The sequence below is a fragment of the Patagioenas fasciata genome, chromosome 24 (assembly GCF_037038585.1).
Source record: "Patagioenas fasciata isolate bPatFas1 chromosome 24, bPatFas1.hap1, whole genome shotgun sequence".
NCBI lineage: Eukaryota > Metazoa > Chordata > Aves > Columbiformes > Columbidae > Patagioenas > Patagioenas fasciata.
Genome location: NC_092543.1, coordinates 2214385 through 2336280, shown reverse-complemented (window position 1 = coordinate 2336280; position 121896 = coordinate 2214385). Strand labels below are relative to the sequence as shown.

Sequence of the window (121896 nt, the reverse complement as noted above, 5' to 3'; positions counted from 1 at the left end):
TACCCGCTTGAACCACAATGTGCGCTCCCCCCAGTGCCCGTTCACCCAGAGGCTGCAAATGAAAAACCACCATGCAGAAAGAGAAAACACTCCTGTGCAGAGGAGGGTGAAAGCGCGCCCGAAAGAAAGTGGCGAAGGATGGAGGTGAGCCTTTTGGTGACCCAAACTTGACAAGCAAATTCTAGAAAGGGAAGAAGACAAAGAAATCCAAAGAGAACACTGAGGAGGACTATAAAGGAGGCAGCGTTTGCAGGCTCACCTGGAAATGTTGCTGACCTCTCTGCCAGGTGTTCCAGGTGCACGGCTTATGGACAGAAGCCTTCAGTACTCGTGACTGAAACGACCATGGCAACCAGCAATGGACCAACAAAGGCCACAGACAAACATGCTCAAGAGAATGCTGACCACTGAACTTGACGTTTATGACAGAAGCAATAAAAATACCTTCATAACCAAACCCAGTCCTCAGTGGTGCATCTGATTTCTGTAGAGACTTTGACCGTGCAGGAAAGAACGGAATGGCTTTGGGTTTGGCTTGTGTTTGGGGCTTTTTGATTGTTTGTTTGTTTCTTTCTTTAATTTTTTTTTAACTTCAGACTTCCTCTATGAAAGCACCCTTGTGATCCACGAGGTGGAAGCTTTCTACAGGTGCTGAGCATCTTAAATTAGCATGTAGAGATCTCAAAGCAAAAACGCCCATGAACAGAGCATCTCCAGAGTTGCTCAATTAGAGGCTCACGTTGCATATGTGGGATTCATCGTGTCTTCTCCCACGTGCAACATTTGATACCAGAGAGACAATGCAACACAGCATTTCAAACATTGCCACTGACCGTCCCCATCAACAGGGTCACCTTGTTAACACAATGGGTTTCCGCTCTTCCTTCTTCCTTGTAGCAGTGAAGAAGGTGGCTCTGCTGGCCAGCATGGACAGTGGTGCTGGAGAAAAAAAGACAACGGCAATGAGTCTTGAGGATGATATTGCAGCGGCCTACAGGTTCAAACACCTTCTGGGCCTCTTCTGACTGCTGCAGTTTGTTGGCTTTTCTGTTGTTTTTTCCCTTTTCTTAACTATGTTATCACGGACGTGCCACCGCCATCGCTGACTGGCTCAGCCTGGGCCAGCTCTCTCTTGGAGCCGGCTGGACTTGACTCTATGGGACACATGGAAGTTTCTCATTATTTAATTTCACTTATTAAACTGATTCTTATCTCGACACTCGAGTTTTCTCATGTTTATTCTGATTCTCCCCCCATTTCCTCGGCCCATGGCCCACCCCTGTGAAATGTCTGTGAAATGTCACCACAGCCGCTGAGCTCATGGAGTCCGTGGCTTTGGGCTCCGTCTGCTCCGTGGCCACTCCGGGCAGCACAGGTGTCTGTTCTGTGGGGCCACGGGCACCGAACCCAGCTGGGGTGGGAACCAAGAGGGTCCCCTCGTGTTCAGGGCCCAAAGCGCCATCTGTAGCATCTGCCCGTCCTTTGAGTGCCCAGAGTCGCCTTCTTGGGGCCAAAGCCTCATGTTTAGGGTCCCAACGTGTCTTTCATCACCCATGGCCTGTGCTCAGGGCCCACAGCTTCATTTTTAGGTGGAACGCGTTGCCTGGCAACAACCAACCAAAGTCTATAGAGAGTCACTTGTCCCAGAACAGCCAATCACATTTGAGGAGGCGGGGTGAGGCATGTGACTGATAGGTAACCAGCCTTGATTAAGCTTTGAGGCCTGCAGGAAAGGTGGGGAGAGTTGAACACCTGGGCAGCATTCAGGGGCGGGCTGTGCTGGCTGCACCAATCACGCCTGGCAGGAGTGTAGCACATAGATGATTGACAAGTAGTCTCACCAATCATTTCATCGGAGAAGCCAGAGGGAAATCTCAGCCAGCCAATCAGAGGAAACAGCGCCTCAGGGCAGGGTGGGCCCCAAACCAGGGGAGCGTCAGAGCCCAGGCAGCCAATCAGCTGCAGAATCAGCTCAGGGGAGGAGACTGACAGCCCTCCTGACCAATGGTGACACAGCCCAGGCTGAGCGGATGGTGGCTCTGCGGGCGGCCAGGCCGAGCTTTGCCATGGCGGCCCGGGAGCTGCCCCAAGGCTGAGCAGCCCCGGCCCAGCCCCGGGGCCCTTTGTCCTCCCCCTGGGGCCCTGGGGGTGTTGTTGCTGCCTCTGGCTCAGGTGTGCGTGGGCCACTCTGGGCTTGTTCTCCTGGGCGGGGGAAGGGGCAGGGGGCACTTGCTGGCTTTGCAGAGGAGCTGCTGGGGCTGGAGCTGGAGAGAGCAGGAGAAGGGGAAGCAGCTGGAGGAGGAAGTGCAGGGGATCCCCACAGCTGCTGCTCCAGCTGCACAGACACAGCTGCCCCTCTGGGTGAGGAAGGTCCCTGTGAGCAGCCTCAGCAGAGCAGATCACAAAGTGCCCCGCGGGGCTGTGAGAGGGAGGAAAACTCCAGTGGTGCCGTGTGGGGGGTGAGGGGTGTGTGTGTGTGTGTGTGCGCGTGCACGCGTGTGAGTGTGTGTGTGTGAGTGCGTGCACGCGTGTGAGTGTGTGTGTGTGAGTGCGTGTGCGCGTGCGCGTGTGTGTGTGTGAAGCCTCGTGTTGTAAGAGCTGTCAGACACCCAGGTGTTCTCTTAGGTGGAGGATGGGAAGAGACTGGAGCCACAGCAGAGGAAGGAGGAAAGGACAGACAGACACAGACAGGAGGGCCTGAGCCCCACAACTTGCCTGGCCGTGCAGAGAGCAGGAGCTCTGGTGAGTGCTGGCCCTTGGGGTCACGTCACCTCTTCTGTGTCCCTGTCCCTCCCTGCCCACTCCCCTTTCCTCCTGCTCCCTCTCCCTCTTTCTGCCTCTCGTCCTCTTTCCCGGCCGATTCTTCTTCCATCTCTGTCCACATCCCTGTCCCTATTTCCCTCTTGCTATTCTGTCCTTTTTTAATTTTCTGTCTCTCTGTCCTGTTCCCAGTCCTGTCCTTTCTCACTGCCTCCCCCTGTCCAGCTGGCAGCCCCTTCTTCCCTCATTCTCTTACTCTGTTCTCCTCTCTCCATCTCCTTGTCCTGCCGCCAGCCAGCAGTGCTGTCCTGCCCCCTGTTCCTTTGCCTGACCCCGTTCCTTCTTCTGTCACTCTGTCCCAGGCCCTGTGTATTTTTAAACTGTTTTTCATTTAATTTTCTTCTTCAAACTCTCTTGTCCTGCTCCCTGCCCCTGTCTTTGTCTCTCCTTCCCTTTGTTCTGCTGCCCATCCCATTTTCCCTTCTTGCTCCAGCTCTCTGTCCTGCTCCCTGCCCATCTCATTCCCTCTCTGTTTCTCTGCCCTTCTCCCTGTCTGTTCCCCACTCTGCTTTTCTGTCCTGCTCCCTCTGTAGTTTTCCCACTCTCTCTGTCCCTCTCTCTTGCTCCCTGTCACTTTCATTTCTCACTCCATCTCTGTCCTGCAGCCCAAAGCTGGTTTTTGGTCTCCGTCTCTGTCCTGCTGCCCAGCCCAGGCTTTTTTACCTCTCTCTGTGCCCTGCTGCCCGTCTCTTACTTTTTCCCGTCTTTCCCTTTGTGCTGCCTCCCTGATCCTTTTTTCTCTCTCCGTGTCGCCCTGTCCTGCTCCCTGTCTTTGTGTTTCTCTGACAATCCATGTCCTGCTCCCTTTCCTTCTCTCTTTGTCTCTCCCATGTCTTCCTCCCTTCCTCCCTTCCCTTCCCTTCCCTTCCCTTCCCTTCCCTTCCCTTCCCTTCCCTTCCCTTCCCTTCCCTTCCCTTCCCTTCCCTTCCCTTCCCTTCCCTTCCCTTCCCTTCCCTTCCCTTCCCTTCCCTTCCCTTCCCTTCCCTTCCCTTCCCTTCCCTTCCCTTCCCTTCCCTTCCCTTCCCTTCCCTCCTCCTCTTCCCTTCATCCTTCTGTAACTGCTGCTTCTTTCTCCACCTGTTCCCTGTACCTTTTACCCTCTCACTGTCCCTCTGTCCTGCTGCCTGTCCTCATCTTTGCTGTCTATATTGTTGCCCCGCTGCCTGTCCCATTGCTTCTGCCAATAGACCCCTGTCCAGCTGGCTTTACCTTTTAGTTTTCCTCTTTTCCTCTTTGCTGCTCCTCAACCCTCCTTTTCTTTTCCTCCAGCTCACCGTGGGTTTTCTCCCTTTGTCAGTCTTTTCATCCCCATCTTGCCTTTGCTTTATTTCTCTGTCCCTTGGTTCTGCTCTCTGTCCTTCCTTTTCTCCATCTGTACAAACTCCTCCTTGTCCCTGTTTTTCTCTGCCCCCCCTTCCTCATTCTCCTCCCCATCCCCTGTTCCTCAGTCCTGCTCCTCAGTCCTCCTCTTTCTTCCTCCCGGTCTTGTCATGGCAATTCATCCCTAATTGTCTCGATCTCTCCATCTCTCCACCCTTTACCCCATGTGTTTCTTTCTCTCTTGTCTCCTCTGTCTTCTCTCTTGAGACCTTGTGCTGTTTTCATGATGTCAGTGGCTGCGAATCAGCTGAGAACATCACTGCCTTAGTGATGATGCTTTTTAGTTGTTGTTTTCTAACACCATCTGAACTTTGCTAAGCAAGAGGAAGAGTGGTTGACAGAGTCTGTTTTCTGAGAGTAACGTGTTCCTGTACCTTTCCCATCTTTCTATGGTGAAGGATTTCTTCCCTTGCAGACAGGACTGCAAGGGCCGCTCCTGTCAGGTGGGACTTTGTCTCCGAACGTGGCGCAGCCTCTTCCGTTGTGACATCACCCGCTGCCGCTGATGTCACAAAGCAGCATCAGCGCTGAGGTCGGCACAGCAGGGTATGAGACCAGGGGTCTCCCTGCGCCTTGGTCACTCTCGATATTGAGGAATCTGAGATCGCAGAGTTTTTGGCTCACTCCTGAGCGGGAAGGATGCTTGTTACCTGCACCTCAGCAGGTACCAAGGGACAGACAGAGAAGGCTGAACGTCTGAACGGGTATGTTTGAAAACTCCTCCTCCCCTTTCCCCAGGAGTGTTTTCCACCTCATCAGCTGGGTGGGTGGAGGGTGGACAGGAGAGGAACACGAGGGCAGCCTGAGAGCTGGGTCTGGAGCTGCTGGAAGGCAGCAGCCGCCTTTCAGTCTCTTCGTGAACGCAAGGGCTGGGCCCAGAAGGCCTTTGATCTCTGCAGAATGAGGGACAGGTCCATTTTGGATCACATAGAGGGAGTCGCAGGTGGTGGCCCAGATACAGCCTGCCATAGTAATTGTGAGAGCTCAGCTCAGTCCTGTATCGTGCTCTGCAGGGTGGGTTCTGTCCCTGAGCCTGCTTGGTTTTCCTCTCCGCTGGGACCAGAAGGACACCAGCGTGTCCTCTGTTGGCCGTGGGTCTGACTTGTGTTCCTGACAGAGGACGATTCCTTGGGAAACCTGGTCAGCTCCTCACCAGGGCTCTGCCTTAGGAAAGGGGCTCAAGATCCTCTGAGGGGTGCAAGGAGTTCTCTAGGAGAACAAAAGGGGATGGTTTATTCCTGATGAGTGTACGCTGTGAGCCTTTGAGAGCCTCCTGGAACAAGCAGGAGGAATTTCCCCCTTGCAGAGCGGTGTGTGCTGTGTCTTGGCAGATCAGGCTCAGGGCAGCAGGGCCCAGACACCAGAGGGTTTCTTTGGCGCTTCCTTGCTACCCGTTGCTTGCCAACACACAGTGACATTCAGCCCTCCCTCCCTCTTTACCCAGTCTGCATTTGTCTGCAGTTCTGCCAAGAGAAGGGCCAGAGATAACCCGGCTGCTAAAGAAGCGCTGCGAGAGGGGAGACACAGACCCCCCGCCTGGCAGCTGTTGAACTGTAGGGGCACAGGCTGAGCCTTCTCTTGAGAGGGTGGAGAACAGGATCAGCACAAGTGCCGATCGGATGGTGGGCAGGAGAAACAGGCATTCCTTATGTCCCTTCCATTTCCAAAGAATCCCTGTCCAGCCCCACAGATGTGAAGTGTGGGCACAAGTCCTGTTGCATCTCCTGATCCTAGTCAGGGGTCAACCTTGAGCCCTTTGTCCCCAGGGAAACAATCGTTGCTGTGACAAATCCCCCACTGGTGCAGCTGGTGACAACTCCAGCAGTGACTGAAGCTGGTGCAGGACCAAGCCAATGCACACAGCAGGAATGCCAGGCTCAAGGGTGCAGTCCCTGCTGCTGCTCTCCAGTCTGCTGCTGATCTGCACGGGAACCGCCAGCTTCACCAGCCTTTTCTTTATCTGCTCTGTAGGAAGATGAAGACGATGAAGGCAATGGCACTGGTGCTGCTCTTTGGTCTGTTCTCTTTCGGTGAGTGTCTGTAGAGCTCTGACCTGAGGACAGTTTCCTTAGGAGGTACTCGGGGCTCCATCCTGCCCTGTTCCTCTTCCCTCGCTGTGAGCAGAGGAGCTCAGCTAAGAGCAGAAGTCCCCGGCAGAACTGTGCCAGTCCCTGCTCCAGCGGGACGGGTGTGGGTGAGGAAGGGCTGAGTTGCCTTCCCCAGGAGGGCTGAGCCAGTTCTCTTCAGCCCAGGGAGAGGCCGTGGCTGAGCTCTCCTGCCCCAGGGGCTGAGAATCTTCCGCAGGACAAGGAGCACAGTCCAGGGCAGGGAATGTCCGTCTATTGCAGAGCCCATATTCCATGTTGGCCACTGTCAGAGGCAACAAGAGACAACTAAGGCACCTGGGAGAGACACAGAAAGGGGAGCAGGTAGCCCGAGGCATAACCCAGCGTTAGACCAAGTTCTAAGCTCTGGTGTGCGTCTGGCAGGTGTTTACCACGTGGGACGACTTGGCGCCTTAACCCTCTGGAGCACTGCAAAAGAGTTAGGAGACCTGAGCGAAACCCTGTCCCTGCCCATCCAGCTCCGTAAGCTCCAGGAACAGCTTTACCATCTGCGCTGGAGCACAAAGGATGTGGCTGAGCGGGCTCTACAAGAAGGCGTGAAGCAAGCAAAGCTCCCAGGCTTTACCGGACGGGTAAGTGCACAAGACAGAAGGATCTGCTCAGGGGTTTTATCCTCCCTCCGGCATGTATCCTGCTCCATTCCCTGTCACAGCCAACAGGCTGGTGCTGCTGGAACAAGTGCCGTCATGGCCACGCTTCCTTTTCCTGTTGCTCCATACTTTCTTATGGGGAAGAGAGAGCGTGAGGGGAAAGACAGCTGTCTGAGTCGAACCTTCCTCTGCACCCAGATGTCGGGTCCTCCTCAAGGGAGGGCTGGAAAGAAAGAATGGTCTCAGCAGTGCAGAGTTAAGCCAGGCCTATCTCATGCCCAGAGGGTTTGTCTGTCCGTGCTGCCTGGCCTGGGGCTTCTCCACAGGAAAAGCCCCTTCCCGCAGCTCCAGCACTCAGAGCACTGGAGTGAGCAGCCCCTCCTTTCTCATCCCGTCAATCACAATAGAGCAAACCTGGGACGCTTCCAGGCAATGTGGGCGTTCCTTCCATCTGAGATGGGCCTTGTCCCCTTCACCTTGGCCGGCCTTGCAGGGGAGCTGCTTGCCCTGTTCCTTTTCCTTCTAACAGGCGCTCTCGTTTGTGTTCCTTCCCAGGCTGCTCAGGAGATCGTTAATCAAGCCCTGGAGAAGCTGGAGGAAATCCAGGTCCCGATGGCTGATTACGCCCTGAAATCAGCAGGTGCTGTGACATTGTACAAACCAACCAGTTCCAAAGATCTTCCTGTCCAGATTGACAACATGGGCATTGGTACGTGCCCAGCGGTAGGAGAGAAGGGGCGAGAAGTCAAGGATCCCCTGGTGCCCTAAGAGTGCCCCCACTGAGAGAGCCTGTAACAGGCCAGACCCCATGGGAAGCACAGAAAATCTGATTCATGTTCTTGTCTTTTTCCACGGCTCCATAGGACATTTTAATGACATCTTGCTGTGTGTTCCAGAGGGGTTGTGCCAGTAAGAAAGAGGGGAACCCACTGTAGGACATGGATGATAACTGAGAAGCCTTTTTCAAGTCAACAGCACAATATTCCTCCTGACACTGCCTTGTGATCATGCTCGTGTTTGAATTTCCAGGGGCTGCTGTTATTCAGTCAAGGACTTCTCCATCCCTCCGGACTGCCAAAACCAAAATCTACTTGTATTCCGTGCCTATAATGGATTACATGAGGTCCCCTGAACTGATTCTGGAGGTAGGAGCACCAAGAAGCAGTAAAAGGAAGGTTGGGAGCGTGACCCACACACGCTGCTCAGAGTTGCCTTCCCCCGTCTTTGCTCCTCAAAGCTTCCTCTCCTGCCTCCTCCTCACATGGACCTGCTCTCCTCCTGTGTCTCCCTGCTGAGTGTTTCCTCTCCAGAGTGGCCCAGGTTCTCCGCGGGAGCTTCTGCCAGGCCAGGCTGCTCCTGCAGTCTGTGTCTGCCCAGTTGCTGTGCAAACTGTCAGCACAGCACGGAAGGAGAATGGCAGAGGAGCCTGCAGAGCTCTGGGATGTGCTCTCAGTGAGCAGCAGCGGGTGCTGAGAGCCTGCACTGCTGGAGGGCCCCACGTTGGGCTCTCCAGCTGTCCCGGCCCTGCTGCTGAGCTGCCTGCGCAGTCTGAAGAGCCGGCTGGTGCCAGTGGAAGGAGCTGGGAGTGGATGAGCGGGAGCGAGTGCTTCCCCTGGCAGGAAAGGTTCATCCAGGGGGGCCAGAGCTGCCACCTGCTCTGGGCAGGGGCCTTTCAGCCACACCATCCCTTGCTTGTTTTTGGTGGGGGCTCTGGACCGGGAGAGGCCTCTGAGCCTCTACAAGTAGCGCACCCAGCTCCCAGCCATCGAAGGGCTTCTCTGCTGCAAGGGCCTTGTGATATGTGAATTCTCACAACTGCTGCTCCGTTCAGTACCCTCAGAGTCCGACTGAAGGCACTGGCTGCAGTTCAGAGCTAAGCTGATTGGCCAAATGAGTTCTTAATCCTCTGGTGCTCATGGCAGGAATGAGAGCCAGAGCAACCTTCTCCATGTGAATGCAGTTTCCTCTTCTCCTTTCAGCCAGAAAATCATCCTGGCAACTGCTGGCCCTTCCCAGGAAGTCAGGGACACGTCTTCCTCAAGCTGTCCATGCCGGTCATTCCCAGAGCAGTCACCATGGACCATGTCTCAGGGACAGCGTTCCATGGGGAAAGTATCTCCAGAGCTCCCAAGGACTTTACTGTCTACGTAAGTGATTTCTCTGGAGCGGGGGCAGGGGGTTGCACAGCATTTCTAAGCAGTGGGTGAAGATGTGTCAAAGAGTGAGTCCAGTGGCCTGAAGCTTCCTCCTGTCTCTCAGGAGAAACGGGCTCCTTGGAGTTGCATCCTTCGCATTGTATTCCTCTTTAATTCGATGTGCCACTCAAAAAAAGGCTTCTGGGGCAAGATGCTATTCCAGGAGCCACAGGGAAAAGGAGCTGGACAGTGCATGGCCCTAGACCTTCTTGGCTTCCAACCCCAGTGGCATTTGTGATCCTCACGTTACCTCCCTCTCACTGGGAGCGTCTGCTCCTTTTCCGACTGCCAGCTTGGACTCGTTGAGTGGGCAAATGTGAGGTGCTGCCCACCTGCAGCTTCACGTCTTTTCCTTGTGCTCATCATCCTTGGACTACGTAGCTGAAATAACCCCGTACTTCACCGACTGAAGTTCAGCCTTCCATGGTGATACCAGACATTCTTCTTTTCTCCACCTCTGTCTCTCTGCAGGGCTTCAAGGAAGAACACGAGGAGCAGGGAACGTTCCTGGGACAGTTCACTTTCCTGGCGGCGCTGAATCCCAGTCAGACCTTCCAGCTGAAGGTGTGGGGACACAGAGGGAGGGGAACTGGAGGAGAGGAGGAGAAATGCGGCTGGATGGGGAGAGGCTTCCTCGCCAAAGGGTACAGGCAGCCCTGTCCTTGAGCGTGTGCCACGCTGGCCTTTCTTCTGCTTTCACTTCTGGTGGCAGGTGCCTGGACTGCCAGTCTTCTCATTCATTTTGGGTTTGATCTTCAGTGCTTAGAAGCACCACAGTTGAAGCTGGAATCAGCTTGACTGTCTGGACCCCAAGTGCACGCAAGCGGCCACATCCCGTAGGATGCACGACTGCTGGTCTGCCAGTTAGAGACCAGAAATACTGGGCTTCCTGAGGGTTCTGTTGGTGCAGGCAATGACCAGAGACAGGGAGGCCGTTCTGTTTCTGTGGCTTTCTAGAGAAGGCAACGAGATATTATAGTGACCCCAGCCCAGGGTCTTCTGACTGTGGAAGCCTGTGCCACAAAGCAGGCGAGAACTTTCCAGTGTATTTGCTGAGGCACCTGGTCGCTGCTTCTTCCGTTGCTGTTGTCATGGCCCGATGGGGTAGAGCAGGATAAGAACGTCTGCACCAGGACAGGTCAAAAGCCCCCGCGGGGCAGCAGGAAGGAAGCTGCTGATCGAGGCCATCGCTGCGGCGCTTCTGTCAGTGCTCACGGGCCAGAGAGGGAAAGGCGACTCATTTCTCCTTGTCATTGCAGAACGAGCTCGCTGGGGTCGTGAATTACATCAGGCTGCAAGTGCTGAGCAACTGGGGCCACCCGGACTACACCTGCCTGTATCGGTTCAGGGTGCACGGGGATCCGCCAAAAGATGGGGGAGAGGTGCCAGTTCCATCTGTCAATAAATTCCATTAATGTTCACCCAGTCGAGTTCCCGTCTGCTTTGCCTGTGGTGCTGCCTGGTCCTCCCTGAGCTCGCTGGAGCTCCCCAACCTCCTCTCAACCCACCAGCTTATGGGAGACTTCAGGAGTACCCAGCAAGGTTTTCCTAATTAAAAGAAACTGGAAAACTCCGTAACAAATCTGCAGGAAGCCTGACATCCACACACTTGCTGCCTGCACAGGAACATCAGCAAGGCCCTGCCTGTGCACCAGAGATTAAATTAATGGACAAGTTTCCTATGCAGGAAGCAACTAAGGATCGACCGAGTGGAACCATCTGTTGTTGCCTGTTTTCACAAGGGGCACGTGCTGCTTCAGCTTCCATCTTTCAGTCTGTTACTGATAAGAAAATGGAAGAAGTGTGTGTTTTTGTAAGAAACAAACCCTAATAGGAAAGTTGGTTCGTGGACTTATTTGCCTCTCTGGCACATATTGTGTTTATAGCCCAGGAACAGTTACAGACTGATTAGCAAAGCAATCCCAGGACACTTAAGAGATCCCATAACCACAGGAGTCTGTGTTTCCTTTTCACCCGAGTTCCCCAGGCCCCAAGGCAGGAGCAGGCAGGGCAGTCGTGCACTCGGGCTGCACCAGGGAGGAGAGAGCAGGTCCAGCGCTTGGCACCCAGGGCTGGGCACAGCAATTTGTGCTCTGAGCTGAGGCTTAGTCCATGTGCAAGCCCAGCACGGGTCCAGATACCAAACTGAGGGTGTCAGTTCATCCCCGGTGCCACACGCACGGCACCTTCTCCCATCGCCTCCTCCCGATGAGCTGTTTTCCAGCCCCTTCCAGCTCAGCCCAGCTCAGACACCTGCACTCTGGCTCAGGGCTGCCTGGGGCTGGTGACCCTCGGGGCAGCAGCAGGAACCACTCTGTCCGTGTGTTTGGGGCTGTCCCTGCGCTGAGCCCTCGTGCCCAGGGCTGCTGAACTGGGCCATGCTGGGGCCCAGGGGTGCTGAGGTCGGCAGGTCCCCCGGTGTGTCCGTGCTGGAAGACACCTGCTCCTGCAGCACCCCTGGTACTGATCCCGAACCTGGTCCATCCTCACCCAGAAGTACACTTGAGTTTGTTTATTTTCATAAAACTGAAGATAATTCACAGAATCACAGCATGGACTGGGTTGGAAAGACCTCAGAGATCATCCAGTCCAACCCTTGGTCCAACTCCAGTCCATTACCAGATCGTGTCACTAAGTGCCATGGCCAATCCCAGTTTAAAACCCTCCATGGCCGGTGAGTCCAGCACCTCCCTGGGCAGCCATTCCAATGCTGACCACTCTCTCTGCACAGAATTGCTTTCTAATCTCCAGCCTCAATTTCCCCTGGCAGAGCTGAAGCCCCTGCCCCCTTGTCCTGTTGCTGAGTGCCTGGGAGAAGAGCCCAATCCCCCCTGGCTAGAACTGCCATTCAGGTCGTTCTAGAGAGTGCTGAGCTCACCTCTAAGCCTCCTCTGCTCCAGACTGAACAAGCCCAGCTCCCTCAGCCTCTCCCCATAGGGCTTGTGCTCAAGTCCCTTCCCCAGTCTCGTTGCTCTTCTCTGGACCCGCTCCAGCACTTCAATCTCTTTCCTGAGCTGAGGGGCCCAGAACTGAACACAACACTCCAGGTGTGGCCTCCCCAGTGCAGAGCACAGGGGCAGGATCACTGCCCTTGTCCTGCTGACCACGCTGGTTTGGGTACAGGACAGGACACCATTGGCCTTCTTGGCCACCTGGGCACACTGCTGGCTCATGTTGAGCTTCCTGTCCATGAGTCCCCCCAGGTCCCTTTCTGCCTGACTGCTCTCCAGCCACTCTGTGCCAACCTGGAGCGCTACAGGGGTTGTTGTGGCCAAAGTGCGGGACCCGGCACTTGGCCTTGGTGAACTTCATCCCATTGGAATCGGCCCATTTTTCCAGTCTATCCAGAGCCCTCTGCAGAGCCCTCCTGCCTTCCAGGAGCTCCACGCTCCCTCCCAACTTGGTGTCGTCAGCAAATTTGCTGCTGATGGTCTCAATGCCCTCATCTAAATCATCAATCAGGATGTTAAACAGGACTGGACCCAACAGTGACCCTGGGGACAGCACTGGTGACTGGTGAGCTGGATGCAGCCCCGTTCCCCAGCACTCTCTGGGCCCGGCCCTCCAGCCGGTTCTGAACCCAGCAGAGAGTGCGCTTGTCCAAGCCATGGGCTGCCAGCTTTTGCTGGAGTACATTATGGGAGACAGTGTCAAAGGCTTTGCTGCAGTCCAGATAGACCACGTCTACAGCTTTCCCCTCGTCCACCAGGTGGGTGACCTGATCATAAAAGGAGATCAGGTTGGTCAGACAGGACCTGCCCCTCCTAAACCCGTGCTGGCTGGGTCTGATCCCTTGTCCATCCTGAGGGTCCTGTGTGATTGCACTCAGGATGATCTGCTCCATAGCCCTGCCAGGCACCGAGGTCAGGCTGACAGGCCTGGAGTTGCAGTCCTTTTTGTGGATTGGGGTAAAAATAAAATATTTTGCGCTTTAAAGTGTGTGTAAAGCATATTTCAGTTCACTCTGACAGTTTTGTTGCACAGTTCATTTAGTTCATCGCATGGTTCTGCTGCCCTGCTAAAGTGGCACAAGCTCAGGATCAAACTCAGACTGAGCCCTCGAACACCCAGCAAACAGCGGAACCATGGAAGGACCTGGCGCTCACACGGAAACAATGACTTTCTAGAATGCATGGGTGTTGCTGGTGACATTAAAAGTCCTCTGAAAGTCCGAAGTCAAACTGAGAGTATCTATTCCTTTTATTAATTGTGCATTAAAAAATAGTCTGTAAAAATAATTTCAATTATCAACTTTTCAAAACAGATAAAATTCACTGAATATATTGAAGAACTTTATATGCGACCATACCGAGAACACTTTTTAAATTTTGATTTCCATCAGTTCTGAAATGTTACAGTGCACATCCTGCATCTTATTTTTTGAATTTGCTGCTTTTTCATCTTCCGATTTCCCAGTTGATTTTTCTTGTAAACTAACGCACTCATTTCATCTCTTTCTCATGTCTACGCATCGTTCTCCTTTGTTATTTGCTTCCCAGGCTTCTTGGCTCCTCTGTAAAAACAGATGTACATAACGTTTTGTGCATCATTTATTAGAGCAAAACTGTATACTTTTCCAGAAACATTTTAAAAATTAAACTTTCAGCAGTTCTAGAAGCAACGGGAAAACCAATCATCCTACTGTAATTCACCCGTGCTTGGAAATGTGCTGCTCTAGTTTTTTTCCTCTAAAACCTTCCCCAGCAGATCTGGTGCTTGCACAAAGAGCCCAAATGCAGCAGCACAGCTGCTGGAGGGTTTCACAAGGCGGTTTTGGGTTGTCTGTATCCATACGGTGCCTCAGCAGAATTTGTATCTCGGGCTGGAGTCAGAAGGCCCAGGGAACTGCCCTGGGTGGACTCAAACTGACCGCTGGGTCACCTGGGCTTTGAAACACAAAGTCACAAAGTTGCACTTTCTGAGCCACCCGCTCTGGACCGATCTCCCAGAGCAAGCTCGTGCTCTCCAAACACCGACGGCACCATCCGAAAAAAAGTGCTACTGACCATCTGCTCTGGAACAGAGCACCAGGGAAGCCATGAACTCAAGAAAGGGCAGCGCTCAACAGCCTTCAAACTGAACCTCTTTTCCCTTCCAGGGAGAACTTTCAGTGAGAGCCAGAGGGCCAAGAACCACAAGGACACTGTGCTAGTCCACATTTCAAACCGTGCGACTGCAGAGCAAAGTCCCCGTAACAGCTGCGGGGAACACGGAGATGGGCGATGAGAAGGAAACGTCGCAATGAAGCACAGAGTGCAGACCCAGGCTCTGGGCATTGCTACAAGGGCCATGAGGTAGAGACTCGAATGCTTTGCTTTCGTATCAGCGATGCTGTAAAACATCAGGCGTCTCGGGTGAGTCCTCCAGTCAAAATTACATGTCTGCAAACAAACGAACTGTTCTCTGTTCTTTAATGGCTCAGCATTGCTTAGGATCTGGTGGATTTTGGCAGCAAAGGCTTTAAGACCAACTTCACATTTTCTAGGTGGGGAGAGATGTTGCTTCTGCAAAAAAGAATGAATTGTAAAAATCTCTCTCAAGCAGTGACCCGAATGGTTGTTTTAAACTTACAGTGAGCATTTTCACGTGGATTTCTTTTCCTCCAGCGTGGTGCGTTGTAAAATCCTGAAGAACATTTCCCACCATATGGCTCAGGTGCCGCTGAAAGGAAAATTGGCGACAGTGGTAATGGTGGCTGTTGTGACAACAATTAAGAATGTTTTCTCTGTGATCTCTGTACCAATGTGTCCACATTTAGCCAAAACACACATTAGAAGAAAACAAACAAAGAGACAAAGAAACCCAACCCAAACACACACAAGTATTAATGCCAAGATGCGGCAGTGATGCTGAGATTCATTGAACTGAACTGCATTCACGGTCACATCGCAGATAATCTCTCTTAAGGAGGTTCCCTTATTGAAAATTCGAGATAGGGAGGCATCTCAAGCTGGAGATTCAGCTCAGCTTAAGTGAGATGACTGAAACTGGTAAGATGAAATAACTTTCTTCCCTTATGATTATTGAAAGTATTTACCACTAAATTTCTACATGAAGTGACAGATTGGAGAGTTAAAAATAAAGTGAAAGATGTAAAGTTATGGTCACATCTGGAACAGATTTCCAAAAAGAAAGATACAGGACGTTGAATCCCACCTGTAGGCTCTTGTCAAATTTCTGACATAGTACATCCTGTCAAGAGGACAGCAGAGAGACGGAAAAAAGAGGAATTAAAATATCGCATTGAAAGAATGGAGAGAGAATGAATGGAGAGAGAATGAATTCAGTCCCCTGTCCAACCTAAAAAATATAATAATAGTAATGAAAACAACAAGGATTGACAGAAAATAGATATCAGAAGTTTGGATAAGATCAGACTCCATGATTTTCCAAGATAAAAAAAATACTAAATATTGAAAATAATGAATCTATCACAATCATCCCACCTGTAGACCCATTGAACTTAGGTTCTGGGGTGACATTCACAGTGCGGTAGAAAACATATGTTGATCTGCGAGGTTCCAAAGAATCAGATTCAGTCTTTCTGCCAGCACCTCTCACATAAGGAACAGAAGCAGCAGTTTCCTCATCCTTATTTTTACGCCTTTGTTGGTAACTTGGTTTGACGTTGGCATCCAAAGAGTGAATTCCTAAAAGTGAAAAAGCAAGCAGAGATGCAGAAATGTTGTGCTGTTACTCAGAATTTGGCATATTACGAGGTCCTAGAGGCTGAAAACGAGATTGACCAAAAAAACCAACGTTTTTTCGTGGACAGCCCAATTCAAATCTATCCAGTTATTTTACTTACAATGAGGTGTTCAGCAATGAGAAGCTGATGCCAAAGTACGTTACCTCCATTGTCAAAGGATCGCCAGTTTCTTCTGGGCACACGCTCCGCTGGAACTCTCCTTCCTGAGCTCTCTCCTCCTTTCTCTGTGCTGTTCAGCGGTGCAGCGGTGTCACCATCCCCTGGAAAGGCAACAGCGAGAATGTGGGCCCTGCTGGTGTGCGAGCCCAGGGAACGGCACTGCCCTTCTCTTCCTCCGCCTCTGTGAGACAGCGATACGTAAAATGTCCTTTAACCTCTCGTTGTCTGTTCTTCTTTCTCTTTGGTCAGTTCTCTGGATCCTGTCCCGTGTAACTTGAGCACCTGACGTATAACTCTGATGCTCTCCAAGAAAATTGCATAATAGGTTAAAGACGACTATGGCTCCAAAGGAAAGAACCAGCCACACATTACCTGCTCTAGCTTCTTCCTTTTCATTAATGATATTTATGAATCCTATCTGATCAAATTGATGGTGTTTTCAAGATGCATGTCATCATAGTACCTAAACCCTCAAAGCACTCAACGGAAGAATTGCTTGGGAAAACATCTCTATCCTTTTCTCTGAATGTATCTCTATTTTCAGACCGTCTGGAGTGCAGCTGTGAACACAACCCCCTTACCCACTGCTGTCCTCTAAGTGCTGACTCCCTGCCCTTTCTCTGTGCCGCACAGGGGGGTGTGCACCTCTGGAACACCCATGCTTGAGCCCAGGAAGACTGATGGACTCTGAAGGAGACCTTTGGTCTGAACTAGGAATGATGCTTTTGTCTGTAGCATTTAGACACATGCTATGAAGATGACTGAATTATTGGTCATGAATCTACTGTCTGACTAATTATAAAGCTTTACATTTCTGACTGTGGATACTGCTGCGCTCTACTTATGAAACTTATGCTGGTTCAAGTTTATTCTTGACCATATTTGGGCATAAATGACTTCGCATGAACCCGCGGGGACAAAAAAGAAAGCGGCACCATACAGACAGGCACATCTGAGGTGTTTGGAGAACCCTGTTTCAGCAGAAGCCCACCTGTAGACCCCTTGAACTTTGGTTCTCGGGTGCCGCCCACCCTGCGGTAGAAAACAGACGCTGGTCTGCGAGGTTCTGAAGAATCGCAATCTGTTTTTCTTCCTGCTGCTCTCCCGCGAGGAACAGGAGAAGCAGTTTCATCGTCCTGCCTGCGACTCCTTGGGTGGTAACTCGGTTTTCCTTTGGGGTCTGAAGTGTTAAATCCTAAAAATGAAAAAGCAAACTTCATAATGCTGTGCAGTTACTCAATTTTGACACATTGCAGGAGCCTGGAGGCTGGAAGACAAGATTAAAACAACGTGTTCTTTATGGAGAGTCCTATCCAAATGTGGATTGTCTATTCTCTTCCTCCCGCCTCTGGGAGACAGCGATTAGTTCAGTGCAATGTCCTTTAACCTCTCCTCTTATATTCTCCTTCAGATTCTCTTGGATGTTTGGATCCTGCCTGCTGTAACTGATGTACAACTCTCATGGTCTCTAAGACAATTCTATAATACACAAGTAAAGAACGAGCTACAAATAACCTGCTCATTCTTTAGCTCCTCACTTGTCATGAATGACATTTATGAATCCTTTCTGATCCGATTTATGGAATGGTTGTGTATCTCCAGATAGCACACGTAGGCTTTACAGCCCATTTCTACCTTTTGCATCCACAGGCAACACAGGGAGTCACCATGCCTGAGACACTGTGTATGTGTAAATATGTGGGGAAAAAGAAATGGTAAATATTAATGGTAACTATTGTCTGAGAAGATGAACATTACTTGCCTTTCTGTAAGTCTCGCTCCATGGCTTCCAAGAGTAATATTTCCTTTTCCCGAGCTGAAGACACAGTTTCTGCTGATTGGTGTTCGTGAGGGTACAGGATCCTGTAATACTCTCCTAAACACAGCCAAAAAGGAAGATAAAATAAATACAATAAAATAAAATACAATAAAATAAAATGAAATAGAATAAAATAAAATAATATTAAATTAAATTAAATTAAATTAAATTAAATTAAATAAACAATGAAAAGGCTTAGTATATTGTCTTCATTGCTGTTTAGGAAAGACTGACTGATTTCATATTTACCAGTTTTATAGCATATTTCCTTGATGGTTCTTTCCTCTTCCATTTCTGCAGCAGTCTTAGGCTCCCATTTAGAAACATCTGCAGGAAACGGTTTTAAAAGATTACTGGGTATCAATACAAAGACCTTCAACAATTCCTAATAATCATGTACCATCATCAATTTCATTTTGGTCACAGTGGGTTTTTTCTGAATTTAAGCTCTGCTTCTGGACGGAACAAGGATTCCTTAATATCAGGTGTTTCCAGGAGCAATGGAACGGCAGGTACAACACATAGGAAGAAGCTAATGTTTGTGGATTTGAAACTATTCAAACCCACCCTCAGTGCTCACGTTCAACACAACCCTTCATGGACAAGCAAAAGGAAATCTTCTGACTGAACACGTCACCAGGGAGCGCTTGTCACAAAACCTCTGCCCACAGGTCCTGTCCTGGAGCATCTGCTGGCAGAGATGGTGAAGTGAGGGCTCCTCATCTGTCTCAGTTAAGGCTGCTGAGATCAGCAAAGCCCCGGCTTTGATTTGGCTTGAATTCATGGGGCTCACTCCTACTGACACCGGCTCAGGAAGCACTAACAGGGGGTCGTCCTCTCACTCTCTGCGAATGTGCAATTCATTCTTCCCCAGGAACCCCTCATCTCTAAGTGAGACACAGTCAACCGTTCAGCTACTTTTAAAAAGCACAAAACCAAACCCAAAATAGATCTATAAATGCATAGACAGTCACTTAATCTAGTGAGTTGTGTCCCCAAATGTAGAGAAAGTTTGAAGAGTATTTGATGGCCATCTGAATTGTGGATCACATCCTAGGAGTTGTGGATCACATTTTAAACTTTATCTAATACAAAAGAGGCATGTGGATGATAACGCTATTGAAATATGCAGGTAGGCATTTCACAGGAGTTAGAATGATGCCTGGTGACCACCACTTCCAACATTTTGGGATTAGCCGGAAGCTGTTTTCCAAACTCTTCAACAACTCTTTTCTAAATAGGTCACGGTTATTATAACAAATCAGTGGTGAAGTGTAGAAAAGACCCTATTCTACTTCTTTGTGAAAGAAAATATAATCTGTTTACAGTTCTCTTTGTCATCATCCTCTTCATCGTCCTGTTCATCTTCATCTTTGTTCAGGCTTATAATGAGTGGAGCGTGAACTGGCAGGAAAATATTCTCTTGGTTTCCGAGTGATTCTTGCAGATGTGCTGGGTGCAGAGTCCTTTCTTGGCCACCCTCTTGCAATGGCACATCTGCAGAAAAGAACATGATTTTGTTAGAAGGGAACTAGAATATCAAACCCAGGTCAGACATGCAGGTGCAGTTTTGAACTCTTTATCATATTGAGGGGATCATTAAATAGGCAGATTATGACGTTTGGGAAAACTATTCTGCCAAGCTTGGCAAAGGAGCATCTCGCAACAACAGAAAGGATGAAAAAGCGCGGGTACTAACTCCTCTGGAAGAGCAGATAAAGCACTGCGGTGTATCATACTAAACCTATTCCAGTGACACTCCTGCGGGTCGGATTTGTTGTATCTCACGCAAGAAAATGTAAGATCCAGCAGTTTAACTTGACAGTTCACTGTGCCACTGCCCAGAACAGCACATTATCAGCTCCGGACAGTGTAAGCCAAATGCACCTTAAATGGGTTTGACAGGATTTCTAAGTATTGAAAAGGACAAATGCAGTTAAAATGTTTGCAATGCTATTCTGGGACACATGGACTTTGAATGTGTGCATTTTTCAGTAAAAAGAAAAAGGTTTGGATCTATTTTCTCATTCTGATTGTTGGACATGGCTCTTCTAGAGGTTACCCATGTCCATTGGGCCTCCAGGGCATCTTCTCTGACTCACAGCACACCCAAAATGTGCCTGCGTTTTGTTTAGGAGAGCACCAGCTGCCAGGGCTCACCGGTGTGGGTGTGGGAACTGCAAAGCAAGCAGTGCGGGCACTCACAGAAACAGCACCAGGTTCTTGCCTTGCTTCTCTGGGGCTGGGGGGCTCAACACACCCAGACAGGACACGCGACCTTTCCCTGGGGGAATTTCTGGAACACAGGCTGTTTGCTTCTGACCAGAGGTCTCTCTGGACTTTTCTCATTACACCTCTCTGCAGCTCTGGAGCTCAGGCCCATGAACAGCTCTAGTTTAGGCCCCTTGCTCCTGCATGGGTGACAAGTCACGCTGCTCTCACTCCAGCTTCTGCCTGAGTTCTGACACCTGTCCTGGCTCCCTGCCCTGGACACTTTCCCTGCTCCAGGTTCCCGCTGTCTAACAGGACTCCTGGAAGCCAAGAGCTCCTCCGGGAAAGGAATGAGAAAAAAACCCAAAAAACAAAAACCAAAATCTTCTATTGGTGCTTTTTTATTTTCCAAAAATAATGTGATTTTCAGTTATTATATAACCTTGCAAATGATTTCTGCAGCATTTCTACTCTGTGGATCCTGGCAACCTAAATCACCACTTGTGACGTCATCTTTCCTGCAACACGAAGATCCGTAACACGACAGCTAAAAAAGTCACAGGGCAACACCATTCAAATGCCAAAACGATTCCTTTCTTTGCTCTGAACTCACTGCGGTACCAGATCCTACGCCACTGATTTACCATGGCACGTTTTGAACCTTCGTAGATATTACTAAGCACTGCAAGGACATTCTTGTGTATGAACTTACTCTAATGAACAAATAGTAGGGAAAATATTTTCACTCACTGTTGTTAGGTGGCAGGAAGAGTCCGTTTATATTCCGAGGTTTGCTGTGACCGAAGGCACAACTGATCCTCACACAGCCTGAGGGTCGTTTTTCCCAGACACAGGGGATGTGCCTGTACTTCTGCTGCAGGAGAAAAGAGTTGTCATCGACTGTAAGCACAACAATAAAAATGCACTAAATGGAGCAGTACACGGTCTGCTGCTGGGACCGATAACCAAGATTTTGTGGGACACAGATTTAGACATTACCAGCTGGGTCTAAAAGCAGCATCTCCAAACCACGCCACGTTTGGGCTGCAGTCAGTACAACTGGGCCATCCCCTGGGACACACTGGGGTCTGGAGACAAAGCCCAGCTCCCGGGCATTAATGCCAAAATCCCCATTGTCCAAATGGATGCGATAATGGAGAGCCCAACACCCAACCCTGGATCTTCAACAGGTGGAATTTAAACATAGGGCAAACACACGTTGCAGGACTTTCTTCTCAATAACTTGTTTTGCAGTACTTCAGGAAGGAACTAAAAGCAGAAATCATAAACGTGGCCTACGTATCCAAAATCAATATAATCCTGATTCAATACGAAAGATGAGTGATCGTCACCCATGACTTTTATGCGTTCCCTGAGTACCCGAGCGCAGTTCACATGAGAAATTCCCTCGGTTCAGATGATCATTACCTCTTCTCACCACTTCCAAAAACCCGCTATTTCATCTACAGATGTGGCCACGACCCAGAGAGACATATCAGCTTCTACGTTTACGTAACAGACCTCCCTGTCAACACGGCTGTATCAAGAAATCAAGGATCCAAAGCACTCCAAGATCTACAGCATTTACCTGTGCGTTTGGGGAGCACTGGAAATGGCAGTAATTCCCACCTTCATCCATTTTTGCGGCTCCAAATGCCAGCAGAAGGCACCAGCACGAAGCAGCTGGTGCCTCCTGCAGCCGGCCAAGTCAACAGAGGCGGTTGCGGCCAGTATAGAATGTTACGTTTCGAAAGTTCCAACTGCTCCTCCAGCTCCTGATGTCACCATCATGGCGCCAGGGGACACGTCCAGCTTGGACATCTTCCTTCGTCTCCATTGCTTCAGTGTGAATTACAGAAAATCAAGCTATTTCGGAGTCTCCCATCCCAGTGTTTCTTTAACGAAAAACGGAACAAACCCATTTGCCGGGGCTTAAATAACACCCAGCCCCTTGCTGAAGGAGCTGTGGCCTGAGAAACAAACCTTTGATAATGCAAAGACAAAGCTTATTGACCATTTTTTAAGCAAAACCTTTCTGCCCAACATTTTCCTCACTGTAGCTCTTTGCATGGAGGGGTGTTGGGAGGGTGGTTTAAGATTTGGGTTTTATTTCTCATTACTGCACTCAGATTTGATTGGTAATGAATTAATTCCCACTAGCAGAGTCTGTTTTGCCTGTGACAGTAATGGGTGAGCGATGTCTCCCTGTCCTCATCTCGACCCATGGGTGCTTTGTTTCTCTTCTCTCTCCTGCCCAGCTGAGGGGCAGTGACAGAGCAGCTTTGGTGGGCACCTGCTGTCCAGCCAGGGTCAGCCCAGCACCGCTTCCAAGGTTTATCCCGAGGCGCAGAGCCCGGGAACCACCCGGAGCCCCCTGTGCTGACGGGGGCAAAACCGACACGGCGAGTTCCCCACGGCCCGGGGCCCGGGCATCCCTGCCCCAGCCGGGCGTGCGGCACCGGGCAAGCAGAAAACAGCCCGAGGAACGGCTGCCGGGCCAACGGCACCGACGGCACCGCCAGGGCGCGCTGCCTCAGCCCGGAGCCGAAAACACAGCGGAGCCGCTCCGGAGAGAGAACGGCGCCTGGAGCCCGGGAGCTGCCCCAGGCCCGCGGCCGCGCTGGGCGCCTCCGGGAGGGGAGGCCCCCGCCTCGCTGGCGGCTCTGGGGAGGTGCCCCGAGGCCACCGCGCCCGCCCTGCCCTGCCCTGCCCCGTCCCGTCCCGCCCTCCCCAGCGCTCAGGTGCGTCGCGGGGCTCCTGGCGGGCGGGCGGTCCCGTTCTCCATTTCCCGTGGCGCAGCGCGGGGCGGTGCAGCCGCAGTTCCGCCCGGCGCTGGTCCGGCGTTGGGAGCGGGCGGGCTCGGGTGGCCGGGGCCATGAGGCGGCGGGGCGCGGGGCAGCGGGCGGTGCCGCGTGTGTTCGTGACCGAGGTGAAGGAGGAGCCGTCGGCCAAGCGGGAGCGCCAGGTGGGCGAGGCGGAACGGGGCCGGGGCCGGGGCCGGGGCCGGGCCCAGGGGGAGCCGCTGGGCCGCGGGGAGCGGCGCCGCACGGCGGCGCGGAGCGGGGTGGACAGGCAGCGGCACCGGCCGTGTCAGACCCGCCCGGGCTTTCCCGAAGCGTCCGCGCCTTAAATGCGGGAGAGAAAGATCGTTCGGGAGCCATTGCAGCGCTTCCCTTTTCCCGCCGAGTGCGGGCGGTGCTCCCCCTGGTGTTGAGGTCGCTGTGTCTGGTGCGGGTGCAGTCCCGGCGGGAACGGGGCTGCACTGGCAGCCTGTGTGCAGCCGCTGTGCCGGGCCCGCCCGTGAGCCCCGCACAGACTGAAGCACCTTCTTTCTCATCTTTTTGTTATGCTCAAAAGAATATCAGGAGTGTGATGGAAAAATACTGGAGCCCAGTGTGAGCTGCTTCTCCCGAGGATGTAACAGGCAGTGTCCGGACACACCGGGTGTCAGTTGCCGGTCTGCTGTAGAGCTCCAACTTGTGTTTCCCCGTTCAATAGAACCAGAGAACCATAGACTGGCCTGAGTTGGCAGGGACCCACAAGGATATGGAGTCCAGCTCCTGTCCCTGCACAGGACACCCCACAGGTCACCCCGTGTGTCTGAGGACGGTGTCCAGTCTCCTCTTGAACACTGTCAGGTTGGGGCCGTGACACCTCCCTGGGAGCCTGTTCAGTGTGCAGCACCTCTGGGGGAAGAACCTTTTCCTCATGTCCAACTGACCCTCCCTGGCACATCTTCTGCCGTTCCCTGGGGTTCTGCCATTGCTGCCAGAGAGATCAGCGCCTGCCCTTCCTCCTCCCCTTGTGAGGAAGCTGTAGACCGTGATGAGGTCTCCTCTTAGTCTTCTCCAGGCTGAACAAACCAAGTGACTTTAGCTGCTCCTCATATGGCTTCTTCTCCAGACCCTTCACCAACCTCTTCTGGACACCCTCCAATAGCTTTATATCCTTTTTGTCCTGTGGCGCCCAGACTGCACCCAGTGCTCCAGGTGAGGCCGCAGCAGTGCAGAGCAGAGCGGGACGATCACCTCCCTGGCCCGGCTGGCGATGCTGTGCTGGATGCACCCCAGGACACGGGTCCCTCTTGGCTCCAGGGCCACTGTTGGCTCATGTTCAGCTTGCCATCAACCAGAAAGCCCAGATCCCTCTGCAGAGCTGCTCTCCAGCATCTCGTGCCCCAGTCTGTAAGTACAGCCAGGACTGCTGGCACTAAGAGGGATGCTTGTGGAACCCACTAGTGACGGGTGTCCAACCCAACATGACCCCATTTACTAGAGCGCTTTGAGCCCAGCCCGTCAGCCAGTTGCTCACCCACTGCACTGTGTGTTTATCCAGCTGTGTGCTGGACACCTTGTCCAGGACAGTGCTGCCAGAGACACTGTCAAAGCTTTAGTGAAATCCGAAAACAGTTTATTTATTCGCAGTACACATACATTCAAACTTCTGTTATACATGAAAATTTCTGTGAAATAAATTGGGGGAGCACTCTGATTAGAGATTTTTTGGTCTCTGTACGTATTAATTTGAAGTACTCGCTTCATCCCATTCTCCGCTCTACGTATGGTTCTTGTTTCCTTTTCACTTCCATGTCTTCTTGGCTCTGTTGTCAAAACAGATATACAGAAATCTTTCTACATTGCTGACTAGAATAAATCTCTATGCTCTTTCAGAACCATGCTCAGAAACAGGCTGCCTGTTGTGTGGGCCTCTCGGAGCACGGGCCAAATGCTGCCGCCAGAGCCCTCCCCCTTAGGCAGGGTGGCTGCCGGAGGTGATCTCCGGGGACCGGGATTCCCTCATCTCCAGTGTGGGTGAGTGAAATAATTCCTGCAGGATCGCGGGGCTCTGTTTGTTTTTCCTCACTTAGGCAAAGTGAGCGTATTCCGTGCTTAAATATAAGGACATGTATTTTCTTTAGTAATTCCTTGCCAGATTCAGGCAAGTGCACACTTTTCCCGGAGTCAGGGGCGGCTCTGGCGTTGTGTTTGGTGAGCCACGTGTGTGCACACTGTGGATCCCCATTGTTATTATTTGCTGCACCCCAATAACTTCCTGAACTGATACTCGAACCTGTATTTATGTTCTTGGAGAGCTAAAACCCCGTTCTTTACCGGTTAATCTGCTGCACCTTTTTGACCAGAATAAAAGTTTGTTTTGGACCCTGTTGTCTGCCTAAAACTATCGGGGTGCCTCTGTGACACACGGGATGGGGGGGGCACAGGGGACATAGAGGGGACATGGGGGGCAACATGGGGGTGGGGGGACAAAGGGGACCTGGAAGGGATATGAGGGCCACAAGGGGGGACACGTCCCCCACTTTTCCCCCCTGCACCACAATTTACCCCCCCCAGTTTCCTCTGGTTTATAGAATCCCCAGATAACTTGCATTGGAAAAGACCTTTAAGATCATCGAGTCCAACCATTCCCCCGATACCCAATTGGAGTTGAAACGCCCGTCGCCAATTTCCCACAAATCCCTTTGGGCCTCAAGCATTTTATTCCCCCCGAGCGACCCCCGGATGAAACACCCGGATGCTCAAGTTCTCGCGTTTGCAGCAAAATCCCCATTTTGCCCCGTTTTTGTTTCTCAAACTGGGATGAACATCCTGGGCTCTTCTCAAATGCAAAATACTGGGGGTTTCGCTGCCCTCTGGGCTGGACTTTGCTGCTGCTTAATGGGGATAAACTTGGCATTTTTATTAGTGTGAATTTCCTTAACTGGGGTCTTCCCTACGATCTTAATGGAGGTAAACTCAGCTTTTTTATTAGCATGGATTTCCTTAATTGGGATCTTCCCTATGATCTTAATGGGGTTAAACTCGGCTCCTTTTCGGAGTTATTGTCAGAAAATCCAGGTGTTTTGGTGAGAAAAGCTGCGCTTAAGCTGGGCTTAGCTGCGCCAGCAGAAGAGGGACCGCAGGGTCGGCCGCTGTCTCGGCTGATTCGTCCTGGTGGTGAGGAGGAGCATGGTCTGACCTGCCAGGGTGCAGGTGGAGGGGTCGGGGTCCCGCTCCAGGATCCTGAGGGCTGGAGGGAGAGAACCGGAGCCGGGATGAACCCCCCATGTCTGCGGAGACACCCCCGGTGTCCCCCCGAGCCGGCCCGACCGGCCAGGAGACAGCGGCTGTGCAGGAATGCCCAAAAGCGGCCAATTAGCCCCTTGTTTTGGGCGGAAAAGCCCCCCAAGGTCATTGAGTCCATTAACCCAACCCCAGCACTGAAACGTCCCCAAGAACCTCGTCTGTTCGCCCCTCCAGGGATGGCAACTCCAGCACTGCCCTGGGCAGCCTGTTCCAACGCCCCACAGCCTTTGGGGAAGAAATTACCCCCAATTTCCAACCTCAACCTCCTTCTCCAGCCCCTTCCCCAGCTCCGCTCCCTCCTCTGAGCTCATTCCAGCTCCTCAAGGGTTTTCTTGGCGTGAGGTGATCCCAACACCCCAGGGGCCACCATTTGAGCCCTGAGGTGATTCTGGCACCATTTTGAGCCCTGAGGTGATCTTGGTGCCCCTGGGGGCAGCGTTTTGTGTTTTGAAGTGGTTTGAGGTGATCTCGGTTCCCCTGGTGCCGTCGTTTTGAGCCCTGAGGTGATTCTGGCACCATTTTGAGCCCTTGAGGCGTGGCGCTGACCTTACAAACCTTGAGGTTGTAAGGAACATATGGATTTTACGTGTTTATCTACAATGTCGGACACACGGAGAATAATTTCACCTAATACGTGTGTATTTTACAGTAGCTGTGAGCTTGGTTAAATACAGTAAAGTGTTAGGTATTCATGGCAGTTTTAGGAGCGCCTGTACATATTCATACCCTGTCCCTGAGAAGGCCGTTCTGATTACAATGAGTTCAGGAGACCATTTCCAGAGTCTCCACCTCCGGCTCCTCCTGGTTGCGGCTGCGCAGTGATCGTGACCCCGGGTCCTCTTCTCTGTACGCGGTCACCGTTGGTCCAGTGTGATGAGTTGGTTGGGTCTCAGCCTGCTGAGCTGGTTAAACTGGTGTATCTCCTGTCCTGTGCCCAGGTTTCTGTTACCTGGTTCACCCAAGGATGCACCAAGGATTATTATCTGTGCAAGGTGTCAGCGAACTCCTGTTTCTCGTACAATAAGTTACACAGAGCTAAGCAAGCCTATGTGGGTTAAAGGGTTAGCTCTCTGTTGGCTCTTTAGTGATGTGGGGTAGGTTTAGTTCTTTCAGAGTTAATTAGTTAATTGTCAATCCCCTGTATCATTCCCCCCTTTTCTAAGAGGTTAGTTAATTCTGTTACTGATATGATTATTCTTTATCCAATGTCTTTACAAAATACCTATTAGATTCTTGCTCCTGCCTTAGTTGATGTTTCTTCCAGTTGCTCCAAGTGTCCCGGCACTCTGGCAACACCACAGGGAACACCTCATCGTCATACAGACCAGTATCCCTGAAGCTGATATTCCCACTAAAGCTCCAAATAAGGATCGTAACCAGGTCAAGTTGGGAAGCCAGGAAGTGAGGCCCTCCCATAAATTAGAGAATCCCCCTGTTGTATTGTCTCTGGTAACTAGATGGAGGATCCGAGAGTGTTCCCGTATCTTTTGAATATCTGTTTCTACCCGTTTCTCCTGATTAATATATGAACAACAGCTTTGGTTTATCACCACACAAACTCCTCCTTCTTTTGCAGTCAGGAGGTCCAGGACCATGCGATTTTGTAGGACTATCTTGCTTAGTGATGACGTCTCTTCCTGGAGCCCCTGAAGAGCAGCCATAGTGACATTTTTAATTTTCTAGGTTGTGGATGGTATATTTCCTATGGCTTTTTCTAGTTCACTATCTCCTAGTTGAGGAATAAACCATCTGGCAAAACTCTGAAATCCAGAGGGCCTCTTTACAAGAGGTTTATTCGGCACTGAACACGTTTTTCTCCGTGACGTCCTAACAATACCTGGGGTGGGTATGAATGGTTAAACACCTTTTCTTGGGGTACTGTGTATCCGCCTGTACAATGGCCTTGCCAGTTATCAGGTGGACTTAATTTGTCAGTATTTTCTATAGTAAATTACTTATAAAGTGAAGGTTTGTAGAATAAGCAAGTCATGAAGACCACTGGAGACTGGCACGTCCGAGACTTTTCTCACCAGTGGTGACACAATTTTAAGGCTATCAGGGGACATTCATTGCCCTCCCACTTCTCCCCTTTGCTCAATTAACACCTGCCATTGTTAATTTGGTGACATTTTGCTTCTGAATTCTGTAATGGGGGCGGTGTGAGCAGGCAGTGTGACAGAGCAATGGTCATTTTTATCCCGTGTTAACGTCTTCCCTCCTTCCCCTCCAATCCTGAGCAGCGTGCTCGACAGCGCAAGTCGCCTGGATGAAGAACATAAGCTGATCGCCAGGTACGCAGCAAGGCTGGCAGCAGAAACTTCTTCATCAGTAAGTGTTTTAATTAAAGGAAGGAACTTCCCTTCTGTCATGTTCCAGGGGCTTGGCAAGATCGGGGAAATTACATCTGACAGTCTTAATGATTAATTTTCCCTATCCTTTTCAACAGATGCTGTTATGCTTTGGTAGTAATACTATTATGCAGTCCATTTAAACCAAAGCATCCACTTATTAATGCATATAATCTATATACTAATGCAATGGTATTTAAACAACTACAGCAAAGGGAATCTGACATCTTGAACTCAGGAAAGACTAGAAAATATTGTCTGGACTAGCTTGGGTTAAAAATGAATGATATACTGGAGTGGAAAAATGGGGTGGTGAATCCATTTTACTCTTTAGTTCAAATATCATGGCCGCTGGGGCCCTAAGTGCTGAGGGTTTTGAAGAATGATCTCCAGCAGGATGACTGTGATGACCCCCTGCGTTAGCCCTGGCTCCCATTTTCGTTTCAGAGCAATGATTGTTCTATTCTATGTATCCCAAGATAAAAGGTGATGACAGGCTAAAACCTCACTAACTATATTCAGGAATAAGAGAGAATGAAGGAGGGACCCGATGGAAGTATATAAAATCTTAAATGGCATAAATAAGGTCAGCCTAGTTACTTTTTTCCTATCTCAGCAAATTTGATAGAACAAGGGACCATAAATGATGGTCAAGTGAAAAGCAGCAGGTCCAGAGTGCCAAGAAGCACATTTTCACACTGAGATTTACACTGCAGGGTCAGTTGAAAGGGCAAAATCAGGCACCGCTCTTCATGTAAAAGCACTGAGTCACCTTCATCCCAAGGGCAGGAGGTAAGGACAAATCTGTGGTCCCGTGCACCCCTCCGCTGTGGAGGATTTCACATTGCCTGTGGCTGCAGGGGAAGAGAGGGGCGCTCTGGTCTGCCGGCCCAGCCCAAATCAGTCCCTTCCAGAGGTGTGACACAGTGACTCAAATTTAAGGCAACCTGCAGGTGAAGGTCCCATTTCTGAAGGGCAATAATCCTTTATGGGAACAAGTTATCCCATTAATAATGTCTCTGGGTAGAAACTAGTAGAAAACAGTTCTATATAACATGTGTCTGTGATATGGGGGAAAACTTAGGAAACAATATTTAAGTAACTTTTAATTAGAGCTGGTTTGAAGGAATATACTGAATTTCTTATTGCCATCCGTCTGTGCTATTTAAGCAAAGGAGACAGAAGGAAAAGAGAATGTTTCTGTATACAGAATCTTTCGAATCACAAGAGTCACACTGCATTAGGAGCACAGTGGAAATTTGTAAAGCTTTGCTGATGGCCATTCTGTTTTCTGGGGAACAAAATGTACTAATAACCCTGACCATTCAGAATAAAGGTCTCGATTCCCTCTGTATCAGTCATTATATCCGCCAGAATGTATCGGTTTTTCTTTATGCACTGCTCTGCTTCCCTAGGGTTGGAGTGTTAATGGGAAAATGTGCCTGGAGCAGAAAGAGTAGCCAGTGGTGACAAGCACGATGTGCTGTCCTTTGCCCACAGACAGTGGTGGCACAGGTTAGCACTGAGATGGATCTTCATCCTTTCTGAGGGTTCCTTCTTGCAAGGTGCCACCTCCTGGAGGAGGAGGTGCCTGGCATCGCGTAAAATTGGGCTCCAGAGTTACACTTCACGGGGCTCTCATGGTGAGAAACACTGGGATCAATCACAGCAGTAACACAGCAGAGTATTTTCCAATGTCTGATTCTTTCAGATTGGAGTTAGAAATGAATGGGTATCTTTGATAGCTGTGAAAATGTGGATGTCTTGCTCTGCATTGTCATTGATACAATACTGAAATACGGAGTGTGAACAAACCAATATTTGGTTGTTGCTGATAAACATGAAAAAGAGCATAGTCCAATGAAACTGTAGTAAACACTACCTAGTTTGGTAATAGTTTATTTAACACTGAATTTTATTGGGAGGAAAAGGGTTCTGCTCTACCTGGAGGACTGGGGAAAGAGCTTTCCTGAGGTATCACCAGAGCGTGTGGGAAAACTTGGCCTAGTGGGCCACCCAGCCAGACTCAAAACGGAGTCCAGCTTTCAGATGGAAAGCAGAACTTTCAAGAGAAGGAACCATCGCTGCACTGGAAACACATCCTCTTCTTTTTGGAGAGGAACACTGTTTTTTGCTTCGTGATATTCCTCTTGACTGTACAATCAAAATGAAGAGCCGTATTGCAGCAACTGCCTGCAGCAGTGGCTTTGCCTTTTACAGTTGGTTCAGAGGAAGCTCCTTGAAGCAATGAATGGCAGGATGGTAAGCACTGAGTCTTGTTTACTCTCGCACTTACCCTGCTTTTACCGGCAATGGAGCCGTACTGGCATGAGCACAACATGGGTGCTCTTTTTTTGGTGTGGGCAAGCCTGGTACTGCGTTTTCTGCAGGTAAGGAGGTTTCGCAGACCAGATCTGTGTTGAACCCAGGGGTGCACATTGGCTTTTCCTCCTTCAATGCAGCCTTTTCTTTTACAACAGCAGCAGGGTCAGCAGAGAGGGGCGTCAGACATCTCCTTCACCGTTGATGCAAACAAGCAACAGAGGCAGCTGATTGCAGAGCTTGAAAATAAAAACCGGTAAGCGTCCATAAAGCACCTGGTTTTGTTCAGACCCATCTATTGTATATATTTGTTTTACCACCTACATTTTTACCACCTCCTTCTGTGCTATGTGCTAACGCATGTACATATACTTCTTGCTGCACAAAGCAGAGGGCACAAAAAGGCCCACAGAATAGGACAAAGGCTTTGAAATCCACAGCCACCCAGTGTTTTAATGAGTGTACTGCTCAATGGTTTGATATAACCGTTGATACTTTACTGTTTGCAGCTGCTTGTTTAGAGATTAAAAAAAAAGCCTGTCCTGTTTCAAAAACCAGATTAACTTTGAATTAAAGCCTCTGTAGCTCTATAACATGAAATGATAAAAGGATCGGTCACACTGGTAATGTTATGCTGCCCTGCTTTTACTTGTGGAAAAGATGATTAAAGCTCTCCAGAACACAGTCTGTCTGGGAAGGGCTTGCAGAAAGGTTAGCAGCAAGTTAGGCTGCTGATCAAGTGAGACACTGGGTACAAATGTGACCGAGACCGAGGGAGAGTGTGCAGGAGCAATAGGCCAGCCCAGCCCAAAAAGGAGTGACGCTGGTTTGTCAGCACAGAGGATCTGCCCTGGGCATCAGGCCGCCTGGTGCCGTGAAACGTGTGTCAGCAGAGCTCTGCTTGCACTGCCGGACTGTGAAACAGAGGCCAGCCCAGACCAGAGGGTTTCCCGCTCCAAACTCTGCTCTGCCTTCTGTCCCCGTGTGATGAGCCACCAGCTCCAGTCGCCATTTGTCTCTCATAGTTCGCGGCTGCCTCCTGGCCGTCTGCTGTCCGGCACGCTCTGAAGAAGAGAAGAAATACACAAAGGTTGAAACCTGCTGCTGCAAAGCTTTTTATGAGCCTTTTGACAGCACTGCAGGGCTGGCCAGCCCGTCATAACAAGTCCTGTTAAAGGGCTTCTCTGCAAATTGTTGACTTCTCTCAGTTCTCTGGATACACTAAAAGTATATTTTTAAGTGCAGAATATTTTCTCCGATAATCAAGAGGTGCCAGATGCTATTTTAGTTTTAGTTTTTGTGATCCTTGAAATGTTCATGGGGAAGAAGTAGAGGGAGCAATATAAGCATATTGCTGCTTCACTTCTACCTCTGATTTTTGGGGGTCTTGAAGAAATATTTCACTTCATGGTGAAATCTAGAAGTTTATTTTAAAAGTCTGCAGAGACCTGTCCCAGTGCCAAGGGCTTCTTTTGTTTGTTGGAGCCCAGTCATTAAATCCATGTTGATGAAGAGCTACATACAGTCATACTTGTTCTCCTCTTGCGATGTCCAGAGAGCTGGTTTTGTGGAAAATTACTGACTTGTGGTCTTCTCCCTGTTCCCCTCCCCGAGAGAAATCCCACAGGAGATCCAGAGGCTGCGACTTGGACATGAGCAAGCACCTCAGCCCACACCAGAGAAGGCACAACACCACCCCACGCTCCGTGCAGAGCTCCGTCTCCTGAGGTCAGTCCACAGCAGTGAAACCTCCAGCCAGGACTGGGGACAGCCGGTTGTTCTCAATGAGAGAAGAAACAAGAGATGAGCCCAGCTTATGGCTTTGGGGGCTTTTTGAAAGTAAATAACACAATGTGCATTTTTTTCTCCACCTCAGTGCAGACTGTAGTCCTAAAAGTAATTACAGTTATGCTTTGAACAGCATGCATGAGGAATCTCACATATTAGTCACTTACATTAAATTAAATACGTGCATTAGTGTTTGCAGTTAGGCCCGTAGGTCATTTGGAATAGGTTCCAAATACCATTAATTATATGGAGAAAAATGTTCTGTCAGAACAAATGCTTCTACAAAGACATCTCGTTTATGCTGAAGTAAATACAGAGCTATGTGAAGACACAGCCAGAATCAGAAGCTAATTTTTGGAAATTTCCCCCATGTGTTGAGCTCTAAGGAGAGGTCAGTTCTCTTCATGGTGCAAAACCAGGCTGCAGAACGATTCTCCTGTCGCGTGGGAAGCGAGGAGCGATGGCATCTGCAGCAGCTGGAGATTTAGAGGATCATTTCTGCAGTTATCTCACCAAGTTAAAAACATCGATATAGATGTTTCTGCATGTTAATTAGGATACTTTTCTGTTTCGGAAATAATTACATTTGCTTTCCAATCTGAAGACAAATCAGCCTCTTCAGTTCTATAAGTGATTTTAGTCTGTAATTACTCCTAGATACCTACAGGCAAGTGGCATTCTGTGAGAGATATAAAACTGGCTGTGATGAAAATGTGTACACTACATAAAATATACCAATAATGTAGCTCCTGTGCATCAACCCTGAAGTCTGTTTTAAGCAGGTTTAGGAGATTAGCTTTGGACATAGTTGAAAAATTTTTAAAAATTCAAATTAATGGACAGTGTTAGAGGACTGAGTGCTTAATTTTTTGCCCTTTTCAATTTCGCTACACAGATTAAAAGCATAATAACCTTATTTGAATTCCCTGACGTGGGATGTCCTCAGGGCAGTGATGCCGAGTTCCTCAATTATGATATCTTTTCTGATTTAATATGCAGTGTCAGAGTCAGCAAATAACTTCAAATCTGTGGTTCTGCACTGCTTTGCATAGCTTCTAAAACATTCACCATTTAAAAGGCAAAAGATTGGCTTTTGATTTACTGCAGAATTTTGACACCACCTCAAATTCCTGAACGCTAAAGATGACATGAGGCTGTTCTTATCATGTGTAAAACAGCAGGACTCAGCAGGACTCAGAACAGCAACTGATTTACAGCTGTTACCCCATAGATTCTTGGACCTTGGTGCATTTAGGGCACTAGAGCAGTTTAGTTTGTATAAGAAATGCTGGAATCTTGATGTTGTGGGTGCCTGTCCGAGCATCTCTCACTGGCTCCTGTAGCGCTGCAGACTCACTGAGATGAGGTTCTGACCACAACCTTCCTTCACATCACCAGTGCTGTCTTGGAGACAGGTTGGAAAGCCCATTATCTCCAGTAACTTACTCTGGAGTGTAACTGGAGAAACAACTCAGGAGAGCTGTCTGTACATTGCACACTGCTTAGGTTCTCTCTCCTGGTAAAATCAATCTAAACACAGCAGAGCTCTGTGCTAGGACCTGCCACATCGAATTACATGGAGAGGGTATCTTGGTTTTATTAGCAGTTTTCTTCAACTCAGTTGCCTTTGTACAGTTCATGGCATTTGCAGCCATTATGTGCCTGGAAGAGAAAAGCCAGGACAGGCAATTTGTAGCAGAAAATAGAGAAGTCCTCCAGAAGAGTAAATACAACCCAGCAGTGTTACTATATGATCCTATTGAGAGACAGAGGTGAGAGATAGCACACATGAGCAATCCTGTATAAATCACTGGGTTTTTTTATTAGTAACTGCTCAAAATTGGGGTTTCATATTTCCTAAATATTGGAAATGCATTTAGTCTTGTTGACCGCGGTGCTTTTTTGTTTAGGATTAAATTGTTATATTTTACAGGTAGTACAAGACTAACAACATAATGGTTTTATGTTATTTGCAACACAGGAATATATAAAATATACCTAATACGTGTATTTTTCACCAGTAATGTTGTTACTTACATCATAGCTTCCAGGATGCGACAATTTAGTGATTGAACACGTGCAAGTGCACAGTGGAGCTGTGCAGAATCAGAGCTGTTCCCATGTGTGTGGGCACACTCTGGCTGTCACACTGGGGATGGCTCAGTGTTCACATTGTCACAGGACCATCGCTGGAATCCGAGTCCAAAGAGCTGTTTTCAAGCAATTCTGTCTCCACTATGTGACACTCTTACTCTTGCTTTCAGACAAAAAACAGGAGCAAAAGCAGATCACTGTGGTTTTCTGGCTGAATTTCTGAACTCTCTTAGCTCCTCTCATGTCTGGCTCTGTTCAGTGCCTCTGCTGTAATTTCCTGTCCTTTAGGCCATGGCTTTAATTTCTTCTGACAGCTGGGGAGGTTATTGATGAGAGAGATCCAAAGAAAAAAACTGCCAGGCATTCCCACAAGGGAATAGAACACACATTTGTTTAAACCTCATTTGCTCTTTGGAGGAGGGGCTGTGTCAGGGTCTCTCTTTTTCCCAATCACTATATTCAGCCCCGTGAATATTCTCACAGGGAGCTCCCTGGCTTTCCTATACCCGTTTCTAAGCACTATACTGAACTCCTACTGTGTGTTTGCTTTCCTGCGGTCTAGAGGCGTATACCTCATGGTCGGGCTGGCGAAATGATGCAGCTAAAAGCTGATCATGCTGTGAGGGGTAAGCTCTGATCAGATCTGCTCGTTTCTCAGGCCGCGGAAGGAGGAGCTGGAACAGAGAATGTCTGCTCTCCAGGAAAGCCCGAGGGAGCTCATGGTTCAGTTAGAAGGCCTCATGAAACTGCTGAAGGTAAGGAGCTCCAGCTGATACTGCAGAGGAGAACAGGCAGAGTGAAGCGAGAGAGGAGAGGAGAGGAGGGAGATATGACCAGAGAATTAATACAATCCTTTCAGTAATATTGCAGCATAATGCAGTGCAGTCCTGCTTTGCTCTTGCAGAAGGATTTGGCCACATCTCTGGATTTCAGGCTAGCAATCTCTGCATTGGCCATTCAGCAACGTCCAAACAGAAAACATTTTTGTAGTCCAGTTTCAGCTGGTTTTGGAGTTTTCTCTGTTGAGGACATCAAACACAAAACAAAAGAACAAGAGATTCTGTGATTCTGTGAAAAGAAACAAGATGACATGTAGAACCAGATAACTAATAACTGTGAGAAAAAGAACTCCGCCCTGTATACTGTTACCTGCTGTAGCTGACAGTATACAAAATTGCTTTGACTGATTCCTTTAACTTTGCCTGTTCAGTTGCTGGTTCTGTCATAGGTGCCATTTGACAACCACACCTAACTCTGTGGTCTTAGAAACGCTTTCTCAAGAACACTTGGTCATTTTCAAAAATACAGAAATAACAGATAAACAGATGAAATATGCCTCAACAAAGGATCTCAGCCAAAAATGAAGGTATCAAGAAGCATGTGCATTTTTAAGACAAACTATGGTAAGATGGAAAATGTGTTTTATTTGCAGAATCCAGCCCTATTCCAACCTGACGTGCCTCAGGACAGGTGATGCCAGGAATTCACATTGGGAGAAAGTGTTCTGAATAGCATAAGAGTTTGGTTTTTTGTTGGCCATGCCAGATAAAATGAGTGCATGGAAATTCAGCACAACTTGAGCCAAATGTGGCTCTGATAAAAGCAGAAAGAATTTTGCTGAAATCCATTTAGCAACATGTATTTGCATCAAAGGATGAGTTTGACCCCTTGTGTCATTTGCAGGTTCTCAGGCACAGACTTCTGCAGCCACAGTGCAGGCGTTGGTGGCACCTGAGGAGCGGAGCCCAGGAAGCAGCCAGCAGGTTCTGTGGGGCTGGGAGCAGACAGGACACTTGTCACTCTGCCTATGGAGTGCTGCAGTGCTACAAGGAGCAGTCAGGGCAGCCTGCTCGCATTGGACTGTCTGGACAAAGAGAATTTAGGGTAGGAGATGACGGTAGCTTTCTGCACTCTTTGTGCTGTCCTGGTGTTTCAAAGGGTGCGGGGGAGGAACCACAGCCTATTCACACAGCTTCAACTATCTCAACTATAGCTTTAGCCTCATAGTCCAAATCTGGCTTTGTTTTCTGTTCTTCACTTACCTCCTGGCTAATCTCTTGTGCTGATCCTCTATTTCTTTAGGAAGAAGAACTGAAACAGGTAGTAAGTTACCTCCTGTTGGAGGCCTCACTAACTCCTGAATGTGATTGTGTTCGTGTGATTTATTTTAATTCCCTTGCTTGAAATGTATGTGTTTTCTTTTGACCAAAAGAATATTTTGCAATTCTTTCACACATTGTTTTGAAGTATCTTGGAGCAATTTTCTAAACTAAACATCTTAGCCCTCTAGAAAGTGAGTGCTGTCTACAGGGACTCGTGATCTTTTTTCATACTCCTCTAAATAAGAGCACGTAAGATATGGAAACCACCACCCAAATGTAGTGAAATCAACCTAGAAGATGAATTAAGTAATATTTCTACCATAGGTAACATTTTGAAAATGTAATGAGAATTTTGGAACCTTAAGAAAAATATAACTGAGTTCTAGTCAGAGCAGGACAATGAGTTTGAAAGCCCACTTTATCCAGAAAAAGTCAGGGCATGTGCACATCTTCTGAAGTTGGCACTCATACTGACTGTCCCGTGAGTCTTCAGGAAAACCATGTAGTTGCTAAATGCCTTCTGCAACCTAGAATTAAAGGGCAAGTGTTTATGTTACTAATGATAAATTTTAGAAGATTTAATTGGTTTAGAGCTTTTTAGGATTGAAATGGATCCTTGAAAGATATTGGGCTAAAAACACCCACACTTTTCACACAGCAGTCTGATTTATGAGTCCAATAAAAATATTTCATTTTAACAAAATACACCTCATCTTGCTTTCATCGGCAGAAGTGCCACCACAAGTCTGGTGTGTTCCGTCTATGGTAGAGCGTGCAGAGTTTGTGGGTAATGCTCACCTTCATAAAACGAACATTCCGGCTGATTTCAATTTAATCAATCTGTTGTACCAAAAAAAAAAAATGACCAAACATTGCCTCTGTATAAGGACCATCTTTATTGTTCTGCATAACGGTATTAAAAGATCTTCCATTCACAAAAGAGAAGTTTCCAATGTGATAAAGAGTTTCCCTGCCGTATAAAATGTTAACTGGGCAGTGTAAGTGAAAGCACATTTTCGGGTCATTATGAGATAGGATTTTTTTCTTCTGAGAGCAGTAACCTCACTGAATACCAGGTGGTAGCGCTCAGGAATTACTCCCACAATTTCCATGAAATGATGCCCATTACGCTGTGCCATTTCATGGTCTGTTGAGAGAAACAGGGTTAAATTAGTTTCTGGACGAATTCAGTTGGCATGAGCAGCCTGGCAATTCATCTGATGCTTATGGACTTTCTATCTCTCTCCTGCCCTTGCTTGGGAAAGGATAACGAGTTCTTCACATCCGTGTGGTTTGATGAGGCTGAGACTTTCCTGTATTGCCATCCCAGCTGAGCTCGGCAGAGGCAGCAGCGGGCTAAAGCTCTTCTAAAGCCAGCGTTCATTTCCAGCGTTTTATTTTAAGCGTGCATGACCGTTGATAGTGGGAAGTCTTTTCTTGTCTAGAAAGGGTTAACTTAAAACTCATAGTGGGTTGACTAGGGACGGTGCATGAGACAAAATACATGGAAGTTTTCCTAAGAGGCGTGAGAACATTGGCAGCTGCAACCAAATACAGCATAAAAGCTGAAGCCACATGCGTGTCCGTGATGGCTGCGGTAACTGCCCTGTTCTCACCAGTGGGACTGCCGAGCTCTGGGAGCAGTTCAGTGCTCCATTTCTTTGCTGAGATTACCAGGAAGTCGCTCCTGGTTATCTTAGCAGGTTTCAGGCCATTAGCACTGGCCTGTGAAAACCACGTTCCTCCTGATAACCACCAAGCAGGAATGCAATCCTAAGAGCACTCCATTCCCGCCAACTGGGGCTGAGGTGGATCTGGATGAATAAAATACAGAGTCTTTCAAAAAGATGGACCCAATTTCAACAAAATTGGAAAACACTTCATTTCTCCCCTCCTCCCCCACAGGCACATTAAACGAGTTCACGCTGGATTTCATGTTTCAGGCCTGGTCTGCTGGTGTCACCACACAAATGCAAGCTGGATGGCAATGAATAATCTCCACATATCTGGCACTGTGATTGAATGAAGCATGAGAGGAGGCGTCTGCTCCTGCATGCAGCAAAAGTAAATGAGGCCATTCTGCTGAGGACTCCTCTGCACGTGTCCCTCGTGAGGACTTTGATACCCTGAAGTATCACAATGGCAGCTTTCAGCAGGGTTAGAACTGTTTTCAACAGGAAAACATGTGTCTGGTGAAGAATATTAACACCGTGTTTTGTCTGTCTCTGTTTCAGGTGCAAGACGAAACTTGAGAAATGATTTGCTGGTGGCAGCAGATTCAGGCACCAACACCATGTCTTCTTCGGTAAGAGAACTAAATTCTGGTGAGTATGGCTAATGAGGGTGGGTACTCTCCACATGGACATTTCCCACATATTTGAAAAAATAGGAGGTAGGAAAGTATGAACCAACAGAAAAATAGTGTAATGTATCTTCAAAGCTTTTTATGCTTTTAGAAGAAAAAACAAAAGCCTAAGTAACAGCTTCAGGAATCCAGCAGTTGTGAAAGCCGTGGATGTAGAGGTGCAGCTGGATATGCTGAAAAGCTTTGAGAAGCTTGTGCTTCTACATGTAGTGAGATTTCACTCTTTAGAAAGTTCGTTCAGTATGGAACATATAGGACCCGCTGTAATGTGCAGTCTGTAGTCTTCTCATAAAAACATCCGACCTAGTAGCCCAGACAAGCAAAAGCTTCACTATTCTGGCTTAGCACAAGAAGAAAACTGTGAGCTCTGCAGATATATGTAGAATAATATACAGTTATTCGCTATGAGGAGGTGGCAAATAGGCAAGTATACTTACTCTCGTGAAAGTTAAATGGAACCATGTGTTTCCTTTTGCTTCACAGAAGTGGGCAGCGAGACAGAAAGCAATGTGGATTCTGAATTTGGTCGGAGTCACTTTGATGACCTCGTCCCATCCCCCAGGTCCGAGAAGGCTTTCCTGGCACAGATCCATGCCCGGAAGCCAGGGTACGTCCACAGCGCTGCTGCCACCGGCTCCCTCCGCAGTGACACGTGGGTACCTGCTCAATTCGCCACCCCAACCTCATTATTTTCATTGAAAACAATATGCAGCATGTAGTATTTTCTCTTCCTCTCAACTATATTTGATTACCAAAGAAAATGCGTAAATCCAAGCGAGGACAGCATCATGGTTAGATGGCAGCGAGCGCTGTGAGCAATAACGGCCAGGACTGGCGTTGCCCTCCGGAACAAGGTGTCACATCCAGCCTGGCACACTCGGGCAGCAGGAGGCTGTGGGACAGCTGTGCGCCCTCATGTGCCCTGCAGTCCTGTTCCATGCTTATCCAGACAGAGGAGCCTGTTCAAGTCCACTGGAAAAATAGAGATTTTTAAATGGAAAAGACAATGCTTTTTATTGATTGTATGGGAATTGCGGAAGATTGGCGAGGAGGAGAAAGCTAAACACGCTCAAGTGACCCGCAGCTGGGGTATAAAGAAAACACATACATCACACTAATTGTTTTACTGACCTTGTGTGCTTGACAAGTAGAACCCCTGTGTTAGATAACACAGGCCTGGGAGAAACTCTGGATACCTTATCACTGTGTCTGAGATTCCTGCTTTGTTGTGAGAAAGAGCGGGAGGCTGCGCCTGCCTGAAGCCGTGAAATACAGGCGAGCTCAGCAGGCCCAGCGATCTTCCAGCAGGGCTGGGCTGACCAGCGCCTGCGTCCCCGCTTACGCCGCCTCTGCCTGGGAGCTCAGGTGTAGCTACGGAGATCCCCCAGTAGAGAGGTAACCAAAATAAACTTGCTCTTTGCAATTACATTGGTGGCCTCTGGCTCTTCTCGCGACGTGCCTGTGCTTGTGCACACATTGATCAACTCAGGTGATCAACAAACTTGTTTATTTTTAGAACCTGGATCTTCCTATCAAAGACAGTAGGCATATTTACAGTTATTTTTAGTTCAACCTCTTTGTATCAAGTTGTTGAGAACTTTTCTGACTCATTTCTGTGGGACTGTACTCCCGAAACGCCTTCAGCAGAGTCTGCTCTTTGGTCTACATCATCAGTACCAGACCAGCGGAGAGGGCAAACAGCACAAGTGTTTTCCACCGCCAGTAAACACCGACCAATGGAGCATGTGGTGTGACTAAAAGTAGCCCACTCTCCTCGTAGCTTACAAAGAAGAGAAGTGTTATTGACTCAGTTATTTGGGAGCAGAGCTGAGGCAAGCAAAAATAACTATCATCTCATATGGTGATCAAATAAAATTTGGAACTCATCACTGCAGAATATAACAGAGACCAAAAGTGTAAATGGGCTAAAAAAGGATTAAACATGTACTGAGAGGTCAGGTGTATGGAAATGAGGTTTAAAAGCACATTCTGGGCAGGAATTCTTTAAACTGCTGGTTGCTGGGAGCTAACAAAATCTGGCCCTTTTTTCTGGTAGTTTTCCTGTGGTGTTCACTGCCGGTCACTTTGGAGACAAGGATCTGGGACTGACAGGCTTGTGATCTAATGAAGAATGGCTGCTCTTTTGGTCTTCTTTTCTGTAAAGCTGCGAAGATAAATCAGTCTTGTGAAAGTTCATTGACTCATATAAAAATCGCAGGTGGTTTTGAGGTTGGTGTATCTTTTTTTGTCGTTTACCTAGGTCTGCTTCATGCCCCTGTACCCCACCAAAAGTCATTTCATTGCAAAGGTCTTTAAGGACATGATGCAGGAACAGAATTGTTGTGGGCTGTCTGCTAAGGCAAGAGTGGGCGACACAGGTTTATTGGTCACAATTTTTCATCCAAGGTAGGAGACGGCAAAAATGACAGCCTTTGAACTGTTGAACAGGATGAGCAGCTACTGCTGAGGTAATGGAGAGTAATTGTCAGCTATAAAGAAGAAGTGCCTCAATAGTGACAGCTGTCAAGCATCAAATAGTATTTGTTATTATTGCTGGTAAGAATTCCATTTTGTCCAGAAGGAATGATAGACAAATTTGACTGTACTTTGTTTACACTGTGGAAGTGCAATGTATGGCAACAGTGTTCCATGAGTTTCACAAGTTACAACAGGATATTTTACATGCACAAAGCTGAGTGTGTGTGTGCACTGCAAACTGAGGGCATTCATCATGCAGGAGAAGTTATGCAAGTCCCTCAGTAGAACTGGGTGTTACTCTTTCTTCAGTCAAAATAGAGCTCTGCTACTGACAGCATTCCCAGAGGAAGGGGAGGAAATCTCCCTGTTGATGTCACAATAAAACTCCTTTGAATTTAGGTCAGCCAAGACGACACCCAGGTGAACTTTGTTCCCCGTTGTTTTACGTGATTGGTTTCCACTGGGAAAAAAAACCACACCAGAAAGAGAGAAAGGCTTTTTTCTTTCAAAAATGTATTCACCGAGGAAACAGGAAGTCCTCGTTCTAGACAAATTTTGTTCATCGGCATTAGCATTCTTCCAAAATAAATTTCCTTATGTACTTTACTGGCTGTGAGGTTGTCAGCTCCTATCAGGCAATGATTTTACAGTAGTGACTTGTAAGTGGAAACTATTTTTAGTTGATAACCACGGACCCAAGGCTTGCAACGTGTGATGAGTCCTTCCCGGTATGGCCGATGCCCTTTCTGTTATGGAATGGGTTTAAAGCAACCAAGAATAGGTTTAAGTTAGAAGACACCACTAGGATAATGAGGAGTTGGTTGGATAGTGTCACATACTGATCCTGAGACATGTGCTTTGGCTATGGCTGGTTCTCTGCACTTTGGAGTTAATTTTTGGTGGTTTGCTATTCTATTCCTTCTTCTCCTAGTATCACTGACTGGTCTCAAAAGATAAAGATACAGCTTTCTGCGTGCAACAACAGAGGGTAATGGGGAAATTTCTGTTTAGGATATCCATCTGAACAGTGGCCGGATCAGCTATTATCCAACCACTGGGATTTATTACAGGCTGTTTTACTATTTGTACTCACACGTACACTGCATCCATCTGGATAGCCAAAAAAAAAGCGAGTGGCTGCAGATATCATAATGCAATTGTCAGCTGAAAAAATCTGTGAGGAGGAACTCCTACTGAAGTTAGAGAATGGTGACCTCAGTCACAGTACGGTAACCGTTTTTGTGTTAATAAATGTCTCACTTTGTGTAAAAGCAACACATCTAGAAAATCATGTAGATATAGCGCAGCATGGAAGACGGTTGGTCAAAACCCACTCTCGTCATTTTGTGTCACCTTGTCTCCAAGCAAGATTTTGAAACTAAATTCTAAATTAGTATTAAACTATGAGCAAAAACCCAAGATACCCAAGGAAATCTGGGACAGGGAACCTCAAAGGAGGCTTCTTTCTCTCTCTTTTTTTTTTTGGCAGCGTGTTGTAAATAACAAATATCTGTACCAGAAAAACCCACACCTAATACACAAGTGTAAATGCTAACAGTGCTTATCCTCCCACATCTGCTACTGGTTGTGTTCTTGTTACAGTCCTTTTCTAGATGTGTTGTGTAAGGCACTTTTCACTGGGTTTATTTGCTGGGTCCGTAATTGCTCCCTTTATTTCTAGGCTCATGCATGGCTTTCTTCAGAATAATCCACTGGCTGCTCACTGGCTTAATTTGTCATCTTCTTGTTTTCTGTCCTTTGTTATCTACAGGTCAGTTTGCAAAGCTGAGTGCGATATCCTTCTCTCTCTCCTCTCAAGTAAGTATCATTATAATTTAGAAGCACGTTGGGAATTAATCCTTACAATGTGTATTTCAGTTGCAATGCATCTTGTGCTGCCCAAGTGTATGTGAAGATGCTGTTTCTTCTTTTAACCTGGGTTAGGATGCCTAGGAATGTCTCTAAATCATTTCTAATACTCTGTTTCAAATATGGTCCTAGTCCTGACGATTCCTATTAAGCCACCACCTTTTCTGTCTTCTTCCTTTGTTGGCTGTAAGAATGAGGATATTGGCTTTACATCCCTGGAGATGATGACAAATACGTTAGCCAGTACAGAGAAACCTTATCCAGTAGATAAGGAATCAGATGACATTTCAGGAGACTTGAGTTCAGTTCCTGAGAATGCTTGAGTCTTCTGAGGGTGACAGAAGTCAACCATCCCTGGTGGGACTGGAACATGTACTCTGGTGTGTGCAACGGGAGCCAGGCAAACATCAAAGCAGGCGATCCCCCAGCTGCTTCACCAGAGAGGTGTCCTCAGGTGCGTCGTGGGAATTTAAAATGCCCGAATCCGAAGTGCAAGGTACTCAGCCGCTGGCTGGAGTCTGGCGATTCAGAGATAGGGCCAGAAGGTCTGTAAACTCCCTGCTGGCCCGTGTTCGGGTTGTTCCTCACACATGCCAACCTCACAGTTGCAGCACTGAGTTTAATGCCAAGTTCTGCAGTTGTGTTTTTCTTCAGGAACACAGGCAGCAGCTATTTTTATGAGGTAGCCTGTTATTCGAACATTTGCCCAGGAAATGACAGACCACAGGTTTCCTTCTTCCTTCTTTCCTTCTGCCTCACCTGAAGCTGCGGAATCTGCATTTCTGACTTGTGGGAGAGTGCAGTGCCCCGCTGGGGAGACGGCAGGGAGACCATACTGTCCATCCCACGGTGACACTGAGCCGTGGGCAACAGGGCCAGAAAGGGAGGAGAAATCAGAATAGGGGTCTGACTCTGCTCTGCAAGCTGCGTCTCTCCCTCAGAGCCAGAACTAAAGGCAGCCAGAGGTCTGCTGTCAAATGGGCACTGCAAGCTGGGAGCGGGGTCCTGGCCACATGAGCAAAACCCGTGAACGAGCCTGCGCCAACTTTAGCAGGAATTGGTGGTGCTGGATTTTGTATGCCACGTTTTATGCTAGACCGCCTTATCTATATGTCAGTTTTAATGGGAAAATTTGACCCTGGTTCAAGGGCTTTGCAACTTGCGATGGCAGCAGAATTTGGATGTTAAAGTGTGGACCTTGTGAAAGCAGCTGCCAGTCCTCAGGGTTAAAAGCTGGTAGGTGTTGCTGAAGCATCTGTCCCAGTGTCTCTAGCAGCTAAAGCAGAATAAATGGATGTGAAAAGCAAATAAACAGCAATACCCAGAGTACTATAAAAAGCAAATAGCTGCTCATAAAAATTCTCCTAACATTGCCCCTCAGGTTACATTCATTTTCTCAATAGCCTTGTTAAAAACTTGAGCCGTATAGAGATTCCTAAACACTGACAGCCAGAAAAACAAGTTTTCTTCTCTTTTGTTGCAGTCGTCACTTACAGATAATGTCACATGAAGAGAAAAAGTTCTTTCAACAATAATGTATGTGTGTATAACTATGTATATAGCGGAAATGTTATAAGTAGCTGAATTTAATTACAGTTATGGATAACTATGACTTCAAAGGGTAGTAGCATTCAGACAAACCATTTACAATATTAAGTGGAAAAAAAAATCCTATTTGTTGGAATTATAGAGCTCAGGCAATCTTATTGAAGGTTTCTGCTTTTGCCAGGACGCGGCATTAACCTCGCGAAGTGAGGAAGGGCGCACTGCATACAGCCTGGCTTTCTAGAAAATACACATCCCGTCTCAGATTAGCAGAGCTCTGAGACTGAGCTGCTGCCTGATCTCCTGGCTGCTTTTGAAACATTTTAAAACCCTGTCGGAGATCAATGTTTTTAAGCACTGTGCTCTGGTTAATTCCATAGGGGAGCTCTTTTTAGCTCCCAGGGGAGCCCTTCAGCCGGTACCAAATACTGAAACATTCCCACCAGCTGTAGAAGACTGGCCCTATAGAAATTAGCAGCATAAATCAGTGAACGTGACACTTCACCTGTACCAACAAGAACAAACTCTGCTGTGGTACATTGTGATAAATACCTCTGCACATGATAAGCGTGGCTTAGTCTTCTTAAGATTCACCCTTTTGTGAATATGAAAGAGAAAAGTATCTTGTGCATTTTATTTGGCACTAATATTTCATAGCCTTGGAAAATTAAATCCAAAATCGATCGTTCCAGTCGAAATGTCTCGAGTGTTTTTGCTGTTTACGTTGGGCTCTTGCTTGAAGCTTGGCAGTTGCATCAAGACTCTTGCATCGAAGATAATATTATTCAATCAATGATGGTGCAAATACAGTCAGTATTATATTGTCTAGGTGGCCGTATGAGGTAGAAAGCCAACAGACATCCTGATCTCACAACAGTGTTATATTTGTGCTTGTTTAAAAAAAGGTGGGAAAAGTGGAATCAGTTTATTAGAGCTTCTTATGAGTGATATTGCCCCTGAGGGCTGGCCACAGGGTTTAGTTTATTTCCTCATTCCTCAGTGATGCACAAGTGGTGGGGATGGCATTTGATTAAGTTTTTTTGCATTCTGTTTGCACTTGCGTTTTTAAAAGTGCTGTGTACAATTCTCTATAATTGATTTTGAAATAACATCTGGTATAACAAATTCCCAAGACACCGAGTGATTCCACTAGTGTAAAAAGATGTCATATAGTCATGTTTTCAGTTTTTATATTAAATGTATTTAAATACCGCTTGTTTCACTTTTAACAGAGTAACAGAGTGAGTTTGAGCTTGTTTCCAACAGGCTCCAGGCAGATCTTGAAATGCGGGAGTGTGCACCTTGCCCGTTATCTTACCTTTATCCCCCTGATGCAGTTGCTTTCTTGCCAAGGGTGGCCAAGGAGAGCAGAAAGTCTCCATCTCTGGAAGTGGTTTCAAAGTTGTCATTTTCAGTGAAGAGCTGTTGGCTTGTGCAGTGAACTTGTTCCCACAAGACCTACGGTTTCCTAGATTTTCTAGAGCAATGTTTTCTCAGTGCTGGCACAGCAACATCTTAGCTGATCATGTCTAATTCATTTATATGCATTTTTATTACAGAAAAGGTACTGTGATCATATTTTCTCTGTGTTGACAAAAACGCGTAATAATTTAAATCGAAGACTCGGTTCCATTCGCACTCCAAACCCTTTCACTTCCTCTAAACCTTATCACACAAATTGTGGAGTCTGGAGCCTCGGGTGGCCGGGGTGACATTTCCATTGCAAAAGTGACTGAATGCTTTGTATTGAAACGAGAGGAAATTTTTCAAACACAGAAACCACAAATTCCTTCAACCTTTTTATATTAATGCATTGTTAAATTATTATTTATCCATCTTTGCTGTTTTTCCAGCAAACTTTCATGTTTTTCTTGCCTTTTCCCTTTTTTCCCAAATTCTGTTTTCATATTTCCAGCAGAGATGAGGAACATTGCTGAATGTCAGGTGATAAAGCCTGTGGGCCAGAGATGGTGTGACCAGTGCAGTCCGCCCGCTGTGCTGCTGGGTGAAGCTGGTGGTTCAGCTGAAGGGCACAGGTGGTTCCTTTAAGTGCTGTGAAGATGCATCTGTCCTGCATCGCTGGTTTTTCTGGGAGGATAATAAGATTTTAGAGCTAGTGTGCGCTTCACTGGCCACTGGACATTCTCGGCCCTTTGTGACATGAACCTGGCCATTTACCGTTTGGGAAAGATGGGGCGTAGCATCTGTAGCCCAGGGTCCAGGTCAGGTTATGAGCCCACAGTGACTGCGTGTCTGGGTTTCAGATTTGCTGTGCCCGCTGCCTGAGGTCCCCTTTCCAGCCGTGCCCTGGCCTCCCTTCAGCCGTAGGACCCCAAACTGCTGGTCGGAGTTGACTGGCTGCATTTAAAGCTGGTACACCATGGTTCATTCCTAGCGTGGGGTTTCGTGCCCGGAGATGGGGAGGTCACGGAGGTGCAGGTGCATGGATTGGTTGGATCCCTGGGAGGTCATCTGGTCCATTCTCCCATTGACGCAGGTCTGGCTCCAACACAGGACCATGTCAGCCGTGGCTTTGTCTAGCAAAGGCTGAAAACCTCCACGGATGGAGATTTCACCACCTCTTTGGGCATCCCCCTCTTCTGCAGTGCCACCCTTCTCATGTGGGGTTTGTTCTTAATGTCCATCCTGAACCTCCCAAAATGAAGCTTGTCCTTTTTGTCCTTTTTTTGTGCACCAGCACTATGAAGAAGATTTTGGCTTTGTTACCATTGTAACTCCCCCCAAATAACTGCTAAGTGACCCTCCCTTGCCACCTCTGCCTCAGCAAGCCCGGTTCCTTCAGCCTCTTCCTCCTAAGTCCGTGATGCAGTGGTGAAGCAGGAGGATGGAGGCACCGGATGAGCTGCTTACATCCAGAAGTCGTTCTGTACTAGCACAATCAAATTATTCAGCATCTCTTTTTGGTTTGCTTTTGGTTTTGTTTTTTCGGTTGGTTGGTTTGGTTTGGTTTTTCTTCTGAACAAATACATGAAAACCAGCATGATACGGACCATTCCGTTTGAAAACAGCAGCAGACTGACCGCACAGTAATTTTCAAAAATGTCTGCTACATTCACTCCGCTCTATTTTGGGTTTCATCTCTAATCTTTCTCCTGAAGTCCTCCTCTTCTTAGCATGTAGGCGTAAAAAAAGCTGTGAAAGAACTGTGACTGAGCTAACTGGGAAGAAGCAGCTTTAGTTTTGTGAATTTAATTCTCAAATTACATAAGTGATAGGGATGGTTTTTGAAAATCACTGAATGATAAGTAGCAGAAAATAACCCATGGATTAAGTTACGTAAAAGGTCAAGGAAAAGTTTTGTAGCCTGACAAAACATGTGAGTCTTAACTTGGGATTAGTTCTGGCATTTCCAAAATGCTGCAATGAATTTATAGCTCTGAGGTTCGTTAGTACTCATTATTTCTTGCACGAAAATCTCTCTATCCCAGTGCTGGCTGAGGAGCAAAGAGAAGCCTTGAGAAAATGTAGAATAACCTCTCCACACTCCACCAAAGAGAAGTGATTTATCCCAAAATTTGAAACAAACCCAAGAACTTAGCAGAACTGTAAATGCATCTTAATGCATCCAGTATTTCACAAGCCTCTCTTATGTTGCTCTCATGGTTTATAATGATACATCAAGAAATGCAAGGTGTTCCTATATTTACATAATCCCGAAGCTGGTTCAATAGAAATCCATCTCCGGCGGCTGAGAACGGACCTTTTTGTTTGCAGTTTGTTGGCTGAACAGTGAAGAGCAAAATGTTCCTTTACTAAGATTTTCAAATTAGTTTGCAGACTTAAGTGGTGAAGCTGCATGTCTGATGTTTTGAAAATACTCATTTAAAATGGACCTCAAGTTTTTTCTTGAACCTCTCATTAGCCTTGCAGTGCAGGTTTCCTTTCCCTTTATCAACAAAACGTTAATGCCAGGTCTTTTGTAACTGCTTGGTAGCAGGAGATACTAAATTGAGATCATCATACCATTTGACATATGTAGGTATGAAGGAATCAGATGGAAGTGTTTGTATTTGAATAATTAAGACAATCAGATGGTGTCGGGAGGAGAAGCAGCGAGCTGAACTACCTGACCTTTCTTCATTCATCAGCTTTAATGTAACTCTTTTTTAGTGGAGTAGTTTGCATTTCCTCTCTCATCTTGCAGACCAGCTTTATGCCTGAAATGAGTACAGAAGATTCTTGTCGTTAGGGCTTGGTCTTTTACGCAGTTATTATCACATCTCATGCAATGGGTTTTCTGTCTGAGGTAGTTCAAGAGAAAAAAGACGAGCTCCTTAACTTTGAAAGACCCAAGTTTGTCAACAGTACCTTTACAATAAATATGCCCAAAGCAGAAGTTTGCAACATTACCTGGCTGTAGATCCGGACATATTTCTGAGAAAGAGCAGCAGTCACCTGTCAAGCATTTCCCATTACCAACTAAAACTTTGATGCCTCTGGTATAGGAACTTCAGATACGGACGGATGCTTCAGCCGGGTGCAGAAGAGCACCAAGGAGAAAGTGCTGCACCAGCAGATTGGGCTGTTTATGAGCTGTAGCACCCAGAATCATTCCTTTAAGTGACTACATTTCTTTTTAGTCCCAGTAAAACATACCCAGGCAGGTAAATCAAGGGTGAGAAATTTGAACATGAGGGGAGGCTTGTGATGGTGACTCTTGACTGAGTGGCTGAACGCTGTGCACAAGGGGAATAATTCATGGGCTTGCTACCAATAACCTGTTTATAGAGCAACATGTAAGGGGAAAATGGGAGCATCTGCACCTCTGTGTCAGTGCAGAGTGAGCCCAGGGTCCCACAGCAGAGCGGGCAGCTGCCTTCTCACCCAGGGTGAAAAGAGCTTCCAACATCCACATGCCCTGTCAGCCTCTGTTTATGACTCAGATACCTGCGGCTCCCCTGGGCACAATGGCTTTTTCACATTTTTAACTTTTTCAGAGATAACCACAGGAACTGGCCAGCGCCTCCTTTTCTCTCTCGATAAAGCAGCAGGCACAGAGGCTTTGCTTGCTCTGCCTGTGTGGGTGCAGCATCTGAAACCAGCGCTCTTTAAACCTCTCCCCAACCATTTCTGGGCAGGCCAGCTGCAGTCAGACAGACAGGAGAGCTGCGTGGGCACTGATGGTGGGGGGAGCTGCTGTGGACGGACGGTGAAGAAAACTCAGCTGCGAACTTCACCGAAGAGTGGAACCAAGGGGTGCAGCGTCTCTTGACAAAACATCACATAACTGAGTTCTGAGGACTGTAGCACAGTACTTTTGTTCTAAGAGTTGTAGTTTGCAGATGTGTTTTTGACAACAAGACTTTTGTTTAAAGCCAACTTATATCAGCTACATCTTCTGTAATCTAACAAATCAGCCATAGAAGTTAGTGTAAATATTTTTTTCCAAATAGATATCATATGCAAAACGTGACATTCAAATGACATAGAATCTGGTTTTTAAATCAGCACAGATCTTCTTAAAACTGTGAACTATGTTTTGAAATACTCGTTGCTAAAGCTGTTCATAAACCACAGGTGCCATAAGACCCCTGAACTGACTGATGTTATGTGTAATTCTCCATGGTCTTGTTTCATCAATGCTTTAGCTTTGCTAAGCATGTGTTCAACCAACCGACTCTTTCCATCTCTCTGCCCCTTCTCCTCCTCCCCGTCACCCCCCATTATGTTATTTTCGAGGCCTTCAGCTTTAAACGCACAGGCTTAGAGCGCGCTGGCAAGGGTTTTCTTTTTCTCCCCGCAGGTGCATTGGCTCAGCCAGCCGCCAGATGTTCTGCGTGCGCCCTGGGAAATGTGCAGTGAGACTCTTTCGGAGCTGGATGGAGAAACAGCCGTCGGGGGAAAGCACAAGAGAAGCGGTGGGTTTTTTCAGGAGGACAGGCAATCGGAGTTTTGTCTGGTTTAGTACTTCTCAAGTATAAAGTCATTTCGGGAGAACGGGGACTTTCCTGGCCATTTTGGACGAGGCAGTGGGACTGCTGGCTGAAGAGCGTTTGCTCCGCTGTGACTGCAAACCCACAGGTGCTCACAAGCAGGGACTGACACCAACCAGCTGGAATGGCCTCCCCACAGCATATTGCTTGGCAATAAAGGTGACAGCGGTCTGGCACAAAGCCCTGCCGTGCAGAGACATCAGAGCCAGGTCGGGAGCAGCCAGACCAGCAGCTGGGCAGGAGCAGGGGCGATGTTGCGTGCTGGCCGCACCGTCCCCCTGAGCAGCGCAGTGTGGTAGCGCGGGGCCACCTCTGCGCTGATGTCATTTTACTGCCCTGATTTTACAGCAAATGTGAACAGCACTTGTACACATGCAATCAGCCCAAAACTCCACAAACGTCAGACTCAGACAGGGAAGGGGGAGAGGGTGCACGTGCCTGTGCGCACGTGGCTGGAGGACAAGGAAGGGACGCTCGTGTGCCTTCCACATTCCAGATTGATTTCAGTTTTAAAGAGGAAACTCTAATCAACAGATTTGAGTTGCCGTCAAACGTGTTATTTTCTGCCAGTTTCTATTTATAATTACCACAGGACAAAAATGAAGCCGAAACACAAATTGCACAATATAACCGTCAGAATACATCAGTCCCAGCAGATCTGGTTGCTGCACTGAAGAAGCCGTGTGAGAAGGCAGCTGCCTCCTCCCACTGCCCTTACATCCAGCCCCCTCTGGCTTCCCATGGCCTGGAAAGCGAGGTGTGGAGCTGCACACGTTCTGTGCACTGTGGCACGGAGCAAAGTTGTTGCAGAGATTTCCTAATCCCCAGGGGTCTGCCCCAGCCAAGCAAATGCTGAGCTGTTCGGTGGTGTTGTACAAATAGGTCACTGCTGGACTGAGAGAGGGATTTCAGGAGACCGGGCGGTGCTGGAGGATGTTAACAGACGGGAGGTGATGTGCTGGCAGCGTTCTTCCAGCCTGTCAGTGGTTACACTAGCGCTGGGTAAGCTGTTGCAGTATACTTGCTAAACCTGCTTATTTTGTTTGGGACTTTCAAAGTTACCTGCTGCTTTGGAATAGCATAGTTGGTGAGTAAGCGGGTAAAACTTTGAGTCATGCATAAGTAAATAGTTTCATTTCTGCTGTGGCTCCTCTGAGCAGGGTGCAATGTGCTGCCGTCACCCTTTGCAATGCTGAGCCAAAGATCACGGTGCAGCTTCCTGGGCAGCTAAGCCATCCTCTTACTTACCAGGCAAAACCGCTCTTATACATCTGCTCTGGTCACATTTCTGCTTGCTTTGCTCATAAAGAAATCCCAATAAATCGCTCTTCAATCCAAATTCAGTTTCCCAAAATCGGTTCAATCAATAACGTCTGTATCCTTCTCTACTGCAGAGAACGTGCCCAAATTATCCCTGTGCCTCCTGGCTCTGCCTGTGCAGTCAGAAGCCGGGATACTTTACAGTCCCAACAGCTGAATCCCATTGCACTCTTTGCTTAGTCCTTTGCCACAGCCATTCCTCATCCCTTCCCCTGTGCAACATCCTTGTGCGATGTTTCCTAACAGAAAGAGCCATAAAACTTGTTGATGAATTAAGGACTCTGGCCCTGGTACCTCCAGGAGGAATAAAGAAGCTTTTAAATAACAACAATTAATAACAGCAAGCAAAACTTGATTAATGGGGTGGGAAGGCCATGTTAAGGAAATTTCTTGTTCATTAGTGGATTAAGAGCCCCAGGAACCACAGATCGCACTGCTCTCACTGAGGCTTGATGAATGAAACGAAGATGGTGACATGTCCAGTATAAGCAATGGTTTTTTATAGCAGTTAGACCATGCTTTGTGCCAATGATGGAAAATATTGAAATTGCTTAGTACAAGGTGTAAATTCACGGAGTATCCAGTGACACCAAAATTAACAGGCATTATCCCCATACCGTGAAACCGGACTTCTGCCCCACTGTGCACAGCCCTTTTCCTGGTGGGGTCGTGATAATCTTCCGTAATACACAAACTAAGTTCATCCTCACTCTTTAGCAGAATGATGAAGAGATATTTCATTCATCTACAGGGTCAAACATCACTGCTCAGGGTATCCGTGGTCAGGCACCCATCAGCCCGGCTGCGAGACCTCTCCCTTTGCCACTGCAGTCCCAGGGCTTCCTGTGGATAAGGCAAACGGAAAAGCCACGTTTTTCCCCTTCAAGTCGTCCATCAAATTGAGTTTAGCCACACAGCCCTGACGCCTGATGTTTCTGTTCTTTCCACAGCCTCTTGAGCCGTGCTCCCAGTGTATTTTTAACAAGAGTAATGTGGTCGCCCTGCACCTACAAACCATTTGTCACCACCTCAGGTCCTGTTTCCCCAGAATAAGGAGTAACAAGCAAAGCCATTGCAGCAAAGGGCAGCCACTCACTTTTGACTGTTTTAAGGGTTGGTTGGTCTCTCAACTACCCTACAATTATAACTATTCAAAGCAACGATTTCTCTGTTTCTTGTGGAATTACAGTAGAAATGCTTCAGCCACTTGTGTGCTTTGAGCAGTAATTCTTGTCAAACGAGAGCACCGTGCCCCACCTTGCTGTATCAGCTGCTCTTAGGACTATTTTAAGGCTTCGTTCCGCCAAGGACTCCCAAGGGAGCCTGGCTGCCCCCTGCACCCCATCATTACGGGTCCCAGGAGATGCCCCGGGCCCGAACCCCAGGCTTGGAGCTAATTAATTAGATCGATCTCTTGAGGCCTATTTGTAAGGGGAAAACACTTCCTGGTATTGATTTGCTTCAGTAATGTAAATTATGTATTTCTGGCTCGTCTTCTCAGACACTGTTTCCAGTATTTTCACACTTCTAAAAAGGGAGCCTACAGAGCAGCCAACAGCCCGGGTTTAGCCTGTGAGTTCCTGCTACTTCATTCATCTCACTGCTACAGCTCAAATCTAGGCTCTTATTCTTTTCTGCGGCTACTTGTGCCACAGTGAGATAATGAAGGCAACAACCACAGCCCTGTCGCGCATTCTCCGCCAGGACAATTCTTCTCCTTTCGACAGCTCCTGGCCCTGCCACACGCCAGCGTCCCAGAGAACAGGGGAGCTCCGCTGTGCCCCCCGCGGTGGGAAGGACCCCCCAGCTGGAGGGAGTGCTGGGGACGAGCTTTACCAAGGCTCTGGGTGAGGGCACGTCTGGAGGCATCACCCAGACACTGGAGCTGCCTCACGCACCCTGCTGCAACCTCTCCTGGAGGAGGGACCGACGAGCACGGCCCCTGTGACACCGCATTATCACAGCTCCACCGCCTACCGGGCAGACCAGCTTTAAGGCCACACGTATCTCACCCTGTCCAGTCTTAGTTCAGGACAAGAATCTTGCAGTAAAACTGAGCTGGCCGGGAGGGAAGAAGGCACGGTACGATTTCTGCAGAGTACAAAGGGCATTTTGACATCTGCCGGTTTCTGGCACGAAGGAAAAGGTGTTTTTACCTTCTGGTCATGCCCCTTCTTTCGCCTTCTGTCTTTTCGTCAGCAAATATAATTGTTTTGAACAGCCAATTTGCAAACTACACATGGTATGGAATAGGACAAGAGTGAAGAGATACTTTTTCTAGCTTTTTTCCTAGACTTGCACCTTGAACATGCTCTAGATTTTTTAATAACGTTAGTACATAAATGTAAAGACTGATGTAGTTCATAACTGTAGAGAATAATTTCACTTAAAGGAAAGACTTGGATTCTGGGAAAATATTGACCTTTTACTGCTTGTTAGCCACTCTGATCTATCACAATTCAGTGTCCGCTGAGAGTGTTGAATTGTAAACCCATAGATTTGCAGTTTATCAAGTTCCAAGTCCTACAAAAGGTGTGACGTGCAGTACTACATGGCACCTGTGCCATGCAGGGCTTTGGTGGCTGCCAATTACGGAGGCACCAAAAAACTTCAAATGCGGTTTTATATCGATAAGACAGCTGGCAAACAGCGATGCTGCCTCATATACCCTGACTGAGCCCCACAGAAAGTCTGTCTCCACGTCAATGAGAACAGGTCGATATCGGTACCTCGAACAACTGTCCATTTATAGCAGGCGACATCCATCAGACAAAATGATTAAGAGATCAGCTTTCCAAACCAGGACCCCAGTTGGCCAACAAAGATGCAGAGGGTGAGCACTGGTATGGCTGCATCTGCCAGGACGCATCAGCTCTGAGAAATCATTTCCCACCCTAGGGAGCAAAATCAGCAAAGAAAACCAGCCAAGCCCTCCCCCAGCGTCCGTCTGAGCTGTGTGTAAATGGGGCTTTCAACCAGCAGGAGAAGGAAACAGAGCAGAGGTTTTCCTCACTGCCAGGCAGCCATTCCCTTTCCAGACACATTCCTGGAGAAACAGAAGGCGAATCAGTGAGGATGGTGTTTGGGAATAGCGATAGTTTCTTTTAAAGAGATTTTCTCCTGGCCCCCATATCCTGCCTTTTGTGAAAAGTGGGTTTGGCAAAATGTGGGAGTTACTTCTTCCTTTTGTTTTTGACATCATGTTCCCTGAGCATTGGCAGCTTTACACTCAAATGATTCAACAGAACACTATTAATTCATAAACTAAGAAAGGTTTTCCCTTTTTTGGGGGGTAGTTTTTGGGGTTGTTGTTTCCATTATTAGTTCAGTTTCCTAGTAAAAGCGCTTCTCACATCAGCAGCTGCCTCTGGAAAGGCTGGTGTGTCCTTGAATGAATGCGTAGATCAGTCTGTAAGAGCTGTCACATCTGAGCTAACCCTTGGCATTTGTCACTGCACCACGTGCTCTATGGCAGTGAACGAGTCAGCAGCTTCAGCTCTTTGCCACGGGGGAAGGAGAGGAGGCGCAAAACTCTCACTGATTCCAGCTCTTCAGTTCAAGAGAACTGCGACCCTGATTTTCAGAGAAAATATTATCTCACTGAACTTCAACTTCTCACTTCTACTCATTTCAACTTCAGTGATTTTTTTTCGGGTTACTGTACCGGTCTTTAATAGACTGGCCTGACAGCTGCATGTGATGCGCAGAGCGAAGCCATCTGTGGTGAGGAGGAAGGCTTCATTACACATTTCTAGGTCTGTTAACATTATGAGCTTGTAGGAAGTGTAAGGTTTTGGTTAAAAAAAATGAAATTTCGACACATAAAGTTGACAGACAAATCTATATCTCCTTGTGAAAGATCTCATTAATGCCATTTTCTTTTTCTGTACTTTTGAAAAACAGTGTGCTAGTTCTGGAATGCTTCTTTTTCTCCAAGTGCTACATTAGAATATAAGCAGTAAGAAAAAATATATCCAGGTCACACAGGACAGAGGAGAATTCCTTTCACTTGGTGACAGAGAGCTGCTGGTGACAGAAACAGGTAAGAGTCTTTGAAGCTAAAACTTGACTTTTCTCCCCCAGCTGTGTGCCAGGCTGAAGGCACAAGAAACACGCACCTGTGACAGCAACATGCTCAAGGAAAACATGGAGAAAACATCCTGGGAAAAATTGTAGCTCTGACGAATGAGTTTTGCTATCAACTGGCACAGGACAAGGCATTTGCCAGCTTGCCCAAGGCTACGCTACTGGTCCTGCTGCTGGTGACAGGGCACCCTGGGACAAACTGGTCAGGAGACGTGGCCGAGGACATAGGGACCGCCTAAGTATTCAGCTCTGCCTTGTCAGACATCTGCAAGCACATCTGGGCTCAAACACTTAACACAAAGAGTAGCACAGCTGGCCCTCTTTTCTGACTCTCCCTTCCACCACTAACTTAGCCGAGATCCTCACTGACATCCTCTTTTTAATATTATAGTTTCCAGAATCTCAGCCATTCTGATGGACTCTGCAGCCCTGGCAGGGCAGATTCTCACCCACAGCCATGTACCTGGAGGGCTGAAAAGGTGTATTAAGCAAGTTAAAAGCATTTGAACAGTCAAGATACTTACAGGCAACATTTATTTCTACATTTTCTGCAGGGTGCCTGCGTGGCTATGGGTCTGTCAACAAACCTCCATCTGCACCAACTGCGCATCACTGGGATGGAGCATTTTGCTTTGTTTTCTCTTTATACAATGTAATTCAAGTATAATGAATACAGTGTAATGTCTAAAGGGCCTCTGACATCTTTCTTTTCCTCCTTTCATCTTTTAATCTCTTGTTCCCTGTCCCTTTGGCAATCATCCTATGCTTTATTCTTTATGTCATGGTGCTCAGACTGGGTTTCAAAAACAAGCTCAAAACAGACATGATTTTTGCACTTGGCCACTGTGACATCCGTTTGCACACCTTTAGGAGTGGTTCTAGGTTCTGCAACAGAAATACAGCTGAATAACTCCAACGGGGAGTGGGTAGAACAGAATATCCCTGCATGCACACTTGCAAGGTATCTGCTACAGTGGGAATCTAAGCCGGAATGAAAATTGGGTTTGAATCACAATGTGAATTTTGGGGATTTTGATGAGAAGGCCCGGCTGTGCCCACTTGCCCTCCACACCCCACTGGTGGCAAACGAGAGCGCACCACTGCACTTTGATTATGGCTTTGTGCTAAGATCTTACCCAGAGCATCTTTCCTTCAGAAACTGGAGATGCTTCTACTGCTTTTATTTTCAGTTCATGCAAAATTTCCAGACAACAACAGTTCTGTAAGCAGAAGAGAATCAACGGAAGTGCTTTGAATAAAAGCAGATCACAAAGTAGGCCTGGCATCTCTTCCTTCGGCCTCGAAGCGCTCTTCTAGTCATCCTTCCCAGATGAGTAATGCTGGCTGTGGAAGCTCCCATTTGTCAGTGAGGCTGCGTTGACTGTGAAAAATCAGCACTGTAGGTTAACCTGAGGCACACAGCAAACTGAATAAACACACCAGCGGTAGCAGATATCGTGAGAAAGTAAAGCGAGATTTCCAAGCAAGAAAGAAAAGTTCAGATGGAGGTGACTCAGTTGCTGAGTGTTTACCTTGGTCCGGCGTGCAAGTCTGGAAATAATAAAGTACGTTAATATATTGGCACACTTACAGCCATTGCTGCTTCAGCAAGGAGAAGTTACAACCTGCCTGACATACGTATGAAGTCAGGTTTTTTGTGCTTACATCTCATTCGCTTTTTGCTTTTTGGGGGGTGTTTGAACCGTGAGGATCACGTTGACGCTCCCCTCTGAGCAGGGGCGGCACAAACCCCATCTCACCTTGTTTAAACAAATTGTGTCAGATCGAGATTCTCCCACTGGAACCAACAGACGCGGGCGCCGTGGGGAAGATCCCAACGGAGGAAATTCATGCTCATTAAAAAGCCGAGTTTACCCCCATTAAGATCATAGGGAAGATCCCAATTAAGGAAATCCACGCTAATAAAAAAGCTGAGTTTAAGGAAACCCACACTAATAAAAAAGCCGAATTTACCCCCATTAAGATCGTAGGGAAGATCCCAATTAAGGAAATTCACACTAATAAAAATGCCAAGTTTATCCCCATTAAGCAGCAGCAAAGTCCAGCCCAGAGGGCAGCGAAACCCCCAGTATTTTGCATTTGAGAAGAGCCCAGGATGTTCATCCCAGTTGGAGAAACAAAAACGGGGCAAAATGGGGATTTTGCTGCAAACGCGAGAACTTGAGCATCCGGGTGTTTCATGCGGGGGTCGCTCGGGGGGAATAAAATGCTTGAGGCCCAAAGGGATTTGTGGGAAATTGGCGACGGGCGTTTCAACTCCAATTGGGCATCGGGGGAATGGTTGGACTCGATGATCTTAAAGGTCTTTTCCAATGCAAGTTATCTGGGGATTCTATAAACCAGAGGAAACTGGGGGGGTTAAATTGTGGTGCAGGGGGGAAAAGTGGGGGACGTGTCCCCCCTTGTGGCCCTCATATCCCTTCCAGGTCCCCTTTGTCCCCCCACCCCCATGTTGCCCCCCATGTCCCCTCTATGTCCCCTGTGCCCCCCCCATCCCGTGTGTCTCAGAGGCACCCCGATAGTTTTAGGCAGACAACAGGGTCCAAAACAAACTTTTATTCTGGTCAAAAAGGTGCAGCAGATTAACCGGTAAAGAACGGGGTTTTAGCTCTCCAAGAACATAAATACAGGTTCGAGTATCAGTTCAGGAAGTTATTGGGGTGCAGCAAATAATAACAATGGGGATCCACAGTGTGCACACACGTGGCTCACCAAACACAACACCAGAGCCGCCCCTGACTCCGGGAAAAGTGTGCACTTGCCTGAATCTGGCAAGGAATTACTAAAGAAAATACATGTCCTTATATGTAAGCACGGAATACGCTCACTTTGCCTAAGTGAGGAAAAACAAACAGAGCCCCGCGATCCTGCAGGAATTATTTCACTCACCCACACTGGAGATGAGGGAATCCCGGTCCCCGGAGATCACCTCCGGCAGCCACCCTGCCTAAGGGGGAGGGCTCTGGCGGCAGCATTTGGCCCGTGCTCCGAGAGGCCCACACAACGGGCAGCCTGTTTCTGAGCATGGTTCTGAAAGAGCATAGAGATTTATTCTAGTCAGCAATGTAGAAAGATTTCTGTATATCTGTTTTGACAACAGAGCCAAGAAGACATGGAAGTGAAAAGGAAACAAGAACCATACGTAGAGCAGAGCATGGGATGAAGCGAGGACTTCAAATTAATACGTACAGAGATCAAAAAATCTCTAATCAGAGTGTTCCCCCAATTTATTTCACAGGAATTTTCATGTATAACAGAAGTTTGAATGTATATGTACTGCGAATAAATAAACTGTTTTCGGATTTCAGTAAAGATTTGACAGTGTCTCTGGCAGCATTGTCCTGGACAAGGTGTCCAGCACACAGCTGGATAAACACACAGTGCAGTGGGTGAGCAACTGGCTGACGGGCTGGGCTCAAAGCGCTCGAGTAAATGGGGTCATGTTGGGTTGGACACCCGTCACTAGTGGGTTCCACAAGCACCCATCTTAGTGCCAGCAGTCCTGGCTGTACTTACAGACTGGGGCACGAGATGCTGGAGAGCAGCTCTGCAGAGGGATCTGGGCTTTCTGGTTGATGGCAAGCTGAACATGAGCCAACAGTGGCCCTGGAGCCAAGAGGGACCCGTGTCCTGGGGTGCATCCAGCACAGCATCGCCAGCCGGGCCAGGGAGGTGATCGTCCCGCTCTGCTCTGCACTGCTGCGGCCTCACCTGGAGCACTGGGTGCAGTTCTGGGCGCCACAGGACAAAAAGGATATAAAGCTATTGGAGGGTGTCCAGAAGAGGTTGGTGAAGGCTTTGGAGAAGAAGCCATATGAGGAGCAGCTAAAGTCACCTGGTTTGTTCAGCCTGGAGAAGAAAGGACTAAGAAGAGACCTCATCACGGTCCACAGCTTCCTCACAAGGGGAGGAGGAAGGGCAGGCGCTGATCTCTCTGGCAGCAATGGCAGAACCCCAGGGAACGGCAGAAGATGTGCCAGGAGAGGTTTAGGGTGGACATGAGGAAAAGGTTCTTCCCCCAGAGGCGCTGGACACTGAACAGGCTCCCAGGGAGGGGTCACAGCCCAACCTGACAGTGCTCAAGAAGAGACTGGTGACACCATCCTCTATGGTTCTCTGGTTCTACTGAACGGGGAAACACAAGTTGGAGCTCTACAGCAGACAGGCGAATGACACCTGGTGTGTCCGGACACCGCCTGTTACATCCTCGGGAGAAGCAGCTCACACCGGGCTCCAGTATTTTTCCATCACACTCCTGATACTCTTTTGAGCACAACAGAAAGACGAGAAAGAAGGTGCTTCAGTGCAGCCCCGTTCCCGCCGGGACTGCACCCGCACCAGACACAGCGAACACAGCTTCGTACTGGTGCCTTCTGCGGGCATTTGGAGCCACAAAAATGAGCGAAGCTGGGAAAAAGTGCCACTTCCAGTGTTCCCCAAATGCACAGGTAAATGCTGTAGATCTTAGAGTGCTTTGGACCCTTGATTTCTTGATACAGCCGTGTTGACAGGGAGGTCTGTTACGTAAACGTAGAAGCTGATACGTCTCTCTGGGTCGTGGCCACATCTGTAGATGAAATATCGGGTTTTTGGAAGTGGTGAGAAGAGGTAATGATCATCTGAACCGAGGGAATTTCTCATGTGAACTGCGCTCGGGTACTCAGGGAACACATAAAAGTCATGGGTGACGATCACTCATCTTTCGTATTGAATCAGGATTATATTGATCTTGAATACGTAGGCCACGTTTATAATTTCTGCTTTTAGTTCCTTCCTGAAGTACTGCAAAACAAGTTATTGAGAAGAAAGTCCTGCAACGTGTGTTTGCCCTGGATTTAAATTCCACCTGTTGAAGATCCAGGGTTGGGTGTTGGGCTCTCCATTGTCGCATCCATTTCGACAGTGGGGGTTTTGGCATCAATGCCCGGGAGCTGGGCTTTGGCTCCAGACCCCAGTGTGTCCCAGGGGATGGCCCAGTTGTACTGACTGCAGCCCAAACGTGGCGTGGTTTGGAGATGCTGCTTTTAGACCCAGCTGGTAATGTCTGAACCTCCCAATGCACAAAGAGCTGGGAGATGGTGTGAGCAGTGCACTGACAGCAGTCTCACAACACCGATTCCCAAACTTGTCGTTTTTCGGTTTTTGCTGGGCACCTTTCTGGGTTTGATGTCCTGCTCCTTATTTCCCAAGAACCCATGTCCATTAATGGCAAGAGAGTCCAGTGCAGGATAAGTAAACGGCTTCGCTCCTCATCTGGTAACAGTTTGACATCAGGAAAGCTCAACTGACCTCATTCAGGATAACTTTAAAGTTATCTGGAGCTTATGAGAACTCCTAAGATAACTTTAAGAGTTCTAAAATATCGGAACATGGTCCCACAAAACCTTGGTGATGTCGTCCCAGCAGCAGACCGCGTACTGCTCCATTTAGTCCATGTTTATTGTTCTGCTTACAATCGATGACAACTCTTTTCTCCTGCAGCAGAAGTACAGCCACATCCCCTGTGTCTGGGAAAAGCGACCCTCAGGCTGGAAAACAGCTCTATCAGGAGGAGGCGATGGGAGAAGGTGCCGTGCATGTGGCACCGGGGATGAACTGACACCCTCAGTTTGGTATCTGGATCCGTGCTGGGCTTGCACATGGACTAAGCCTCAGCTCAGAGCACAAACTGCTGTTCCCAGCCCTGGGTGCCAAGCGCTGGTCCTGCTCTCCCCTCCCTGGTGCAGCCCGAGTGCACGACTGCCCTGCCTGCTCCTGCCCTGGGGCCTGGGGAGCTCGGGTGAAAAGGAAAGACGGACTGGTGTGGGCATGGGATCTCTTAAGTGTCCTGGGATTGCTTTGCTAATCACTCTGTAAGGGTTCCTGGGCTATTAAGTCCATAGGTGCCCAGAGAGGCAAATAAGTCCAGGAACCAACTTTCCAATTAAGGTTTCCTTCTTACAAAAAAAGACACTTCCATTTTCTCATCAGCAACAGCTGGAAGGTCTGGCTGGGATCCAGCACCACCAGGAAAGTGAACAGTCCCAGGAACGTTCCCTGCTCCTCGCGTTCTTCCTTGAAGCCCTGCAGAAAAATGGGGTGGAGAAAACAAGAACGTCTGGTGCACCATGGAAGACCGAACTTCAGCCGGTGAAGTACGGGGTCATTTCAGCTACGTGGTCCAAGGACAATGAGCACAAGGACAAGACCTGAAGCTGCAGGGGGCAGCACGTCACACTTGCCTACTCAACGAGTCCAGGCTGGCAGCCAGAAAAGGAGCAGACGCTCCCAGTGAGAGGGAGGTGACCTGGGGATCACAAATGCCACTGGGGCTGGAAGCCAAGAAGGTCTAGGACACCTGTTGAAATAATAAAAGAGATAAAATGAATTCAAAAGATGGTTTGTAACTTATGGATGTAATTCGGAATACACAGGAATGCTAAGCTACAGACTCACGGCAGCCACACTTCTTGCATCCTGCTCTGGTGTTGTCCTTATTGCCACCTGAAAGAGAAAATCTCATCAATTTGATGTTGCTAAGCAGAACTCTCAAGTTTCTTTTAAATCTGGCCTAACAAAGTCACCATGCAGACAGGAGTTATCACTTCTCCGGATACTAAATACACTAAAATCTCTTAAAAATAACTTAAAGAAAAGCAAACCAGTGCATTTCTAAGGTCACTTTTCTGTGCAGCAATTTATCAGAACTAATTTGGCGAGTATAAACGGCTATGGATCATTTAGTTTTACATAACTTATTGCCAAATCCCCACTTGATTCATTATGACCTTTCCATTATAATTTTAACAATTATTCAACTTCTCTGAAAGCTTATGCATTTCTTCAGTTACAGTATGAACACAGTAACAGCTGTGACATTCCAGTGATCCACAACAAGTGTACTTATAAATTATAGCAGTGCATGGATGCTGACAGACATTCAATGGAAACTCTGAAGTAACTGACATTTTAATTGCAAGACTTGTCTTAAAAAGGCAATTAAAAAAAGATAAATAATCACTCCTGAAAAGTGGCAAAAGACAGAGAGAAAAATGTTTTTAAAAAGCAAAACAAATTGCGAAGTGATTCTGAATCCAGGAAACGTGGCACCAAATACAAAGAACTAATGGGTGCAAGAAAGTAAATGTGAATTAAAGTTAAAAGAGTAACAGAAAAGCGTGGAGATAGCGGATCAGAACAGTACAAACTTCAGTTACAGAAAGTGCGCAATTTTCCCATCTGAGCCCACAGTTTAGTTAAACAGACACAACAGGACAGGACTCTGAAAAAGAGAAACCCCAGAGACCCATCCTCAAAACCAGATCGGTGGTATTTTTACCTTCTGAGCCTGTGTAATGAAAGTCACAACTGAATTTCCAAAATAAACAGGTGCCTGTCCTGGTTTTGTTAAAAAACAAGTTTCTCTTGTAGTGAATTTCCCTGTCAGCGAAAGCTCCATATCAGCTGCATTTTCCTGGAGAACCAGATCCATGTTTTGGTGAACACAGCAATGGGATGTGAGGTTATTGATAAGCACGGATGGACATCTCGTGAGAGGGACAACGAGAAACAGGTGACCAAAAACTGACCAACTGTGTGTAACATCCCATTCACGTGAATACTTCATAGAAAAGTGGGAGATCACGAGGATCTCGTCCCTTTTCCCTGTGGTGACATTAGGAGAGGACCTTGCGAGTCGTCCCTGCGAACTGAGGCCAGTGACAGACTGAATCCAGCTCCGGTTGCTGCAGAGTCCAGTCCAGGACTTCGGGTGCCGGCTCTGCAGTTGCCGGGACTTTCAAGATTGGTTTTGTATATTTTGTATTATTTTCTCTATTTTATCAGTAGCATTAGTAAAACATTTTTAATTTCCCAACTCTCTTCTCTCTGTCCTCCTTTCCCTCCCGATCGCCTGTGCTGAGTGGGAAGGGCAAAAGGGGGAAGTGGGGGGAGAGGGGTTTCACAATACATCTGCCAGGGTTTGATTGTCACCCCGCAATCGAACCTCGACAGTGCCCTTCTATCTTCAACTGAACAGAGTATGAAAAAATCAGTGCCTTCAACAGTTATATACAGTTTTCTGAATAACTAGGTCATTTATGTAAATAAATAATTAAGCAAACATAACAAGAAACCCATGACGGAAATCAGAAAACCAGAAAGGGGGTACATCATCTCCAATAATTTAAACTTTGATTTACTGAGACAAGCACCGTCTTCAGAAAATCTTACTCAAATATACAGAGAACCCTTCAAACCCCAGGCTGGAAAACTCACTTGAAAACTTGGACAACTTACTGGTCTATGCCATGAAGAGTGCTGGAAAGCTAAGCAATAACAATACATACGCTCCATTATAACACATGGTTTTCTGCCATCATCTTCAGGGTCTATAAACTCAGCAGTGCTTAGGCGCATGTTTTACGGCTGTCTTTTGAGGGAAATCCAGGAGGGTCAAGGAGGTAAGGAACAGGGAAGGAAATGTCAAGAAACAAGGAACAAAAGTACACCTGTACCTTGCAATGTCATGTCAAAGAAATACTCAAAACAGCAACTGCTTCTTAACTACACCCAGGGACTAGAAAGCAAGATCACCCAAGCTACCTCCTTTATCTCAGCTTCCTGAAATACTCAGTAAACTTCAGCTCTACTGGGTAACTGACCTGTAGGTAAAGAAAGGCTTGGTACTCCGCTCGAGGGAGGTCAGTATTGCCATGCACACCCTACAAAATCTTCCATAATATGCGCAGGTGCCATTTGTCAGGATTTCCAACAGAAACACCAGGCAGATGACAAGAATATTGCCACCAAATACTCCCACCAAATTCCTGACATTGAAATTTTATTATTATTTTTGGCTCTAAATAATGATGTTAGAAACAGGGTTTTAGAATAGGTGAAGTTTTATATGATTAAAAGCAAACAAACTGCTAGAAGCCTCCTTTTCTCACTGTCTTCTTAGCAGGTATTAATCCTCAAGAAAATGAACAACTGACAACAGCAACCATCACTAAGGGCCTCATTCCCTCGGTGGAGCACAAGGTTGCAAACAAAGCTTTAGAAACCTTCGAACACAAACGGGAGGTATCTTCCTCAAGAATTCCCTCTAGAATGGCAGGAAGCTTATTCAGGTCTTCTCTCTTCTCAAGAGGAAGCTTACCAAAGCTCAGACTTGTTCAGCTGCTCTCAGCCAAACGCTGCTCACGTCTCAGGATCAAGAAAGAACGATGAAGCAATGGCTGTATGTTGGTCTAACGTACATCTAAACCCCTTGCAAACAGAGCAGGTGTTCCTGCTTGTCCTGCCTCCCCACCATTCTCAGCGGGTCTATTGAAGCAATAATCTAGTGGGACACAAACAATCCAGAACAAAAAACGGCAAGGAAAACCAAGCCTAAGAACAACCACCACTCTTTGGATCCAGCTTTGCAGAAGGTGGCTTATACTAACAGGCGACAGGAACACAGCACTTGGTCCTCATCCACCCGAAACGCTGCGGAGAGGCCCCGCAGGCCTAGAAGGGAGCGAGTGCACGGCTGCGCTCAGCCCCTGCCCGCTTCCCTCAGCCCGCTTCCCGGCCTCCCTCCCGCTACCGCAACGCCGCCTGGTTCAGAGCCCCGGCTGTGCCGCCCGGAGCAACGCTTCTCCACGGCAGCCCCGGGAAACGCGCCCGCCCCGCCTCTCGCTGCACGCGCGGCCCCGCCATCTTCCCGCGTCATTTTCCATCGGCCCGCCGCTTATTTCCCCTTTCCAACACGCCAGCCGTGGGCCCAGGCGGCCACTGAGACTGCCGGCCCCGCAAACCTGGCTGGGAGCCCCTTACCCGGCAGCGCCTCCGCACCTCCCGCCGCCGTCCTCGCCCGGACTGGGCTGGCGGCGCCGCCTCTCCCGCCGGAAGGCTTTGCCCGGCGCACTCTTGGACCGTACCTCTCACAGGGAGGACGGGGGACCTCAGCACCGGGCGGGAGTCACGGGGAGGGGCTGCAGATGTCTGGAGAAGGCTGCAGGTCTTTCTGAAAGGAAGTTGTTCCTCAGTGACTCCCGTAGAGACTTCAAACGGGGACTCATCCCTTCGTCCTTCTTCCTTCCTCCTGGCTTGGGCAGCCACCTCCCCACCTCCCTGGGCTGCGTAGATGCGTCCGAGATGGCGGGAGGTTCGGAGGGGCGGGCAGCGTTGCAGGCGAAGCGTAACCGGCTGCCGGGCCTGGATGGTTGGTCCCCTGCTGGGACTCGCTTTTCCCCACCATGAGCAACATCTGCATCCAGGAGCCCCCACCAACGGCAAGGGGGGCTCGCCGGGGGCAGGGGCTGCCGTGGGCGAGCCCAGGCCGGCGGGGGTGAGGGAGCTGCGCTGCCCCGCAGGGAGGGGGCTGCGGGCGGGAGCCGCTGCTGGCGCGCGTGCGCGGGGCGTGGGGCGCGGGGCCGCTCGGGGCGTGGATCGCGCGCTCTGCGAGGAGCCGGGTGCGGGGGTCGCGGTGTGCACAGGGGCTGCTGCTGAATGGTGCGGGGTGTGAAGGAATTGCGTGTGGCAGGGCTGGGGGAGGTGAGGAGGACACGGGTGTGGTGATGGCGGTGGTGTCCGCGTTGCGGGGCCGGTTTGAATAGTTTGAGGCGGTGCAGCCCCTGAAGATGCGGCCTGAGGCGAAGGCGGTGTGTGCTGTGTGGGGCCATGGCACAGCAGCCCTTGAAGGGTTTCGTTTCCTCTGTTCTTGACTGTATCCTAAGTTCTTCAGTTTAATATGATCTTTCATTTGATTTAATGGTATTGCTCATGAGAGAGGTATAATGCCTTTGGAGATTTAAGGCAGAATTGTGTTTCCTATGTTGCTTCATTATGGAAGCGATAAAGGGTATCTAGGTTTCTCTCGTGTGTCGGGTACCACAGCTTATTGGCCTCAAAGCCTTGCTATGTGTATCGATCCAGAACTGCATCTTAGGAACTGGCAATGCTGTCTGGGATAACAGCAGCTGCCTGGCACATTCGAATGTCTGCTGCTGTTAGTAATGTAAGGAGTTCAGAAGCACTGGTTTAACTTAGCAAAGATATTATTTGCACAGTGACAAAGTGACGATAAAACTAATGATGTATTTATCTCTATAGGTTTTGTCGCAGACAACAGCAGGAGATATAGATACAGAGCTATGGTCAAAAGAAGCACCAGAAGCATGTGGAAATTTCATCCAGCTTTGTATGGAAGGCAATGACTGAATGGGATAGGAGTTGTTAAAATTATTTTATATTCAGTGTTGTTCTCTTCGTGCCTTTTCTGTAAAATAGAGGTTATAACTATGGTTTAACTTTAATATGTTGATGAATTTATCTCTATTTAGTAAATATTGACTAACATTCAGACAATGTTTTTTAAGGTTATTAAGCAACCCAGTGAAAAAAAATCGATTATGTATACCTGAAGAGTTGTATGTCAGAGGCTTTGGGGAGGTTCATTTTCAGCAAGTGTTTACAAAGTCTAACTGCTTCTTTAATGTATGTATGAAATGGCAATGATAGAGTATTGGACAACCTCCGAAATTCTCATTTCTGTATCATCATTTTTACTTTTTTTTTCTTTTTGTGCTTCTCATGTTCCATTTGCTGTAGTTTTTTTGTTGATGGAAGCTCTGTAATGCTCTTTGCAGTGGGTACAAGAACGAGAGTCTAAACTGTGTATGCTTCCAGTTCTGTTGGACAGAAGCGCAACATATTGTGACTGAGTGGTTCCAAAAGAACGTAAAGAAATACTTTTGAAAAATTCTTATAGATGGTTTTTTGTCTTAATTACATTCTCTGGATGCGTGTACATTTGATGCCTTTTTGAGCCATCATATCTTGAAAATACGGTTTGTTACTTGGGTGTTGCTCTGTTAGAGATGTTGCATTTTTAATATTTTTTTTCTGTTTTCAGAGTTGTCAGCATTGAAGAGTCTGTGAAAATTAATCAAGGCGGAATGCTTAAATTCCATCTTGCCGTTTTCAAACTGATGCTTTACTATCCTGATTGTTCTGTCTCAGGAATAGAGCATCTCTGAATATTAGTGATTCATTGCAAAACAACACATTACAGTTGTTTGAAGTTTGTACATTTAGCAGGGCAAAAAGTTCTTTTAAAAGAGTGCATAGAATATGAAAGTAGCAGGCTTGAAGTTTATTGGCTGTTAATAAAACAGTACTTCAAGCTTTACTGTGGCCCAAAGAGTTGCAGTGAATGGCATCCAATCCAGTTGTTGGCCGGTCACGAGTGGTGTTGCCCAGGGCTCAACACTGGGGCCAGTTCTGTTCAATCTCTTTATCAATGATCTGGACAAGGGGTTCAAGTGCAGCCTTAGTAAGTTTGCAGATGACACCAAGTTGGGTGGGAGTGTTGATCTGCTGGAGGGTGGGAGGGGTCTACAGAGGGATCTGGACCAGCTGGATCGATGGGCTGAGGCCAATTGTATGAGGTTCAACAAGGCCAAGTGCCGGGCCCTGCGCTTGGATCACAACAAGCCCAGGCAGCGCTACAGGCTCGGGGAACAGTGGCTGGAAAGTAGCATGAGGAAAAACTTCTTCCTGGCAAGGGCTGTCAGGCACTGGACCAGGCTGCCCTGGGAGGCGGGGGGGTCACCATCCCTGGAGGGCTTTAAAAGATGGATAGGTGAGATTCCTAGGGACATGGTTTAGTGCCAGAGTTAGATTCTAGTTGGACTTGGTGATCTTGAGGGCCTATTCCAACCAAAATGATTCTATAATTCTATTATTCTATTCTGTAAATGTGTTTTCTCTCTTAAAGGAATTTTAATCTGCTTTCCTTTGGGGAAGAAGCTGAAGAAGAAGAAGAGGAAGTCAGTAGAGTCAATCAGGTACTCTACCATTTTGCTCTTCTACTCAAAATTACTTTTTTTTTTTGGCATGTTTATGAAATATTTTAAAGTTCATAATCTTGTTGCTATGTTTGAGTTTTGGACAATAATACTACTAGAACAATAATACTATGAGAAACTACTTCAGTTTTTATGAATCTGCTATTTTGACATGTTGCAAAACCGGAGGTTTTAAACTTTTCTAACTTTGAAGGTACCTTCAGTTATTGCACGGTATTTTCACATTTCCGTAAACATAATGTTTCACACTTCATGTTCCTGCTGTTTAAAGTTCATGGAGGTGATAGGTACTTTATTCTTCTTAACCTCCTTCATTACAAGAATGTGATTCGATGGTTAAATAGTTGAAGTTTGAAATAGATCATCTTGTTCGTTGCCAGCACATTCTTAGCTCCAGTTTTGTATATCCATTCTGTGTGCAAAGTGAGGCGGTGTTATTGTAGGAAATACAATGCATTATTGTATTACATTCACAGAACTAAGGTCGCATAGGTAGGTTTTGATCCAACGTTTCCTAGCCTGACTTTGCCACTTAAATAATGTTGGTTTAAACATTTCTGTCTCAAGTTCTCATTCACATTTCTACCGCTGACCAAACTATTACAGTAGAGCTCCAGGCTTTCTAACTTATTTGTGTAGTTTGGGTGCCTGTCAGCTTCAGTTAGTGATCAGACTACTTGGTGCTGATTCCTGTAGCAAAATAAATGAAAAAAATCATGCTCAGCCCTAAGGATTTAGGTAAAATAGAAAAGACAACACTGAACAGAGTAATAGAGAATATTACAGTGAGACAGTATCGCTTAGGATGATAGTAGAGATTTATTGTAACGGTAGTTTTAACTACTTTTCTTTGTTGTTTTGTCAGACTAAGTACACTCGTTTACCTTAACGTGTTCACCTGCAGTTCTGCTCTTAGTGTGTGTCTGGTGTTAATATTGCATTTAACTTGGTTCCTTTGATGTTCTTCCCTTTCATACCAAATACTTGCTTTTCACTTTAAAAGGATCTAAATAGAACTTCTCTTTCATGAGAAGCCTAGTTTCAGTGTTTCGTGCTGTCTTCAAATCAGTCTTAAAATCTCATCTTCATATTTGTCCTGACTGATTTGTACCTGTTTGGGTTCAAGTTAGTCAAGTATCTGTCAAGTTTTCTGTAAATGTTACTGGAAATTATTTGATAGTTGTTGATCTGGATTACATCAGCATTGAGGAAAATAATGTGTATATGAAGGAACCGTTTAATAAAAAGACAGCGTGTGCCACCGAGGGCCTGGCTCGGGGGTTTCCTCCCCTGAGCTGAGCGCAGCCATCGGCTGAGCTGCTGGTGGCTGTGCAAACAGGCACGTGGCTCGTGGGGGCGGGATGGGGCCCCAAACCCATGGTGTCCTCAGGCTGTCCCCTCTGTTGTGTCACTTCAGGTGTCTGCCAGACATCCCAGGGGACTCCTCTGGGAAAAAGCAGCCCATGACTGGCCAAGCCAAGGGCAAATCTGAGCTCAAAGGCCAAGCACCAAGGCAGAGCCCAGCACAGGCTGTGAACCCTCAGAGGTGCAGAGCAGGACAAGGAGAAAAGAAAGTTCCCGTGGGAAGCAAATTGCCGCCAATGAGCTCTGAGGCCAGGCTGCCCGAGGAGCCCACCTACAAGGTCTGCATTCCACAGCCGCCAAGACCGGAGACAGCACCATCACTGACATCAAGGCCTGAGATGTTCTGGCCAGTGCTGACAGAACCGCAGAACACCGTCTCGGCGGGGTACGGCTTGGAGCCCCCGCTTTGGTGCCACCCGTGTCCCCGGGGTCCATGTCTACGCAATGCCACCCACTGAAGGCCAGATCAGTGGTGCCCAGGATGGAGTGGCCTTGGCTGGAGGTCCGGAGCAGAAGCAGCACCACCTGAGGTGGCCCAAGAGGTACCTGATTCGAATCTGTGTCGTTCCTGAGTGCTGTTTCTTTTTAGAAATGCAAGGCTGCTCTGGGCCAGAGAGGGAACCGTTTCTTCTCATCTTGTTGCTCCTTTAGGTCCCCAGGGGGAATTGAAAGGCTTTTTGGGTGGCCCTGGCACAGCTTGGGAGCAAAGCGCTGCTGCTGGAGAGGTGGCAGACAAGGGGTCAGTGGAGGGAGAGAACCAGCTGCCCGCCCCTGAAGCCATCGCGGGGCTCCGCGTGTGGGCAGAGAGCTCCCAAACCCTGCAGGATTGTTTTAGAAGAGTTTCTCTTCTTTTGCAGAAACCCATCTCTCTGTGGAACACAAGGAGCTGGGGAAAGAGATGAGTAAACATGCAAAGGAAAAGTTGCAACAGTGTTGGGGGGTTACAAAGCTGAATTTCGCGTTGCTAGGGTGGATCTTTCTGCAGCAATTGCAGGAGATCCAAGGCTGCCAGGCTGGGAACTTCACATCTTGTTGAAGTGCTGGGAGTTGTAGTCCTGGGGCTGCCAGACCACCGTGTTTCAGGCCCAGTTTCTGCTTCAGCAGATCCTTCCCCCTGCTCAGAGTCATTTTGAATCTTCAGACCGTGCCCAGAAATACTGAAATTGGTCTCCAGCTGGTGAGGGTTTTGCCCCTTTGAAGTCCTCTCAAGATGTTTTGCTAGAGTTTTGAGCTTGGCCTTTTCCTTGTGATGGACAGAGACACCGCAGGAAGGTGAAGAAAGGAAGAAAGAAGAGAAACCAGCAGGGACAGGAGAAATTCCTTCATGGACGAATCCCACCAAACCTTCACCCTTCTGAATGGCTTCTGAACAGACGGTAGTGGCGCACTGAGCCAAAATGGTGCTTTTCCGGGAAACCTGCCTTCTGTCCCTTCGCCTTCCCTTCCCTTCCCTTCCCTTCCCTTCCCTTCCCTTCCCTTCCCTTCCCTTCCCTTCCCTTCCCTTCCCTTCCCTTCCCTTCCCTTCCCTTCCCTTCCCTTCCCTTCCCTTCCCTTCCCTTCCCTTCCCTTCCCTTCCCTTCCCTTCCCTTCCCTTCCCTTCCCTTCCCTTCCCTTCCCTTCCCTTCCCTTCCCTTCCCTTCCCTTCCCTTCCCTTCCCTTCCCTTCCCTTCCCTTCCCTTCCCTTCCTCCATTTCAGTCCTGCAGCCCAGCTCTAGTTTTTCCTCTTCCCTCCCTTTGTCCTGCTCCCTTTGCTTTCTCCCTCTGTCCCATATGCTTCTTCCCATCTTTTCTCTTTAAGTCTTTGGGCCAGTTTTGCCACAAATCTGGGGATGTTTTGCCCCTTTTTGGCCAGTTTTGAGAGGCCTGGGGGATGACAGGAGGGACAGCAGGCAGTGACAGGAGGGACAGCAGGCAGTGACAGGCTGACAGGTGACAGGCGACAGGCTGACAGTGACAGGCTGACAGGTGACAGGCTGACAGGTGACAGGCGACAGGCTGACAGCGACAGGCTGACAGGTGACAGGCTCCCCCTCCCGTAGGGGGTGCTCGGCTGCCACACCCAGCTGACACAGAACCTTTGTCACAATGCCCGTCACCGCGGTGCGGATGCAGTGACGCTCCAGCTGACAGGGACCACTGCACGAGTTGGTTGCAGCTCAGGGACTTCTCACCAGCTGAAGGAGTCAACTCTGCAAATCGCTGCCACTGCAGTGGGAACAATGTCATCAGGTGGGTGCTCTGGTGTAACGCACTGGAAACAGAGCAGAAATGGTGGAATATTCCCATGTTATGCATGGCCCCTGTGCCAAACCACCATGACTCAGCCTGACTAGATCTGCGGAAGTGTGATGTTACATCTCCAATTTTTTTTTTGTATCTCTAAAGGGATTCTCATATTCATACATAATAATGAATTGGCTAATTTATTTTTCTTTCCTGTATTGATGTTGTTTTCAGAACACACAGATAACAACGCCCCGGTCTCTAAGAAGCCATCGGCAATCGTTGGAAGAATCGCAGACGAGGCAGCTAAAGCTCCCGGCAAAACACACATTTTGTAAGTGTTCCTAGGGCTTTGTATTCTTTGTGAGGCGTTTCAGTGTGGTTTAACCTTTTTGGTGGATGTGAGTTTACAGAGGCATTCAGATTGCATCTTGCTTATTAAAGCGGCTGTTAATTTTTGTTGTGATGGGGTAGATTTGAATGGATCTGCCCCAAAGTAGAATTTTCAGCCTATGTTTTTATGCCTCTGTTTTCAGGCCCACATTTTTCAGTCTAAAACTTTAGGCCTACATTTTTTGGCTTACGTTTTATAAGCCTGCATTTTTAGGCCTGATTTTTCAGACCTACATTTTTAGGACCTGAGGTTCGAGCTCCGACAGCCGTGACTCTTCAGACAGTTGAACCGGGTTTGTTCTTGGGGTTGGTTGTTCTGAGACCCAAGTTGTGGATCCCATCTCCTGGATGCGGAGAGATTCCTTGGTTTATGGGTTTGCTTGTATAGTAAAGACATTGTAGCGTAAACTTGGAATTTGCTCCCATCTGGGCAGAGTCTCATTCCCAGTGTTTGACTGTTTCTTCCGTTTGGGTGAGGGGCGGATAGAGCAGGCGTTCGTAGGCCCCAAATCTGAGTGTTTTGCACACTAATGATAAAGATCAAATAAATATGAAAGAACGAAACAACAGATCAATGAGTGTGTGGAATCTCAGCAAGGGTCAAGTGTCATAAATATTTCCTAAAATATTGCAGTGCTTTTAAGGTTACTTTAAAGCACTGAAAGCAGTTTCTGGTAATTAAGACCTTTTTTTTTTTTTCTTTTTCCTTTTGTCTGTTGCAGGGCCCCAAAATAACACAAAATCCTCGTAACTGCTTTCAAATGACATTTCTACTGCTATTTTTAGGCAATATAGCATGTATTTTATGACATATTTAGTATTTTGGTGCTCACCTGATCACAGTGCTTGGCCTTCCACACAGGAACACTCTTCTGAAGGGATGTTTGCTGTGTCTTTGCCAGATGACTGTGTAGAGTGATTTTCATGAAGTAGGAATGTGATGTTGGTTTGTTTTCAGTTACACTGAATGCACCAAGACAGAAGAGTTTATGTAGAAGAATAAATTTCCACATTCCTTAGGTGACCAAAACAAAAAGTTTTATGTTCAGGTTTTAGAATCTGGATTCACTGCTTTTTGTTGGGTCCGGATGCTTTATTTAAGTTCTGATCACCTTTATTTCTCCTTCTAGAAGTCCAAAGGAGCCGGTGAGTGGAACATCAAAAGCCGTATGTAAAAATATTATCTCACCCTTTTTCCTACACACCATGCTGAATTGTAACCAACGCAGCCTTGTATGAGTTTTCCAAGCATTAACAGAATGTATTTTCCAGTAAACGTTGTAAATATTTGCCTCAGCAAGGTAGAAAGTGAGTGACGCCGTTGTTGTGAGGACACTGCTGTGCAGCTCCGTGCTTCCTTGGCGTGTCCTTAAATACTTGGGGATTTGTTCCTAAAACCGTGTGATTGCAGTGATTTTGTTGGGCCCCTCTGAGTACAAAAATGGCTTTGATGGATCGCCGTGAATTTCAATATCGTTGCTACACAGCTATGAATTCACCTTTGGGAAGGGGGCGGTGTTTTTCTTCAGGTTTGCAAACACTGTCATTCTGCTACTAAAATATTATATAAATGAGAAACACACGGATACACTGGACTGGTAAATGGTCTGGATCTGGATTTGTTGCTTTTCTTGAATACTATGTGTCTCTGACGGGTTTTTGATATTTTGTCTTTATTTTAACGTAAATTGCATTTATTGTATTCCAACTAATTCAGGTGGGTTTTTGTTTCTTGAAAACAGTTGTTTTTCTCTATTTTTGATGAGCATGTGTATCAACACAAGCTCCGTGTTCATAAATACAGTTTATTTGGCTTTTTTCCATGTTTCTGTATGCATTTCAAAGCAGAACTCGGTGCGGCAGGAATAAATCGCTGTAAGGTTCGCCCATGACTGTGGAACAGTACGGCGACAACATTTGAAGTTGTGACAGTGCTTTTGTGCTGCTGTCCCGCGGTTGCTGCGCTCTGTCTGGAATGTACCATTGAATACCTGTTTAATTTTTTGTGAACAGATCGATGACTCTCCTGCACCTCTTTCTCTGGCACAGCTTATTAAGGTATTGCAATAGAATATAAGGTATATGTTCTTGTCAAATACTTTAGAAAAAAGTGTTTTCTTCCTATTTTTAAATCTATACGGCGACCTATAGCTGTACAAGTCTTGTAATGTGAACAATACTTTAATATTTGATAATTTAAAGTCTCTATTTTGCCTTGAAAATGTGTGTGTATTTTGATACTGTCCTGGGATGTCTCAGCCCCAACGTCCCGTTGCAGAATCGCTCATCTTCAAGATGCAAAGAGGCAGCGCTTCAGAAGCTGTTTGTACTGTTTTTCATATGTTTTATTACTTTTGCGCCCGAAGCTGACACAATTTTCATGGAATAATTCAATTATGGACATTTCAGGGGGGTTTGCAACAGCCGGAACAGAAGCGTTTCTGTAACATGGACGATTGCACAGTGATGTCTGAATTTCGAGGCTGGAGTTCATTCCCGAGAACTCTTCCCACTGGGAACTTCTTCCCTCTCTCACTGCAGAAATTAAAATTTCTGGCATTTTAATTCCTTCATTTAATTTAATACATTCAGGAAAAGAATCAGATTGGAAGGCAGCCACCAAAGGAAATCTAAACCTAAATACTAAAAGTGTCCTTGGTTCTGCAATCTCGTGTGGAATTTTATGCTAAAATGGGAAAAACTGTCCAAGTGTGTGTCACACATTTCAGCTTTTGAAGAAATTGAAGTGTTTCAGAAAAATGCAGGACAATAACGTAAAGCTGAGTGCGGACTGGCTCAGGATGGAGGCAACGTGCTGTTAAAAGTTTTCTTCTTTATTGTCCTGATGAATTAAATGCCGTATGTGAGTTATAGTCTATTCCTAGTCAGGTTTTGTGGGGTTTGGATGGTTTTGTAACTGTTTGGGTTCAAGTTAGTCAAGCATCTGTCAAGATTTCTGTAAATGTTACTGGAAATTATTTGATAGTTGTTGATCTGGATTACATCGAGGAAAATAATGTGTATATGAAAGAACCGTTATATAAAAAGTTGAACGTAGATGGTTGATTTGTGGATGAAAGCGTGTAAATGCATACAAAACAAAACCAGGAGTGGTTGATCTGAACAATTAATGCTTGAAGGTCCAAATAATTTCCATTTTCTCAATTAAATGGACAGTGGAGATCTTCTCCTTCAAATTATGTAGAGTTTAAAAAGACTGGATAATACAGATTGTTCTACACGTAGCTTGGAAGAAAATGGGATTAGTTACAGAGGTACAAAGAGAGCGGAAAGACTCGAGTTCCAAACACGTAACGTGTGTGTCACCCCGTTAATTCCCCGTTGAACAGACGGCCAACCTGGCTGAAGCCAACGCTTCTGAAGAAGACAAAATAAAAGCCATGATGATCCAGTCCTGCTGGCAATACAATCCAGCCACGTGAGTGCTGCTCATGTCAGATCTCCCTCCTCTCTGAAGACGATGGAAAACTTGTTGAGGCATTTGCTTTAACAACGGTGACACTTCTTTCTTTTTTTTTCCCCAAAAAACTTGTAGTTACATGAAGACACCTCCACCATCGTACACTTGTTTCCGCTGCGGAAAACCCGGCCACTATATAAAGAACTGCCCGACAAAAGGGGTGAGACTGGGGGGAACTTACGGGGGCGCTTTTTAAAAATCTTTTAGCTTCCAATTTTAATATTATCGTATTGCATTTTAATATCATATGAAGCATTGTTTCTCTTGGGGTGAAATGCAGAGGTTGTCCAGCAATGTTGCAAAGCCCTTCAAACACAAGGCAACCTGGAATTCTAATGTAATGTGTTCTTTTTCTAGGGAGTAGACAATAAATATGGCTGTAGAGCATCCTCTGTGATCCTTCATGCCTGTTTATCCACTTCAGTATTACTGGAAAATTCTCTGTTTTGAACTCTTTTAATGACATTTTGCAGTTTTCAGGATTCCGTACAAACCCGAGATGTTTCTGCTGACCCCACCTGTTGGATATTTGTGTGTTTCCGTTACACAAGTCTTTTGTTGAATATTCACGCAGCCCTTATGCTTGGCAAAAGGAGAGGATTGAAAGCTTTCGCTAGTTAAAATCATCACTGAAATGTCATTTGAAGTGTGGGTCTCCAGATGAGAGATGTCTGCATTTCTGTTCCTAACAGGACAAAACTTTTGAGCCTGTTCCCAGGATTAAAAAGAGCACAGGAATTCCCAGGAGTTTCCTGGTGGAGGTTGAAGATCCCAGCACAAGGGGCGCGCTGCTGACAAACACCGGAAAATACGCAATACCGATTATTAACGCGTAAGTACGGGATTAATTGGACTGACCCGAAAGGCAACAAGAGAAACCCCGCGTCAGTGTGTGAGCGGCAACGGCAGCGAGTTGGCAGCACCTGTGGTGATGGGGGAAGAAGCGTTGTCACGGTCTCTGAAAATTCCATCTCTTATCTCCCTTTGGTGAAACCCAAAGCTTGGAGAAGCTTTCCTTTGCCCATCTTCAACTCTTTCATTTTCCACCCCCCCTCCAGGGAAGCTTATGCGAGAGGGAAGAAGGAGAAACCTCCATTTTTACCAGCGGAACCGCCCTCCTCCTCCTCCTCAAACCAGGACCCTGTTCCCGAGGAGCTGTTGTGTCTCATTTGTAAAAACATAACGACCGATGCCGTTGTTATTCCCTGCTGTGGAAACAGTTATTGCGATGAATGTAAGTGTTTGTTAATGCCAGGCATCACACCTGCTCTTCTGAAAGTAGAAATAGAAGAAAGAAATATCATTGAAAATATCAGAAAAGAAATATAATAAATAAATATAAATTAGTCCGCATTCTTCTCCCTGAGAGGGTTGGTTCAGGCCTCCAGAACTCAAACCTACGTACTCATGGTTTTTGGGATGCGTTTTATTTGTTAACCTGGAGGTTGGTGACTTCTCACTGGATGAGAAGGTGGAAAAAAGACCAGTGAACACATCCAGACACAGCCTCGTCTAATGAGACCAATTAGCACACCAGGACACAGCCCCGTCTACATCTTCAAATGCTGCAAGAGTGGAATATCAAAACTCTATAGCTATTTGTTACACACGAGAAACTTTTTACACTATTGAACATTCAGAGCTTCGTGCTCTTAATTCCAGACCATATTTCTCCATTAATCATCTAAGTGTTTTTATAATTGATTAGAACCCACAAAACGTCCTTAGCTTGGCCAAAAATACTTGGATGGCTCTAATTCTTCACAGGTATCAGGACAGCGTTACTGGAATCTGAGGAACATAAATGCCCAACCTGTCACCGGACGGATGTTTCTCCGGATGCTTTATTTGCCAACAAGTTCCTACGCCAGGTAACGCGATGACTTTTACATGAGCTGATTGCAAGAAAAGGCTGTGTGTAAAACATATGGATTTACGTCTCCTTAAGCAAGGCTGAATTGCCTAAGGCTGAATTTCCTGTTCAAACCCGTTATCTGCTGTTCCACAAGGTCACAACTCTAAATTTAGAGACAGTTTGTCCCATTCGGGTCACAGTTTTGTTTAGCGTGGTCGCCTCACATTCAAATTCAGTGTTACCACTGAAGGAGTTTAAATACCAAAGTATTAAATAAAGGATTAAATACCAATCCTTAACATCCATGTTTAATGTGACAGGCTCCTATCTCTGCATGTTGATTTATTTTAGGTTTGATGGCATTTGCAGGCATGCACAAGTAATTTGACTCCGCAGAGGCTTTTGTGTGGAGATCTGCTGAAGTTTCTGGAATATATTCTGTGACGTCACCTTTCTGTAAATGGTTTTTCTGCCTCTAGGCTGTGAACAACTTCAGAAATGGAACTGTCTACACAGAAAGGGTCCGTAAGCAGCTCTGGCAGCAGCCGCCACCGCTGGTGACACCTCCTGCTGCTCTGGTGACAAACGCGGAACTTCCCAGCTCTTCCTCTCTGCCCATCAGCAGTTTGTCAGCAGAGAAGGTGAGGTTTACTGCAATATACACCATGAGTTTTGGGTTGCAGTAGGGCTTCTTTTCCATGTGTTTGCCTTTATTCCCCAGGACTGTCAGGTTCCTGCTCCAAGACAAGCGGCTTTACCACATCTCCTGGGCCCCCAAGGACGATCAGGCCCCACAACCGGTAACTATAACCTTAGAATTTCCTTAAAAACCTTCTCTTCACATAAACTGAATGGGATTTTTTTCTTTCTCCTCTCCCCACTCCAAAAGGTCCGTCAATGAGAGCCAGGGCAATGTGCTCAGCAGGTGACAAAGCAGCCTGGGAACTGTGAGTATCGTACAGAAATGTTGAAAAAAACCAACCTAACCAAATCTGAGAGGAAAAAACTGAGGAGAGTGGCTGCTTTGAAATAGTGCCATTATTTTTCTGTGTTGTGCTTTTTTAAGGTCCAAGTCTCGCTGTAGTGCTTTGTCTTACCCTGGAAGTTCGTACACCCACTGCAAGTCACGATCAGGCTCCTCCTGCACTCGCTCCGACTCTCGATCACGGAGCCGTTCCCGCTCCCACTCGCCATTGCCGCCGTCTCCAAGAAGAGGCAAAGGGAAGAGTCTCACCTATCGCTCCAGGTCAAGGTGGCGTGGTGATCACCGCTCAGGGTCAAGGTCTCCAGTATTCAGAGGCCAGTCTCGCACTCAAAGGACCACACCTCAAGGGCAAGGAGAAAGGGAGTATTTTAACAGACACACAGCGGTTCCACTATATGGTATGAAAGCTGCCTATGGCAGATCGGTTGAATTTCAGGATCCATTTGAAAAGGAAAGATACAGAGAATGGGAGAGGAACTATGGAGAATGGTCTGGAAAGCCTGACAAGGGCTGTGCTGCTGGTGCTCAGCCTGCACTTCCACCGAACAGAGGGAACTTTTTTCCAGAGAGGTTTGATCCACCTGAGACCAGACGAGAGATTTTGCCTTACGCTTGGGGACGTAGGGAGGATTACCCTGGTGGGCACAGCCATGAAAATCATTGTATAGCTGGAGATCACCCTGAAAAGCCTTCTGGAAGAGAGCACCATGGCACGGAAAATCCAACAAACTCAAAAGAGGTGAAAAACCCACTTGGAGATGACAGAGCAAATAAACAGAGATTCCAAGGGAAGAGAAGAAGAGAGGATGAGAATGAAGGTTTTCCCAATGCTGAGCTCTTTGAAGATGCAAAAAAACCCAAGAGAGCCAGGTAGAGCAGAAGATGTTCAAAAGAAAACTGGGAAGTCAGAAGCTTTGATTCTGTATTATTGTAGTGGTTTGGTTGTAGTCCATCACTATTTGGTAATTCTGAGTTGGGGATTTGCTCTGATTAGATAGTACTTTGACAGTGGTGTTTAATTCAAGTTTGACTGAGTTTACAGTGGCTTTAATCTTATTAATACAAGTCACTTTTTTTTTCTTCTTGACAGTTAATGGAGATATTAAGACATTTTTTCAAACAATAAACTACCTATGATAGAAAGAAACCTCGTTTGGTATGTTTGTAATCAGATGTGTTGTATATTGAAAGCCACGTCAGGTCATTGAAAATTAACAATACAGCAGACACTTCCCTTTGACAGTTGTTTTCTTTCTCATCTTGTCTGCATCAAAAAGCACAAGAAATTAAATTTAAAAAAAAAAAAAACAATCTGGGAAGGTAAAAATAAAGAGAGGCAATAGTTGTTAAAGATACAAATGTTTCAAAATATGCAACAGCCAAGTAACAGGAACATCCCATATTGGTGTTTTTGACTAAGAAATAGCGGAAGGTGGCTGACAAATTCAGCAAAACTATACCCTCTCCATGTTTTAAGAACTCCCAGTCTTTGAAATGAGACCTGAGAGTCCTCTACGTATTTTCCCCGCTCCAGCTCCCAAGTAAATTGTTGATCACTTCATCCTCATGTTGTTGCCATCCAGCTGTGAAGAATGAAGGACTGAGAGTGAACAGTGAATGAGTAGATTTTTGGGAGGGGGTGGAGGGCGGGTGTTGGAGGGAAGAGCTCTTTCTCCTTCTGCAGCAGGCTTAGTGGATGCTGGCATGAGATATCATGCCATTGACTTCTTTACAGGTGGTTATTCAAGCAAACATAAAACCCAGCCTAAGAGTGGAGCACATGATGTGGAGATGTGGGCCTTTTGGCGTGCTGACACCACCGCCGCAAAAACGACTGTTTGAGAGAAACACATCTAGAGCTCAGCGGTTTTCCTGAGCTGGATTCAGTTCTTGCTAAGCCTGCTTTTAAGGCTGCAGTGTCGGAGGATGCGATCAAAGCAAAACCAGCCCAGGTGCTCTCAGGAACAGCAGGCGCGTGCATTGCAGAGCGTCTCCGCCCCATGCTGAACAAGGATGGGGTAAGACAGGCGCCCCTCTGGGAAATGCACTCAAAGCCTGGTGAAAATGCTGAGTTCAAGGCCCCACTGAATCGGCTGCTGGTCTCTCTGTCGTGGGGGAGTAATTTAGGGTTCAGTTTACTGCAGAACAATGTTTAGATTTCTATGAGAGAAGTGTGACCTAAAAGAGTTCAGTGGTGGGATCACTGTATTATTCACTGCATGGGGGAAATATGCCAAGGCAAATGTTGCTCACAGTATGGACCCTTGAGGGAAACCACTCGTTCCTGGTTTTCACCGAGACACTGACCATTCCTCTTTGGACACAGCCATCCAGCCAGTTCCTTATCCATCTGTCCAGCACATCAATATCTCACCAATTTATAGGTGGGGGACCCTATCAAAGGTCTTACAGACAGTCAGATGATATTTGTAGGTCTGCCCTTGTTTGCTGATGCAGTCACAGCATCACAGGAAGCCACCAGAACAGTCAGGCATGATTTCCCCTTGGTGAAGCCTTGTGAGCTGTCTCCAATCACCTCCCTGTCTTCCTCACGTTTCTACAGATCTTCCATGAAGATCTGCTCCACGATCTTACCAGGCCCAGAAGAGAGGCCAACAGGCTTGTAGTTCCCAGGGTTCACCTTTTTACCCCTTTTTAAAAACAGGCATAATATTCCCCTTTTCTATTCACTGGGGACTTTGTGTGATCCAGGAACCCCTCGATGATAACGCCATCAATGGGATGAGTAAAGGACAGAGGAGAGAAGAACAAGCGGAGTTCAGGAGCACAGACACACTACTGCAGACCCTGTGGGACGTGCCTCACATTCATGCTCTGCCTGCACATACCTGAGAGCACCTGGGCTGGTTTTGCTTTGATCGCATCCTCTGACACTGCAGCCTTAAAACCAGGCTTAGCAAGAACTGAATCCAGCTCAGGAAAACCGCTGAGCTCTAGATGTGTTTCTCAGCACAATGGTGACAACCAGCCACAGGCCCACAGAAACCGTGTCTGTCTGAGATGTCCTGTCTGTCCTGTCTGTCCCACACCTGCTCTGAGTGGGGATGGCTTTCCTGTAGGTCCTGTGCTGTCCCTGCCACACAAACACAGTTGTGCTGGAGAGCCCTGTCACATCTCAAGTAGCACCACAGGCCTGGATTTGGCCATGACATTGAGCAGCTGCCCTGAATGAGGTTGGGTAACAGAGGGATGTACCTGAGACAAATTGCCATTCTTCTCAGTGGAAGCCTGGTGAATACAGCTGATGGAGAAGAGGAGGAGAGAGGCTGAGCCATGGCATCCGTCAGGCGGGCCCCCAGCACTACTGGTGCAGCTCCCCAGACCCAGAGCCGGCGGGGAGATGCCGGCATCCAGGTGCGAGGCTGCAGGGTGCGCACTGCTCTGACACCAGGGCTGGACGGCAGCAGTGAGCACGGCTGTGGGAGCTGGGCCAGCAAGAGGAATCCTCTGCTTAGTGCCCAGCTCCGGGAGGAGCTGAGGAGCCTGAGGAGGATCAGGGAGTGCGAGAGGGACACAGAGCAGTGGAGCCGCACCCGGCCCTCCCCGAGTCCTGCCCAGCAGGTGGACAGGGCGCACGGGACAGAGGACTCCCTGGGCTCTCTCTGCACAGCGGTACGCAGTGACTCGAGGGAGAGGGGCAATGGCAGCATGTTTCTGGTCTCTGTTGTGAGAAGAATCTGTCAATACATGCAGTTGCCACCCATGCAGCAAATCCCTGTGCTGCCACCATCTCAATGTGGTTTTATCCCCTCTAGCTGCAGACAGATGGCACAGCTCAGTTTCAACAGGGAGGAGATCAGCCATTAGCAAGAGGAGATTGTGCCTGAGAACCACCTGAAAAGCTGAAAACGTTCCTTCTGTAAAAGCTTTTCATAAAGTTCCTTTGACTGTTGGTTCTTAGAGTTTGTCTTCACGTTGCACAGCACGCTCCTTACCAACTTGCACAGTGCCCTCAGAATACGTAGAGCTGGGGGTTTTTCTAAAGTTGAAGGAAGAAATTGAAACTGAGATCTAAATCAACTCCATCCTGGAAATGCTGACTCAGACCACGGATGTGTCCGTAGGATTTCTGCCGACTTCTGACAACTCAGGAATCCTCTTGGGCTGGAAAAGATGCGGAGTTGCACCAGGGACATGGCAACCCTGGCTGTACTGTGGGACGAGGTGCTGGAGAGCAGCTCTGCGGAGAGGGATCTGGGGGTTCTGGTCAACAGCAAGTTGAACATGAGCCAACAGTGTCCCTGGCAGCCAAGAGGGACCCGTGTCCTGGGTGCACCCAGCACAGCACGGCCAGCCAGACAAGGAAGGTGACTGTCGCTTCACGTTGGGAGTGACATCCCATGGAAACTGCTTAAATGCAGCACTGCTTTGTGGTTCCTTTAACCAATGTCCCAATGTCTGTTCCTCATGACGTGGGACATCTCAGATGAGTGCAGAGCAGGGTCACACACCACAGGGTTGAGCTGCCTCCCATCCTTTGTGAGTGGCAACAGGAGGCCAGAGGGACACTGTGACTCCTGCCTCTGTGTGTAAAAGGAACAGACTCTGTCTCTGAAGATGCCTGAGTGCATAAGGAGTCCATGAGACTGGCTCAGACATGGCTCAGACCCTGACATTTCTGTGTGTGACTCTAGGAACAAACCCCAGTGGCCCAGTGACATTCATCTCAGCTTCCCTGGACAGGCTCATTGCAAGTGCTCCTGTCTGCTCTGTCGCCCTTGCCCGTCGTTTTAGATTGTGCTCTCAAAACTGCCAGAGCAATCAGAGAGGTTTTGGGGTCCTTGGGAAAGGCAGACATCAAACCCAACTTCAAGAAGGGCTCTTTACTAAAATCCAGCCGTTTTCCTCAAGGAGAGCTGCTCCTCCACCTGGTTTAGCGGCGCCAGCAGCACAGGGTTCGCAGGGTCCATCGTGATCTTGGCTGCTTCCTTGGAAGGCTCAGGATGAAGATGGTCTGAGCTGCCAGGGAGCAGATGGAGGGTTCGCTGTCCTGCTCCAAGGGCTGAAGGGCTGCAAGAGAAAGAAACAGATGAGCTGACCTCCCATGTCTCCAGAGACCCCCCAAGTATCCTCTTGCGACCACACTCCCTACTCACCACTGCAGATCTCAGCCAGCTTCTCCTCCTCCCTCCGGTCCCTCAGGGGCCGCGCAGCCAGCCCTGGGCACAGAGTTCCGTCAGAGCCCTGCTCCCTCCCCGCATCAGGGCTGACCCCAGGGGCGACAAGGAGCCGAGATGGTGGGGCTGAGCAAGGCAGCCACCAAGGCCACCTGCGTGGGCAGGGCTGGGAGGGGAGGCCAAGGCCCTGCACGGGGCAGCCGGGGCTCTGGCAGCCACAGGGCTGCTCCTGGTGCCAGGGCAGCAGCGGAGATCTGGGCCAGACTGCCAGAAGAGGGACCCCGAGGACTGTGACTCACCGATGAACCTCACGGCGGCCTCTCGCAAGCTGGCCTGAGCATCCCTCAGGTACGGCAGGCTCTGACTCAAGTATTCTTCAGCCCTGCTACTCTCCTGCTCCAGCTGGAGAGAGCACAAGGGGATGGACACGTCACTGTCCCGCCCCAGTTGGCCAGACCAGTCCCTTCTCCCAGCACTGGCCATTCCCCTTCCCCTCCAAGGCAATTCCCATCTTCCAGCCAGGAGCCCTGTGGGGCTGAGGCTGAAAGGGAGACACAGGCCAAGGGGTCCCAGGGGTGCTGAGAGCCCTCCCTCCCGCTGGGAGTGGGGAGGGGAGCAGGGCAGAGAGAAAAGCCCTTGGGGGCTCTGTTCTTGAGGACAGGGAACAAGGATGCAGCTCGGCACTGCAGCAGGGTAGGCAAGGAACATCTGCAGAGCCCACAGCCCAGACGTGTGGGGCAGCCCTCGTCCAGCCTGGGCCCTGGGCCTTGGGGATTGTCCTCACCAAGCTCTCTCCAGTCCTCCAGTTCTGCTGTGTCCATGCCAGGTGTTTGAGCTGTTTCCACTTGAGCAGCTCTGCTGCAGCAAGGAGGGCTTCCCTGGCGGCCTGCAGAAGAGCAGAAGCTGGGAGATGGCACCACAGCCTGGGGAAGGAGACCTGGTGTTCCCCTGCTCTTGGCTTTGTTCCTGGGATGATCCTGCTCTTTGGGAGCTGGGACATGCCCTGGCCCAGACATCTGGGGCTCTTTTGGGCACAGCCCTGGAGCACAGGATTGAGGCTCAAAGCTCGAGCCCCAGCACCTGGAGGGTCAGCTCAGGAGCCCGTAGGGACATGCTTGTTCAGGCCTCGGTGGCCACTGGCATCTGCTGAGTCCTGTGGGACCAGGGTGGTGGAAGTGGAAATCTGTACCATGGCAACGCTGTCACTCTGGTCGCTCAGATGAAAGAAGAGGGGGAGCAGTGCACGGCGCACATAGCTCTTCATCCTCTTCTTGTCATGCCCCGTCACTGAGTGCAACAGCTCTCTGAAGAGGCAGATGGAGAGCTCTCGCAGCCGGCTGGACTCCTGGGAGGAAGGAGGAAAGTTGGACTTTAAAACCAGCAGCTCTTTGCCCACAGTGAGCAGGGGCAGTCGCGGGGCTGATGCGAGGGGAGATGCTCCAGGGTCAGATTGTGCATCAGGGAGCCGTGCTGGGCTGCAAAGCCCGGAGGCCATCCCACGAGAGCCCCGGGGAGCAGAGCCTGCTCCCAGTGCTGCCCACGGGGCTGGGCTGAAGGGCAGCTGTCACTGCAGGCTGCGCACCCGCAGGGCTCAGTCTCCTCCATCAGTCTTACATGGTCAAAGAGGGGCAGGAGTTCTTTCGCCAGTGGTTCAGCGATGCGGCTGGTCTCTTCTCGCTTCAGGTGACCCATCATGTTTTTTAAGAACACCAGCGCCTTCTTTTTGAGTTCTGTGTTGCCATGCCAAATCAGCCTCATGATGAACAGCGGGAGGACCTGCATTTTTCTTGCCTGTATGAAGAAGTTTCCTTGTTGTGAAATGATCAAAGACCACCCTGGCAAAAATGCTGGTCAAGGAGCACCAGCCTCTTGTCCCGCTTCCTGGCAGGTGGTGGCACACGAATCTCTGTGGCAGCCTCCTGGCAGGTGGTGGCCATGGACACACAGGTGGGGATGCAGGAGGGAAGCGGTAGGGCAGGGAGAGAAGAAAAGCAAAGACTCCCTGTGCCCTGCTCAATGTGGAAGGCTCCCCGGGCAGCCATCAGGGCCCAGCAAGGCAGGGATGACATCTGGAGCTCTCACACACTGCCTGACCCCCGGCCAAGGCCAAGCCACCGCCTCACCCACTGCCCCAGCTGCCAACATGGCTCCCTTGACGCCGCCCTGCTCACCATGTCAGGTCTTTCTGACAGGCTGATGAGGCCTTCGAGGAACAGGGAGTCTGTCACCAGAAGTCTACTGAGGAACTCCATTAAGATCTTGTCCAGAGTCCTGGGCGCAGAGAACATCACCTCCCACATGTCCATGGCAGTCCTGCAAGCCAGAGCGCTCTGTCAGCAGGGCAACCTTGGCCACAGCAGCGTGGCTGAGCTCAGTGCTGCAGGACACTTGGGATGCCCTGGGCAGCAGCAGAGGCTGAGCTGGTGCTCCCGTGGGGCTGGCAAGAGTGCAGGGGGGGGCTCTGGGCTGGCTTGCTCAGCTTTGGCTGCTGTGGGCCTGGCCGACCCCAGGGCTGAAAAGCGTGGTGGGATGGAGGGTCCTGCTCCTCTGGAGTGTCCTGCAGGATTCCTTGGCTCTGGCAGCCAGAGTATCTCCAGGCCCCACTCCCCATAGGGGACAAGTCCTGATGGCTTTTGAGGCAAGTACCGGTCTCCTGGTGGAGCGATCCTCAGCAGCACCGTGACCACCTCCCCAGGGCTCCTGTTGGCCATCAGGAGAAGCAGGGACTCCACGCTCTGCCGGGCTGATGCTGTGTTGATGCTCTCCAGGTTTTTGTGGATGCACCTCACGATCTTTGGCACCTGGAGGGAACACAGGTGAGGATGGTGCTGCCACTGGAGTGTGGCCATTTCCTCAGCTGCCCTTTCCACCCTTCTCTGCTGCCTTCAGGTGGCCTCAGGTGCCCAAGACACTGGGGTTTGGGAGGGAGGGATGGAGAGAGCAACAAGGCCTGACATAGCTGCAAGGCAGCCACAGGCCACTTACATCCACCAGCCAGAAGTCAGGGATTTCCATGACCCTGTCCAGCATGTCCCTTGCTGCCTTCTTGTCAAAGGTGCTGGAGTCTCTCAGCGCCTCGATGGATACAAGGACGATGTCTGTCCTCTCAGAAGGCTGGAGGTATTCTTCAAAGGACTATGGGGTGAAAGGAGGCAGCGAAGCCAAGTCACACCAAGTGCCCTGATGCTGCTGCTTAGCCAGGCAGTGCCAGCGGCCCTGCAGAGATGCCCGGCAGTGCTGTGGCAGTGCCCGCAGCAAAGCTGGAAGCAGGGGCAGCAGTGACTGCACGGGGAGGGTGAGAAGAGAGGTCCCAGGGTGAGGGAGGAGGGTTGGGCTCATGGGCACAGGGTGTTGGCCCTGCCATGAGCCAGGGCTTCCTGGTGGCCAGGAGGACTGGGGCTGTTGCTGAGACACTGGAGCGCAGCCCTCACATTGTCCCTGCGTGGGTACAGCAGGAACCCTCTCAGCAGGGACAGGGAGGCCATGCCAGCCCTGCTGATTATGGAGGCCTTTGCTCGCACGTCCCCTGCTGATGCCACCGAAAAATGCCAGAAATGGGGGGAGCTCATTACCACGTCTTTGCTGCTTACCCAAACCCAGAAGTTGGGGAGATCACTTACCGAACGGGGATGTTGTTCTTGAGCCTTCCAGCCTAAACAGTACAGGAAAAGCAGAGAAGTCAGTAAGACACAGCAGCTTTGCCAGCAAGCTTCCCAAACTGCTCTGAGATTTACTTGCAAGATGACAGAACAAAAGTGGTCAGGGAGATTTCTGCAGGGTGTCCAAAATAGCTTCTTGCTACAAGCACTAGAAGGCCCAGCCAGCAGGATGCAGAGATGGATCTGCTCTTCAGTAGCAGGGAAGACATGGCTTTGGGACATGGTAGTCAATGGTAGCTTTTGCTATGGGGACCACAAAACAGTGCTGATTCAAGATCCTGAAAGGAGGGAGGAGGGAGAGCAGCAGAGAACAGATCCTGGACTTCAGGAGAGCACTCAGCTGCTGCAGCAAAATGACAGCTGGGGTGCTACAGGAAGCAGCTCGGAGGAGCAAAAGAGGTCAGGAAGAGAAGCAGACCCATTGGGAGATGTCTGTGCGTGTGCAGAGGGATGAAACACACCACAACTCCTTCGCTGAAGGAAGTTGCAAAGAGAACTAAAAGCCAGTTGATGGGAAGACTGGAGAAGGAGGAGATGTCCCAACAGCTGTCCCAGGATTGGGATCTGGATGTCTCTACAGCTGCTAGTGTGTGGGGAAATGTGTTCCTGGCATCAATCAAGGAGCGCTCACTGGCCCCCACCCTGCCCAGACAATCAGTGCCTATGTTGGGCTTACCTGGCCAGATGGAGCATGGCCAACCCACAGCTGCCTCCTGTGCATCTGCCCAGCTTTGCTGGCTGGTGCTGGCTGTTATGTAGGAGCTGCTGTCCTCTGGAGAGTCCTCCATGTCCTCCGCCATGTCCTGCAAAGAGAACTGTGAAAAGGTGCTGTTCTTTCCTCCTGAAAGGACTAGAACAGTGCGGAACCCCCAGAAGCTGTGTGACAGGACAGCTAAGGGCCTCCCAAAGGCTCCTGGAGGCTGCAAAGCCAGAAGGGCCAAAGGCAGAAAATGGGATGGATCTTGTTGGGATGCTTGGGAGGGGAGCTGTGTTGCAACTGTGCAGAAAGCTGCAGTGTGGGAGGGAAATGGAGCGATGCCAAGATCCCCAAAAGAAACCCACTGTCCATCTGGTACCCTGACCCACTTCCCCAGCATGACCTTAGTCCTAAGAGGAAGACCCTGTGTTGCCACAGAACCCACCTGCCTGCTGCCAGCTGCCCACTGACTGGGGGAGGAACGGCCATATGATCGTACCAATGAGGAAACAGCGCTTTGTCCACTTTCTGAATCACAGTACCTGGAGAAGAAAAAAGAAAAAAGCGTGATCTCTGTTGAGGGCTGTTCTTGCAGCCTCCTCTGGGCTTTAGTCATTTTCTTGGAGTGGCTTCTCCAACAGAGAGAAGATGCAACCAAGACTGCAAATGGGGAATTCAACAGGGGTCTTCCCATCAGGTCTGCCCCCATGGCCTCCATTTCATAGAATCACAGAATCATCAAATGTGTGGGTTAGAAGGGACCTTAAAGATCATCCAGTTCCATCTGCCCTTTCCTTGGGCAGGGACACCTGCCACTAGATCATGTTGCTCAAGGCCGCATCCAAGCTGGCCTTGAACACTTCCAGTGACAGGGGATCGACAGCTCATCTGGGCAACCTATTCCAGTGTCTTACTGTGCTCACAGTAAAGAATTTCTTCCTAATATCTGATCAAAATCTACCCTCCTTCAGTGCAAGACACTGGCCTGCTTCAGCTAGCAGACAAGTAGCATTTTACACCAGGGCAGCAGCTTAAAGCCCAGCAAGGAAAGATAACGACTGACATGGGGTAGTTCAGATCTGACAGTGCTGAATGATGCAGGTAGTAGTTGTCTCCTATGACAGAAACCCTCAGGAGAATGAGAAGACACATAGCAAAGCCAGGAAAATGAAACATATTCCGAACACAGCTTAATACTTGTTCTTACCTGATATAAAACAGTAAATAGGCTTGCTGCCTGAGAACTGCGTTGATGTCATGCAGAACCACGGACGTATCATCCATCTTATACCACAGTCCGTTGCTGGCCTGTAAAAAAAAACATTGATATCTGGAGAGGAACTGCATGTTTTCTCCACAAAAACACAGGCAGAAAACTGCAGAACCAAAAGGACAGCAAAACAAATCCTTTTGAGCCAGTAAGGAGATCTTCTTCCCCACCACCTTGGCTGCCAGTAGTAGTGGGGTTTCCCTTGTTCGGAAGGAAGTTGCTTTTCACCTTTATGTAGCAGAAGTAGTGTCCTGCACGGCAGCTGCCACCGCTGTGTACCAGGACGGCATATAAGGTGTAGAGGAGCGGTTCTCCGTCTGTCTGAGACATGTACGGGTGAAGATCCAGGTACTCAGGATACTCTACAACCTATGAAGGGACCAAGAGGGCTCAGTGATGATCTTGAAATACTTCAGGGCACAGCCTTCCAAGACTGAGGGCTAGAGGTGTGTGATGCATCGTTTGGACTCAGAAACACTTGGTTTTCCCAAAAGCAACATGTCATGGGTTGGGTGGCAGGAAACTGCTCTCAGCCAAAGCAGCTCTCTGGGAGCAGAGGACACACTTTTCTTCCCACGGGAACTCTCCCCAGAAGGGAACGTGAAAATGTCAACCTGAACAACTTGTGAGACAGCGTCCTGCTTTGGGAAATCTCCTGCTCCAGGAAGTGAAAGCTGCACTCCACTTGCGTACACACCTTGCTGATCTTCTCACCAGTGGAACCTTCAAACCTCTTCAGACACACCATGAGAACCCTGGGCGCGCGGTGGATTGTGAACCTCTTGGAGGCAGCAACCATCTTGTCACACCTTGAAAGTAAGCACAGAGCTAAGGGCTGAAATGCACTCTTTTCGCCCAGAAGGCCAGACAGCCTTTCATGTCTTACACATCTTTACGCCAGTTTAAGGCTATTCAGTGCTGTAAGGCCATATATAAAAAGCTGTGTCTCATTACTGTGCATTGAAGCCATATGAAAAGATGACTTCTGCTCAATGACATGCAGCACCTGCACACAGGATCAAGTGTTAGTATGTCATTAGTAATCATCTTACTTGCTGCATTTAAAGCAGTTTTCGCCATCCAGGTGCTCGGGTTTCACGAAGTCCTCCAGAGCTCCGGTGACAGATGAGGCTGTCTAGAGGAGTGAGAAAGGAGAGCCCTGAGCTTGGGGAAATGCCCTCGCACAAACGCTTCCTAGGAGTTTACACAAAACCACGGCTCAATGACACTGAGGTGACCCACTGTGAACCCACAAGCGGTGCCCAGAAGGAGGCAGAAAGAGGGCGTGATGCTGAACATTTCGCAGGGATTCCCAACGCTCCCCAGAGCTCCTGCTCTGTGGCAGTGCACAGTTCAGCTACAATGGTGTGCAGGGTCATCAGTACTGAAAACAACACACCCCACAAGCCTTGGGAGCCAGGCAGGTGTTGAGGGAGGGCAAAGGGGAGAAGGAGGAGAGTACGTCATGGGTGCAGTGACAATAATGCGTGCTAGTCCAGCTGAAAGCCAGCACCGACACAGAGACCACTGCTGTGGCCTCTGCAGAAGAACACAGTCCATTCCACCTCCTGCCCACCACCAAGCTCTCTTGTGTTTGTAGGATACATTTTTAAGCCAACTGCGTGGATTCTGGAAATCTACAGTGGTCTTGGGACACCTTGAAGCACAATTACAAACCCTCGTACTTTGATATCCAAAGAGGCATCCAGGAAGACCTCGTAGGAATCGGAAACTGCTTGGCAGCTCCAGCACGTGACTGGAAGGCAAATGGAAAGGCTCAGTGAGAGGGGAAGTCGACAGACTGTGCTGGGTTACACTCTTCACACGCGCTGCACCAATCACACGATCAGCTGTTTATCGCAGGCAGACAGGAGGGCACAGGCAGTTCCTAGGAGAGCAGTCGCTGTGGAAACCTACCTCTGGATCTCAGAAAGCCCCCAAAGATCTGATAGATGATAGTAGTTGCCTGAGAAGAGATGTCCAAGCTGGAAACAAATGGTAAGGCAGAGTTATCTCCTCCAAGAGTTTTGCTTTGTCTGGAAGTCCTGAGTATAGTTTTCCTTCATGGGAGGACATCAAAGAATCCAAAGGACTTGGGAACATGGGAAAGGCAATTTGCTTACTCGCTGCTTCCACTCAGACAAGCTCTCTGCATGGCATCAACAGCGTAGATTAAGAATTCCTGGGCATCTTCCTGCCTGCCATACTGCAAATTTTTTCCTATTTCTAAGAAACAAGAAGTTACTAGTTCAGTCCTACAAGAACGGAACAAAACATGTCACAGCACCTGGACTGACTTACTTGTGAGATCACTGATGACAGCCCAAGGCTCTACGGCACTGGCTGGGGCAAACAGGACCTGTTTCACGTGCGCTTCCATTCTGCACATCATGCAGAAGCCTTCCTGCTGACCTGAAGAGGGAGGGAATCTCTTCAGGTTAGCGAAATATCCATAGTGATGGGAAATCTAATGGAGGTCGTGGAGTGCTAAGAACAGTCTCCACTCCTCCCAAGGTGCCCAAGTCCCAAGACACTGGGGACATTTTAGTGCATAGGAAACATTCTGCAGAAGAATCCTTGACTGACAGAAGCTTTCTGTGCACTAAGCAAAGAGAGTATAACTTGAAGGAACAGGGACCAAGAGCCAGGGATAGAAAGAGGTGCCTTTCCGAAGATGAACACACGTAGATATGGACAAGCGGCTTCTACGCTTGAGTGTTCAAAGTATAGGTGTTCAGAGTGTTCAAAGAACAGCTCAGGGAGCCTACACAGAAGAGCTGCTTTTCTCCTCAGTCAGCTTCCAGATTCTGGGGGTCCTTGGGCAGTGCCAAACAGATGTACAAGGAAATGTTCACAAAATACTGACACGACTGGCTGTGCTCCCCAGAGAGCAGGTAGTTGGCCAGAGGAGGGGTGTAGGTCAGGCACTGCAGGACGGAGTTGAGGAAGCACGTGTTGCCCAGGTTGCGCAGTCCCGCTCCAGCTCTCTGGCTGTGCTGCCAGGCCATGCGAATCTTCTCCGGGGGAAAGAGGATCCGCTGTGGTGGAGCCATTCCCTCAGCAACGACTGCCAAGAAACCACATTGGAAGAGACATGAGACCATGTTATTGAACAAATGCATATTTAAAAGCCAAGTTCTGTACAGGAGCACCCAAGAAAACGAGCTCTGTCCTCCAACACAGGGAGAAAATGCCAGGAAACAGTTTTGGAAAACTGACTTCTGTGCCTTGGGCAACCTTCCTTTCCCTCTAGAGCCCTGACCTGGATCATCCCCTGGCACTGTCTTCCCGTGCGTGTCAGGGCTGGAGGGTGCCCGGCAGATGGACTGCGATGCTGGAGCCAGGCAGGACGGGGAAAGCCCCCAGTGCAGTGGGTGAGGAACTCGCTTCAGACGGGCAGGAAAGGTCCCTGTCCCACAGCACGGTGCCTCCTGCCCGCCCAGCTGCCTCTCGCTGCCCATGGCCTGCAGCAGGAGCTGGGTCCCGTCTACCCTGTCGCTCCTTGGGACAGGCTGCGCTGGGACCACATCCAGCTCTGAGCAGCCCTGACATTCAGGCAGCATCATGCTCACCACCCGTGGGACCCCTACTGCCAGTGTGCAGGGAAACGTGATCCTGCTGTTGAGCAGGGAGTGCTCGCTGGAACCTGCCCTGCCCAGACAATCATGGCCCCTCACTCACCGATCGGCAGTGGCTGCACCAAGGACACCTCGGAGGGCTCTGGTGGAGGGCTGACATCCCGGGGAGCCTCACCCTCCTCCCAGGCCACTATGGGGTGGCTTGGGTGTCTCTCGGCCATTATGCGGGATGGAGGGATGAAGTAGGAGTGGGGAATGTGGACAATTTGTGAAAAGATTTGGCACTGTGGGTCTGCCTGGGGCAGCGGGAGAGGATGTGGGCTGCGCTCAGGGGCTCTCCGCTGGGGAAAGATGTGGGCTGTGCCCAGGGACTCCTCGACCCAAGTCTGCCTGGGGCAGTGAGGAGACTGCTGGGGGCAGCTAGAGTTAGGGTGTGGTTGGACTCGGTGATCTTAAGAGTCTCTTCCAATGAGAATGATTCTCGGATTCTCTGAAAGACGTGGGCTGCGCTCGGGGCTCTCGCCAGTTCCGTGCTCCTGCCCTGTCCAGTCGCCGTCCTGCCGGACAGTGAGGGCTGGGGCCCGCAGCTTCGCTGACCACATGCAGTGCAGTGGGTGTCACAAAGCGAGGTCACAAAGGGCCCCACTGTCCCCCTGTGCCTGCGTAGGCTGGGGCGGGGTGTCCTGTTGGGAGGCTCAGGGCCAGCTCAGACCTGGGCACCTGGGTGCTCTCGGCTGCCTCCAGGGCCCCTTTGGCCTCATGTCCCCTTGTACCAGAGCCCTGTGTTCACCTGCTTGGCTCATCAGAACAGCAGCACAGCCGCTCCTTTTCTGGGCCTTTAGAGATTTCTAGGGATTTCTAGGCTGGGAAGCAGAGACGATGGACTTTTTTATGGTGTCTACTGTCTCACTGCTTCTGGAAGCTCTCAGTGGCTTGGGGTAAAGTAACCATGGAACAAAGCGAGAGACTGTTGGAGCTGGCATAGCACAAAAGAAGAAATCTGGCTGGTGAGGGGTTAAACGCCTATGACATTAAGGAGGAAAAGTACCAGACAGAAGTAAGGAAAGCAGAGCCCCAGGAAAAAGGAGTAAGTCACAGAACCACAGACTGGGGCAGGGCAGGGAGAAGGGACCTGTGGAGATCATCTACTCCAACCCACCTGCTAACTCAGGGTCAGCAGAGCACATTTGAATGTCTCCAGAGAAGGAGACTCCACCACCTCTTTGCGCAGCCCATTCCAGTGCTCTGTCACCCTCAAAGGAAAGAATCATGGGATCCTAGAATGTCCTGAGTTGGAAGGGACCCACAAGGATCATCAAGTCCATCTCCTGAAAGAAGTTTCTCCTCATATTCACATGGAACTGATACCAAAAAGTCGGCGAAAAGACTCATTAACACTATTTTGAAAGGGTTAAAACTCAGGCACCTTTATTACAGCACACCAGACGACTGGAGGATTGTTTCTCTAATCAAGTGTATGCACAACTCACACTTCTTTGTATTTATTACATGTACCACATGCATATTCATTTATTTCTGCTGCTTAGTTCATGCAATAAACCTAAATTATTTACATCATCACATTCTTTGTCTGAAGTCCATCTTTGGTATTCGAGGGTCTTCATCAGGGGTTTCTAGTGGCCCCCACCGGTCTTTGCAGCCTGGTACCCACCCCAGTTTCAGCTTCTTTACCTAATTTCTTGAGCATGCATGTGGTCATGGGCTGCGGGACATTCAGAAGTGGCTCTGTGGAGACGTCTGCATAGAGACAGCTGTCAGAGCACGCACACTCGATTGTTCACCAAAACATATGCAGACGCTTCCTTAGCCTGTAGATTTGGATGCACAGAGTTCCTTGTGTTCGCAAGAGACAAGGGAATCGCGTCTGTACGCACAGAAGCAATAGCGGACCGTTTCCCTCGGAGTGAACGCGAAAGAGCCGTCTATATACTCGCAGACACGGGAACGTGCCTCAATGCGGTCACAGAGGCAGCAGCTTTTGCACAGATGCTCTGGTGATTCTGGCACTTTCCAGGCACACTCCTGAAAGTCGCGCACACTGCTGTTCACTTGCTAAACGACCTCTTGGGAAACACGTCTCCGGTCGATGGACCGCTCAGATTGCTTCTCGTGTAACTGTGAACTGTGTCAGCGCGGGGAATCCGTCTCTGTTGAGCAGATGTCAATCCTGCCTCGGTTTTGCTTTGTTGCCTCTACCAAGATGATTTCCCGTTTCTCTCTTCACTGGAGCAGGCAGACACAGCCAACGCACATCAAGTGTCAAGAGACACACTCTGCTGAGCTCAACGCTTGTGCAGATGCACATGTGCGACGAAGTCAACACACGTGCTTGTGGAGAGAAAGAAAGGGACTCCCAGGCGTGTGGAGCGACGGGGAGAAAGAGCGGGCGCTGAGGAACACAGAGTTTCAGGCAGACTCTCTCCACACAAACAGGCACCTGTCTGCAGGTATCCTAGATCTTGATTCTTGAACTTGAGGAAACACGCGTCTGAGCAAAACTCCCAAACGCTTCCAGGAAAGACACAGGCTCTCCCACAAGCACACAAGTGTTTGCCCTCAGCTATAGATCAGGGACAAGCTTGTGAAGAGATGCCCTGCTATTCTTTCGCCTTATGGCATCATGTGTTTCGTTTCTCTTGGAGATCGATTGCTAAACGTCTTTCCTAGGGCGACTGTGAAGCATTTGCCAGCGGAGGAGAAGTAGCACGGAGCAGCATTCAGTACTGCCTACGAGTGTCTTTGCTACCCTACTAGCGGAGCTCCAAGAACAGGCACACATCTTCAGGTACCTTCCAAATGTGGATTCCCCTGCAGCCCCGTAGGCGGGCGTGCAGTACGCCAACCATCAACGGACGTTTTTCCCCTCAAGCCTGTCAGGACGTTGCTCGTCCGTCTTTCCCTCAATAGATGGGAGTAGGCGCGCTTGCGGATGTGTGCGTGTGTGTGGCCACGCGTTTGCTTAGGCATCAGTGTGTGAAAAGGTAGGTGCTTTTCTCTAGCTGCGTGTGCGTGCACGTGGTGCTGGGTGCACATCCCTGGGTGCTCGTGGAAAGGTTTCTGCATGGTTTTCGCTGAGGAATCGTGTGTGTGCACATGGACAAAGAGAAGGCGCAGCAACCAGGTTCCAGCGCCGAAGAAGGCAAAAGGCAAGGTTTCCGGCGCTATCTCCTTCTCTCCGCAGACCTAGTCGCGCAAAGCAAGCCGCTAAGCCGGCGACCGGCAAGAGAGCTACAACGAAGCATGCCGAACGGAGAAAATAGCAGCAGCGCATCTGTTCACACCTTGTTTCTGCCATGTGCTTGAACGCCAAGACGTTCGCGCTTCTGTGAGATGAAAGACGTCCTTCTGCATATGTGGTTGCTCACACCGGTGCACTTGTTAGTGTATCCATTCAGTCCTGGGCTGCGGGGCATTCAGAAGTGGCTCTGTGGAGACGTCTGCATAGAGGCAGCTGTCAGAACACGCACACTCGATTGTTCACCAAAACATATGCAGACGCGTCCTTAGCCTGTAGATTTGGATGCACAGAGTTCCCTGTGTTCGCAAGAGACAAGGGAATCGCGTCTGTACGCACAGAAGCAATAGCGGACCGTTTCCCTCGGAGTGAACGCGAAAGAGCCGTCTATATACTCGCAGACACGGGAACGTGCCTCAATGCGGTCACAGAGGCAGCAGCTTTTGCACAGATGCTCTGGTGATTCTGGCACTTTCCAGGCACACTCCTGAAAGTCGCGCACACTGCTGTTCACTCGCTAAACGACCTCTTGGGAAACACGTCTCCGGTCGATGGACCGCTCAGATTGCTTCTCGTGTAACTGTGAACTGTGTCAGCGCGGGGAATCCGTCTCTGTTGAGCAGATGTCAATCCTGCCTCGGTTTTGCTTTGTTGCCTCTACCAAGATGATTTCCCGTTTCTCTCTTCACTGGAGCAGGCAGACACAGCCAACGCACATCAAGTGTCAAGAGACACACTCTGCTGAGCTCAACGCTTGTGCAGATGCACATGTGCGACGAAGTCAACACACGTGCTTGTGGAGAGAAAGAAAGGGACTCACAGGCCTGTGGAGCGACGGGGAGAAAGAGCGGGCGCAAAGGAACACAGAGTTTCAGGCAGACTGTCTCCACACAAACAGGCACCCGTCTGCAGGTATCCTAGATCTTGATTCTTGAACTTGAGGAAACACGCGTCTGAGCAAAACTCCCAAACGCTTCCAGGAAAGACACAGGCTCTCCCACAAGCACACAAGTGTTTGCCCTCAGCTATAGATCAGGGACAAGCTTGTGAAGAGATGCCCTGCTATTCTTTCGCCTTATGGCATCATGTGTTTCGTTCCTCTTGGAGATCGATTGTTAAACGTCTTTCCTCGGGCGACTGTGAAGCATTTGCCAGCGGAGGAGAAGTAGCACGGAGCAGCATTCAGTACTGCCTACGAGTGTCTTTGCTACCCTACTAGCGGAGCTCCAAGAACAGGCACACATCTTCAGGTACCTTCCAAATGTGGATTCCCCTGCAGCCCCGTAGGCGGGCGTGCAGTACGCCAACCATCAACGGACGTTTTTCCCCTCAAGCCTGTCAGGACGTTGCTCGTCCGTCTTTCCCTCAATAGATGGGAGGTGTCACAATGGGCCCAAGTGACAAGGAGGGTCCCCACGGTGCCACGATGGGTCCTGCGGACAAGGGCGTTCCCCAGATGTCACAGTGGGCCCTGGGGACAATGGGGTTGCCCAGGATGTCACAATGGGTCCTGGGGACAATGGGAGTCCCCAAGGTGTCAGAACGAGCCCTGGGGACAAAGTGGAATCCTGGAATGTCACAATGACCTCCAGCGACAAAGGGGTTCCCCATGGTGCCACAATGGGCCCTGGGGACAAAAGGGGTCCCCAGGATTTCACAATAGCAGTGGGGATAAAGGGGGGTCATGGGATGTCACAATGGGCCCCAGTGACAAAGGGGGTCCCCATGGTGCCACAATGGGCCCTGGGGACAAAGGGGGTCTTCTGGATGTCACAATGGGCTCTGGGGACAAGGAGGGTCCCCAGGATGTCACAATGGGCCCTGGGGACAAAGGGGGGTGTAGACGGTGTCAAAATGGGCCCTGGGGACAAAGGGCGTCCCCAGGATGTCACAATGGGCCCTGGGGACAAAGGGGGTCCCCACCATATCAGAATGGGCCCTGGGGACAAAGGGGGGTCCTGTGAATGTCACAATGGGCCCTAGGGACAAGGGGGTGCCGAGGAGGTCACAATGGGCCCTGGGGACAATGGGGAGTCCTGGGACGTCACAATGGGCCCTGGGGACAAGGGGGGGTCCCCAGTATGTCACAATGGGCCCTGGGGACAATGTGGGGTCCTGGGATGTCACAATGGGCCCCAGTGACAAAGGGGGTCCCCTGAATGTCACGATGGGTCCTTAGGACAATGGGGGGTCCTGGGACGTCACAATGGGCTCTGTGGACAAGGAGGGATCCCCAGGATGTCACAATGGGCCCTGGGGACAAGGGGGGGTCCCCAGGATGTCAGAATGTGCCCTGGGTACAAAGAGGCGTCCCCTGAATGTCACAATGGGCCCTGGGGACAATAGGGGGTCCTAAGACGTCACAATGGGCCCTGGGGCCAAGCAGGGATCTCCAGGATGTCACAATGGGCCCTGGGGACAATGGGGGGTCCTGGGACGTCACAATGGGCCCCAGTGACAAGGGGGCATCCCCAGGATGTCACAATGGTCCCTGGGGACCAGGGGGGTTTTGCGATGTCACAATGGGCCCTGGGGACAAAGGGGGTCCCCTGGATGTCACAATGGGCTCTGGGGACAAAGGGGATCCCCACGGTATCAGAATGGGCCCTGGGGACAAAGGGGGGTCCTGGGATGTCACAATGAGCCCTGCGGACAAGGGTGGTACCCACGGTGTCACAATGGGCCCTGGGGACAAGAGGGGGTCCCCAGGATGTCACAATGGGCCCTGGGGACAAAGAGGGGTCCCCTGAATGTCACAATGGGCCCTGGAGACAAGGGGGGGTCCTGGGACGTCACAATGGGCCCTGGGGACAAGAGGGGATCCCTAGGATGTCACAATGGGCCCTGGGGACTAATGAGGTCTCCACGGTGTCACAATATGTCCTGGAGACAAAGGGGGGTCCCCAGGATGTCACAATGGGCCCTTGGGACAATGGGGTTCCTGGGATGTCACAATGGGTCCCCAGTGACAAAGGGGGTCCCCAGGATGTCTCAATGGGCCCTGAGGACAATGGGAGGTCCCCATGGTGTCACAATGGGTCCCCAGTGACAAGGGAGGTCTCCACGGTGCCAGGCTGGGTCCTGGGGACAAGGAGGTCCCCAGGATGTCACAATGGGCGCTGGGGACAAAGAGGCTCCCCAGGATGTCACAATGGGACCTGGGGACAAGGGGGTCTCCAGGAACTCACAATGGGCTCTGGGGACAACGGAGGTTCCCCAGGATGTTCACAATAGGCCCTGAGGACAAGGGGTGGTCCCCATGCTGTCACAATGGGTCTCCAGTGACAAGGGGGTCCCCAAGGTGTCACAATGGGCCCTGGGGACAATGGGGGGTCCTGGGACGTGACAATAGGCCCTGGGGACAAGGGGATTCCCCACAGTGTCACAATGGGCCCTGGGGACAAAGGGGGTCCGCACGGTGTTACAATGGTCCCGGGGGACAAAGGGGGATGCCCAGGATGTCACAATGGGCCCTGAGGACAAGGGGGGGTCCCCATGGTGTCACAATGGGTCCCCAGTGACAAGGAGGGTCCCCATGGTGTCACGATGGGTCCTGGGGATAAGGGGGTCCCCAGGATGTAACAATGGACCCTGGGGACAATGGAGAGTCCTGGGACGTCACAATGGGCCCTGGAGACAAAGGGTGTCTCCAGGATGTCACAATGGGCTCTGGGGACAATGTGGGGTCCTGGGACGTCACAATGGGCCCAAGTGACAAAGGGGGTCCCCAGGATGTCACAATGGGCCCTGGGGACAATGTGGGGTCCTGGGATGTCACAATGGGCCCCAGTGACAAAGGGGGTCCCCTGAATGTCACAATGGGCCCTGGGGACAATGGGGGGTCCTGGGACGTCACAATGGGCCCTGGGGACAAGGCGGGATCTCCAGGATGTCACAATGGGCCCTGGGGACAATGGGGGTTCCTGGGACGTCACAATGGGCCCTGGGGACAAGAGGGGGTCCCCAGGATGTCACAATGGGCCCTGGGGACAAAGAGGGGTCCCCTGAATGTCACAATGGGCCCTGGGGACAAGGGGGTGCCGAGGATGTCACAATGGGCCCTGGGGACAATGGGGGGACCTGGGACATCACAATGGGTCCTGGGGAGAAGGGGGGGTCCTTAGGATGTCACAATGTGCCCTGGGTACAAAGAGGCGTCCCCTGAATGTCACAATGGGCCCTGGGGACAATAGGGGGTCCTAAGACGTCACAATGAGCCCTGGGGCCAAGCAGGGATCCCCAGGATGTCACAATGGGCCCTGGGGACAATGGGGGGTCCTGGGACGACACAATGGGCCCTGGGGACAAGGGGGCATCCCCAGGATGTCACAATGGTCCCTGGGGACCAGGGGGGTCCTGCGATGTCACAATGGGCCCTGGGGACAAAGGGGGTCCCCTGGATGTCACAATGGGCTCTGGGGACAAAGGGGATCCCCACGGTATCAGAATGGGCCCTGGGGACAAAGGGGGGTCCTGGGATGTCACAATGAGCCCTGCGGACAAGGGTGGTACCCACGGTGTCACAATGGGCCCTGGGGACAAGGGGGGGTCCCCAGGATGTCACAATGTGCCCTGGGTACAAAGAGGCGTCCCCTGAATGTCACAATGGGCCCTGGGGACAATAGGGGGTCCTAAGACGTCACAATGGGCCCTGGGGCCAAGCAGGGATCGCCAGGATGTCACAATGGGCCCTGGGGACAATGGGGGTTCCTGGGACGTCACAATGGGCCCCAGTGATAAGGGGGCATCCCCAGGATGTCACAATGGGCCCTGGGGACAAAGTGCGGTCCTAGAAAGTCACAATGGGTCCTGGGGACAATGGGGGGTCCTGGGATGTCACAATGAGCCCTGCGGACAAGGGTGGTACCCACAGTGTCACAGTGGGCTCTGGGCACAAGGCGGGGTCCCCATAGTATCACAATGGGTCCTGGGGACAAGTGGAGTCCCCAGGATGTCACAATGGGCCCTGGGGACAATGTGGGGTCCTGGAATTTCACTATGGGCCCCAGTGACAAAGGGGGTCCCCTGAATGTCACAATGGGTCCTGGGGACAATGGGGGGTCCTGGGACGTCACAATGGGCCCTGGGGACAAGGAGGGATCCCCAGGATGTCACAATGGGTACTGGAGACAAAGGGGGGGTCCCCATGGTGTCACAATGGGCCCAAGTGACAAGGAGGGTCCCCACGGTGCCACGATGGGTCTTGGGGACAAGGCCGTCCCCCAGATGTCACAATGGGCCCTGGGGACAATGGGGTTGCCCAGGATGTCACAATGGGTCCTGGGGACAATGGGAGTCCCCAAGGTGTCAGAACGAGCCCTGGGGACAAAGTGGAATCCTGGAATGTCACAATGGCCCCCAGTGACAAAGGGGTTCCCCATGGTGCCACAATAGCCCCTGGGGACAAAAGGGGTCCCCAGGATTTCACAATAGCACTGGGGATAAAGGGGGGTCATGGGATGTCACAATGGGCCCCAGTGACAAAGGGGGTCCCCATGGTGCCACAATGGGCCCTGGGGACAAAGGGGGTCTTCTGGATGTCACAATGGGCTCTGGGGACAAGGAGGGTCCCCAGGATGTCACAATGGGCCCTGGGGACAAAGGGGGGTGTAGACGGTGTCAAAATGGGCCCTGGGGACAAAGAGCGTCCCCAGGATGTCACAATGGGCCCTGGGGACAAAGGGGGTCCCCACCATATCAGAATGGGCCCTGGGGACAAAGGGGGGTCCCGTGAATGTCACAATGGGCCCTAGGGACAAGGGGGTGCCGAGGAGGTCACAATGGGCCCTGGGGACAATGGGGGGTCCTGGGATGTCACAATGGGCCCTGGGGACAATGGGGGGTCCTGGGACGTCACAATGGGCCCTGGGGACAAGAGGGGATCCCTAGGATGTCACAATGGGCCCTGGGGACTAATGAGGTCCCCACGGTGTCACAATATGTCCTGGAGACAAAGGGGGGTCCCCAGGATGTCACAATGGGCCCTTGGGACAATGGGGTTCTGGGATGTCACAATGGGTCCCCAGTGACAAAGGGGGTCCCCAGGATGTCTCAATGGGCCCTGAGGACAATGGGAGGTCCCCATGGTGTCACAATGGGTCCCCAGTGACAAGGGAGGTCTCCACGGTGCCAGGCTGGGTCCTGGGGACAAGGAGGTCCCCAGGATGTCACAATGGGCCCTGGGGACAAAGAGGCTCCCCAGGATGTCACAATGGGACCTGGGGACAAGGGGGTCTCCAGGAACTCACAATGGGCTCTGGGGACAATGGAGGTTCCCCAGGATGTCACAATGGGCCCTGGGGACAATGGGGGGTGCCCAGGATGTGAAAATGAGTCCTGAGGACAAGGGGGGGTCCCCATGGTGTCACAATGGGTCCCCAGTGACATGGAGGGGTCCCCATGGTGTCACAATGGGCCCTGGGGACAAAGTGGGGTCCTAGAATGTCACAATGGGCCCTGGGGACAAAAGTGGTTGCCATGGTGCCGCAATGGGCCCTGGGGTCAAACGCGGTCCCCATGGTGCTACAATGGGCCCTGGGGACAAAGGGGGTGTCCCCATGGTGCCACGTTGGGCCCTGGGAGCAAGGGGGTGGCCAGGATGTCACAATGGGTCCTGGGGACAATGGGGGCTGCCCAGGATGTCACAATGGACCCTGAGGACAACGGGGGTTCTCCATGGTGTCACAATGGGTCCCCAGTGACAAAGGGGGGTCCCCATGGTGCCACAATGAGCCCTGGGGACAAAGGGAGGTCCCTAGGATGTCACAATGGGTCCTGGGGACTAATGAGGTCCCCACGGTGTCACAATGCGTCCTGGAGAAAAAGGGGGGTCCCAGGATGTCACAATGGGCCCTTGGCACAATGGGGTTCCTGGGATGTCACAATGGGTCCCCAGTGACAAAGGGGGTCCCCAGGATGTCTCAATGGGCCCTGAGGACAATGGGAGGTCCCCATGGTGTCACAATGGGTCCCCAGTGACAAGGGAGGTCCCCACGGTGCCACGATGGGTCCTGTGGACAAGGAGTTCCCCAGGATGCCACAATGGGCCCTGGGGACAATGTGGGGTCCTGGGACGTCACAATGGGCCCTGGGGATACAGGGGGTCCCCAGGATGTCACAATGGGACCTGGGGACAAGGGGCTCCACAGGATCTCACAATGGGCTCTGGGGACAATGGAGGTTCCCCAGGATGTTCACAATAGGCCCTGAGGACAAGGGGTGGTCCCCATGGTGTCACAATGGTTCCCCAGTGACAAGGGGGGTCCTCAAGTGTCACAATGGGCCCTGGGGACAATGGGGGTCGTGGGACGTAACAATAGGCCCTGGGGACAAGGTGGGTCCTCACGGTGTTACAATGGTCTCGGGGGACAAAGGAGGGTGCCCAGGATGTCACAATGGGCCCTGAGGACAAGGGAGGCTCCCCATGGTGTCATGATGGGTCCTGGGGACAAGGGGGTCCCCAGGATGTAACAATGGACCCTGGGGACAATGGGGGGTCCTGGGACATCACAATGGGCCCTGGAGACAAAGGGGGTCCCCAGGATGTCACAATGGGCCCTGGGGACAATGGGGGGTCCTGGGATGTCACAATGGGCCCCAGTGACAAAGGGGGGTCCCCTGAATGTCACAATGGGCCCTGGGGACAACGGGGGGTCCTGGGACGTCACAATGGGCCCTGGGGACAAAGGGGGTCCCCAGGATGTCACAATGGGCCCTGGGGACAAAGAGGCTCCCCAGGATGTCACAATGGGCCCTGGGGACAATGTGGGGTCCTGGGACATCACAATGGGCCCTGGGGACAAAGGGGGTCCCCAGGATGTCACAATGGGCCCTGGGGACAAAGAGGCTCCCCAGGATGTCACAATGGGACCTGGGGACAAGGGGGTCCCCAGGATCTCACAGTGGGCTCTGGGGACAATGGAGGTTCCCCAGGATGTTCACAATAGGCCCTGAGGACAAGGGGTGGTCCCCATGGTGTCACAATGGGTTCCCAGTGACAAGGGGGGTCCCCAAGGTGTCACAATGGGCCCTGGGGACAATGGGGGTCCCGGGACGGAATAATAGGCCCTGGGGACAAAGGGGGTCCCCACAGTGTCACAATGGGCCCTGGGGACAAAGGGGGTCCCCAGGGTGTTACAATGGTACCAGGGGACAAATGGGGGTGCCCATAATGTCACAATGGGCCCTGAGGTCAAGGGGGGCTCCCCAGGGTGTCGGAATGGGTCTCCAGTGACAAGGAGGGTCCCCATGGTGTCACGATGGGTCCTGGGAACAAGGGGGTCCTGGGATGTCACAATGGGCCCTGGGGACAATGTGGGGTCCTGGGACGTCACAATGGGCCCTGGGGACAAAGGGGGTCCCCAGGATGTCACAATGGGCCCTGGGGAAAAAGAGGCTCCCCAGGATGTCACAATGGGACCTGGGGACAAGGGGGTCCCCAGGATCTCTCAATGGACTCTGGGGAAAATAGAGGTTCCCCAGGATGTTCACAATAGGCCCTGAGGACAAGGGGTGGTCCCCATGGTGTCACAATGGGTCCCCAGTGACAAGGGGGGTCCCCAAGGTGTCACAATGGGCCCTGGGGAAAATGGGGGGTCCTGGAACGTAACAATAGGCCCTGGGGAGAAGAGGGGTCCCCACAGTGTCACAATGGGCCCTGGGGACAAAGGGGGTCCCCACGGTGTTACAATGGTCCCGGGGGACAAAGTGGGGTGCACAGGATGTCACAGTGGGCCCTGAGGAAAAGGGGGGCTCCCCATGGTGTCACAATGGTTCCCCAGTGACAAGGAGGGTCCCCATGGTGTCACGATGGGTCCTGGGGACAAGGGGGTCCCCAGGATGTAACAATGGACCCTGAGGACAATGGGGGGTCCTGGGACGTCACAATGGGTCCTGGGGACAAAGAGGGTTCCCCAGGATGTCACAATGGGCCCTGGGGACAATGTGGGGTCCTGGGATGTCACAATGGGCCCCAGTGACAAAGGGGGTCCCCTGAATGTCACAATGGGCCCTGGGGACAAAGGGGGTCCCCAGGATGTCACAATGGGCCCTGTGGACAATGTGGGGTCCTGGGACATCACAATGGGCTCTGGGGACAAAGGGGGTCCCCAGGATTTCACAATGGGCCCTGGGGACAAAGAGGCTCCCCAGGATGTCACAATGGGACCTGGGGACAAGGGGGTCCCCAGGATCTCACAGTGGGCTCTGGGGACAATGGAGGTTCCCCAGGATGTTCACAATAGACCCTGAGGACAAGGGGTGGTCCCCATGGTGTTACAATGGGTCCCCAGTGACAAGGGGGGTCCCCAAGGTGTCACAATGGGCCCTGGGGACAATGGGGGTCCCGGGACGGAATAATAGGCCCTGGGGACAAGGGGGGTCCCCACAGTGTCACAATGGGCCCTGGGGACAAAGGGGGTCCCCACGGTGTTACAATGGTACCAGGGGACAAATGGGGGTGCCCATAATGTCACAATGGGCCCTGAGGTCAAGGGGGGCTCCCCAGGGTGTCGGAATCGGTCCCCAGTGACAAGGAGGGTCCCCATGGTGTCACGATGGGTCTTGGGGACAAGGGGGTCCTGGGATGTCACAATGGGCCCTGGGGACAATGTGGGGTCCTGGGACGTCACAATGGGCCCTGGGGACAAAGGGGGTCCCCAGGATGTCACAATGGGCCCTGGGGAAAAAGAGGCTCTCCATCTCCTCTCTTCTCGTTCCCACCCCCCCACCCCAGTTCCTGGTGCTGAGTGCGGAGCTCAGCGCACACAAAGCTGCCCAGGGTGAGCAGTGCAGGTGCGGTTCGAGCTGGGAGGAAAGGCTGTGGGTGTGTTCAGCGTTCTGGGCCATGATGGGTATGAACCCCTCACTGTGTTTAACACACCCGTGCTGTTTAACGGGGGCGTGTGGGGCGGAGCGAATCCCCCGCGCTGCTTTGCTTTTGCTCTGATGAACGGGGGTTTAAGGAATACAAGTGAGGAATTGGATTGAAATAAATAACTTACGCTTTTGCTATGGATAAAAACGTTTAAGCCAATAATTCACAAACAAATTTCGTAACTTTTTACATAGAACTTAAGCACCTTTTCCTTTCTCCAGGTGCAGAGCCCGTGCCTCACTTGGTTCCCTCTGCAAACAGCGCCCATCCCAGCTCGAATCCCCCTGCCCCTCTCACCCTGTGCAGCTCTTTGTGCGCTGAGGTCCGCACTCAGCACCAGCGAGTGCGGCTCCTCCTGAGGGAATGGGGGGAGGGGGCGGGGCCAAGGGCTGGTTTGAGGGGGCGGGGCTGAGGCGGCGAGCTGCGATTGGCCGGCCGGGCCGCAGCGGCCGTTCCCGCCTGAGCCTTGGGGCGGAGCCAGAGCGGGAGTGCGGGGGGCGGCCGGGCCAGGAGCCGCCCGCAGAGCGCCCGGAGAGCGGGCTTCGGGGACTCTGCCCGGGAACGAGCGGCAGGAGGAGAGGAGACGGCCCCAGCGGTACCGGGTGAGCTTCTGGCTGGAGCCTGGGAGCTGTTCCTCCCAGCGAGGGCTGTCGGGCACTGAACGGGCTGCCCAGGGCAGGGCTGGAGCCGCCATCCCTGGAGGGGTTTCCACAGGAGCTCCTGAGGGCCGTGGGCAGCGCCGGGGGGTTGTGCTTGGACTCCAGCACCTTCAAGGTGTTTGACACCCAAAGGGATTCTGTGGCACACTCCATTTTCACATTGCCATGGAGCCTGGAGGTCCCAGTGGGGTTTGGATCAGCGTGTTCTGGAACATTCTCAGTGGTCGGGTCTGTGTGCAGAGTGTGGTGGGAATGAGAAGAGAGGAGATGGAGAGAACAGTGGGGAGGTGGAGGAGCAGGAGTGGAGGTGAATACCAGAGAGAGCGAGTGTGTGCGGATCAGCAGTGATCACCCCAAACCTGCCCCGCAGACACGGCACCCAAAATCCTGCACCCCAAAATACTCTTCCCAAACCTGCACCCCAGATCCTGACGCCAAGCCCTGCACCAAAACCCTGCCCCTCAATCCTGCACCCCCAAATCCTCCACCCCTGATCCTGTCTTCCCAAACCCTGCAACCCAAATCCTGCGCCCCCAAATTCGGCCCTACCAAACTCTGCACCCCTAAACCCTACAACTGAAACCTTGCACCCCCTAATCCTGCCCTCCCTACCTTCCTGAACCCCAAAACCTGCACCCCAAACCCTGCATTCCCAAATCTTTCCGTCCTATACCCTACACCCCTAAACCCTGCCCCCAAACCCTGCACCCCAAAGAATTCCCTCCCAAACCTTGCACCTCCAAATCCTGCACCTCAAAGGCCTAGAAACCCAAGCCCTTCAACCCCATCCCTGCAACACCAAATCCTGTACCCCAAACCCAGCACCCCAGAATCCTGCACCCCAAATCCTGCCTACCAAACCTTTCACTGCAAACCTCTGCACCCCAAGATTGTGCTGCCCTAAACACTGAACCCCCAAATCCTGCACCCAAATCTATCACCCCCAAATCCTTCCCCCACCACCCTACACCCTCAGATCCTTCAACCCCATCCCCTGCACCCCAAAACTCCACACCTCCAAATACTGATCCCTGAAACCCCGCACCCCCAAATCCTGTGCCCCAGTCCTATGCACCCCACAGTCTGCACCCCAAACGCTGCACTCTTAGACCTGACTTCTAAACCCTGCACCCCCAAACAGTGCACCCCCAAATCCTGAAGCCCCAGATCCTGCACCCCTAAACCTCCACCCTCTTAACACTGCACCCCCAAAACCTGAACCACCAAATCTTTCACCCCCAAAACCTCCCTCCTCCAAACCCTGCACTTCAAAATGCTGCACCCCCAAATCCTTCTCCCCAACACCCTGCACCCCCAGATCCTGACCCCAAAGCCCTGCCCCCCAAATCCTGTACCCCAAAGCCCTGCACTCTGAAATCATACATGCCCAGAACGTGCACCCTAAACTGTGCACCCCAAAATCCTAAACCCCTTAACCCTGCACCCCCAAATCCTCCAGACCCGTGTCCCGAACCCAGCACCCCAAAATCTACCCCCCAAAACCTACATCCCCAAAACCTGCACCCCCAGGTCCTGAACAGCCAAAATCTGCACCCCCAATTCTGCCTCCCCAAGACCTGCACCCCCAATTCTGCCTCCACAAGACCTTCACCCCCATTCTCTGCTCCACTAAATCCTACACCCCAAACCCTGCACCCCCAACCTCCTGTACCCCAAATCCTGCCCCCACAAGTTGCACCCTAATATCCTGCACCCCAAATCCTGTCCTACCCACCCTTCACCCCAAACCCCTTCACCCCAAGATCCTGCTGCCCTAAACCCTGCACCCCCAAATCATCCCTCCCAGCCTTGCCCCCCAAACCCTGTCCCCCTAAAGCCTGACTCCGAAACCCTGCTACCCCCAATCTTGTACCCCCAGATCCTTCCCCCAACACCCTGCAATCCCAAACCCTGCACCCCCAATTCTGGCGCTAAACCCTGCACCCCCAAAACCATGCACCCCAAAACCTTCTACCCCATAAGTTGCACCCCAAAACCCTGCACCCCCAAATCCCTGCACCCCCAAATCCTGCCTCTAAACGCTGAACTACAAGGTTCTGTACCCCAACAGCCTGCTCACCCAGATCCTGCACCCCAGAACCCTGCACCCCCATATTCTGATCCCTACAGCCTGCACCCCCAGCTCCTGCACCCCCAAAACCTGTACCCCTAAATCCTGCACCCTTCAACCCTGCAGCCCACAACGCTGCACCCCCAACCTCTGCAGCCCCAGTTCCTTAACGTGTGAAACCTGCGCCCCCAAGTCCTGCACCTCAAAACCTTACACCCGGAATCCTGCCCCCCAAACCATGCACCCCAAAATCAAGGCCCCTCAAACTTGCACTCAAAAGTCCGCACCAAAAAACCCTCCCCCCCCAATTCCTATAGACATGGAACCTGCACCCCCAAATCCCGCACCCTAAAACCCTGCACCCCAGTACCCCAGACCACCAAATCTTGCACCTCCAAATCCTGCCCCCTTTAGCCCTGCACTTCAAACCCTGCACCCCAAATCCTGCAACCAAACCCTGTACCCCAAATCCTGCAACCAGCCCTTGTACCCCTAAATCCTTGACCTCCACATCCCGAATCTCCAAACGCAGCAACCCCAAAACCCTACACCCCCAATCCCTGCACCCCCAAATCATTGTCCTTCAAATCCCACACCCAACGCTCGTACACCCCCAGATCTTGCATCCCCACACACTGCACCCCAAATCCTGCACCCCCAAATCCTCCAGCCCCATGTCCCAAACCCCCAAACCCTGCACCCTCAAGTCTTGCACCCTAATTCTGCCTCCCCAAGACCTGCACCCCCAAACCCTGCACCACTAAACCCTGCACCCCCAAACCCTGTACCCCTAATCCTGACCCCCACAAGTTGCACCCTAAAAACCTGCACCCCAAATCCTGTCCTACCCAACCCTTCACACCAAACCCCTTCACCCCAAGATCCTGCTGCCCTAAACCCTGCACCCCAAAATCATCCCTCCCAACCCTGCCCCCCAAACCCTGTCCCCCTAAAGCCTGACCCCGAAACCCTGCTTCCCAAAACCCTGCTACCCCCAATCTTGCACCCCCCAACTCTGCACCCCCAGATCCTGCTGCTCCAAACCCTGCACCCCCAAATCCTCCAGCCCCACGTACCGATCTCCCAAACCCTGCACCCCACAACCCTGCACCTCACAACCCCTTCACCCCCAAATCCTGCACCCCCAGCCCTACCCAAGAAAATTTCCACCCCCAAATCCTGCCCTACCAAGCCCTCCACCCCAAACCCCTGCACCCCAAGATCCTGCTCTCCTATACCCTGCACCCCCATATCCTCCTTCCCCAAACCCTGCACCCCAAAACACTTCACTCCAAACCATTGCACCCCTAAATCCTGCAACCCCAAATCCTGGCCCCCAAACCCGGCACCCCAAACTCCTGCACCCAAATATCCTACTGCCCTAAACCCTGAACCCCCAAATCCTGCACCCCTGGAACCTGCAACCCCAGACTCTGCAGCCACAAATCAGGCCCCGCAAAATCCTTGCACCCCCAAATCCTGCACCACCTAATCCTCCAACCCCCTAACACAACCCCCTAAACCCTTCTTCCCAGGGTCCATTGTGACACCCTGGGGATCCCCCTTGTCCCCAGGGCCCATTGTGACACCATGGGGGACCCCCTTCTCACTGAGGACCCATTGTGACACCATGGGGACCTCCCCTTGTCCTCAGGGCCCATTGTGACATCCTGGGGATCCCCTTTGTCCCCAGGGCCCATTGTGAGGTCCCAGGACCCCCCATTGTCCCCAGAGCCCATTGTGACATCCTCGGCACCCCCTTGTTCCCAGGGCCCATTGTGACATTCAGGGGACCCCTCTTTGTCCCCAGGGCCCATTGTTGCATCCTGGGGACCCTCCCTTTTCCCCAGGGCCCATTGTGAAGTCCCAGAACCCCCCTTTGTCCCCAGGGCCCATTGTGATGTTCCAGGACCCCCCATTGTCTCCGGGGTCCATTGAGACATCTTGGGGAACCCCCGTTGTCCCCAGGGCCATTGTGACACCATGGGGACCCCCTTTGTCCCCAGGGCCCATTGTGACATCCCAGGACCCCCTTTGTCCCCAGCCCCATTGTGACATCCAAGGGACCCCCCTTTGTCCCTAGGGACCATTGTGACATTCCAGGACCCCCCATTGTCCCCAGAGCCCATTCTGATATCCAGGGCACCATCCTTGATCCGCAGGGCCCATTGTGACGTCCCAGGACCCCCCTTTGTCCCCAGGGCCCATTGTGACATCCCAGGACCCCACTTTATACTGAAGGCCCATTTTGACATCCTGGGGACCCCCTTTGTCCCCAGGGCCCATTGTGACATTCGGGGGACAGCCTTTGTCCCAAGGGCCCATTGTGACACCTTTGGAATCCCCGTTGTCCCCAGAGCCCATTGTGACATCCTGGGAACCCCCTTTGTGCCCAGGGCCCATTGTGACATTTCAGGACCCCACTTTGTCCCCAGGGCCCATTGTGACATCCTGGAGATGCCCTTTGTCCCCAGAGCCCGTTGTGACATCTAAGGACCCCCCAATTGTGCCCAGGGCTCATTGTGACATCCCAGGACCCCCCATTGTCCCCAGGGCCCATTGTGACGTCCCAGGCCCCCCCTTTGTCCCCAGGGTCCATTGTGAGATCCTGGGGACCCCCCTTTGTCCCTAGGGCCCGTTGTGACATCCTGGGGACCTCGTTTGTCACTAGGGTCCATTGTGGCACCATGGGGATGCCCTTTGTCCCCAGGACCCATTGTGACATCCTGGGCACCCCCTTTGTCCCCAGGGCCTATTGTGACAGGGTGGGGACTCCCTTTGTCCCTAGGGCCCATTGTGACATCCTGGGGACCTCGTTTGTCCCCAGGGTCCATTGTGGCACCATGGGGACCTCCTTTGTCCCCAGGGCCCATTGTAACATCACAGGACCCCCTTTGTCCCCAGGACCCATTGTGACATCCTGGGCACCCCCTTTGTCCCCAGGGCCTATTGTAACAGTGTGGGGACTCCCTTTGTCCCCAGGGCCCATTGTGACATCTCAGGACCCCCCAATTGTTTCCAGGGCTTATTGTGACATCCTGGGGACCCCCCTTTGTCCCCAAGGCCCATTGTGATAGGGTGGGGAACCCCTTTGTCTCCAGGGCCCATTGTGCCATCCTGGGGACCTCCTTTGTCCCCAGGGCCCATTGTGACATCCCAGGACCCTCCATTTTTCCAAGAGCCCATTGTGACATCCTGGCGACCCCGCTTTTTCCTCAGGGCCCATTGTGGCACCATGGGGAGCCCCTCTGTCTCCAGGGCCCATTGTGACATTTAGGGGACTCCTCTTTGTCCCCAGGGCCCATTGTGACATCCCAGGATCCCCCAATTGTCCCCAGGGCCCATTGTGACATCCTCGGGACCCCCCTTTTTCCCCAGGGCCCATTGTGACACCGTGGGTACCCTGCTTGTCCCCAGGGCTCATTGTGACATCCTGGGGACCCCCCGTTGTCCCAGGTCCCATTGTGACATCCCAGGAGCCCCCTTTTTCCCCAGGGCCCATTGTGACTTCCTGGGGACCCCCTTTGTCCCCAGGGCCCATTTTGGCACCATAGGGACGCCCTTTGTCACTGGGGCCCATTGTGACATCCCAGGACACCCCTTGTCTCCAGGGCCCATTGTGATATTCAGGGAACTGCTATTTGTCCCCAGGGTCCATTGTGACATCCCAGGACACCCCCTTGTCCCCAGGGCCCTTTGTGACATTCAGGGGACCCCTCTTTGTCCCCAGGGCCCGTTGTTGCATCCTGGGGTCCCCCCTTGTCCCCAGGGCCCATTTTGACATTCAGGAGAGCCCTCTTTGTCCCCAGGGCCTGTTGTGACATCCTGGGGACCCCCTTTGTCACTGGGGCCCATTGTTACATCGAGGACCCCCCTTTGTCTGCAGGTCCCAATGTGACATTCAGGGGACCCCACTTTGTCCCCAGGGCCCACTGTGACGTCCTAGGACCTCCCTTTGTCCCCAGGGCCCATTGTGACACCGTGGGGACCCCCTGTTTTCCCCAGGGCCCATTGTGACATCTGGTGGACCCCCTTGTCCCCAGGGCCATCGTGGAACCGTGGGGACCCTCCTTGTCACTAGGGCCCATTGTGACACCATGGGGACCACCCCTTTCTCCCGAGTGCCCATTGTGACATCCTGGGGACCCCACTTGTCCCCAGAGCCCATTATCACATCCTTGGGACCCCTGTGTCCCCAGGGCCCATTGTGACGTCCCAGGACCCCCCATTGTCCCCAGGGTGCATTGTGACACCGTGGGGACCCCCTCTGTCCCCAGAGCCCATTGTGACATCCTGGGGAGCCCCCTTTGTCCCCAGGGCCCATTGTGACATTTCTGGACCCCCCACTGTCTCCAGGGCCCATTGTGAACATCCTGGGGACCCCTCTTTGTCCCCAGGGCCTATTGTGACATCCTAGGCTGCCCCGTATGTCACCAGGGCCCATTTTGACACCGTGTGGAACCCCTGTTGTCCTCAGGGCCCATTGTGACATTCCAGGACCCCCAATTGTCCCCAGGGCCCATTGTGACACCATGGGGAACTCTCTTGTCACTGGGGACGCATTGTGATACAATGGGGACCCCACTTTTGTCTCAAGTGCCCATTGTGACATCCTGGGGACCCCCTTTATCCCCAGGACCCATTGTGACGTCCCAGGACCCCATTTGTCCCCAGGGCCCATTGTGACATCCCAGGGCCCCACTTTGTCCCCAGGGCCCATTGTTACAGGGTCCACAGGTCCCGCTGTAGCAGCCCAGCACCTGCCCCATAGTCGCCCCATAAGTGCTCCAGACATGCCTCTTAAGAGCCCCTACAGCAGTCGCATGAGTGCCCCACAGGTAATTCCACAGCCGCCCCATCCCGCCCCACAGCGGCCGCTGCGGGACCCCCGGAGACCCCCGGCCCCACACCCGCCCCGCAGCCCCACAGCGCGCGGTCTCGGGCCCCGGTGCCGGCGAAGCCAAGTCCTGGCCGCGGCCGGAGGAGCCGCCGCTTGTCCGCCCCCCACGTCCCCCCGATCGCTGCTGCTGTCGCTGCCTGAGGAGCCGCAGCAGCCGCCGCTTGTCCGCCCCCCACGTCCCCCCGATCGCTGCTGCTGTCGCTGCCTGAGGAGCCGCAGGAGCCGCCGCTTTTCCGCCCCCCACGTCCCCCCGATCGCTGCTGCTGTCGCTGCCTGAGGAGCCGCAGCAGCCGCCGCTTGTCCGCCCCCCACGTCCCCCCGATCGCTGCTGCTGTCACTGCCTGAGGAGCCGCAGCAGCCGCCGCTTGTCCGCCCCCCACGTCCCCCCGATCGCTGCTGCTGTCGCTGCCTGAGGAGCCGCAGCAGCCGCCGCTTGTCCGCCCAGCCCCGACTGCCCCCCCCCAATCGCCGCCGCTGCCGCCCCCGCCACCCCCCTTCTCCCGCCATCCCGGTGTCACAACGGGGACTTTGAGCGCGGCTGTGGAGGCAGCAGCTGTTCTGATAGCGAAGCCAAACCGGACCGGGAAACAGGACCGGGAACCAGGAACCGTGGGAGGGAAGTTTTCCCTTGGAGCAAACAAACCCCAGGTGTTCTTCAATGTTTATTGAGAAAGCAGAGTCAAGATGTACCAGTAGTCCGATCAGTGACCTTCTAAGACAAAGTGGGGTCCTGGGATGTCACAATGGGCCCCAGTGACAAAGAGGGTCCCCATGGTGCCACAATGGGCCCTGGGGACAAAGGGAGTCACCAGGATGTCACAATGGGCCCTGGGGACAAAGTGGGGCCCTGGGATGTCACAATGGGCCCTGGGGACAAACGGGGTGCCCAGGATGTCACAATGGGCCCTGGGGACACAGAGGAGTCCCCAGGATGTCACAATGGGCCCTGGCGGAAAGGGGGAACCACAGGATGTCACAATGGGCTCTGGGGACTATGGAGGGTCCTGGGACGTCACAATGGGTCCTGGGGATAAAGGGGGTCCCCAGGATGTCACAATGGGCACCTGAGACAAAGGGGGGGTCCCCATTGAGTCACAATGCGTCCCCAGTGACAAGGGGGTTCCCCATGGTGTCACAATGGGCCCTGGGGAAAAAGGGGGGTCCTGGGATGTCACAATGGACCCTGGGGACAAAGGGGGCTCCCCAGGATGTCACAATGGGCTCTGGGGACAAAGGGGTCCCCAGGATGTCACAATGGGCCCTGAGGACAAGGGGGGGTCCTGGGATGTCACAATGCGCCCTGGAGACAATGGGGGGTCCTGGGACGTCACAATGGGCCCTGGGGACACAGGGGTCCCCAGGATGTGATAATGGGTTCTGGGGACAAGTGGGGTCCCCAGGATGTCACAATGGGCACTGGGGAGAAAGGGGTGGTCCCCATGGTGTCACAATGGGCCCAAGTGACAAGGAGGGTCCCCACGGTTCCACGATGGGCCCTGGGGACAACGGGGTCCACCGGATGTCACAATGGGCCCTGGGGACAAAGTAGGGTCCCCTGAATGTCACAATGGGACCTGGGGACAAAGGGGGTCCTGGGATGTCACAATGGGCCCTGGGGACAAAGGGGGTCCCCATGGTGTCACAATGGCCCTGGGGACAACGGGGGTTCCCCAAGATGTCTCAATGGACCCCGGAGACAATGGGGGGTCCTGGAACATCACAATGGGCCCTGGGGACAAAGGGGGGTTCTGGGACTTCACAATGGGCCCTGGGGAAAAGGGAGGGTCCCCAGGATGCAACAATGGGCCCTGGGGACAAAGAGGGGTCCCCTGAATGTCACAATGGGCCCTGGGAACAAGGGGGTGCCGAGGATGTCACAATGGGCTCTGGGGACAATGGGGGGTCCTGGGACCTCACAATGGGCCCTGAGGACAATGGTGGGTCCCCTGAATGTCACAATGGGCCCTGGGGACAAAGGGGGGTCCGCAGGATGTCACAATGGGCACTGGGGACAAAGGGGGGCGTCCCCATGGTATCACAACGGGCCCAAGTGACAAGGAGGGTCCCCACGGTGCCACGATGGGTCCTGGGGACAAGGGCGTCCCCCAGATGTCACAATGGGCCCTGGGGACAATGGGGTTGCCCAGGATGTCACAATGGGCCCTGGGGACAATGGGAGTCCCCAAGGTGTCAGAACGAGCCCTGGGGACAAAGTGGAATCCTGGAATGTCACAATGGCCCCCAGTGACAAAGGGGTTCCCCATGGTGTCATAATGGGCCCTGGGGACGAAAGGGGTCCCCAGGATTTCACAATAGCACTGGGGATAAAGGGGGGTCCTGGGATGTCACAATGGCCTCCAGTGACAAAGAGGGGCCTCATGGTGCCACAATGGGCCCTGGGGACAAAGGGGGTCCCCTGGATGTCACAATGGGCTCTGGGGACAAGGAGGGTCGCCAGGATGTCACAATGGGCCCTGGGGAGAAAGAGCGTCCCCAGCATGTGACAATGGGCCCTGGGGACAAAGGGGGTCCCCACGGTATCAGAATGGGCCCTGGGGACAAAGGGGGGTCCCCTGAATGTCACAATGGGCCCTGGGGACAATGGGGCGTCCTGGGACGTCACAATGGGCTCTGGGGACAAGGGGGTGCAGAGGATGTCACAATGGGCCCTGGGGACAATGTCGGGTCCTGGGACGTCACAATGGGCCCTGGGGACAAGGGGGGGTCCCCAGGATCTCACAATGGGCCCTGGGGACAAAGAGGGGTCCCCTGAATGTCACAATGGGCCCTGGGGACAAGGGGGTGCATTGGATGTCACAATGGGCCCTGGGGACAATGGGGGGTGTCCAGGATGTGAGAATGAGTCCTGAAGGCCAAGGGGGGGTCCCCATGGTGTCACAATGGGTCCCCAGTGACAAGGAGGGCTCCCCATGGTGTCACAATAGGCCCTGGGGACAAAGTGGGGTCCAAGAATGTCACAATGGGCCCTGGGGACAAAAGGGGTTGCCATGGTGCCACAATGGGCCCTGGGGTCAAAGGGGGTCCCCATGGTGCTACAATGGGCCCTGGGGACAAAGGGGGGTCCTGGGACGTCACAATGGGCCCTGGGGACAAGGGGGTGCCGAGGATGTCACAATGGGCCATGGGGACAATGGTGGGTCCCCTGAATGTCACAATGGGCCCTGGGGACAAAGGGGGGTCCGCAGAATGTCACAATGGGCCCTGGGGACAAAGGGTGGGTCCCCATGGTGTCACAATGAGCCCTGCGGACAAGGAGGGTCCCCACGGTGCCATGATGGGTCCTGGGGACAAGGGCGTCCCCCAGATGTCACAATGGGCCCTGGGGACAATGGGGTTGCCCAGGATGTCACAATGGGCCCTGGGGACAATGGGAGTCTCCAAGGTGTCAGAACGAGCCCTGGGGTCAAAGTGGAATCCTGGAATGTCACAATGGCCCCCAGTGACAAAGGGGTTCCCCATGGTGCCACAATCCGCCCTGGGGACAAAAGGGGTCCCCAGGATTTCACAATAGCACTGGGGACAAAGGGGGGTCATGGGATGTCACAATGGGCCCTGGGGACAAGGGAGATCCCCATGGTGTCACAATAAGCCCTGGGGACAAAGTGGGGTCCTGGGATGTCACAATGGGCTCTGGGGACAAGGAGGGTCCCCAGGATGTCACAATGGGCCCTGGGGACAAAGGGGGTCCCCTGGATGTCACAATGGGCTCTAGGGACAAGGAGGGTCCCCAGGATGTCACAATGGGCCCTGGGGACAAAGAGCGTCCCCAGCATGTCACAATGGGCCCTGGGGACAAAGGGGGCCCCCACGGTATCAGAATGGGCCCTGGGGACAAAGGGGGGTCCCCTGAATGTCACAATGGGCCCTGGGGACAATGGGGGGTCCTGGGACGCCACAATGGGCCCTGGGGACAAGGGGGGGTCCCCCGGATGTCACAATGGGCCCTGGGGACAAGGGGGTCCCCAGGATGTCACAATGGGCCCTGGGGACAATGGGGGGTCCTGGGACATCACAATGGGCCCTGAGGACAAGGAGGGATCCCCAGGATGTCACAATGGGCCCTGGGGACAAGGGGGGGTCCCCAGGATGTCACAATGGGCCCTGGGGACAAAGAGGGGTCCCCTGAATGTCACAATGGGCCCTGGGGACAAGGGGGTGCAGAGGATGTCACAATGGGCCCTGGGGACAATGGGGGGTCCTGGGACATCACAATGGGCCCTGGGGACAAGGAGGGATCCCCAGGATGTCACAATGGGCCCTGGGGACAAGGGCGTGCCGAGGATGTCACAATGGGCCCTGGGGACAATGGGGGGTCCTGGGATGTCACAATGGGCCCTGGGGACAAGGGGGGGTCCCCAGGATGTCACAATGGGCCTTGGGAACAAGGGGGTCCGCCAGATATCACAATGGGCCCTGGGGACAATGTAAGGTCCTGGGCTGTCACAATGGACCCTGAGGACAAGGGGGGACCCCAGGATGTCACAATGAAGTCTTGGGACAAAGGGGGTCCCCAGGATGTCACAATGGGCCCTGGGGACAAAGGGGGTCCCCACGGTGTCAGAATGGGCCCTGGGGACAAGGGGGGTCCCCTGAACGTCACAATGGGTCCTGGGGACAATGGGGGGTCCTGGGATGTCACAATGAGCCCTGGGGACAAGGGTGGTACCCACGGTGTCACAATTGGCCCTGGGCACAAGGGGGGGTCTCCATAGTGTCACAATGGACCCTGGGGACAAGGGGGTGCCGAGGATGTCACAATGGGCCCTGGGGACAATGGGGGGTCCTGGGACGTCACAATGGGCCCTGAGGACAATGGTGGGTCCCCTGAATGTCAAAATGGGCCCTGGGGACAAACGGGGGTCCGCAGGATGTCACAATGGGCACTGGGGATAAAGGGGGGGTCCCCATGGTGTCACAATGGGCCCAAGTGACAAGGAGGGTCCCCACGGTGCCACGATGGGTCCTGGGGACAAGGGCGTCCCCCAGATGTCACAATGGGCCCTGGGGACAATGGGGTTGCCCAGGATGTCACAATGGGCCCTGGGGACAATGGGAGGCCCCAAGGCGTTCAGAACGAGCCCTGGGGACAAAGTGGAATCCTGGAATGTCACAATGGCCCGCAGTGACAAAGGGGTTCCCCATGGTGCCACAATGGGCCCTGGGGACAAAAGGGGTCCCCAGGATTTCACAATAGCACTGGGGACAAAGGGGGGTCGTGGGATGTCACAATGGGCCCTGGGGACAAGGGAGATCCCCATGGTGTCACAATAAGCCCTGTGGACAAAGTGGGGTCCTGGGATGTCACAATGGGCCCCACTGACAAACGGGGTCCCCATGGTGCCACAATGGGCCGTGGGGACAAATGGGGTCCCCAGGATGTCACAATGAACCCTGGGGACAAAGGGTGGTCCTGGGACATTTCAATGGGCCCTGGGGACAAAGGGGGGACCCCAGGATGTCACAATGGGCCCTGGGGACAAAGGGGGGTCCCCATGGTGTCACAATGGGCCCTGGGGACAAGGGGGTCCCCCAGATATCGCAATGGGCCCTGGGGACAAAGTAAGGTCCTGGGCTGTCACAATGGACCCTGAGGACAAGTGGGGTCCCCCGGATGTCACAATGGGCCCTGGGGACCAGGGGGGGTCCTGGGATGTCACAATGGGCCCCAGTGACAAAGAGGGTCCTCATGGTGCCACAATGGGCCCTGGGGACAAAGGGGGTCCCCTGAATGTCACAATGGGCTCTGGGGACAAAGGGGGGTGTCGACGGTGTCAAAATGGGCCCTGGGGACAAAGGGCGTCCCCAGGATGTCACAATAGGTCCTGGGGACAATGTGGGGTCCTGGGATGTCACAAAGGGCCCCAGTGACAAAGGGAGTCCCCTGAATGTCACAATGGGTCCTGGGGACAATGGGGGGTCCTGGGACGTCACAATGGGCCCTGGGGACAAGGAGGGCACCCCAGGATGTCACACAGGGCCCTGGGGACAATGGCGGGTCCTGGGACGTCACAGTAGGCCCTGGGAACAAGGGGGGGTCCCCAGGATGTCACAATGGGCCCTGGGGACAAAGAGGGGTCCCCAGGATGTCATAATGGGCCCTGGGGACAAGGGGGTGCCGAGGATGTCACAATGGGCCCTGGGGAAAATGGGGGTTCTGGGACGTCACAATGGGCCCTGGGGACAAGGAGGGATTCCCAGGATGTCACAATGGGCCCTGGGGACAAGGGGGTGTCCCCAGGATGTCACAATGGGCCCTGCGGACAAGGGTGGTACCCACGGTGTCACAATGGTCACTGGGCACAAGGGGGGGTCCCCATAGTGTCACAATGGGTCCTGGGGACAAGTGGGGTCCCCTGAAAGTCACAATGGGCCCTGGGGACAATGTGGGGTCCTGGGATGTCACAATGGGCCCCAGTGACAAACGGGGGCCCCTGAATGTCACAATGGGCCCTGGGGACAATGGGGGGTCCTGGGACGTCACAATGGGCCCTGGGGACAAGGAGGGATCCCCAGGATGTCACAATGGGCCCTGGGGACAATGGCGGGTCCTGGGACGTCACAATGGGCCCTGGGGACAAGGGGAGGTCCCCAGGATGTCACAATGGGCCCTGGGGACAAAGAGGGGTCCCCTGAATGTCACAATGGGCCCTGGGCACAAGGAGGTGCCGAGGATGTCACAATGGGCTCTGGGGACAATGGGGGGTCCTGGGACCTCACAATGGGCCCTGAGGACAATGGTGGGTCCCCTGAATGTCACAATGGGCCCTGGGGACAAAGGGGGGTCCGCAGGATGTCACAATGGGCACTGGGGACAAAGGAGGGCGTCCCCATGGTATCACAATGGGCCCAAGTGACAAGGAGGGTCCCCACGGTGCCACGATGGGTCCTGGGGACAAGGGCGTCCCCCAGATGTCACAATGGGCCCTGGGGACAATGGGGTTGCCCAGGATGTCACAATGGGCCCTGGGGACAATGGGAGTCCCCAAGGTGTCAGAACGAGCCCTGGGGACAAAGTGGAATCCTGGAATGTCACAATGGTCCCCAGTGACAAAGGGGTTCCCCATGGTGTCATAATGGGCCCTGGGGACGAAAGGGGTCCCCAGGATTTCACAATAGCACTGGGGACAAAGGGGGGTCATGGGATGTCACAATGGCCTCCAGTGACAAAGAGGGGCCTCATGGTGCCACAATGGGCCGTGGGGACAAATGGGGTCCCCTGGATGTCACAATGGGCTCTGGGGACAAGGAGGG

At 50.9% G+C, this 121896-nt stretch overlaps 4 protein-coding genes and 2 long non-coding RNA genes across 29 annotated transcripts; 4 read left to right on the top strand and 2 right to left on the bottom strand.

Annotated features, from left to right (window-relative positions):
- The first annotated feature begins 6824 nt into the window (after positions 1–6824).
- On the top strand, positions 6825–8980 carry LOC139825568 (uncharacterized). Its single transcript, XR_011735691.1, has 4 exons — positions 6825–6898; positions 7472–7556; positions 7946–8061; positions 8896–8980. It is a non-coding gene; the product is annotated as an uncharacterized lncRNA (long non-coding RNA).
- A 1-nt stretch (position 8981) lies between these two features.
- LOC139825567 (SUN domain-containing protein 3-like) lies at positions 8982–10532 on the top strand. The gene is made up of 3 exons (XM_071798867.1): positions 8982–9063; positions 9583–9675; positions 10371–10532. Exons 1-3 carry the CDS (start codon positions 8992–8994, stop codon positions 10524–10526), a joined length of 321 nt encoding a protein of 106 aa, XP_071654968.1. The 5' UTR covers positions 8982–8991; the 3' UTR covers positions 10527–10532.
- Positions 10533–15579: 5047 nt separating this feature from the next.
- On the bottom strand, positions 15580–17167 carry LOC136111395 (uncharacterized). Its single transcript, XR_011735689.1, has 3 exons — positions 16971–17167; positions 15964–16080; positions 15580–15761 (listed from the first exon to the last, which is right to left on the bottom strand). It is a non-coding gene; the product is annotated as an uncharacterized lncRNA (long non-coding RNA).
- Positions 17168–22764: 5597 nt separating this feature from the next.
- Positions 22765–59973, top strand: LOC136111430 (dystrobrevin alpha-like). 17 transcript variants are annotated; one of them, XM_071798735.1, is made up of 14 exons: positions 22769–22974; positions 23367–24193; positions 24680–24820; positions 28333–28420; positions 30921–31018; positions 32377–32490; positions 35303–35399; positions 36727–36744; positions 38981–39051; positions 39595–39763; positions 43361–43407; positions 50768–51959; positions 56181–56319; positions 56918–57052. In XM_071798735.1, exons 2-9 carry the CDS (start codon positions 24057–24059, stop codon positions 38996–38998), a joined length of 711 nt encoding a protein of 236 aa, XP_071654836.1. In that variant the 5' UTR covers positions 22769–22974; positions 23367–24056; the 3' UTR covers positions 38999–39051; positions 39595–39763; positions 43361–43407; positions 50768–51959; positions 56181–56319; positions 56918–57052. The 17 variants fall into 17 exon arrangements, with proteins under 17 accessions (XP_071654831.1, XP_071654843.1, XP_071654836.1 ...); XM_071798734.1 differs by having other exon boundaries at positions 39595–40506; positions 50768–50882; XM_071798731.1 differs by having other exon boundaries at positions 39595–40506.
- On the bottom strand, positions 57510–71020 carry LOC139825535 (uncharacterized). Its single transcript, XM_071798641.1, has 6 exons — positions 70975–71020; positions 66186–67075; positions 62820–62867; positions 59901–62721; positions 59274–59414; positions 57510–57914 (listed from the first exon to the last, which is right to left on the bottom strand). Exons 1-4 carry the CDS (start codon positions 71018–71020, stop codon positions 62713–62715), a joined length of 993 nt encoding a protein of 330 aa, XP_071654742.1. The 3' UTR covers positions 57510–57914; positions 59274–59414; positions 59901–62712.
- LOC136111396 (E3 ubiquitin-protein ligase RBBP6-like) lies at positions 66559–80657 on the top strand. 8 transcript variants are annotated; one of them, XM_071798720.1, is made up of 19 exons: positions 66791–66863; positions 67464–69199; positions 70638–71127; positions 71237–71324; positions 71443–71762; positions 71843–71961; positions 72625–72814; positions 73043–73142; positions 74332–74347; positions 75215–75259; positions 76552–76640; positions 76758–76842; positions 77375–77514; positions 77741–77916; positions 78450–78553; positions 79017–79178; positions 79259–79337; positions 79427–79484; positions 79604–80657. In XM_071798720.1, exons 6-19 carry the CDS (start codon positions 71944–71946, stop codon positions 80394–80396), a joined length of 2055 nt encoding a protein of 684 aa, XP_071654821.1. In that variant the 5' UTR covers positions 66791–66863; positions 67464–69199; positions 70638–71127; positions 71237–71324; positions 71443–71762; positions 71843–71943; the 3' UTR covers positions 80397–80657. The 8 variants fall into 8 exon arrangements, with proteins under 8 accessions (XP_071654822.1, XP_071654821.1, XP_071654819.1 ...); XM_071798718.1 differs by having other exon boundaries at positions 71237–71762; XM_071798721.1 differs by lacking the exons at positions 66791–66863; positions 71237–71324; positions 71443–71762 and adding an exon at positions 66559–66699.
- Positions 80658–121896: the final 41239 nt, after the last annotated feature.

Bases quoted from the DNA above. Each gene is read 5' to 3' on its own strand.
- LOC136111430 (XM_071798729.1), top strand. From the start codon at position 24,057: ATGCTGTGCTGGATGCACCCCAGGACACGGGTCCCTCTTGGCTCCAGG. The intron at 24,194-24,679 runs GTAAGTACAGCC...ATGCTCTTTCAG, and splicing joins AGCATCTCGTGCCCCAGTCT to AACCATGCTCAGAAACAGGC. The intron at 31,019-32,376 runs GTAAGCGTCCAT...CCCCTCCCCGAG, and splicing joins GAGCTTGAAAATAAAAACCG to AGAAATCCCACAGGAGATCC.
- LOC139825535 (XM_071798641.1), bottom strand. From the start codon at position 71,020: ATGGACCCCGGGGACACGGGTGGCACCAAAGCGGGGGCTCCAAGCC. The intron at 67,076-70,974 runs GTACCCCGCCGA...CTTAGGATACAG, and splicing joins CAAAGCGGGGGCTCCAAGCC to TCAAGAACAGAGGAAACGAA. The intron at 62,868-66,185 runs GTAAGGGGCTCC...TTTCTCTTTCAG, and splicing joins AGGTGCGGAGGCGCTGCCGG to GTGGCAATAAGGACAACACC.
- LOC136111396 (XM_071798721.1), top strand. The intron at 76,843-77,374 runs GTGAGACTGGGG...TGTTCCTAACAG, and splicing joins AGAACTGCCCGACAAAAGGG to GACAAAACTTTTGAGCCTGT. The intron at 79,338-79,426 runs GTAACTATAACC...CCACTCCAAAAG, and splicing joins ACGATCAGGCCCCACAACCG to GTCCGTCAATGAGAGCCAGG.
- LOC139825567 (XM_071798867.1), top strand. From the start codon at position 8,992: ATGGACCATGTCTCAGGGACAGCGTTCCATGGGGAAAGTATCTCCAGA. The intron at 9,064-9,582 runs GTAAGTGATTTC...GTCTCTCTGCAG, and splicing joins CCAAGGACTTTACTGTCTAC to GGCTTCAAGGAAGAACACGA. The intron at 9,676-10,370 runs GTGTGGGGACAC...TTGTCATTGCAG, and splicing joins GTCAGACCTTCCAGCTGAAG to AACGAGCTCGCTGGGGTCGT.